Source organism: Myxocyprinus asiaticus, chromosome 19 (genome assembly GCF_019703515.2).
Source record: "Myxocyprinus asiaticus isolate MX2 ecotype Aquarium Trade chromosome 19, UBuf_Myxa_2, whole genome shotgun sequence".
NCBI classification, from domain to species: Eukaryota; Metazoa; Chordata; class Actinopteri; order Cypriniformes; family Catostomidae; genus Myxocyprinus; species Myxocyprinus asiaticus.
This window is the reverse complement of record NC_059362.1, coordinates 24,923,304-25,067,482: the sequence shown is the minus strand read 5'-3', so window position 1 is coordinate 25,067,482 and position 144,179 is coordinate 24,923,304. Positions and strand designations below refer to the sequence as shown.

General features: G+C 39.5%; 1 protein-coding gene across 1 annotated transcript; it reads left to right on the top strand.

Annotated features, from left to right (window-relative positions):
- Positions 1-27,549: 27,549 nt before the first annotated feature.
- Positions 27,550-134,031, top strand: epha7 (eph receptor A7). The gene is made up of 17 exons (XM_051645039.1): positions 27,550-27,712; positions 29,359-29,423; positions 30,276-30,945; positions 47,651-47,806; positions 64,754-65,089; positions 110,261-110,385; positions 114,551-114,725; positions 116,088-116,196; positions 117,704-117,759; positions 121,722-121,847; positions 122,303-122,488; positions 123,139-123,200; positions 123,426-123,635; positions 124,558-124,707; positions 127,964-128,157; positions 130,773-130,928; positions 131,213-134,031. The coding sequence occupies exons 1-17, from the start codon at positions 27,619-27,621 to the stop codon at positions 131,325-131,327; spliced, it is 2,985 nt and encodes a 994-aa protein (XP_051500999.1). The 5' UTR covers positions 27,550-27,618; the 3' UTR covers positions 131,328-134,031.
- Positions 134,032-144,179: the final 10,148 nt, after the last annotated feature.

The window sequence follows — 144,179 nt, the reverse complement described above, 5'->3', positions numbered from 1 at the left end:
TGTTTGACATCGTATGGAATTTTTTGGAAATTTTACTGAGCCAGTGTGCTGTGTCTGACGTCATTATTCAGTGCAAACGGAGCGTCAGCCCTGAGATTTCACGGCTACCGCTGCATTTTTTCTCTGCAGTCCCAAACTCATTTCTCCTTCCACGAAAAACCGTCATCTCTACCCTGCATTATGTGAGTAAAGAGCTGCTGAGTATCGATGATGCAGTGTCACGGTCAAAGACTAATATATTTAATGATATTACAAAGCAGATAGAGTTATGCTGAGAAAGAGCATGAAGCAACAGTGATACTATTATTGGGCATCTCCAGCATGAAAGTTCAGCTGATCAAGTAAACTATGTCTGTGATGTCAGGTAAACTCTATGTGGCCTGTTGTTTTTTTCAGGAAAAAGCTGATAATATTGTCATAAAGAAACTTAAAGTAAATGAACCTAATCCCCAAAACATGGCTATAATCAGCTGGATTACTGGTACAATTGTTTTTTTATTTTAAATGTAGCTTCTTTTTCCTCTTTTTTTTTTAAAGTAAAATGCAGCCTTTCAGAATAACTCATTTGTGGAATTCCATTTTAATAATTTAAGAAAGACATTTTAATATAAATAAGATATTTCTCATCATTTCTGAAAAGGTGCCTCCAGAGGATCAAATCTATTGAGACATTTAGTGACAAAATTGCGCAAACAAAAAGAATTACATTATAATGTCATATATTTTAAGTTAATTCTTGTAGGCTACGAGTGGGTGGGGGTGGCAAGTTTTTTTTTTTGTTGCACTGGGGCCCACAAGATCCAAGTTACGGCACTGGTTAGCACATTAGTATATTAGGGCACTTTTGGAATCTGGATTTTGGAATATGTCTGAATTTGGAAACAGACATAAGAATACATAGCACACACAAATATGGGGAAAAAACCTACTATGTCTCACAGAAACATGTTATATAATATACTATATAAGTTACTATATCTACATCATAAAGGCAGCATAAAAGTAATCCATAAGACTCCAGTGGTTTAATCCATAAATTCAGAAGAGATATGATAGGTGTGGGTGAGAAACAGATAAATATTTATTTCCTTTATTACTACAAATATCCACTTTCACATTGTTCTTCTGTTCTTTTTGGCAATTCATATTCTTTGTGCATATCGCCACTTACTGGGCAGGGAGGAGAATTTATAGTAAAAAAGGACTTAAATATTGTTATGTTTCTCACACACACACACACACACACATTATGTCACTTCTGAATTTATGGATTTAACCACTGGAGTTTTATGTGCTTTTTGGAGCTTAAAATTTTTAGTACCCATTCACTTGCATTGTATAGACCTACAGAGCAAAAATATCCTTCTAAAAATCTTTGTTTGTGTTCAACCTAAGAAAGAAAGTCACATATCTGGGATGGCATGAGGGTGAGTAATGGTGAGAGAATTTTCATTTTTGGGTGAACTATCCCTTTAAGAAGAAAAATGAGACATGATGTCTGAAGAAAACAAAGAAAGATCAAGGTAAATATCACTTGGAAGCATATCACTTGTGAGTATTTTTATTAGGCGGAATTTCCAGTCAAGCATTAATTTTGCCAAATTATGCAAAAGTGTGAGAATATTATTTAATTATGTGTAATTACAGTAGGATGCATAAAATGTATGAAATGAAATTAGCCTTAGCAAGTCGTTAAAAAGGGTCAGGGTTAAATGTGACAGAAGAACATATTTAGAATTTTACTATTGAAATTGTAGTGAGGTGGTACAGCTTTAGAATTTCAATATCAATCCCATGCCAGTCTTATTTCCAATATCCTTAAATTGTTTCTAGAACCAATGCTTGGTTAAAAATCATATTTATTCCTCCTTCTGCTGTTTATTTCTCAACATACCACACATTTCACGCTTTCACCTCTCTCTCTCATTTTTCACACATAATATATCCCATTGTATTTGCTCAAAGCACAATATCTGCAGTCTATCAACATCATCATAAATACAGTGATTTAGTGTCCAAAAATGACAGCAATGGTGGTGATGATACTTAGTTAAGGTGCAAAGGCAATGTTCGTTCTCTTTCAAACACTCATTCGGTATCTCACTAAGGGAACGCCTCAGGCGTGACCGACTGCGGAAGCTCCAATGACACGTCTGTCAAGATTGACAGACCAATCACTGCAGCCCTTAAGGAGTCCCACCTCCCTAATATAAACCACAGCTACCTGTTGCTGCCTCATTCTCGCTCTCTTCCCCATGGAAGATTTTCGGAAGCTGTCCTCAGCATACGCATTTGCAGATTATTGATTAACAGTTCATCGACGGAGCCACAAGGTAACGTCTGAATGCAATTTTTCCTCCGCGTTTTTGTTGAGCGGCACTTTAATTAGTTTGAAGACTAAAAAAGAGTAAACTAACATGTTAAGGTGAGTTTTAGAGCAAGAAGACTTAGGGTGGCGGCAGGGGGGAAGAAAGTGCGGTGTGCACATGCACATGGGGGGAGTTGATGGACAAGGCATCCTCAGCTATTCCCCCGCTGTTTGAAGACCGGTTAGGAGAAGATGATGGAGAGGATAAAGTGTCGTCAGATATCCTCGAGGAAGACAAGGAAGACAATGAGGATGCTATTCTCCACCCAAATTTGTCCCGGCCTCTGAGGGCACAGGGAGGATGCAGCACTTCCCCTGTGCAAGCTGATCTGTATCTCATTGAAGTCTGTCGCTGGGCTACAGCCAGACTGTTGTTAGAGTGGCCAACCCAGCCGGCAGGCCCAGGAGCTGTTTAAGATCTGTATTACAGAAAAAAGCTCCTGTTACTTTTCCCGCCAACGAGGCAATTTATTCTGGCTGTACTGGATTGTGTGGCCAAAATGAAGGGAGAAGAGATTTTGGGACAAACCCTTCTCACACTGGGTGCCTGTTACATGGGGGCATGTGGGAATTGGGCATGGCAGATACCACCTCCCCCCAACCCCCCCCCCCCCCCGAACCACTTGCACCCGAGCCACCGGTCAACTTTCTCTTCCCCTTCATTGCCAGGAAAAACAGAGCGCTTCGCAACCTCTATTTTCAAAAAGTATACAGATCCTTGGCATTAGCAGTTCGGGCTCTGAATGCAACGTCTCTCCTCATGGCCTACCAGGCTGAGTTATTAGAGAAAATGGGATGTCAGTTGAATTCGGGATCTCCTGACCCAGCACTTTGGGAGGACATTTGTGTAATCATGGATCTGAATTTGTGCTCGTCACGTGATACAGTTCAGAGCTGTGGCCGAAACATGGGCTTGGCGGTTGTGGGAGAAAGAGCTTTGTGGCTGAGTCTGTCGGGACTTTCAGACAAAGAAAAAGTTGGAGTTTTTGGATGCCCCCATGGATCCGAAAGCTCTGTTTGGCATCACTGTTTCAGCTATGTGTCAACAGTGCGACATTCGAAAGGAGGGAGAGGCGTTTGAAGTTTGTCTCCCAAGAAAACCCACTCTGCGATCTTACCAGCTGAACTGAGGAGGTTTCAGGCCCTCCGAGAGAGGAGGACAGTCTGTCTACCAGCCTTCTGGTCTGGCTCCACCTCAACAACTGGGTAATATGGCTCTGCAAAAGAAACCGGGCCACTCTAAACCCAAACAATCCTTTGCGGCTGCAGCTGCAAAGCACCGTCCCACTAACCCTCGGGGGGGCGGGGGGGGGGGGTGTGTAGAAGAGGTGGGTGACCTGAGGTCAGTCAAATTTGCCAGGTTGGGGTCTGGAGACAGCACCCAGGGCTTCTCTGTCCCAGTCCCTCACGAGACTGACACCTTTCTCTTTCCCGCGGGGAAACCATGTCTACAAATATGGTTCAAACAGCAGAAAGGGGAGGTCCCCGTCCCATTCTAGATTCACGGGTCCTCAACAAACACCTCAAGAGATACAAGTTCAAAATGCTCATGCTCAGAACTCTGTCTCATTCTATTCGTCATGTAGACTGATTTACATCAATAGATATCTTCAAGATGCATATTTTCACATAGACATTTTTCCTACTTACAGGAAATATCTCAGGTTCGCTTAACAGGGCAGAGCCTACGAGTACGTGAAAATCCCTTTTGGACTTTCTCTAGCTCCTTGGGTATTTACCAAATGAGTGGAGTCAGCTCTGATACTGCTAATAAATGCGGGTATCAGGGTGTCGGCTGATCTGGACAATTTGCTTGCATGCGCGCCGTCTCAGTAGCAAGCGGAGAGAAATACGAACACATTGGTGACACATTTGGAGAGCATGGGATTCAACATAAACCATGCAAAAAGCTGTCTTATTCCCCACATGAGGTCATTTATCTGGGGCTCAGACTGAACTCCTTTCAGGGGAATGCATCAAAGTGTTTCGCACCTGCATCTCCCTATTCCAATGGGGGAGATAGGTTTCTCTAAGGATGTGTCTCCAGCTGTTGGACTTGATGGCCTCAACAGTAGCCGTGATTCCCCTGGGGTTATTGCGAATGAGGGAATTTCTGATTGGACAGAGCCACTGCGCTTGGGCTGCCAGTGCTGCCTCAGTATCAGAGTGATCATCTCATCGGAATGCATGAACGCTCTCCGTTTTTGGAGAGTCCCATCTTTTCTCAGGACAGGATGCCCATTGGGCCCCGTTTTAATGAGAAAAGCTGTGACGACAGATGCTTCTCTCACAGGCTGGGGCGCTGTGTTCAAGGGCAGAACAGTGAGAGGTATGTGGACTCCCGCACTGAGAGAAAGCACATAAACTTTCTGGAGTTGCTAACAGTGTTTCTAGCTCTCAGACATTTTGTGAGTTTTCTCAGGAATCATCATGTGTTGATCAGAAAAGACAACACGATGGTGACAGCCTATATAAATCGACAAGGGGGAATCCGCTCGCGCCAGCTTCACAGTTTGGCAGAGAAACTGATTTTAGCACGAACCTGTTGTCATTACACGCAATGCATGTTCCGGGCATAATGAAAAGGGGAGCGGATTTGATGTCCAGAGGAAATCCTCTATTTTGAGAATGGAAGCTTCACCCTCAAGTGGTGAGCCTCATGTGGAAGAGATATGGACAGACAGCCGTAGATCTCTTCGCATCGTGCAGTGTCCTCTGTTCTTCTCCCTGGTGGGCGATGATGCACCGTTGGGTGTGGATGCGCTAGCCCACCTGTGGCCTCACGCATTACTATATGCGTTTCCCCCACTGAGACTGATCGGACCGATGCTGCGGAGAGTGAGGAAGTTTGGACATTCTCTTGTTCTAATACTGTAGCTCTGAACTGGCCAGGGAAGCTGTGGATGGGAGAGATAGCTCAACTGCTTTACGACCACCCCTGGCCTCTACCGTTGAACAGAGATCTTCTCTCTCAAGCACGCAGGGAGATTTTCCATCCCTCTCCTCAGATGTTGGCTCTCTGGGCCTGGACTGTGAAAGGCTAAACTTAAATAACATTGGTTTGCCCCAGAGAGTGATTGAAATGATCTAGAGCATGAGAGCAGCCTCAACGCGTTTGTCATTAGATCTCAAATGGGGGGTGTTTGAACAATGGTGTGCAGACAGACATATCATTCCATACTTGTGTTCGGTGATGGGAAAAAAGCCTTTTGGATAGGCGCAGAGCCTTTTCTGTGGTCAAAGTCTATTTGGCTGCTATATCAGCATGTCATGTGGGTATCAACTCTGGCACTTTGCGCCAGCACCCACTTATTTGTAATTTTATGAGAGGTGCTCTGAGGTTACACCCAGTTTCTAGACTGGTCGTTCTGCCGTGGGACCTGTCCACGGTCCTGAATGTGCTGTCTCAGCCCCATTTTGAACCGCTAGAGAGTATCACTTTAAAGCTGCTCTCTTTAAAGACAGCTTTGTTACTTGCTCTCACGACTGCTATGCGAGTGATTGAACTACATGCTCTATCAGTTCATTCATCATGCATATGGTTCGCCCAGGGAGGTCTGAAGGTAAATCTTAGACCAAACCCGGCATTTGTTCCTAAAGTGAGCAACTCCTCAGGCTCGTTCCAGTTGGTAGACTTGTTGGCCTTTCATCTGCCGCCTTTTTCCTCTGCGGAGGAAAAGCGGTTACATTGTTTGTGTTCAGTACGGCTCTGAGTGCATATGTGCAAAAGACAAGAGCCCTACCGGAGAATAGTCAGCTCTTTATTGGTCTGACTCTCATAAATGTAAACCTATTTCTCACCAGCGCCTCTCTCATTGGGTGGTAGATGCGACTGTGTTATGTTATAATAGCTCTAATCATCAACCCCCGGAGGGACTATGGGTGCACTCCACCAGGGGTATGGCCACATCTTGGGTGCTATTTAAGGGCATTTCTGTCTAAGAGATTTGTGCTGCGGCAAGTTGGTCATCTCCTCACACATTTCCAAGATTTTATAGACTGGATGTTACAGGGCCTTCTGTGGCTCACTCTGTCCTTGAGGCTGGAATGCAACATATTGTACAGTAAGCACAAATACATGTTTCAACAGCCCAATATGTTGGGGAGGGACGCATAAGCGGAGCCATATATTTCTGTTTACTGATATCATCTCCTGAATATCAGGAAGTGTGATTCAGTACAAATGTTGTGTTCTGCGTTTTCTCTGCTTGTGGTTTCTGCTTCAGCCAGCATATTTGCAATTCGGGAGTTGTCTATATCCCTTAGTGAGATACCAAAAGAATGTTAGAAAGAGAACTTTAGGTTACTCACGTAACCCCGGTTCTCTGATAACATGAAGTGAGGTATCTCATATCATTGCCCTCCTTGCAGTTTGCACGGAGAAGAGATATACAGAGAATGAGGCAGCAACATGTAGCTGTGGCTTATATTAGGGAGGTGGGACTCTTGACAGACGTTGTGTCATTGGAGCTTCCGCAGCCAGTCACGCCTGAGGCGTTGCCTTAGTGAGATACTTCACTTCATGTTATCAGAGAACCGGGGTTACGTGAGTAATCTAAAGTTACTTCTCTACAGAACTGTTTTGAGTGATCAAGCACGTCTGTTCTCAAAGTTAATGTCATGCAGCTTTACAGTTGTTATTGCTGAAAAACTGCGAGAAAAAATGGAAGACAATGAATATGTGATAGAAATGCATCATGGGAAAGAATGACAAAAGTTGGACGTGCCCTCCTGACAGCCTTTGCCTCGGTTTTTCACCAGCTCTGACAGAGTAAAGAATAGAATAAATGTTGAAAGCGTAGCTATCAGGATCTGAAAGATAAGAAAAGATAACAAATCTAAAATCTAAAAGACACATAAAGCCACAAGGTTGTTTTATGTTTTCTTTTTTTCTCTTTGCATGGTTTAACATGGAACCAGACTCATGTGAAACTATGTAAGCATTAGGAGAACTCTTAAATTGTTTGTTTTCTTATTACAACAAAGAACCCAAGGATGAAAAGTAACTTCAAAGAATATTCCAGGTTCAATACAAGTTAAGCTCAATCGACAGCATTTGTGACATGATGTTGATTACCACAAACAATTATTTCAACTGTTCCCTCCTTTTCTTTAAAAAAGCAAAAATGGTGGTTAAAATGAGGCATTTACAATGGAAGTGAAAAGGGCCAAATTTTGGAGGGTTTAAAGGCAGAAATGTGAAGCTCTTACATTAATTATTTTGTTAACACTCATGGATTATTTGAGCTGTAAAGTTCAAATTTCATTTTTACAGTCATTTTAGGGTTTGTTGACATTACATCATCAAGCAACGAAGTTGAAAAATTGGCTATAACTTTACACAGGAAAGGTTAATTAGTGATTTTATCACACTAAAATCAAGTTAATGCATATTGTTTACATCTTGTGGATATACTATTGAAATAGTGAGCATTTTAATGTTTGCGGATCGGCCTCATTCACTTGCATTGGAAGTGCCTCACTGGAACCCAGATTTTTGCTTTTTTTAAAAAAAAAGTCAAAATTAATTTTGTGGTCATCAATATTATGCCACAAATGCTGTCGATTGAGCTTAACTTGTATTGAACCCGGAATATTCCTTTAAGTAAATATGATGTAACTAGACAGATAACCATTTAGGTATCTAACAGTTTTCACAGATACATTTAATTTTTAAATTCTTTATTCACAGCATAGAAGTATGACTATCAACAAGATTAGGGTCAGATATTCCACCGCATGCCATCAAACGTATTATGTGCTTACCGATTCAGCTTTGATAAGATGTTGTTAAGGACTTTGTTTCTAAAGCATCCAGGGGAGTAAACACTCATACAAACAAATATATTTTTATCTTTTATTGTCCTCACCGCTACCAAGAGATATTAACTCCGGGATGTATCGGAGGAAAAGTAGGCCTTATAACTGTCTCTGCATGCCAAACAAGTGTCATGATTTGCCAGAAAGTAAATTATCCTTCTGGCCTCAGAGGCTTGCGATGTCCACAGAGCTAGGACAAAGCTTGTGGAAGGGGAGTGGCTGTTGAGCTGTGAAAATGAATTATTAAGTTTTCAGATGACATATCTTTTGTCAGGGGAACTGGGTTTTAATTTAATAGCAAATAATAATAATAATAATAATAATAATAATAATAATAATAATAATAATATTTTATACCTATTCAGAGGCAAAGTGCAAACTTAAAGTGCCTTTGTTATATGCAGCCTGAGATGGTGAAGAGCTCTCAAAATGAGGAATGATTGCTAATCTTGCCCTCCATAACGCTGCAGTCTCTGATCCTCTGATGCTAAGCTATCTCTGGGAATTAAAAAAATATAATAATTTGTGGCGGCTTTGTGTCCCCTAGAGTGGCAGTTTCAGATTTCACATGTTAAATTGGATATTTTAAGAAGACGTAAAGCACAATTGTTTCTTGATTTAATAAATTTGATAGCATTGTGCGGGCTATACTTCTCCAATTAAATTCATGTTTCGGGACAGGTTTTGCCACACATGGCCAGAACCACAATCTTTTTCCCATACCAGTAAATCACTTGAGTTTTCAAGGTCCAGCAGATTACTTTTCTGGGCTTGTCATCACTGACACATTTCTGGAATATTCTGCTTGTCATGTAGCACAAATCTACTTTTAGGTCAGAATCCCACCCAAGGCCAAGCTTTGAACATTTGTGCAATTCAAATGTCGATTTCACATGTTCTTGTGATAAACGTATTACAACGATGTGAGCCAGTATATACGCTGAAGCTCATTCAGCTATGTAAATAGTCTATGTTTGCCTACGTTGCTGCAAGGGCAAAAATATCCTATTAATAATGTAGCTGTGCAGCATACTGCATTTGCTGCATCTTTTATGACTCATAACGAACTCTCTTTAGATTATAACTTGTTTGAATGATCCGAGGGTTAACAAAAGGTATCTATTAATTTACCTTAACACCATATTTTACTGTCCTGTCATTTTAAAAGAACTAACACATACACAATATCTGAATATGTTATGCAGCGAAACTCAGAATCAACTAATTACCGTATACTAGTACTTCTGAAATGGAAATGAGCCATTATATTTGCTGGATGATTTTGTTGAACAATGTTTGAGTTGGTATTATCAGCATGAACACTGTATTGTATGTGGTACAGAGTGGGGTCAGCATTAACTATTTCAACACAGTAGTGTGTTTGGAATAAAACTTGGGAAAATGAGCTGCCAGCTAATGCGGATGTGACTCTGGACACTTCCTGGCAGTATCAGTATTTTATGCCCTACTTTGATGGAAAGAATGGAGTGTAGAGAAGAGAAAACAGTGAAAACAAATTGTGAGGAACAAAAACAGGGAAAATGATGAAGAAAAAGAGTTACTGGAAGGAGAGAAGGACAGAGATAAAGAGAGAAGGAGAGGGCACAAATGAAAGAGAGAGGGCATATGCAGGCAACAGTCAGTGCTTTCACCTCCTCCTTTACCCCACAAATAATTAAATGAATCAAAAGATGAAACAAGGCAGAAGAGCTGGGCTGTATGTGCTGCAATCCTCACAAAGTTTACATAATCCCTCTTTTCTTTCCCTCAAGGAAATTTTACCTGCGTTAAAAGTCAAAAGTCCATGTGGGTGCCTTAATGATGGAGATGACTCCAAACGTTCCTGCAAGCCGCTGGCAACTCATTATGGCTGCCCAGGCTATCAGTATTAGTTGAAGCTCTCCTCCCCTCTTTCCTTGCCTTCGTGGCCCTGTCCTGTTATGTGTTAATTTTCCATCCAAGTATCTACAAAAAAAGTGAGATTTTCATTGTTTACTTTGGAATCCTAAAGTGACAGCTTATGTTTAAATGATGGTTATCACAGTCCACATATTATTTCATGCTGGTGGGGCGCCCGCACAGACAAGTGGGTGCTCTGAACTCCACCAGCCATCTAATTTACCATAAAATTAGTAAACATAAAATAAAATAAAATACAACAGCCAGAGGGAAACAATTATAAGTTGTTATATACTGTATCAAAAGTATTAATTGACATTTTTTTGATTTTTTGTTATTAAAGCACAATAAAAATGTATCATAAAAATAAAAAAGGGGACTACTTGAAAACTTATCCAAAAAAATAATAAATAAATTGACAATATATTGAATTGAGTTTTTGTTGTTAATAAAAAAATGTCAGATACCATTTTTTTCTGAGAGACTATTTGCTCAAACACATTTACCAAAAAAAAAAAAAAAACAATTTTGTGACTATTTTTTATTTTATTTTGTCAAAATACTAAGAAAACATACTATTACAGGGATAGCATTTGTGTAATATTTTAAAAGACATCTCTGTAATTTTATTAGTCAATACATTTATGGGGAAGAGGTCAAACCAAATTCCACTTGACCTCATAAATACAGTATATATCCATTGAAACGTATATGCTGTAATAGTTTTTCTAATGAAACAACTATAAACAAAGTGGTTACTAAAATTGTCATTAGTATCAGGGGTTCCTTGAACTGAAAACTTCCTTAAACTCAAAGACATTGGATCACACAGAGTTTGCTTTCCTTTTAAAATAATCGTAATACCAATAGAAATGGCATTCACGATGATTTGGAACTCTTTTGGAGTGGCCTCAAAATTATACTTTTGGGAAAATTTTGAAAGGGAACATAACTGGTCATGGTCATTAAGAAACTGGCTTTCAATGAGAATATTACTACTAAACCAGTTCACAAAAAAAGTGAGTTATTCCTAATATGAAGCTATAATTAAATTAGTGAACAATCATCCACACAACGTAAATACATTAGAGTAGGTAATTTACCTCCATGCCATGTAAACAAATAAATATTTCTAATTTCTAATAAAAAAAAATAAAAAAAATAATTAATAAAAAAGTTTAGAACCACACCCTTTCTTTACTTGTGTGACTGTGTCATAATTGGGTTGTTTCAAAATGTTCAAAATGCTAAATATTGAATGTGTTGGTGAAGTATACATTATATCAGTCATTACACATTTTAACGCATTTCAAAATGTATTGTTGTCCTCTGGGGGCTAAGCCCCTTATCCCTAGCAATGCCCCTAGTATATACCACAGGAGACTCATGTCATTTTTGTCATTTTTCTTAAAGTCATGAAAATTCCCACCACAGTGTCTTTTCCACCACATCTCAAATTCTGTATTGTTGTTAATAGAATTAGGTGGTGGAAATAACAGTAATGGAAATTATATTTATAACCTTTTTTAAATAAAATGGCAGACTTGCTAGGGTTTATTTCATATTGTTTTATGTATCTTAAATACACACAATTAAATAATATTTTCAAACTTTTTTGCATAATTTGGCAACATTGCAGCTTGAATGTAAATTACAGCCAATAAAAATATATAAATGATATATTCTTTTTTTTTTTTTTTTTTCATACATCAGTTGTTTCATATTTCATCTCAATAATCATCTTCACAAGAACACCAAATTTGAAAAATATTTTTAGGGGAAAAATTGTTTGGTGTGGTGTAAATTGGCTGGGGACAGTCGATTGAAATAATTTTGACACAATACATATTGAAATGGTTTATGTTTATTTCACTCTTTGTTTAGATTATCATAATTTTAAACATGTAATAATTGTATTTGTATAATGGATTTTAATATTTTAATATTGAAAGTCTGGATCTGGGACAATGCTAAAACAATATAATCTATAGTATGCATTAAAGGCATTTGGTTTTTGGTACATTTCTGTACCAAAAATAAAGGATGAAGGCCTGGTAAAAAGTCTCCAAGTTTTAATTTGACCTTCAACAAAAAGAAAAAATTGGAAATCTGTTAATTCTAATAATAATAGTAAAACAATCAGCCCCCATAAAAAGGCCGGAAGTTGAAGAGACACCCATTAATGTGACAAGAAGCTACATTGCTTTGCAACTGCAAACATAGTACAGTTAGTATGATAAATATTACTCAGTGGAAGTGTTTATTCCAAAATCAACTAATAACAGATTTAAATGTTTATTGGACATTGTTGTCTTTTATCATATTGCAGTTGCTGCTGTAATTTTACCACAGTAAAGGGGGTTTTAGGCACTCCACTTCGCTTTGTGCCTAAGAACACCCCTTACATGTGGTAAAATCACTGTAATGCACAGCTTCACGTGGCTTATTGCTTTGGAAGAATAAGCTGTACACAGCTCTCCAGGACATGATAAAGTCCTTTTGAACACCACCTCAAATGTTATGGAAACATCTGGTTCTGTCATCTCCTGAATTTTCTCCTACCACAGCTACAAAATCTGGCAATTAAGTGCTAATTTCATGCAGTGGCATGTGCCAATATTCTGTCACCTGACCATCAGCTGTTTTACAGGCCTCTTTGGTAGTGTGGATTTGTTTGTTAAACCTTTGAAGTATATTTAGCATATTTTACCATAAATTAATATATAAATGAGACCCAAAATAACTGGACATGAATAACTGGGGTAAAGTTTTCCTATTTTCTGAAGAATGCATGGTTAATGATTCTCGTTTTGTGAAACTGCATGATGTCTCATCAAATATCCATTACTGGTGGGATTACGTGACACCATGCGAGGAGCAGATGTGTAGGCGATGAGCTCTGCACACTTTGCTAGTTTTTAGTTATTTTTGTTTTATAATCCGGTGAGATTTGATACACCTTGCTACATATTTGCTCTTTGAAGTCAGTAAGTCAAAAAATTCAAAATCCTCAGGCTCTGGAGATATTAAAATACACTTACGTGCTCAAGGTGATACCTCTGACGGGCCTGCAGACCGGACGGCTCGATTTGAATGGTGCAGCGGGAGAAGAAATCCAGCGTCAACTGTCCAACATGTTTGTGATGCTGACGAAAGTTGTTGCTGACTTAGAAGATCTCGCTGTAATATGTCGATCGATTATGGCGATGGAAACAAAATTCTCTGAGTTGGTTACAAGAATGGCAGATGTTGAGAAGTGGATCGATTATCTGGAGTCATCGGATAGGGAATTATCTGATAATCCGCTGGCGACCAAAGTTGATTTGGAACACGTTCTTGAAAAACTTGAAGATCTTGAGAATAGGAGCCGCAGGAATAACATCCAAATTATTGGAATACTTGAGCATGAGGAGGGCAGAGATATGGTGAAATTCCTAGACGAGTCTGCTCGACATAACAGGCCATAAACTGGAAATCGAGCGAGCTCACAGGGTTCCGGCTCGTAGATCGGCTGAGGGAGACAGGCCCCGATCAATCCTGGCCAAATTCCTGAGATCATCCAATAAAGATCTTGTGTTACGCAAGGCAAGGAGCAAAGGAAAGCTTTCTTGGAAGAATCACAACATTTTCTTGTTCCCAGACTTTGCGATTTCGACAAGAGTGAAACGTGATCGATTTAAGGAATGCAAGAAACTTTTACATCAATGGAAGTTCGCTTTTGCACTGATGTTCCTGGCCAAACTGAGTATAAATACGAAGGATGGCCGCCAAGTATTTTTATGCCCCAAGCAAGCACTGTCCTTCATAAAAACATTGGAGTGAGTAAGCCATTTAGTGTTTCTCATTTGAGTGGATTGACTCGCTGTACTTACTCTGGCTGTCTGAGGAAGCTGGGCGCCATTTTTGTTTCTTTTTGTGTTGGGTCCGCCTAGCGGCTGGAGTTTGCTTTGTGGAGTGACACTCCTTCAAGAAACTTTTGCATTGACAGAAGATCACTTTTACACTGAAGTTCCCAGCTAGTGATAAGGTTGACCGCAAAATATGCCTACAACAAGCGATGTCTTTTATAGAGTTGATGGACTGAGGAAATCATGGTGTGTTTCTTATGTGGCCTCTGAGTCAACCCGACTTGTTAAATATACACAGGACCGGCCGAGGAACCGGGACGCCTGTTTTGTTTCTTTTTGTGCTAGTTCCGCATAATGGCTGGAGTTTGTTTTGTGGAGGAACATACCTTCGGGACAGCTGTGGATGAATCTGCTTGTTCATTGTGCTTATGCCTTCTATTGGCTGGAGTTTGTTTTACAAAGTATTTTCTGTTATGTAATTTTGCCTCACAAAATTTGTATAGAAGCACCGGGCATGAGCAATCTGACGGCAGAGTTGTCGCGGGGGTTCTCGTAGGCGTACACGGACTCTTTGAGTTTAGAGGGATTGACGCCAGTTGGCGCTGTCGTGCGCAGGGTTAATGTGCACGTTTTTCTTTTTTCTGTTTGTTTTGTTCGGGGAGAAGTTCGGGGTTTGATTGTTGCACTAATATTGAAATGTGGTCTTTATAATTTAGTTTTTGAGACAGAATTTATATTTTCTATTATGTCAAAATGTTAAATGTTAATATGAGTGGATTATCTCTCTCCACATGAAAGGTGAATGGGTTGGGGCACCCCATAAAAAGAAGGAAGGTTATTTCTTTTCTTAAATGTAAGAAATATGATATAGTGTTTCTTAAAGAAACGCATATTTCCCCGCAGGTGGACATGTTTTCTTCACTGCTGGCTCAAGTAAGCACAGGGGAGTCATTATATTGATAAATAAACATCTACAATTCAAATTTCTCAAAGAGATTAATGATAAATTTGGAAGAGTCATTATTGTTTTAGCGGAAATTCAGGGGCAAAGGTTGATTTTGGCTAATATTTACGCAACTAATGCTGATGATCAGGGCTTTTTTATAGATCTTGAAAGTATGTTGCAAACTGTTGGCCCCATTCATGATATAATATTAGGAGGAGACTTTAATTTAGTCCTTGATCATAGTGAAGCAAAAATGTGTAAGCCCCCTAGAGCAACATTGACGTTTCACAGGATGTGTAAAAATCTTGGTCTTACAGACATTTGGAGACTTTTGAACCCATCTGGTAGGGACTATAAATTTTTTTCATCAGTCCATAAGATTTATTCTAGAACAGATTCATATATATATATATATATATATATATATATATATATATATATATATATATATATATATATATATATATATATCTAAGTCCCTCATTTCATCTGTTGGAAACATCTTAGTCTCAGATCATGCCCTGGTGAGTTTAGAGATGTTGCCACATACGGAGAAAACGAAATCATATAGTTGGTGCCTTAATATATCCCTTTTGCAAAATTCTGATTTCCAACAAATGTTAAAGACTGAAATCAATGTTTATATGGAGACCAACCTGGTCCTCAGTATCTTCTGTGGGCGTGGCTTGGGAGGCACTAAAGGCAGTTGTTAGGGGTCAGATCATACAGTATGCCTCATTCACCAAAAAATCCCAAGTACAAGAACTCGTGGAGTGCAGAGGCAGAGCTGAAGCGCCAAGTGTCGTCTGATGGCCTCAGAGAATTGACCCATTTGAAATACAGATATAATGCTATTTTGTCACGGAAAGTGGAGTTTGGGTTATTCAGGGCAAGACAGTCATACTTTGAGTCAGAGGACAAAGCAGGAAAACTTCTGGCTAGATATATAAAACAGAGAGAGTCTTTTTCTACCATTCCCTCAGTGAAATCTGCTGGTGGTGACATTTTTACCTCGGACATTGATATTAATAATGCCTTTAAAGAGTTCTATCTTGATCTTTATAGTTCCATGTCTTCGTCTACTGATGAAAATATTAGAAAATTTGTGGAACCATTAGAACTCCTTAAATTGACAACTGAGCAAAAAAATTCTCTTGACTCCGAGATAACCTTGGAGGAGCTTGACGAGGTAGTTAAGGCCCTGTCTACTGGCAAGGCTCTGGGGCCAGATGATCTTTTTAGATCTTATGCTACAGAACTGACTCCACTTTTGTTAGAATTTTATACAGAATCATTAAAGAATGGAAAGCTTCCTCCAAATGACACAAGATCAGACTCCAGACTCCATCTCACTTGACACCAAAAAGGCATTGATATGGTAGAATGGGATTATCTTTTTAAGATTTTGGAAATATATGGGTTTGGAAATACTTTTATTGGATGGATTAAGTTACTTTATAGACACCCTGTAGCGACGGTACAAACAAATGGATTAATTTCAGATTATTTTACTCTGGATAGGGGCACTCGGCAGGGTTGCCCTCTTTCCCCATTATTGTTCTGTCTTGCCCTGGAACTATTAGCAGCCACGAGTTAATTGGTCTAAATCCGAAGCGTTGGCTCTGACTGCGTGCTGCCCAGTAACAGGGGGAGGGGTTTAATTTATATAAATGATTACGTATTTTATGTTGTGTTTTTTGGTTTTTATGGATGGAATCAATACAAATTTTAATTAAAAAAATATATATATAAAAAAAAATCCATTACTTCTCTTAATCTGCAAGGAGTGTTGTGATGCTGCTGAAAATAAAATTAAAAACAGATATAAAAATATTTAAATATTTTTACACTACAGTGTGGTCATACCAGAAATTCACAAACTTCTCTTATATCTCAGAAAATAGTGAATTAATTGTTTTATTAAGTAAAATGATAAAATAATTACAACCCCAATTCCGAAAAAGTTGTGACAGTATGAAAAATGCTAATGGAGGCAAAAAGGAGTTACTTATTACTTATTATATTCACCCTTTGCTATATTGAAAGCACTACAACTAAACATTATATGATTTTAACCTTGTGAATTTCATTGTTTTCTTTTTAATGTACAGTAATTTTAAATCAGATGATTGCAACACACTCCAAAAAAGTCGGGACAGTCGAGTGTTTACCACTGTGAAACATCAACATTTCTTCTAATAACACTTATTAAGCATTTGGGCACTGAAGACACAAGTTTGTTAAGTTTAAAAAGTGGAATTTTCCCCCATTCATTCATTATGCAGGTCTTCAGCTGCACAATTGTACGGGGTCTTCATTGCCATATGGTGTGCTTCATAATGCACCATATTTTCTCAATTGGAGATGGTCAGGAATGCAGGCAGGCCAATCTAGTAGCCGCACTCTCTGCTCATTCGACCAGTATGTGGTTTGAAATTGTCCTGCTGAAAATGCCGGTACGTCCCTGGAAAGACAGTGCTGAATGGCAATATATGCTGCTCCAAAGTTTTTACATATCTGTCTGCATTAATGGTGCCCTCACAGATGTGCGAGTTACCCATGCCATGGGCACTGACACACCCCTGGCCCATACAGACACTGGCTTTTGGACCTGATGCTGATAACAGCTTGGATGGTCCTTTTCCTGTTTGGCCTGGATAACATGACAACTGTGCTTTTCAAAAACTATTTGAAATGTGGACTCTTCGAACCAAAAAACATGGTTCCACTGTTCTGCTTTCCATCTAAGATGAGACCGAGCCAGGAGAAGTCGGCAGCGCTTCTGGACAGTGTTGATATAGGGCTTCTGCTTTACACCGTAAAGTCTTAACTTGCATCTGTGGATGTAGCGGCAAATGGTGTTGACTAACAAAGGTATACTATGTTTTTTAAGACGGTGATGGCAGAGGGATAAGAGATCACATGCATTCAGAAGTGGTTTCGTCTTGCCCTTTACGCACCGAGATTTGACCAGATTCCTTGAATCTTTTAACTATATTGTGCACTGTAGAGGGTGAACTGCCCAAAATCCTTCCAATTTGTCTTTGGGGAACATTGTTCTCAAAGTGCTGGATTATTTGCAGAAGCATCTGTTGGAAAATTGACACGTCTCAAATGATCCTTGCTCTTGAAGGACTAAGCTGTTTTTGGAGGCTCCTTATATACTATGACACGATTGCCTCACCTGTTTAACATATCTTGTTTCACACTGCCTTGTAATTTTAACTCGTCAAATTGTTATTAGTCTTAAATTGCCCCTGTCTCAACTTTTTTGGAGCGTGTTGCAATCATCTGATTTGAAATTACTGTACATAAAAAAAAAAAAAAAAAAAATTTTTTTTTTTTTGATGAAATTCACAAGGTAAACATCATATAATGTGTCATTGTAGTGTTTTCAATTTAGCAAAGGGTGAATATAATTTACAAATCACTCCTTTTTGTTTTTATTAGCATTTTTCATACTGTCCCAACTTTTTCGGAATTGGGGTTGTACATTATAAAGCATTTTATAATACAATGGAATGGTCAGTTATTAAATCTAGATAGGGAGGGGGTTTTGAGGGTCTTTTCTAATCATTGTTTTTGTCAATGATACTAGGGCCTGTCATCCTTAGTGTTGCAAGCAAGATAAACTACAAGACATGTCACATATTGACATATAATTATACGCCTGTCATACTTGAAAACTTACAGAGAGTGCCCATTGTATTCTATTTACACGTTAACATTTGTCCTTTATCCATCAAACTGACCATACAACTGACAGCGCTCTTCAGAAGAACTGACAACTGAAGGCTTGTATGATGTCTTGTTTTATGATATCTCTTCACCACAATGTTACTTATGTTATATGCTGTACCAGCTTCAATCAACTATGCCAACGCACATTGGTCCAAAATGAATGAAGATACAACCAAAGCAATGTGCTGACGGATAATGAGCCCATCTGAACATAATGGCTGTATTTATGTAGTAGGCAGTCTCTGAGACCTGGCTTGCTGGGAATCAATTGCATGTTGTTTGCCTTCATTACCACAGATGCTTCAGTGGATGCCATTAAAGTGTATGTGTGTATTCAATGGCTTTCCCTGAAGTGAGCTCATTTGGGCCTGTGTTTTATGTCATTAGCCTCCTGATTGAACAATAATTGCTGAATGTTTCTGGATCACTATCGCTTGTGCTTTTGTGTAATTAAAAATCAATATGCTTTATATTTGCTATACACCTCAAAGACAACAAATTCTCTATATGTTCACACTCAATTACAGTCTCAATACAGCTGTTGTTATGAAATGCTTAGAAGTTATTATGTTCATAAATAATACATTTAGGTAATAATTATAGTCATAAAGTGAAACTTATTGTGCTGGTTCATAAAGTCAGGAGATTATATGAAGCATTTAACATTTTATAATGCATCATATTTTCACATTTTTATTTTTACATTAATTCCAAGGGAGTGATGGGTAACACACACACACATGGTAGCATGATGTGAATATGCAATGCTGGTTGGCGGGACACAGATCGGCAAATTGGGTATCGTCAGCATTTAAGGGCTGACTGAGGCAGCTGGGGTAACACTGAAATTATAAACCTTTCTGCTAGCCATCCTTCACATTCAAAAAGGGGCCACCTTCTACTATTTCACACCATGGAAACCCCACACAAACTTTCTTTCTCTCATGGCTGGTTGATTTATAAGAGTCGGCCACGTAATTTTAGACTGTGGCTTCATTTGGTGCATGCCTGTCTACTGTATACCTGGACAGGAGCCTTGACTGAAAAGCGTTTACTTTTGGCAGCCAAGCAAGATTTGCTCCATATGGCGAACAGCTGCATCGTGTTAAAGATCTAAATAACATCAATGGAAGCTTGCATTAATGCAAATTAACCTCTGTGGCAACATGTAATTGTTTAATTCATGGCACACTAACATCACGGCAGCAGTGATGAGATATTTAGTTGCTTTAAAAACAAAATACATCATCTTTCTGAAACCAGTTACGACGGTTGTGGATGTGGTTTGCTATCCTAATGGAATAAGGTATAAGAGGTAATTAATCTGATTCTTGCAGAAAATATATGAGCAGGAAAATTGTTAGTCAGTCCTCTCCATTATACTTTTAAACTGGCTCCCTTTAGCATAAGTCCTAGGTATTACCTTTAACCTTATAAGGAATTTTTGCGTAGATCTACATGGAATGATATATGTGAAAGAGGTCTCATTTCTGATCAATCATAAATCACTTAGCCAATTTTACTTTCCATTCCTCTCTTTCATCTCCATTGATCGTGGTGAAAGCAAGACAAGACACATTGGTGGGAGTAAAATCTGTTTGTGCACTCACCTTGATGAAAGCCCAGATTTCTGCTTGTGATTTTGAAAGCTCTACTGACTTGCTTTCACATGAGCATTAAAACTATTCATCTCCAGATGTGCGTGTCAGACGCCCCCACGCTTGATTTTTTTTTTTGAGCATGATTTTTCTGTCTGTACTGGTACTAAGTGGTAGTGGTAACGTAGCTCATTAGACTTGTAGAATGACAACGAAATGTTTCAGACTCTTTTTAATCAGGCCAAAACATATACAGACATCATGAAATGTCCCTGCTTAGTCCTACATACTGCACTAGTGTAGCAGGCTAGTGTGGCTAACTCCTTGTTGGCCATCTGGATGTCTTCATCTGTCAACTACAAAATCTGTGTACAACTATACAAGTGTCCCTGTAGCCCATACAAACCAGGAAAAGGACACATAGGGAAATAAAGATAGTCATGTTGTTGACATGACAATCATGTGTGTGGTCTCTGTTGAATTATATAATAGAGCGCAACAGTGCCGGCCCACTTATTCAGCCATTTTGGCTCTGGAATTATTTTTCCCATTCATTTTTTTTCCATAGGGATTTTGTTCAGTTTCAAGGTGAATCCCAACATTACAAACTTTGATTTTAAGCAAAAAGTAGTTAACGCCTTTAAGATGGAATGCATTGCAAATGCACGAAGCATTGAAAATTATGTTATCGATTCGAAAAATATAAAACTTTTGATTTAAAATGGTTGATTATAAGTATATAAACAATAGGTTTTGATTTTATTGTAAAATATTCAGATATACAAATATATACAGTAAGTAGTTTAAGAGTGTAGAAAGACCGACTTGATTGCATCATTCACAGGGAGTGGGCGGTCACTGCTGAGCTCTTTTCGTGCGCTTTGTTAGCTGCAATTATCTTATTGGTGGATTGTTTCCCATTCAGAATCATTGGTAGTGTAGTCGTTCACCAGAAATTCCCCTATAAAATGCTTTTCTTTTTAATAATGAAGATGAAATTACATGGACTGATGGCTTCAGCAGAAGCACATACCATCGATAAACAACCTCAGAGTTTACAGTAGGTCTCTCTTTAATAGGGCTGGGTTGAAAATATCAATTTCCCGATTTTAATCGATTCTCATTTTGAAGAACCGATATCGATTCTTAAATCCCAAGAATCAGTCTTTTAGTCTGTGCTGTTTTCAGTTGATGCGTGAACAAAACTTCACTAAACATTATTTGTAGCGTGCCTCCCATATAATAATCTCAATAAGCTTTGAGCTTTGTTACTTTTGATATGAAACAAAGTCTCAGCTTTCAAATTCTGTCAATTTTATCACGAAATTCAAACAATAAATACCGTTTTGACGCTCTTAAATGTGGCATGACAGATCACTGTCACGATTCAGTTCAAGCGGCAGCACGGCGCGCACGTGAACCGATCATCTCTTCCTCTTTACAACTAGTTATAGCACAAAATAAACATGAATGAACATCATAAGGTATGTTGAAAGATACAGTACAACTTACTGAACTTTATTAGCTCTCATGTAATCGCCCAATTGGTGTTTCAACCGCGGAAAGACGTCAATAAAACAGCTTGTAAACAATATGTCACATAACCCTACATTTACCTCAGGAAAGTCATTCAATATCCATAGCTCGATAGTTAGCTGGAAAAAAAATAACTCTAGAGAGGAGCATTTTGCTAAATATTTGCACTATATTACATATGCATTATATTCATACTTAACCTTTTAGTGATGTCTCATTTATTGTACGTCTGAATAAATCTGTCATGAAAACAAGTTATGACAGCCACCGTTTAAATGATTATATTTCAACAACGAATTGGAGTAGAAACATAATTATATAATTAAAAAGTTGATATAAATACTGCCTTATTTAAATGTAAAATGTTTGTATACAACTCAGTTTTTATTTGAGTGTTGATTATTATATCTAAAATAAATAGAAACTGAATTTGGACTCTGTTGTTAGTTTTAACCTTTAATATTATAGTAATGTTCCAAGTGACAGGGATCCCTGTATAGTTTACAGCATTAGTTGAGAGATTGTTTTCCTTAAGAAAAATTGGCATTTACTGTACCTGATATATATCCAAACAAATCGATATTGAATCTAATCGAAATCTAATCTAGAGCTTGTGAATCGAAATTGAATCGATTTGTGAAATCTGTGTCAATACCCAGCCCTACTCTTTAAAATGTAATAAGTTATCATTATAAATCTTGTCCCCATGGAAAAAATTAATGGGATTTTTATTTCTGGAACCAGACCGTTGCACTCTGTTGATACAGTTTTTTTTGCTTTTTTTAATGAACAGATATTTCAATTAAGGGTATATTGAACAGTTTCCCCATAAAATAAAATAAATAAATAAATAAAATAAAAGCTTTTTTAAAGCCTATGTGTCATGAGTCTACAGTTACACTGATGCTGTACAAAGTCTCAAACTGTGGAAGCTTAAATAAAATAATTTGGGTTAGGGTTAGTTAAATAGAGATTGACAAAGATTGATTTTTCCAAATGACAAATATCCTGACTTTCTCAAATGTTGTATACAAACTGCTAGTTTGAACATTTCATACACATTTTGAAAACAATGCAAACTGTGGTTAAGAGTTTAAATCAGTTTTATTTGACTAATAATAATGCTCACATAAAAGACATGAGCAGGCTTTAGTTCTTCCCTTTAATGAGGGCATTCAATCAATGCATGGAGTTTATTGCCGCCTCTGGTGACATACTCACATAGCTCAAGATTCAGACAGTCCCTCTTCTGTCTATGATTTGTACTGAATGGCGACTGTTGTTCTGTACATAATTAAATTATAGATAAAAAGAGATTTGTTTTTCATGTTACTCTGACAATTAGTTGGAGTTAAACAGCCCTGCTGCCTAAACTGACAGATTTGCTTTTCACAGCGCACAAACGAGGTGTCATTGTCTTTCCTTTAGACAAACAGTTTGGGAATGACCTGCCACAAGAGAAGCCTGAAATTGATGCACATGTTAAATGTCATTAATTGTTGTATTTGAAAAGGGCAAAGTGAGATATGATTAATGCAAAGTGAGATATGATCTATCCATCCATCCATCCATCCATCAATCCATCTCATTGAGTCGACCTTGAGAGCAGGATGACCTGCCATTTATGAAAAATACCCTTGTCCTAAAAGCACAGTTCAATCTATGGATAACTTCCCCATGCTCATATGTGTAATAATACAAAGCTAATCTTTGGGGTTAAACTGGCCTTGTTTATAAGATTACAGTTCAAACTTTTTAGACAGGTCTTTCCTTTGGTTGATACAGCTGGTTAGACAAATCCAAAGGGGGTTTTCCCCCCTGGCTGACTAAATGTTTTCAATAACTTTTATATGACATAAGCGTGAATATCAACATTTCCATCAATTTACAGAGCCAGGCCTGTTAAGAGGCCAAAAAATTGTTTACTTATAATTTACAATTTATTATTATTATTTTAGAACCTGTTCTTCTGACAATGCCTGAGTAATATTCAACACCCCTGATTTTCTCTTGATCTACTGGGACGCTGTTTTACCAAACTATAAAAAGGATTAAAAATTGCCTGTGAGTGCTCACCAAGCCCATGTTTCTCTAGCCGTCCACCAGGCTTTCAGTCCCGCTGGATATTAAATCTCTGGGTGGTTTTCTCTTCAGGCCCTAAAAAAGAATTCAGACAGCTCTGCTGTGCTCCACCCTGCCTGAGCAGTGGGATCAGGTCAACAGCCTGCTGTTCTGTAGGTGTACTGTTCTCATTATGAACGGATTAGGGTGGAAGAGGGGAAAAAAACATTATAGTATTTAAAAGTACTTTTGGCCTATCCCTCCATTCATTTCAGCTCTGTTGTTTAGCTGCTTCAGAGTAAGTGAGAAAGTATGAAGGAAAAACACAAAATCCTGCAGTCTGGAAGAAAAATAGCCTCAGAATAGAACGACATGTAATTGCCTGCTGATTAAGAGATCTAAACCAAAGACTGCAAATATGCTGCAAATAACCGCCAAAACAATTAAACATAATAAGAACACCTTGAACAAGTCATGTCCTACTTTTTTTTATGACTTTTGTGTTAATTACAGATACTTGACTGTACACCAGACATTTGTACGCCGGGTCAATTCACTCACTTTAAGTGTTAGCCCTTAGGGGTTCATTCAAAAATGAAAATTCTTTCATCATTTACTCGCCCTCATGCCATCCCAGATGTGTATGACTTCCTTTCTTCTTCTGAACACAAACGAAGATTTTTAGAAAAATATCTCAGCTAGTGAATAGTGGCCAAAACTTTGAAGGTCAGCATAAAAGTAATCCATATGACTCCAGTAGTTAAATCCATATCTTCAAAAGCGATATGATAGGTCTGAATGAGAAACAGATAAATATTTAAGTCCTTTTTTGCTATAAATCTCAACTTTCACGTTCACATTCTTCTTTTGTTTTTAGCGATTCACATTATTTGTGCATATCGCCACCTACTGGGCAGAGAGGATAATTTTTAATAAAACAGGACTTAAATATCGATGTGTTTCTCACCCACACTTATCATATCGCTTCTGAAGTTATGGATTTAACCACTGGAATCTTATGGATTACTTTTATGCTGCATTTAAGTGCTTTTTGGAGCTTCAAAGTTCTGCCCACCATTCACTGGCATTGTACGGACCCACAGAGCTGAATATTCTTTTACAATTTTTGTTTGTGTTCAGCAGAAGAAAGAAAGTCTTACAAATCTGGGATGGCATGAGGGGTAGTAAATGATGATCTTGTGCATGATCACCACTAGACATATAACCTGTAGCTATTTTATATATATATATATATATATATATATATATATATATATATATATATATATATATATATATATATATATATATACATATATATTGCTATAGTTCCCTAGTACACTTCACTCCAATTTAATTCCATTTAAAATTAATTTTGGTAAAGTGACAACAACTTTCTGTGAAGGATGGTAATTCTTTTCAGGGAAGACACACTAAAGACCTTCTCAGAATGAAGTATACTCTAAAATGATTAGCTCTTTGTAAGGGCTCAGCTTAGAGCCCTGTGTGGTGTCAGGTACAACTTTCCTTACACAAACTGTTATCTCCACATGACTACTACATTGTAATACCGATTTGAACAAAAGAATTCAATTAACTGATGCTATGGCAACATTAAGCTGATGCGGTCTCAGAAATGTGCTAGCACCTCTGGCAGTGACATGTGTATTCCGAATTTCAATATAAAGATGTGGAGATATTTTTTCTAGAGTAAAACAAAACTTTTTTGCTTATGCTGAAAAGCAAGTAGTATGTGAACAAATGCAAGATGGGACCTTAAAAGCCTGCTGCATTCACTTGAGACTCAGTTGAATGACAATGTTAATGAACATTTTGTTGGTTATAAATATTCAAACAAGAATTCATACACGCTTACATGGCTCTGTTTAACCCAGCTCTGACAATGATATTAATATGAGCAAAATAAATGCTAAATACCTTTCACCCATCATGGCACCCCATGTGAGCCCAGTCGGTGGCTTATTTAAGATATAGGTTACTAAATAATAACATTACTAATTAAAGGTAGCTCACAGTTAGTTTAATACGCTAATAATGAGCACCATGAAAAAATATGCAACACAGAAGCATGTATCAAGGGTGAAGAGGATTAGAAATAATTTGCATATTTAACAGGTCAAACAATAAATAAATAAATAAACAAATAAATAAGAAAACAGAGGTAAATAAACCTTGAAATGAGTCATTGTCTACCTCCATCCATTTGTGATGTACAGAGTTTATTAATCAATATTTGTGGGCCATAATTACAGTTGTTTTACTCGTTCTAGGAAATGGAGATTCATAAGTGACCTGCAACAAATGCATTATACATTCGGGGGCTAATGAGTTCCCTTTCATGCTTTCATTTATCAGTGTTTTGGCAAGTCATCTGAGCAGCAGGAAATTAACTTTACACTTTTTAATTGTGTTTTGTGTTTATCTTGATTCCTCGGCACTGCTTAAAACCCCAGCAGCTCAATCTTTATAGTGCAAGTTACTTGAGCAGCAACGCATATAATGAATCAACGCATCAACACCCATTGCCCAGAATCAGCAGGGAACTTTCCTTCATTAGGTGACCTTCTGAAAAACACAGCAGTCAATGTTTATCTGTGTCTGTATGTCTCTTTGTCTTTATAAACTATACAACAGACATTCTGTCCTTCACTATACAGCCAGTGGATATGAATTCCTCTCAGTTTTATAACAGTATTATTAATTACCTGTGTATAGTCTACCCATCTCTAGTGTCATGCAAAACACAAATGTATGTGAAACAAAATGCTGTACATTTCTAAAAATGTTCACTGTATTTATTTATTTATTTATTTCAAACGTATGTCCTATTAGAATACATGTGAACAGAAGGCATGGTTTGTTGTGATTTGCCAACTAATTATAAATTCTTTAATAGGGAGTGTCTAGAGACAAAAATAATAGGCCTACAGTATATTCATAGTTGTACAAATAGTTACGCTTTAAGTGAGACACTCAAAAATTCATCATGTTTTCTGCTTTTATGTAGTCTGTCAAGATTTTGCTTGACTATTCTATGTCTTTCCTAAATTCAAGATATGCATACTTTTTTATAAACAGCTGCCAGGCAAGACAGGTATGATACTAAAGTTTCCTAAGAGTTTGTGCACTTACTGTATGATGTAATATAGCCTGCTCATGACTTGGGAAAAATATAAACGTTTCCTTGGATGTCGTGACATGCTTGAGAGCCCTGCCCAAGGTTCAAGTCTTATCTTGATAGAGCAAGCTTTTGAACTTAAGCAAGATGGTTTGAAGGAAAAGTTCTTTCACCGTTTGTTTTGGAGTTCACTTTTCACTTCACACGCATTGTTGTACAGTAGGCCTACACTGAATTATGCTCCTTTTCTATTTTGAATGTAAAAAAACAACAAAAAAAAAATATTTTTTTATTTTTATTTTTTACAAAACTTATACGTTAGCCTTTTACAACACTGTCCGACAAGTTAACAGCATAGAAATCCAAAGTTTGTAAATCCAATCCTCTGTGTCTTCCAAAACTGGAAGATCCGCCTTCTCTGCAGAATGATTCGTCCGTTACTATACACTGAGTGCTTTTCGCGTGTCTAATGTGGGTGTGCTCTCTGTCAGTCAAGATGACTGACACCCTGAATGCTCCATGCCCCGCCCCTCAGCTGCCGATGCTATTTGAGTGAGAGACGGCTGTTTTATTCGACCGGAGCTAGTGCCGGAGCGTCGTCAATGGGAAGGGAACGCCGCGTTGAAAAAGCGCTCAGTGTTTAACCAACTTTCAACTGCACCATGGTTTGCACTTCAGTTTCGTTTTTGTGGACTATATTTTGCCTTCATTTATGTTTTTGTGTGAACACTGGAATAGCACAGAACACAAGAGAGGGTAAGTGGTAAAGTTTCCTTCATTACCATACGACCATTGCGCCCTGAGAGCGGAGCGCGAGCTGTTTAGAAGTAACGAGAAAATCAGCAGTAAAAAGTGAAGTAGCGAAACGTTGTCATGAGAGAAAACACGACTACAGCAGAGACAGTATCGCCGATAACAGTGCAGTCTGTTACTTCAGTGCGCAACGTCAGACACACAGTCACGGCGCTCGAGCAGTTTTTATCACACACATTAGACAACGATACGGATCCTGTATTCAATCCTGAACGAACTGGTGACTGGTTTAAAACTGCACACAGCAGCAGAAGGATGTGGTTAATGTGGTAAAAATATTTATCTGGTTAAGCTTAACCTCCTTAACTCTGTATCTTATAGTAGTTATCATGTTCATACATGAATCGTCTCATAAAAAAAAAACAAACAAAAAAAAAACATTCGTGCTTTATATTTACTGAAAGAGAACCGACGACGCGTTTGGACAAATGTAACACCAAACTTGAAAAGATCATCTCAATATGCTTTGATAACCAACCGGGAAACATAGAGGAAATTCGGCTACTGATTTTTATTTTTATTTTTTTATTTTTTGCCATATGATGTGTTACAACGTATTGCCAGGCTTGTATTAAAATAACACTCCAGATAACGATAGGCTTCAGTCAAGTTGTAAAGGAATTGTCCTGGATGATACCGCCTGCAATCACCAAGCAATCCAAGTGCTTCTGTATTCTTACCAAGTTATCGAGTCCAGATTGTGGTATATATAGGCTACAGACAATGTAAGAGCCTTGCCTTTAAGATACCGTACATGCATGTACTGCAAATCTCTATAAATCACACGTCAACTTAAAATAAACGTATCCCAACCGGAAAGATAGGTAAAAACGCGTAATAATGTTTCACGATTGAGATATGAAATGGAACTAATATAAAATTAGAAGACCAGTCAGTTCCGTCGTTTAAGATATATAGCAAAAGCGTTCAGTTGGTCTTATGGCTGTTGCTGTAGTTCAGTCTGATGTCTGTCGGTTACTGAAAATCAACGCGCAATCATGCACAATTTTTGTTGTATTTCTTTTTAATTAACACACTGTTTTCAGCAAATTACCTTTCAAGAGTTTTTAATGCAAGTGTTTCCACGAATTATTTGTTAAACGGCGACCAAAGGCCTGTCAGTCAGCTATATTTTAGTCGTGGGATCGTGCGTAATCAGTTGACCATTTAATAAAATGCATCTAAAAAGAAATGTAGCAATTCATTTCACACGTGAAGTCTGTCTTAACCCGCGCGCTCTCGTGCGCATCCGTGTAATACTCCCAACGGTGCAAACAAATGCACTTCAAGCGATTTCTTGATCACATTCCACCGAAAACGAAGGCATCAAACAGCACGTGTCCGTCAGTTATATTGACACACGAACTGGTGTTGCACAGGTTTCAGAGGTGCGAGGTGTTTATTGTCATAAATCTTCACCGCTGTCTCGTGAAAATGGGTCAAACTCTCGCTTATAGACTGTTTGCGCTCACTCTTGAGCTATTTAAAACTCTACTAGAATATGAGTGAGATGTGTGCCAGCGATTACAAACATTAATCATAATTAAAGATGCATTATTTCAAGTATGCGCTTTATGTCTCGTCGGCAGTGATCCTTTTGGATTCAAAGGCGCAGCAGACAGAATTGGAATGGATATCCTCTCCTCCAAGCGGGGTAAGCTGGAAACTTTTTCTTTACACACAAGCATTTAGCCTATAGTTTCACCTCTTCTGTAATTCTTGTTGTATTTTGAGTGTAACTTAAAATTATGTGGTAGTAATGTGCTGTTTTTGTTTATTTGTCAGTGTTTGTAGCCTACCACAGCACAGCGTCGTAACTTTCTCTTAAACACTGAGCAAGAATAATTTTTACTTTCTATAGGTTGGTTTTTAAAAGTGTTTTGTTTTGCTTTTGTTTTTGAAAAGGGCCAAATTATTATTATTTTTTTAATGTACGCGTTATATTCTTCTTCAATATGCTGTATGTTGTTTTGTTTTTTCAAAGGTCTTGGAGTTTTTTTTTTTTTTTTTTTTTACAACTGTTTTAAGAAACATACCGAAAAGTCAAAACCAGAAAAGTTACATCACATTAAACATATACAATGCAGACTTTATTTTGTTGATCAGGTCCTACAGTGCATTTTATTTACTCATTTAATCACTTATTCACTTCACTAATCACATCACATGCATTATTATTATTGGGCTTGCAGTAATTTCTGCTATCATTTGTGAGACTATATAACATTTTCTAAGTTATACTTTTTGTGTTTACATTGATGGTGACTGATACCTGCAGTATATAATCAGAACTGCACACACAATAGCAAATCACTTAAAATTTATATTTTTGGTTTATAATCTAGTTTTTGAATTCATGCAAAGGATTTAAAAAACATGCTCCATTTTAGAGTTGTGTATTTGTTCACAAAGAGGTTTTGACATGTTGTAACATTCTCAGTTCTGAGTATTTCAGCATAACACACAATCAAATGTTGACGATTAACTGCGTTTTCCTTGCTTTTAGTGGGAAGAGATCAGTGGCTTGGATGAAAACTACACACCCATTCGCACATACCAGGTATGCCAGGTCATGGAGCCAAATCAGAACAACTGGCTACGGACTAACTGGATTGAAAAGGGCGATGCTCAGAGGATTTTTGTGGAGCTGAAGTTTACCTTGAGGGATTGTAACAGCCTTCCAGGGGTGGTTGGCTCTTGCAAGGAGACGTTTAACTTGTACTACCAGGAAACCGATGTGGAGGTGGGCAGGAATATAAGGGAGAATCAATATGTGAAAATTGACACTATAGCTGCAGATGAGAGTTTCACTCAGGGCGACCTGGGGGAAAGAAAGATGAAGCTGAACACGGAGGTGCGTATAATAGGTCCTCTCTCCCGCCGAGGCTTCTACCTGGCTTTTCAGGATGTCGGGGCCTGCATCGCTTTGGTCTCCGTCAAAGTTTATTACAAGAAGTGTTGGTCAATTATTGAGAACCTGGCCACGTTCCCAGATACGGTGACAGGGTCAGAGTTTTCATCACTGGTGGAAGTGGAGGGCACATGCGTCAACGATGCAGAGGAGGAGGCGGACAACTCTCCCAAAATGCATTGCAGTGCAGAAGGAGAGTGGCTAGTACCCATTGGGAAATGTATATGCAAAGCTGGATTTCACCAGAAGGGAGATGCATGTGAACGTGAGTTGGCTACTATTTTCATTATATGTAGGGAAATGCATTCACAGGTTGTATTAAAGTGCCACTGAGAACAGAACAGAGGACCATGGCATTATTAGTATTAGATTATTATGTGTAAGACACACTTTTGTGTCCATTTATTGGAACAAGACAATCCATGTTCCAGTTGTTTGACTGGGTGCCCAAGCATGGAATTATTCCATTGTTATGTAATTAATATGAAGAAACCAAACCATTACAATACCAAAACAAACCAATCAACCAACAAATGAATGAAAAAGAAAAGCTAAGTAAAAAAATAAATAAGGCGTGCTCATTGGGCGGAGATAATAATGATGGATTAAATGTGGGTGCAAAAATCCTTGGCACAATAATTGGAATCCCTGTTAATCATTTAATTTGCGTGTTCTTAATTTATAGCTCTAGTCACGTTGACACTGGAATTAAATGATAACTAGCACTTCAGCCTAGCTCGCAGCTCTTCATAAAGAGCCCCGCTCCCTCTAGCTCCCTTTCTTCGTCTCTCTTCTTCTATTTCCATTTGGCATCAGGCCAAGCCAATCACTCGCAAACGACACTAAGTCTGGAGGAGGTTCAGCCCATCGCTCAGTCTCTCTCTGGACCTTTGATATGACCCTGACAAAAAATGAGAAAACAAACAGCAGACATTCAGTTTCATTTAGGCCCAGGGATATTTACGAAATGTCCGAAAAGGAAACGCAGTTACAGTTGCCTCTGATATACTTTTTGCTTCGTCTGCCTACAATTAGGGCTAAATTCTCGGTCCCATCAGCTTCACTCATAGTGCTAAGCCTTGTTTTTTTGGCAGTCACCTGACTCTGGCAGTTAGGATCTGGTGAGAGAACCACTTTTTTTTTTATTTTTTATTTTGTGGTTTAAGTGACCTGGCTTAGCTGTCCACCCTATTTTTTGTTCTGCCAATCTGGGTCACCTCTAGCTTTATAGATGATCAAATTGCGGACCAGCAGTGATTGATCAGAATACCTCCGGAAGGTTTGGATATCTTTTACACTGTGCACATACGCATCTACATCATTAATTTATTATGTGAAGGGTGCTTCAGAACACTATTATGTTATCAAAAGCTAAAATGGGCAAGCCGTCCGGCGTGGCTGCTCCATGCTGAGAGGTTGTTGCAAAGCTGAAAGCCATTTTGAAAGCCAGAATGGGAGCAAAGGAGAAATTTGATGGTGCTTCTATATAATGTGGGTTATTTGGTGCACATTGAGCATAACAAAAGGATATGTTTTTGTTTTTTAGTTTCACAATTTTTTAACCTATTGCACATGGAATTTTTACTGACTCTAAATGATGAAAAAGAATTCATCAGTATCTTTTTAAATAGTAAAACTTTCGTGCAACTTTCAGCAACACAAGTCCCATTTCGAACACAGAGAAAGTTTGAAATACTTTGCCAGAGAATGAATTGCTGTTCACGAAGCCATTTTGCATTTCTCAGAAACAATGTGGCTTGTTTCTCTTCGAGCTGGGAACAAACATATACTGTCACCCATTTAGCCTAGATTCCGTCCCCTTCCATTGTCACTTTATGAGTTGTGCATCGCTCCTGGCATGAGTGGCTGTGATATTACTGCTGTAGTTAATCTAAATAAAATGAGCATGAGAATGCAGCATCAGCAATTTCTCTTAGCAATCCTCGCAATATTAAATTGCCTGTTCTGAGTTTCCCCCTGAGCATAAACCAGACTGAAAAATACGGGTGTTTTTTCCCCTTCTGTCAGAGAAACAGGGTTGCAGTGCACAGTATCAGGGGTTGAGGGACTGTGAGTGACAGAGGTCTTTTTAATATGTAGGTTTCAGTTTCAAGTTTATTTGTCATGTGCACAAAATGTCAGTGACAATTGTACATTGAAATGCTTGCCTGATCTGGTCTGATCTTTCCTAGATTATTCAGCTCAGGTTGCATCTCTTTCTTTCTCTCACTTCCCTGAGGGGCCCGTCCAAGACACTGTGACCCTCATGCTTTCGGAAGCTCAGTTTAAAAAAAATGTTTTTACACCATTTCGGTGTGTTCTGTAATAAAATCTGTACTATTTATATGTAGATCTACACACAAACAGGTTTTCATGCATAAAGAATGAAGTCTAAAATGTCTCACATTAAAAATTGAGTGGGGAAACTTTAGAATGGCCATCAAAATGTTTGTTTTGACTGTCTCATTCATCAGATGTCTGATGGATGCGTATCTTTTATTTCTTCCTCCTCCTTCTCTCTGCTTCCTCTCTCTCTAAGGGGCCTTTCACACAGGAAGTGTCCTTGCGTCCATCTGCGCTGTTTTTAAATTGCTTTTCTATAAAAACATGAGCTAGACGGACATCTTTGACTGTTGTGATGAGTCTTTTTCAACTAAAAATGTGTGTTATTTTTCTCATCACTTTCGCTTCCATTTTTTGTTTTTTAACTTATTGCATGGCACTCGTGCTGGCCTCACTGCAAGACTCCACTTCTTTTTGCTTTTCCAGAAATCTGGTCCTCAGAGTTACAAGACTCATTGTTTTGGGTGTTGAAAAAAAGCTATCTGAAGTGTTCAGCAGCATGCCAGAGTTTATTTGCATGGAGCTCAAGTAAAAATAGTGGCTATTAATTTGCGAAGCTCTGTTCAGCAGTGTCTACTCAAAGAAATTTGAGACACTAAGTCATTTGGAAAGCAGAAAAAGAGTCCTTATAGACAGACATTGATCGCTTTGTTTTCAAAAAGCTTTTACAAACAATCTGTGTAATGTAAATTGCTCAATTTTAACACAACACATTAATAACTATATCACAACCAATATTAACCAATAGTTTATCCACTCCTCCAATTTGTTATTTACAAAGCAATCCTCTGTGTTTATCATTCAGAAAAAAAGAAAAAAAGAAATAAAATAAAAAATACTTAAATGAGCCAATATTCCTTGATTGCCTTGCCTAACATGTTTACAGGCAAAGCTCCTGGCAACGGCAGGGGCTGACACCATCCATCTCTCAGATGTTAAATACTTGGACAGAAGTTAGTCAAAGCCTGATGGATTGCCAGAACACAGAAGGAGGGCGCAAGCTGTAGAGACTAGCTACAAAAGTAGCTAGGGTAGATGGAAGCTAGCTGGCAGGCTGGCCGCAGAGCAAGGCCCAGGCTCAGGGTAGGCCGTGCTTTGCATTTCAAATGATGCCACCAGGAGTTGGGGGTGGGCAGAATGCGTAGAGCCCTGACACGCAAGTGATTGATAAGGTGTGAAAGTAAAGGCTACAAACGGTCATCCATTAGAGAACTGTAAGTGAGCTTAATTATTCAGACGGAGGTGAGTTCCTCTGGGAATCCCGTTGGGTCCGAAGCTGTCAGGGTTAGAATCATGCGCTGATGGATAATGGTCAGGGTCTTGGAGAGCACTGTTTGTTTCTCCCCCTTGGTTTTGTCAGATGGAAGGTGGCTTTGAACACAAGAGTGCAGTTGTCGTTGTGTTGTATTGTCAGTCAGCTAAAGCAGGACTGTCATTTGGCAGAAGTCCTGTTATTGATGTGTTGTAGTGGCTTCATGTACACAATTACAATTTCCTGTTGTTTCTTTAGATCCTTAGATAAATTAGTTTAAAATGCCCTTCGTAATTGGAGGAAAAGTTAACTTCAAATTAAAAGTTTGTCATCATTTAGGTTACTCACACATATTATGTTATTATTCAGTGGAACACACAAGCAGAAATTTCTTTTTAACACAGCTGTCAAGCTCCATAATGCACATCAACAACAAAAATGCACTCTAAAAATATCATCAAATTAGTCAATATGACTAATGCACGATATTCCAAGTCTTCCGAAGAAATATGATTGATTTGTCAAACCGAAATTTAAGTAATTATTCACTTAGCCTATAATCTTTACCTCCTTCGAACACGTTCTTGTCCACAATTCAAAAATATAAAAGAGCTTTGGCAGAAGTGAAATTTATCAGTGAATAATGACTTAAATTTAGGTCATATTTTCCATTTTACATTAACTAACCCTTTAATGTAAGCTTTAAAGATTCACTCGAGGTTCTTAGTACCATTTACGCCATTTTTGCATAAAAACGTTCTTCTCTCTCTCTCTCTGTCTCTCTCTCTCTTGGTAAAAGAGAAAAGTGTGCAGTTATGTAATAAGATATTGATTCTCTTAGGGAGAGATTGAGCTGCTAACTCTCTTTTGCTCTGCCGGTTTCCCAGAGGAGAGTCACTCTGACAACACGACCCTCCCTGATGCTCACTGAGTGCAGGGCTTCAACCTGGTCACATATCACTTTCACCTAGTCGCCTCAGGCCAAAGCTGGTCCAAACACGCACACACACAGACACACATACGCTTGCTTTGTTGCTTTTAACACAGTGACCGCTTGTCCAATTGCATCCATTATTACGGTTGAGCAGAGAGTAATTTGAAAAAAGAAAAGTGTGTGTGCTAGCATTTAGGCAGCTAAAGAGGGTAAGCCTTCCATAGTATGTACGCATGTGTGCGTATGTGTGGATAAAAGAGCGTTTTTCTGGGTGTGCCTGGCTTTTCCCCAGCTAAAAAAACTAAGCCTATCAAAATCTGTGTGTGTATATGTGTGATTGTGGGTCGATGGAGATGTCGGGACCTGTTAGTGCTGCTGCAGTTGCGAGCAGGGCGGTTGCTGGTAGGGGGTCTTTGTTTGGAGGGGAAAGAAGCCATAGAGGTGGCTCCTCAGGCATGCCAAGGGTCAACTACTTGGCTCATCCATCTTCCAGCCTGGCAGTGACCTGTCAGCCCGGCTGCTCACGTTACTAAGCAGAGCAGGCAGGCCTGCATTGTGCAAGCTGCTCTGTTTGCAACCATGTGTAAATGAAGTTAATATTCACTGACCTCGTGCTCAGCCTATAAGCAACCCTGGTGACACCACAGAAATCCCTCCATTAAAAGGGAAACAACAAAGATTCCTTTCTGTTCACATCGACTGTTATTTTCATATTGCTTTGATGTTTTTGTTTGCTGTCAAAATATGTGTGCTTGATCTAATGGTGCATTTCTCTGCTGAGTCACATTTGGCTTTGTTCTGTTTTTAGTTCACATTTGTATATTGGTTCACTTTATTTCTGCATTAAATGTGACAGGAAGCTTTTGTTTGTGCTTTTTACAATACGTGGGTTTGATCTAATGCCACATTCCTCTGCTGAGTCACATTCGGCTTCGTTATGTTTTTAGTAGTTCATGTTAGCAGATTGGTGGACTTTATTTCGCCATTAAACTTGAGAGAATGTTTTAATTTGTGTTGTCAAACTATGCGTGTTTGTCTGCTGAGTCACAATGGCTTTTTGTGTTCTTAGTCCACATAAGTAGATTGTTGCACTTTATTTCTTCAATAAACGTGGCAGAAATAGTGTTCTATCAGTGTCGACAACAGCTGGAGTGAGTGGGTTCGCACAGAGAGCATTTTATGCTTTCCCAAGCGAAAGGCAATGGGGTGTTTGTTTTAAACCAGAAAGTGGCTGTTTATTTGTAATCAAATGTTTTGTGATTATGTAAATAATACTTAGTTTCAGCATTCTAAAGATGTTAGATCAATCCGATTTCCTAGGCATATTTTACTTAAGAAATAGTTTATAATAAAGATTTTGCCTAAATTTGTTGTCATGGGGTTTCTTGTTTAGGCTTACTCATTACTTAAAATTAGACCAGAAGTATGGGCATTTAAAAATACATTCAGCAAATTATCTTGGCTTAAAAACAATTAATTCTTAAATGTATTTTTATTTGTATTTATAGTCGTTTCAATTCTTTTATAATTACTATTGGATCAACAGTACCCTTCCTGGAAAAGGAGTGTCTAAAATTTTCTCAATCATAAAATAAACATGAACAATGTTTGTACTGAAGGCTGTTTTTATGTCCAAGGAAACTTTTGGGTTGCATGTGCCTAGTAGTTTCATGTTTCGGAAGTCGCAGTGTATTTCTTTTTTTTTTTTTTTTTTTTTTTTTTTTTACAATAGAATCCTCCTGGATCCAACTTTTAAACAAATAGCTTGTTTACTGAAATTTTCCAAATTCACATTCTGAATTGTTCCACATTTGCCGTGCTCCGTTTGCTCTGTGGGGCCAGAGATGCTGTTTGTTAAAGAGAAGCAGACTAAATTCTCTCCTGCTCATAAAATGAAATTATGGAGAAGAGAAATGTCACACACACACATACTGTTGTCTCTCTGCCAAGTTATTACTGAATGTAACTTGAATTGAGCACATTGTGCCAAAGAAGGATCAATAAAATTAATAAGTAGGCTAATGCTTTTTCTCCATTTTTGTGTGGATATCTTCAAGAAGCACTGTAATCAAGACCATATGAAAATATATATATATTTTTTTTTTTCTGAGGACTTTGAAAGCTATTAATATGTGATGCATGTTAGTTTTTCATGGATTACCAGCGGTGATGCCGGGACTTGATTGAGTGCTGTATCAGTCTCCAGGCTCCATGCAGGGATATGGATGGGTATTAGAGTTAGTGTGGGTGGCTATTGGTGTGCGGAAGTGTGCATTTGTTCAAATGGGTGTGCGTTCGTGCATGATCAAACTGGTCATGGCTAAGCTTGGGTTTATATTGAGAGACCTCTGCTGGTTTGCCATTGTGCTTTCACTTAGTCACATCTGTCACAACTGCCATCCAATGTGTGTGTGTGTGTGTGTTTGTGAGCGATATCTTGCTGATGATGGAGGATATCTTTAGATCTGATTAGTTGTGGTTGTTGAGGGCTCTTTAGGAAATTTGATCTTTTATCTTCCAAAAAAATAAAAAATATAAAAGCATTCCCCTTCTCAATTGTTTGGTCTTTTACCATTTCTATTTCTTCTCATTCAAGGTAACAGCTGTGCTTCTTTCAGTACTTCTAGTAAACAAACTCACACGGAATATGTGTTAAAGCTAACCCAAGATGATAAATGGTCATTATAATGTCATTATAATAGCTGAACGCACATTTTTATACTTCTTTGCATCCAGGCAGAAGTGTTATCTGGCGATGGATGCTATAAATGATGGGCTGTGTCATTTATTTAATGTTAAAACCTTCTTTGTTTTCCATTTGCAAATCCATGTAATAAATCAGGTTGCACCATGTGGAAAAGGAAGTGCAGGTGCCTCAGGAAATGCTTATTTTTCTACTCGCAATCAGCCGCCAACAACAGGCTAGCATTTACACTTGGAAGGACGCATTTCACCTAAGGCATTTGCAATTCCGGTGAAAGCCAAAAACTTTTTGCTCTTAAAAGGGTGCTTTGTTCTAAAACTGTTCCTTTTTTCTGTAAAAGTGGCATTTTGTTTCTTTTTCCCCACTATCACAGAACATCTCTTGTGCCAAAAAAGCCATCTGGGCATATGTTGTGAGTTGCTGCTGTACTTAACAGATCTAGATTGTTTTCAGTCTATTTAACAGCAATAACATTATTACCGATCACTTTTCAGAATTTTGCCACAATTTCATGTCCATCTGATATTTGTGTGTAGTTGCCAGCTCTTTTTAATATTTTACCATAATCACATTTCTGTGCAGTCTGCCTCATGTGAGAAATGAGGAGCAAGTTGACAGATCTGTTCTTGGCACAGACGATGACCAATCCCGCCAACACAAATGCGACTGTCAAAGCATAATGCATTCAGCAGTAATTGCAGAGATATAATGCTGCTATTCTTCACTGTTGTTTAAAATGTTTGTGTAAAAGAGGGCCAGAGTATTGTTTTGCCATTGTTCAGTGGATAATAGATCCGATTAGAAATGTGCTTTATTTCGGTGAAATGTATTTAGCTGGCTGGCTGATACATTCAAGGGTTGTGGCTTGACTACACCGGCCGCAGCATTTTCTCAGTGTTTTCTTTTAACACTGGAATTTTTTTATTTTTTATGTATAGCTAATATCTTTAGCAATTTGCTTTTTTGTTAGCGCTCTATTCGTAGACATAATTTTCCTGGAAACTCCATTGGCGTATTTGCAAAAACATAAAAGCTATTTTTGCAGTGAGTGTAACAGGCACCAATTTTTCTCTGTTGCAAGTGAACAGCTGTTTTTTGGCACGATTCATGATGCTAACATTTTAACTATATTTAGGAGAGGGCTCTGACAGGCTTTGATCTGCTCTTTCTTCTCAAGTCTTTCTTGTTCTCTCCGAGGGCTTCAGAGGGCATCCCAGTGTGTCCTTCAGCACAGTGTAAGAGAATGCTAATCTTCTCTTTGTATCTGATGGAAAGCTACTTATCTCTCCTCCACACAGGTAGCTGCCATGAATGAGATTCTTGTCTGCATGTAAAGAACACACCCCTAATCTAACCTGTTCGCTTCGAGTAATGCATGGGGCACTATGTGAAGAGCTCAGAACAAGATCCATCTTTTAACATTTTAATCTGACATTTTCACAACACTCTAATCCAAGTTTATTTTTTTCTTGAACATTTATGGCACATCGTCTCAGTCTAGAAGTTGTTTGAGAAATGCAAAGGGCCCAAAACTGGACCTCATCCTGGTGTGTTGCTTTCTTGCTGCCTTTTGATTCTTTCCCTCTTCCTTTGTGCCCTCGGCCTGTTTCCCGGTGTTGGGTAGATTTCTGGCACTCTTAGGAGGAAAGATTAAAATGCTTACCGCTCAAGGGCTGACAGCATGGAAACAGACTTTCTATGCAGTGCAAGTTTGAGCAGTTTGGGGGTTCTCTCACACTAATTTCATCAAGGGTGTAAATAATAATATCTGTAGATACATTTGTTTTTTTTGTTTTTTTTGTAGCCTGAAAGTATAGAGGAAATATAGAAGGCTGAAGAGGCCATTACATACACGCAATTGAGGAGTATGTGATTTTATATATATATATATATATATATATATATATATATATATATATATATATATATATATATATATATATACACACATATATACACATTTTTCTTTGGAAATATACAGTGGTAAAAAGTATTTGGACACTTTAGCCATAGTTGAAAATGTATGGATCTCACTGCATAGCAAATAACACAAATCATAACAATCATATTCATATTATGTATCTTATGCAATGACATTCACACATTTTTAACTTTGGGCAAATACTTCATGGGATAATGCTGGATAAACAGCACATTTGAGTAAAAAGTTATTTCCAAGCAGCTTAATTTACCTCTTCCTCAAAATCTAAAAAGGGTAGCATAGAGGTTTATTGAAAATTCATCAAATGAACGGGTGCAAGAAAGAGAAAAAAACAGCACTTGTTTTTTAAGAAACGCTTTGATTAGGATATTTCCTCATCCACCCTATAAGAAGGACTGTTATGATAGAGAATACTTTAGTTAATACTAAGTGTAGACAAGTCAGCAGTATGTATTTCTGGACATTACTGGGTTGTTGGGTACTGTTTAATTATTCTTTTGAAAAAGTGAAAAGGGATTCATAGTTGCAAAGGCAGAAGTAATTCCAAAACTGACATTTAAATGATCTGCGAGGAAAGAGTACATCACATTAACATAGAGAAATTATTATTCAAATTTTTAGTAACAGATGCAAGAAACATCATGACATGACAATCACTCCAGGCATATCAGACTCATCAGTCCTTTGTTTTGGATTTTTTTCTTCACTCTACAAATAAATGTTTATTAGAGCCAAAGTGGTTTTACAGACTTTCTCAAAATTCCACAAATATGTTTTTGTGCTTTTAAAGAACCCAAAACCCAATTTTTTTAAAGGGATAGTTCACCCAAAAATGGAAATTCTGTCATCATTTACTCATGCTCATGTTGTTTCAAACATGTATAACTTTCTTTCTCAATATTTGGGGGGACTATCCCTTTAAATTTAGAAACGAACCATATAGCAGGACTCCAGACTGCGACTAAAATGGTCACAAATGCGGCCAAAAATAACTGATTGCGACAATAATTTAAAACCTAGTCGCCATTGGCGACAGTCGGGTTGTGTGCATTCATATGCGGTTTTGTCAGATATTATCTTGTGAGTTATTGAATACATCTTTAGAGCGTGCACCAGTGTGTCTCACGCCGCTTTTCACCTGTTCTGTTGTGATGACGATCTCTCTGCACTGCACTCAACAACAGACCCAGCGCGAGAGAGTCGTGAACAAATGACTCTTTTGAACCAGGTCTTTTTCATGAATCACTCGAAAAGAACTGAGGATTTCAACTTTGGAGCTCAGGTTAGGACACTTAGGACACATAGGACAATTGAGGGCCTTGTACACAACTATTACACAAGGTGCAAACATTAATTGATGCTCAAGAAGACAACACACTACTATATGCATACTATGTTTATGTAAATATATGTAATGTAGATTCTGAAGGGCAGTACTAAATAAAAAATAAAAAAAATCTTTTATGACTTATATTTGTATAAATTATGAAAGAGGTGTGAACATTTATGAGACAAAAGGAGAATCCAAACTTATCTTCTCAACTATACAGTACATGCTGTATATTAAACCACAGATTATTGGGTTATTATCAGTCATTTTCCTTTGGCTTTCTATCTTGTTTCTGAACAACAATCTAAATCGAGCAATTCTGTGATTTGGTGACTAAAAACAGCCATTTGGCTCCTTAATGTTTCAGTTTAGGAGCCAGTGACTCCTTAGTCATTTTTTTAGTCTGGAGCCCTGTATAGCCACCTCAACCTTATACAGTGAAAAATCGTTCCTAATAAGAAGAGGGATCCATTAAAGAGGCCTGTAATGAGTCATTAAACATGGCCAGTTCTTGCATGGACACAACTCAAAAACGTTGGCTAGCTGGACATAATCGAGAATTGAAAGAAAGCTCTGTATCTAAACAGTATCTAAACCCTTCATAGTTGTCTGTTGTTTTGTTGTGAGTGTCTAGACACAGTAATGCTTTCTGTGCGACTGGGTTGAATACAGATTATGTTTTAGATGTTTTAGGAGCCAAGTCTTGCTATTCCTGAGCAGAGTCCTGTATTATCAATGCCGCATAAGAAATGCTGACTGAGAGGCCTGTTTTTTTCTCTCTCACTGAAACAGAGGGCTTGACCACTGAAAGGTAAATTACTGATGCTGGCGGCCGCTGCCTGCTAAAGAGTCTGAGCAGAATGTCAGTCTGTTTTAGTCTCTGTCTCTGTTGTTCTGTTTAACCTCAACCTGTGTTTCTAAAAGGCTGACTAATTCTTTGTGCAGTAATTGAGGTTGCTTTCGCTTGCTCTCTGTGCCCATGTCAACAAGCACATCCCATTAGCTCGCCTTCATGCTAGTGGCAGCTCATATAAAGCTCGATCTCACTGAGCGTTTCAGCTAACTTCTTAAACAGCCTAAGCTAGTGCTTTTTCTTTCCGTTTCGCAATTTAGCAGCAAAGCAGTTATGTTGGCAGGACAAGTTTTCAATTGAGAGCAGAAATGGGCAGTTAAGTGGAGGATATTGTCTCAATGTCAGTTTCATAGATTGGTTAGCATGCTCTCAAGAGCTGCTGGCACACGGGGTCAGGTAATTCAGTCATGATTACATGCTAGCAGACATTATGTAGCATGGCAGAAGAAGGCATAATTGGGCAAGCCTCATCTTTTTCCTCCCACAGAAATAAAACTGTCAGGAAGGGGAAAACAAAGCAATCATTTATCTCCTCTATGGCGGGTTAGCATGTTAGCTCAACTGTATTGTGTTTTTTTGGCTAGTTCAGCACTAGTATCTGCACATTTGTGTTGGGAGGGCAGGAATTGGGGCTCCAGAAATGGCTGTGTTTGTGCATGTCACTCATGGTTAAACCAGAGAGGTGGAGAGGATACAGGTTCTCAAATGGACCCCCGTGTCAGCGCTACAGTTGATTTGAGGCCTAATTTGCTGGTTGGTTGCTTGTGTAAACAACTGAGGGATACTTGGGCTTCTCAGACACCACGATAAACAAATCCAGATCAAACAGATGTAAAAATAAACCATCCCTGCTTAAGAGACGTAAAAAGCCAGCGTGTCGGCATTCGGGAGCCCTCATGTTTTGGTGATTTGTGATAGTGCTAATCTTAGTGTGTTCATGAGAGAGCCGCTGAGAGCTTGTGGCCAGGTCTTGAGCTCTCAGGATCAGGTGGGATCTTTTCCCCACACAGATAGGCTCAGTGCCCCAAACCAAAACCAACTGACACACCAACTTACAGTACCTGGGAAATGTTTCTGTCTGTCTTATAATTTCTTTTATCTTTCTTTCTTTTTTCTTTTCGTTCTTTGTGTTTTACAACTTTGACTGTTCATTATATTTATTTTTTTGTGTATGTGTAATGGCCTTGTTTACACAATCAAAAATCAAATAAACAAATCTTAAATTAAATATATATATAACTAGACTTGCTGCTTTCAATTACAAGTCCTCATTAGTAGAGAAAGATCCCAGATAAAATCACATCCCTTTCCTCCTCTTCCCAGCCTCAGAAGGGCCTTGTTCTTTTCGTCGCATGGCCCTGTCATGCCAGTATTCTGAGCTAAATACACAGTGACAGGGCTTTCATGTAGCTGAAATGGGGATACCGTATCCCTTAACCACCCCCATCTCAACAAGGTGGTGTTTAAAATGAGGAAACTGTGCGACCTCCTGTGCGATCTCCATTTTAGTCTTGTCACGGATAGCTGCAGAACTTTTTTTTCCTTTTAAAGGCCCTGAAACAATGATGGAACTACTGAGATCGAAAAACTGAAATTGGAATTGAAAATCAGTGGTGTTGTGTCCCTGGTAATAATCATTAAAATGCATAGCAATGAACAAAGGAATATTTATCTTGGGGATGTGGGTGTGGCTGGGGTTTAAGAAAAATCATGTGGGCCTGATTCCCTCTTTAGGCTGAAGGGGGTTTTAAGCAAACAGCTGCTAAGTGTGGATTAGTGTCTCTCAGCAGTGTCGGCCAAAAGGCCAAACCTAAAATAGCTTATTTCTCTTTGCTTACAGACTTAGCGTGAACCAGAAAAATACCTCTGCTTATGGAATCACCCCAAATTTGTTTTAAATGAATATTTCAACGAAAAGTGACAAATCTTTTATAATTTTCTCACCCAAATATTTTTCTAAACCTGAATTACTATCTTTCTCATGCAGAACAAAAAAGGAGATGTTTTAATGACTATTGTTGTCTGTCTTTTCTATACGATGGCAGTGGATACTATTGCCTTATTTTAAAGGGGTCATAACATACTAATTTTTTATAATGTTATTATTTTCCCTGAGGTCCACTTAGAATGTTAGTAAAGTTTTTTTTTTTTTTTTTTTTGCAGTCATAATTTATTCATATATAATAATTTTCCACCCTGTCACTGGCCCTCTGTCTGAAATGCTCAGTTTTAAGCTGCCTGGCCCTTTTAGACTTCAATGTAAAGGCCCACTGTTGTGATTGGCTGACATCATGCAGCCTTTCCAGTACAGCCATATCCGAAGAAAATGAACCAACTCCACACAACATTAAAACTGCATTTCAGGGTTAACACATAATGTACACCCAACACATTTCATCTGAATGTATCAAACTGTTCACTCAAGCACAGCATAAACTATCAAACAGTCATGACATATGAAATATTCATGAATGAAATTGGCTACTTACGTTTTTTTTGTCCAATAGTCCAATTTGAACTGCCCCATCTTTCAATAACAGTTCTTTTGCAAAGCTTGAATCATATTGTTTCATAAGCAAGTCACACTGAAATCTTCTGAATACACAAATGTAATTCAATCCACAGTGATGTTAGGTGCTTCAAGCGGCTTTAACAGGCCAACGCGGCGCACATCGCCGGAAACGCATCAAAACGATCAAAGATGTCCATCGAGTGCATGTTTACAAATACCAACAATTAAAAATAGCAAAGATGGGTGCAAAAACAGGACGCCTTCAAAACAGCACAACAGCAAGACAGCGCAGCTTATTGAAACACAATGGGAGATCCTTTTTAGAGTTATGACTTGACATCTCGTCTTTTAAAAGCAGTGCGAGATGTATGATAATGGTCAAAGCTGTGCAAGTTTATGTAGAAAAACATTTAAATCCAGATAGGCACATGAAGGTGTCCTGTGTAAGTCGACTTTGGATGAATCTTCCATGACAGGCCTCCTCTCTCCTCTTCACCTGTGTGACTGACTGAGCACCAATGGGCGGGGCCAAGGGTACAATGACGGAAAAATAGGCATTGCATATGCAGATGTATTTCCATGAAGTTCCACGAATTCCAAACGAGCCGTTTTTGCAGCTTGGTTTAAATAAATGCTCTTTTTCTATTAAGGAGGAAGTTTTCAGTTCTGAAACTTACAGTGTGTTTTTATATTACAATGACCTCTTATATGTCAATAGATCAAGGATAATTTGATTCCTCATGTCATGACCCCTTTAAAGCTTAAAAAAAAGGATGCAAAAGTATCATAAAAGTAGTCCATGTGACTCCTGCATCGTATTCCAAGTCTTCTGAATGCATATGTTTAGGGATGGGAATTGTTAGGATTTTAACGATTCTGGTTCCGATTCTGATTCCTCTTAATGATTCCGGTTCTTTAACGGTTCCAGTAACGATTACAGTAGTTATTTGAGTACTTTTGAGGTTGTATTTGAAAATGAGAAATGCAATTCTTATTGGATTTACTGTCCTCTGCAGTCTGTTGCCAAATGATGAGATCCTTTAAGATTTCTACGGAGCAGATATAAAATAAATTTAATATAATTCTTGTAAAAGGGGTTTGCTGACTTTAAGACATATATCAAATCCAATAATTTATCCTAACAAGGCTATATCTGGACTGAATCTTAACAAACAAGAAATGTGATGGCATATTTCATTCATTAATTTTTTAAATATAAAATTCCTTGTATTACAAAACTTGTGTATCTTTAATTAAGCATTGTCATATGAATAACCAGTCAGTAACTGCACTGCTTGATTAAAGTCTCACAGGTCTAAAGTCACATGGCATAAAGACTGTGTTCTGTTGTTTAATGTTGTACTTCAAGCTTGTAAGACTTCAACAGTTCTTATTTAATTTTGAGTTGGACATTCATAATTGCACATCAGTGTAAGATTAATAATATATGTTACTAGACTGGAAGCGCTGTATGTTTCACGCTTTAGATTCAAAAGAATCAGCTCATATGAGTCATACTTTCGGGAATCAGACTGTTCCGGAAGCACTTTATGTTTCGTGCTGTAGATTCAAAAGAACCGGCTCATCTAAATCGTTCTTTCAGGAATCGGACTATACTGGAAGTGCTGTCTGTTTCGCACTGTAGATTCAACACAGCCGGCTCATAAGAGGCTCATAAGAGTCATTTGTTTGTGTTTTTACACTTTTGACCCAGTAGAGGGCAATGCTGCTGCATAAATACGCTGCTGGAAACACTGGCGAGAGTATTTCAGTACAGTGTTCCAGTGGAAAATTCACGCAGGAGAACCATTAACAGAACTGAAAGTCACGAAAGATCATCCGATTCCGGTATTTTGTAAAGAATGGAACTGGTTCCCAACCCTACATATGATTTGCCATTTTGTAGGAAAAATGTCCATTGCGCATTTATGAGCGCTATAAGAAAATCTCATTCAAGAGTTCAGACGAGAACTTCTTATTTTGAGAACTCATCCTCAAAACAATGTTGCCTAAAAACAATGCAATTTCTCTCGTGAACGCTTGAGTGCTACTGCGAACAAGCTTCTCTAATAGGACTCATGAACAAGTAACAGACGTCAAAATTTTCACTGCAAATGTACTTCTTTTATGATTCTTTTTGGTCCTTTGTTAATCTTTAAAGTGGGGCACTATCAACTGCTATTGGACTTTCATTTTCGAGTGCACTATTTGTTTAATATCAACCTCTCTGCAATTTCTTTGTTTTCTACAAGGTTAATTAAAACAGAAGTTACTACTAATGAATTAGGAAGATTGTTATTGTTTAATTATGATGGAAATAGTAATATACTATCATGGTGCTTTATTGGAAATTCAGCCCATATGGGCATATGAAATAAAGTGTGGGAGTGAATGACTCATTGTCATTGGAACGTGTGAGGGTGATTCTTGTGCATAGCCTGCAGTGATCTGGCCCTAATTTTTGCTTTGTCTCTGATCCCTGGCTGCCTGTGGGATGTCCTTTTTTCTCCTCATAAAAGGTGAAATACTGAAATAATCCATTTAATTTTCCTATTTTCCACGTAACCTTGCCTCTAGGACATCTCTGACTGCTAGAAGTTGTGTGAAGGCAGGCGTGCTAGTGCTTATGGGGAGATAAAAAAAAAATTAGACCTGAGCAAACATATGCGAATCAGCCTTTGCTTGATGCAGCACACTGTATGACTGAGTGGATTTGTGTATATGTTTGTGTGTATGTCTACTCGTAATGATGCTTAAGGGCTGGTTTGATTCAAACACCAGATGTATAAAATGTGAGTACAAGTTCAGTGATATGTTCACCACTGTCCTCTATTTTATCAGGGTTCCCATTGCCATGGAAAACCAGAGAAGTTTATAAATTCTGAATATATAAAAGAATATATAGAATGTATAATTTTCTTTTTTTTTCTGGTTTTCTAGTTATTTAATCAGCTAGAAATTGCTCTTTGTGCTAAGTAATCACGAATGAATGGACAGTCATGGAAATTCATTGATCAAAGATGTTGAAATCCTGTTTTATGTGTATAGCCATGTGTGGGAAGCCCTTTAATTCTCCCTCTTTGTTTCTCTCTCAATGCAGCCTGTGGTCGTGGATTCTACAAGTCTTCATCTCAGGATCTTCAGTGTTCCCGTTGTCCTGCACACAGTTATAATGACAGAGAGGGCTCGTGGAGATGTGACTGTGAGGACGGCTACTATAGAGCCTTCTCGGACCCCCCTTCTGTCGCCTGCACCAGTGAGAAAGCTGTTTGTGTTACAAAGCCCCTCTCTGGTGTTCCCATTCCAACTGTTTCCTTTCCACTCCCCCCTCCCTCTCTCCTTTATATGTCTTTATGATTGCACACTGGCACGTCTCATTCCCTCTCACTAGTAGCTCATGATCAGCCAAGTAATTGTCTGTTTCCTGTCAAATGAGATTGTTGTAATTACAGTCAGAAGTAACGGAAGCAGTCCCAGCAGTTATATCCTCTCCTGCTCTCTGTCTTTTCTCTCTGTCCTCTTATTGTATGTTCTCTTTCCCTCCCCTCCCTTATAGATAATTACCTCCTTTCCATTCCTATCCTGTTTTCGGTCGTCTCCATTTGAAAATCACAGTTATGCTTGTGCCATTGATGACTTATTTAGACAGGCCAATCAAGGGTGAAAAGAGGCAGGGAGGGTTGGGTTGATCTACCTGGAAATATGCTGAAGGACAGGTTCAATCAAGTGAAATTCAGGAGTGTTTTCTACTTATTGAAGAGAAAAAAAAAAGAAAGAGCATTGCTTATGCATTCAGTAAAAGTAAGGATTTTGAAAACAAATCACATTGTGATTATTTTGACGAATATTGCGATTTGAGTTTTGTGTTCACAAAGTGAAACACATTATGCAGTTGAGGTGAACTGAATTCAGAACACCTCCCGAGAAGGAGTTCGGTTTCATTTTGCGGTAAAATAATTGGCATAATTCCATATTAGGATTTCATTTTTAATTTGATTAATTGCGCAGCCATGTTGCTATGATTAACAACACTAAATGAAAATGATTAGAGAAATGGATAGATATGGAAAGGTTTGGAGAAGGTTGTGGCAGTTATATTAAACCATAGCTGTACTGTTGTATGTGGAGCATTCCTACCAATAAACATGCTAACCTTTGATGACACACATGCCATGCATTAATCTTTACACTCCTTTACTTTCCATTTTGCCTCTAAAAGATGATCACACTAGAAGTGATTTAATTTAATTGTTGCCCAATGTCCCTCAATCAGAGAACGGAAAAACACAGGCCTTGAATTCACCTGCTTTCTTTCATTCTCACTGCAAGTACAAAACAGATCTGTTACTACCCTGACCACGGTATGGCTGTGGTTACTCTTTCTGGGCTGGAAAACGTTGACTTTACTGTTCCACAAATGCATCATTTGTTGAACAAGGGCAAAATGCACATAGAAGAGAGGGATTAAGAATCATCTTGTTTCAGTCTATGGCTTCCAGAGGGCAAGTAATTGTGAAGTCATGTGAGTTATAGGATATAGAAACAACAGACCTTATTACAAAGGTGATTCAGAAACACAAGTTGTGGAGGTGATACAGGCCCATAATGTATAACGCAGGTATTGCCTGTGAAATACTGCAGAGACAATATAGCATATTTTATGTGTGTTAGGATTGACCCAAAAATGAAAATTCTCTCATCATTTACTCACCCTCATGCCATCCCAGATGTATATAACTTTCTTTCTTCTGCTGAACGCAAACAAATTTTTTTAGAAGAATATCTCAGCTCTGAAGGTCCATACAATGCAAGTGAATGGGTAACAAAAACCACATAAAGGCATCATTAAATTAATCCATAAGACACCAGTGTCTAAATCCATATCTTAAGAAGTGATATGAAAGGTGGGGGTGAGAAACAGATTAACATTTTTTTTTTTTTCTCCCAATTTGGAATGCACAATTCCCGATGTGCTTTTTAAGTCCTTGTAGTGATTCGCCTCAGTCCGGGTGGCGAAGGACAAATCCCAGTTGAGACCGTCAACCCGCACATCTTATCACGTGGCTTGTTGAGCGCGTTGCCACGGAGATATATGTGGAGGCTTCACGCTATCCACCGCGGCAACCACGCTCAACTCACCACGCGCCCCACCGAGAACGAACCACATTATAGCGACCACGAGGAATTTACCCCATGTGACTCCACCCTCCCTAGCAACCAGGCCAATTTGGTTGCTTAGGAGACCTGGCTGGAGTCACTCAGCACACCCTGGCGAACTAGTGAACTCCAGGGGTGGTAGCCAACTTATTTTACCATTGAGCTACCCAGGCCCAAACAGATTAATATTTAAGTTATTTTTACTATTCACCTCCCTACCCAGTAGGTGGCGATATGCACAAAGAATGTGAATCGCTAAAAACAAAAGAAGAAAAATGTGAAAGTGAAAGTGGAGATTGATAGGAAAAAAGGACTAAAATATTGATCTGTTTTCACTCGAGCCCGACCGATATGGGATTTTTAAGACCGATACGGATTTTAGAGGGGGAAATTTCACAGATTACCGATATGGTAGCCGATATAGTTAATTTTTGAGCTGGAATGAAAACAGACCATATCTATGTGGATTGTTAACTGATTTTGCACTGATATGATTATGCAAAGGTACTCAGAAGGCTGCTTTCATAAACAAATATTTTTATCAAATAATATTTGACATTATTATTATACATTGTCAACAAATTCTAGAAATGAACATTGAGAAAATAAAGAATAAATAAAAATACAATAAATAGCTTAAAAAAACATCAGTACCATATGTTTAGTATCAGTCAGTTGCTGACCATTAAAATAAAGAATGAATTCAATTAAAATAAATAGCTAAATAAACGTCAGTAGTACAGTTTAGTATCAGTCAAATGCTGACTATTAAAATGAAGAGTAAATAAAAATAAAATAAATACCTAAATAAACATAAGTACTGTTTAGTATCAGTCAATGGCTGACCATTAAAATAAAGAATAAATAAAAATAAAATAAATAGCTAAATAAACATCAGTAGAACTGTTTAGTATCAGTCAAATGTTGACCATTAAAATAAATAAATAAAAATAAAATAAATACCTAAATAAACATCAGTAGTTCAGTTTAGTATCAGTCAAATGCTGACCATTAAAATGAAGAATAAATAAAAATAAAATAAATAGCTTAAAAAAACATCAGTACTGTATGTTTAGTATCAGTCAGTTGCTGACCATTAAAATAAAGAATAAATTCAAATAAAATAAATAGCTAAATAAACATCAGTAGTACAGTTTATTATCAGTCAAATGCTGACCATTAAAATGAAGAATAAATAAAAATAAAATAAATACCTAAATAAACATAAGTACTGTTTAGTATCAGTCAAAGGCTGACCATTAAAATAAAGAATAAATAAAAATAAAATAAACAGCTAAATAAACATCAGTAGAACTGTTTAGTATCAGTCAAATGTTGACCATTAAAATAAATAAATAAAAATAAAATAAATACCTAAATAAACATCAGTACTGTATGTTTAGTATCAGTCAGTTGCTGACCTTTAAAATAAAGAATAAATAAAAATAAAATAAATAGCTAAATAAACATCAGTATTACTGTTTAGTATCAGTCAAATGCTGACTATATTAATACTGCCAGTCAATTATTGGCAGGCTGTAAAACAAGAAGCATTTACACCTGCCGAGACAAGAGAAAAACTTTCAGAAAGGGGAAACTTTCAATGGTGGAAAACCAGACTTTTAAATATTACATTTTATAAATGTAAAGACTAGAATTGTTCGGTTGAAGGGGGTACCAAACTGTGAATCCTGAACAAAACAGTTTGGTGAATAAATGTTTACACATCAGCTTCCACTCAGCTGACAAGCAATGAAAGTAGCTACGTGGTTAGCTAGTTAGCTATAAGCTTGTTGTCACAGAGAGTAAAAGATGGACCAGCGTTGCATCTCACCAACTAGGTAACAACGTAGCGTGAAATCAACACTCATCAGACACAATCCACCACCACACCGTTGTCTGCTGAGCTGCAAAAAGATGCTTTGATGCTTACCTTTCAGTCTGCTACATTACTTACTGCACTGACAAACTATAGCTGGCTAACAGCAAACAGATATGAGTGACATGGTGTCAGGGACAGGGTTAACGTTATATTAGTTATATTGAAAAGGGAAAATGATGGGGTCATTGTTTATTAACTTTCCAGTATGTATTTCACAAACTAGTTAGCAACTTACTGAGACACCGCTCAACTCCACCCTGTCTGCAGAGCCACCGTCAGCTCAGAGTCAGCTCTGTAAACAATGGAGTCGGAGCACGCTCTGCTGGACAAACTACGTAATGACACCAATTCTAAAGCATTGTTTTCTGCATTATATGTTCTGAAAAAAAGTTTTCATATACGCCGATACCGATATATCGGTGAAAGGCTAATATCTTCCGATAATATCAGCCGACCGATACATCAGTCGGGCACTAGTTTTTCACCCACACTTATCATATCATTTTTGAATGGCATTAGGGTGAGTACATGATGAAAGAATTTTCATTTTTGGGTTTCCCTTTAAAGAGGAAACGTCATGGTTACTGGTGTAACCTCCGTTCCCTGATGGAGGGAACGAGATGTTGGTGTCGATGTAGTGACACTAGGGGTCACTCTTGGGAGCCCGAGACACCTCTGGTCTTTGATAAAAGGCCAATGAAAATTGGCGAGTGGTATTTGCATGCCACTCCCCCGAACATACGGGTATAAAAGGAGCTGGTATGCAACCACTCATTCAGGTTTTACGCTGAGGAGCCGATATAAGGTCCGGCCATTTCAGCGGGTAGTTCAGCGTTGTGGCAGGAGGGACCAACGTCTCGTTCCCTCCATCAGGGAACGGAGGTTACACCAGTAACCATGACGTTCCCTATCTGTCACTCACTCGACGTTGGTGTCGATGTAGTGACACTAGGGGTCCCAATACAAAACGCCACAAGGCTGAACTGTGTTACGTGAACTGGCGGTGTGTGGTGGGCAGACTTGCTGTGTGCCTCATAGCCAGCACACCAGGTCGACACGTAACCTCCCCCAACACAGAGTGTCGAACGGCCCTTTTTGGGGACAAGTCGACTACCCAGAGATAGAGACAGGCTTAACCCAGTCATGGCCTCTTTCCCCTTCTCTTTTTCCACTCCCTAAAAAAGAAGGGGGATTATCCGACTGGGCCGCCAGGTCTAGTCGGGGGGTGTCCCTCCCAAGGGGAGGACACCGCGGAGACCACACCTCGCCCCAAGAGAGGGGGGGATATTTAAGTGGAAGAATACATCACATGGTCTTTCCAACCATGTGGAGAGCCTTCAAGGTAGATCCTACCCAATGGGGGAGGAGTTACTACAACATGGAGACTGAGGGGCTCTGCCCAAGGAAGACGCAGTTTGCCAGTAGGGAAACGAACTAGCGGAAGATATAGATCGCATGGGGTTAGCCTTACAGGGAACCGCCACATGCGGAGCACCTACCCCAGAACCGGGCTCTTAGTTAGCGCGTGTACTGGGCCGGCAGCGAGTCTCTCCGAAAACTCGACTGCCACAGGGCTCGGAGGAAGTCAACCAGGGAACAACCTTTGTGAACACTACTGGGAATTAACAGCGCACGTCTTCAGCTCAAAAGGAGGTGGAAGGCGCTATGTGCAAGCGATACACCCGGCTGGCTATCCCGGGCTTATCCGCTTGTGTTGCGTGCCACTACCTGGGACGAAACCGGTTCCACCCGGAGGTTGTAAAACCTTGCAAAGGTGTTGGGTGTTGCCCAGCCCGCTGCTCTGCAATGTCTGTTAGAGAGGCACCTCTGGCCAGGGCCCAAGAAGCCGCTACACCACGAGTAGAATGGGCTCGTAGCCCTACCGGGGGCGGCATGTTTTGGGCGAGACATGCCATAGTTATGGTGTCAATGAGCCAGTGGGCGATCCTCTGCTTGGAGACAGCACTTCCTTTCCGCTGTGCACCGAAGCAGACAAAGAGCTGCTCAGAGAGTCTAAAGCTCTGCGTGCGATCCAAATAGATGCGCAAAGCGCGCACCGGACACAGCAACGCCAGGGCTGGGTCTGCCTCCTCCTGGGGCAGCGCTTGCAGGTTCACCACCTGGTCTCTAAAAGGAGTGGTGGGAACCTTGGGCACATAGCCCGGTCGGGGGTCTCAGGATCACGTGAGAATAGCCCGGACCGAACTCCAGGCACATTTCGCTGACAGAGAACGCTTGCAGGTCACCTACCCTCTTGATGGAAGTGAGCGCAGTCAGGAGGGCAGTCTTCAAGGAGAGTGCCTTAAGCCCGGCTGACTGCAAAACTCAAAGGGGGCTCTCTGTAGACCCTGAAAAACTACAGAGGTCCGATGAGGGAACAAGGCGTGGCCTGGAGGGATTCAGCCTCCTGGCGCCTCTTAGGAACCTGATGATCAGATCATGCTTCCCTAAGGACTCACCGTCGACTGCGTCATGGCGTGCTGCTATGGCAGCAACGTACACCTTCAAGGTGGAAGGGGACAGCCTCCCTTCCAACCTCTCTTGCAGGAAGGAAAGCACTGATCTGACTGCGCACCTCTGGGGGTCTTCCTGATGGGAAGAACACCACTTAGCGAACAGACACCACTTAAAGGCATACAGGCGCCTCGTAGAGGGAGCCCTAGCCTGAGTGAATGTGTCTACCACCGCAGGTGGGAGACGGCTTAGGTCTTCCGCGTCCCGTCCAGGGGCCAGACATGGAGATTCCAGAGGTCTGGGCGCGGGTGCCGAATGGTGCCCCTTCCCTGAGAAAGAAGGGCCTTTCTCAGGGGAATTTGCCCGGGGGAGCTGTCACGAGGAGCGTGAGGTCCGAGCACCACGTCTGGGCGGGCCAGTAGGGTGCTTACCAGGACGACCTTCTCCTCGTCCTCCCTGACCTTGCACAGGGTCTGTGCGAGCAGGCTCACTGGGGAAAACGCATATTTGCGAATGCCAGGGGACCAGCTGTGCCAGCGCGTCTATGCCGAGGAAGGCCTCGGTGAGGGCGTACCAGAGCGGGCAGTGGGAGGATTCTTGGGAGGCGAACAGGTGCACCTGTGCCTGACTGAATCGACTCCAAATCAGCTGGACCACCTGAAGGTGGAGTCTCCACTCTCCCCTGCGGGGAACCTGCCGTGACAGCGCGTCCGCTGTAACGTTGAGGTTGCCCGGGATATGAGTGGCTCGCAGCGACTTGAGGTGCTGCTGACTCCGGAGGAGGAGACGGCGGGCGAGTTGTGACATACAGCGGGAGCGCAGACCGCCTTGGCGGTTGACATATGCTACCGCTGCCGTGCTGTCTGTCCGAACTAGCACGTGCTTGCCCTGGATCAACGGCCGGAACCTCCGCAGGGCGAGCAGAATTGCCAGTAACTCGAGGCAGTTGATGTGCCAACGCAGCCGCGGACCCGTCCAGAGGCCGGTGGCTGCGTGCCCGTTGCAAACAGCGCCCCAGCCCGTCTTGGAGGCGTCTGTCGTGACCACGATGCGCCTGGAGACCAGTTCTAGAGGAACACCTGCTCGTAGAAACGAGAGGTCGGTCCAAGGGCTGAAAAGACGGTGACAGACCGGTGTAATGGCCACGCGGTGTGTCCCGTGGCGCCATGCCCGTCTCGGGACTCGAGTCTGGAGCCAGTGCTGAAGCGGCCTCATATGCATCAACCCGAGCGGGGTGGCCACCGCCGAGGACGCCATATGCCCCAGGAGCCTCTGAAAATGTTTCAGTGGAACCGCTGTTTTCTGTTTGAACGCCTTCAAACAGGCCAGCACCGACTGGGCGCGCTCGTTCATAAGGTGCGCCGTCAAGGAGACTGAGTCCAACTCCAAACCGAGAAAAGAGATGCTCTGAACCGGGAGGAGCTTGCTCTTTTCCCAGCTGACCCGAAGCCCTAGTCGGCTGAGGTGTGAGAGCACCAGGTCCCTGTGTGCGCATAACCCGTCTCGAGAGTGAGCTAGGATTAGCCAGTCGTCGAGATAGTTGAGAATGCGAATGCCCACCTCCCTTAACGGGGCAAGGGCAGCCTCTGCGATCTTCGTAAAGACGCGAGGAGACAGGGACAGGCCGAAAGGGAGGACTTGTACCGATACGCCTGACCCTCAAACGCAAACCGCAGGAAGGAAGGAAGGAAGGAAGGATCGAGACGTGAAAGTACGCATCCTTCGGGTCTACCGCCGCGAACCAATCTTGATGCCGGACGCTCGCTAGAATGCGTCTTTGCGTCAGCATCTTGAACGGGAGTCTGTGTAAGGCCCGGTTCAGTACTCGCAGGTCCAAGATTGGCCGCAACCCACCGCCTTTTTTCGGTACAATGAAGTAGGGGCTGTAAAACCCCCTCTTCATCTCGGCTGGAGGGACAGGTTCTATCGCGTCCTTCCGTAGGAGGGTAGCGATCTCCGTGCAAGGTAGCAGCGTTTCCATCTTTCACCAAGGTGAAGTGGACACCGCTGGACCTGGGCGGATGCCCAGCGAAGTGAATCGTGCAGCCGAGTCGGACGGTCCGGACCAGCCCTCGCGACGGACTGGAAAGCGCAAGCCATGCACCCGAGTTCCGCGCAAGGGGGACCAAAGGGACAACGTCATCGGATGTACCGGCGGGTGGGGCCTCGCGGCGGGGCGGAGCCTGAGGTGCCACACCCCATCGTGGCCGTGCTGAGTCAGAGGACATCGAAGCACTTACCTGGCTCCTTGTGACCACCCCCGGAACAGCCTGGGACGGGGGAGGAAGAGGCCTGTCCTCATGACCCGTGGAGACTGTCACATCGGGGGCAGATTTGTGCCACAGCTGGGCGCTCAGGGCGGGAGACCGCCGCTGGAGCGCCAACCTGCCAAATGGAGTGGTGGACGGTGGTCGTGATGCCAGCCGTACACACCAAATATGTGACCCAGGGAACAAGGAAACCACTCTTACGGAGCTCTTGAGTACTGCAGCCACTTGGGCATGCAGCGCAATTAAATGCAAAAGGTAACAAAAAGAAGATCTGCTTACCAGCTCCAGAGCAGCGGGTTTCGTTGTCCCTGGGTCGCCCGTCTCAGGGGCGCTTCGAAGACCTCCGTGGGTTCTTCGGTGCCGGCTGTGAGACGGGTGGCGTCGGTTTCCTGCGGTGGGCTCCACGCCGGGGCCGGGCCGGAGGGGCGGGCTGCGGCGGAGCCGGTGCAGTCACCGCAGGGGGACGCCCTCGGCGATGAGTAGATGGGGGGATCTTGAGCCACGCCGGGGCAGGACAAGCCGGCTAGCACCCATCTACTGCTCTACCATCGAGAACTGCTGGGCAAAGTCCTCGACAGTGTCGCCGAATAGGCCCGCCTGGAAAATGGGGGCAGCAAGGGATCGTGTCCTGTTGGCCTCACCCATCTTGACCAGGTTGAGCCAAAGGTGGCGCTCCTGGACCACTAGTGTGGCCATCGTCCGCCCGGGAGACCGTGCCGTGACCTCCGTCGCTCGGAGAGCGAGGTCGGTCGTCGAGCGCAGTTCCTGCATCAATCCCAGGGCGGAACTACCCTCGTGCAGTTCCTTTAGCGCCTTGGCAGACTTGCAGGAGAGCCATGGCGTGCAGGGCGGAGGCGGCTTGTCCAGCAGCGCCGTAGGCTTCGACCGTCAGAGACGACGTAAACCTACAGGCCTTGGACGGGGCTTTGGGCACCCACGCCAGGTGGCGGCGCTCTGCGGGCATAGGTGCACCGCGAGCGCCTTTATCCACCGGGGGATTGCCGAATAACCCTTGGCCGCCCCACCATCGAGGGTAGTGAGAGCGGGGAAGCTGAAAAGATCGGGACCGGGCAGTAAAAGGTGCCTCCCGCGATCTTGTCAGCTCTTCATGCACTTCCGGGAAGAAAGGAACGGGGCGGGGCGTGGCTTTGAGCGGCGCCGCGAGCCCAGGAACCAATCACAGAGCCGCGAGGGTTCAGGGAAGAGCGGTGAAATCCACTCTAACCGACGCTCGCGGCTGTCCGGGAAAGCATGTCGTCATCTCCGCGTCAGCCTGTGACTGGGCGATCGACCCCGAAGGGAGGAGCCCAGCCGAGGCTTCCGACTGGACGAGCCCGCTCTCCGATGCTGCGCTCGAGAGCTCATCACTTTCGCGGGCTCCGAATAAGAGGTCGAACTCGCCGTGAGACGAGCCGGCGGACTCACCCGGAAGCCCGATCGGGGCAGACGAGCGTGCTGGGGGATGGGAGTTCCACGGGGGGATACCCGGCGGAGGCGGTCCCATTGGGGTCCCCAAATCGCCCCCAGTGCTAGCCGCGCTGGCCTCAAACCCGTGGGTAAAAGGACCGAGGCGGGAGCCTCTGGGGTGGCTCGCTTCCTTACGAAGGCGAGCCGCGACCGCAACGTTGCCATGGACACATTCTCGCAATGAGAATGTGACCATCCACGAACGCTGTCTCCGCGTGAGCAGTGCCCAGACACGAAAGACAGTGATCGTGACCGTTAGAAGGCGAGAGATAACGAGCACAACCAGGAATAACACACAATCGGAAAAGCATCTTTAAAAAGACGCGTCTTTAAAAAGACGTTCCGTGTGTGCGCTCTTTTAGAGAAATATATACTCTTTTAGAGGGGAAAAATGCTCTTTCAGAAAATATACTCTCTAGTTTTTCTGCCGAAGCGCCCAGGGGCGTTCTCTGCAGTGCACCAGTGCAGAGGAGGGAGAAGCCGCTGAAATGCGCCGTCAGATCCAGCAGGTGAATGAACAGTAGTATTCAGCTCAATAAGCTTGACCGTTCGGCTCCGAAGAGAAAATCTGAATGAGTGGTTGCATAACAGCTCCTTTTATACCCGTATGTTCGGGGGAGTGGCATGCAAATACCACTCGCCAATTTTCATTGGCCTTTTATCAAAGACCAGAGGTGTCTCGGGCTCCCAAGAGTGACCCCTAGTGTCACTACATCGACACCAACGTCGAGTGAGTGACAGATAGGGAACCCAGATATTCCATATGTTTCAAACCAGTCTGACTTCCGTGGAACACAAAATGAGATGTTAGGCAGAATAACAGCCCCAGTCACCCATTCACTTTCATTACATTGTTTTTTTCTCCATACAATGAAAGTGACCTCTGAATTTGTCCACTAAATGATGACATTATTTTTATTTTTGGGTGAACTGTCCCCTTAAGGAGGAGATTTAGAATTACATTCAGTCACAGAGGTAAAACAGTGACAGAAGTTCAGGATAATTAGGATGTGACAGGAGTAAAAAAAAAAAAGTAAAATTAAACAAAGAGATTTAAGCACTTTGAGGGGATAAAATAACAATAAAAAACTCCTAATAAACATAAATTGTGTCACTTTTGAAGTTGTAACACAGAGAAAGTGCATTGGAAATGCTGTCCTCTCCAGACTTGTCTTAATTATCTGAGGATTAAGATATTGTGGCCATCTGAATTGTCTGGGATGAAGATTTCTTTTTGGGATTTACAGCCGCTTGGAACTGAATGGTAATTGGGGGTGAATTTACATTCGCTGAATAAACACCCTGATGGACAGCTTTTTAAATGAGCGAGGTGTAAACCTACAGAATCTTAAGCTCTATCAATACGCACTCAGCTCCTCAGAACATGGATTAAGAACAGCCTTAATGAAATTCACATTTCAAGAGTGAAAGGAATTAATATTCACTTGTAGTGCTCTGAAGAGAGCTCTGTCAATGTTCAAAAAAAAAAAAAAAAAGAAAAAAGAAAAAAAAAACAGTTATGTGAGTATTTTAGTACAACACAAAATTATCACAGTGACATGGCATTAATTCACCCGGTTTACCACAACCTGTGAGCCACTAAGATAAATAGGCAATACTTAGGCGACCCTGCTGTGCATGAGAGAAGCTTTCGAGAAGTTTTTTTTTCTCCTGAATTAGAACGAACGAAGGGAGTACTTGACAGGTTTCAGAGATGACATCAATCATTCACCAGTTGTGTGTGGTGCCGGTGCTACTGAGGGTCTGGAAGGGGGCGGGAGGAGGGTGGGGCTTTGTGACAGAGAGAAAAAAAGAGGACGACAGTGAGTGGGAAACATAGAAAAAGTGAGTGAGTGAGAGAGAGAGAGAGAGAGAGAGAGAGAGAAAGCAGAATAAGTTAAGAGAAATCGAAAGAGAGAAAGTGAGAGTGAATAACCCACATATTCCCTTTCAACTCCTCCAACCGCCTAGAATTTTCACCTCCATTTGTTGATGTGTCCCTGAGTAGCCTATAACACTTTCTGTCTTCCCACAACCCAGCCTCTCTCATCCACTGCTCTCTGGCACCATCCCTCATTCTGTCCTTGGCACTTGCTGCAAGTGAGGTCAAAGTTCAGGCACAATGTTTGCAGATTAGGGATTAGTGGCTGGACGGTTTGAACATGGTTTGCAAGTAGCCACCCTTCTGAGTCTACCTCATTAGTGGGATGTGTCCTAAAAAGTGGAGGAGCACTAAGACAGCCAAGAGCTGCTCAAAGTGCAGATAAGAACTGGATTCCTGAGTTAAGCTCTAGTGCAGCTTGGCCTTAGATTTCAGGCTTTACACACATACCCACTCATGAACATACAACAAGATCAGCAGATTGACCTAATTAACATTCTCTCACTGGAGAACACCAAAGGTAGTGGTGCTGTAAGAATCGTGATCACATTTTCCTGATTTCAAAGATGGTTTTATTATCTTGTATTGCATAAATTTTTTTTTTCCAGTTTGGAATAAGATATTTAGCTCTGTTGAAAATCAGTGTTAGAAAATAGGTTATGTTTCACTATACAGCCTATAGAGTGATTGACTTAAAGGACTGTTCCAGGATTAATACAAGTTAAGTTAATTCAAAAACATTTGTGCCATAATTATTTCGACTCTTCCCTCATTTATATATATATATATATATATATATATATATATATATATATATATATATATATATATATATATATATATATATATATATATAAAGCAAAAAAAAAAAAAAAAAAACACGGTTACTTACAATGAATATGAATGGTGCTAGTCCATAAACATTACAATACACACTGTTTCTAATTATATCCACACGATGTAAATATAGTACCTGTTATCATGATTTTAATGTGATAAAATCACTTACTAACCTTGTCTGTGTAACTTCATTGTGACAATGAGGTAAATCCGGTTAACCCTGTAATCCTAGTAAGCGAATTTATCACATTTGATCACAGTAAAATCATGTAAACATGTATAATGTTTACGTATTGTGGCTATACTTTTGAAAAAAATTTAAAAATGTATGTACTGGCCCAATTCCCTTCCATTGCAAGTGCCTTTTTATTTACTTATTACAATTTATTTATTTATTTTTAAATAAATGAGGGTGAAGTCAAAATTATTTATCTGTGGTAATCAACATAATGCCACAAGTATTGTATTGAACACTGACAATTATATTAAAGGAACAGTTCTATATTCCAAGTCTTCTGAAGCCATATGATAGCTTTGTGTGAGGAACAGAAAGAAATGTAACTCATTATCAGTTTCAAAATTGGCATGTCAACATCATTGTCGCCAAAATGACATTGTTTTTTGCATGTGTTGTTACCCGAATGCAACTCACTATTTCTGAATTCTGGATGTGGACGCAGGCTTCGGGGGAGGGTAAAATGATAAGTAAATAATTATTTAAATATTAGTTTGTTCCTCACTAACAATTGCTTTCAAAATTAATTAACTATTCCTTTAAAAAACTAGGAAAGAGGGTATATTTTAAATGAAAGTTGAAAGGGAAAGAGAGAGAGAGAGAGAGAGAGAGAGAGAGAGAGAGAGAGATAGAGCGAGCGAGCGAGCGAGCATGAAAGAAGGGTGAATTGTGGGTTTGTGCTTTAAGTAAACTCAGTATCCATTAAAAGAATAGTTTGGTTTGTGGTATAGAGAATAAAGCTCTCTCTGGCAGTTATTTGTCCCAGTTTCCCCCAGACTTCCTCCAGCGTCCCTGCAGAACCAGTCTCACAGCAGACTGCAGAGGAGGTGACAGAATACATATATAGAAACACATATAGGCACTAGTGTGTGAAAGAGCAAATGATGAGAGCAGTAAACTCACAGGGCATTTGTTGTTAACCAGTAGACGATGACGCCCACAACAGCATACGACAAAAAACATTCTCCACACGCCAGACATATACTGTACAGGAAAGTCTTGCTTTAGGCATATGTGCTGTTTTAACACCGCAATCCTGATTTATCAATAAATCAGCAGTTGAATAGATACCCTCAATGACAGCTTGACTTAAGTCCCTCTCTGTCTCAGCTGTGCATTTTAAGATAAACAATCCCTTGATCTCTGCCACTCAAGGGTAGAATGAGATGGGTCTTCCAAATGGAGCCATTAGTGATATTATTATTATTAAAGGTAGTCATGGAAATAGACTGCTGAAGTCCCAGGAGAATAAGTGTGTGTTTGAGTGTGTACAGTTGTGTATGTGTGTGTGTGAGAGGCTTTCCCAGAGGGGAATGGAGTTGGAGGGACATCATTAGCATCAGTAGGTGAAGTTGTGCTATAGCTTCAGAGGTAGCTACGGAGAGGAGAGAGATAAGGAGATGGACCATATCTCTTCACCTGCCACAGGTGGCCCTTTCATCTCCCATGTTCATTCGTTCCCCCTCTACTCTGATGAATATGGATGGCTGTGTGTGTGCCATTACCCTTAATGAGGAGCAAAGTTTAAGTGTCACATTAACCATTCGCACAATTATAATGCCTGCTCTTTCCCCTCATTGCATATGCATTGAGTGTTTTGTTTGAAAATGTCTCAAGTTTAGCAGACCAGCGGCACTGGTGACACACGAATCAGCAGAGAAAACGCTTTACCTTACGTGTCCACTCGCCTTGAAGAAATATGACCAAATAGAATCTCCAGCACTATCGTCAGATTTGAAACGCTTGTGACAGACAGACATCACTGCTTTTACCTCACAGCAATTGGCTGCCATCCGGCAATGCCCACTCAGCTCCACTCACCCCACACTAATGGACACATGCCGTTAGTTGTTTCATTTTGAGGGACAAAAATAGAACCTCTCAAACAGCAAACCTGTGATGCAAGACCACCACAAAGACGAGCTGTAATAAAAGGGATATTGAACAGGCAGTGGTGCTGTTATAAAAAACATTAGGGGTGATTAAATGTATGGGCTTGGTGGCTGGATGAAAGTAGCAAAGTATAATTATTTTTTTTTTTATGAGACGTGCTAGATTCTTTGGCACTGGCAGGGATTAGGGGTTGTTTTCCACTGTGGTCATCCGTCTGTGAGCTGGTTATTGTAGGCTGAGTGGAATTCTGTACTGTTGCTATTGTCAGGGGCGATAACTTGTTCATAATCTGACTCTTACATTTTGGAAGTGACTCAGACTCCCTGTCTTCTACAGCTTAGACTGCTGCCAGGGTTATTCTAGTTTAGATTAATATATATATATATATATATATATATATATATTATTTTTTTACTTTTTTTTAATTTATCATTCCAATTAGTTTAGTTTTCATTAGTTTTCTTTTTTCTTTTTTATTGTTAGCTTATACAGGGTTTTCTAGCTTCATTGTAGTATGTTTAACGGCATTCCCAGGGCTGTCTTGTGTTACTGCTATCTAGTGGCATTTTATATGTTTAATAAAGGTTGATTGTAAAGGTTTCATATTATAGTGTATAGTTTGTATAAAAAAACAAAAAATTACTTTGAGGTTTATTTTAGTTAGTTTTTAGGGTACGTCTACATTAATCTGGACACATTTGAAAACATTTTGAGAACGCTCTCCATCCACACTTCCGTTTTCAAGTGTTATCCATAAGTTGTTCGTCCACACTTAAACATATGAACTCTTAAATCCCCTTACTGCGCATGCGAAAAATCGCCGATCCATGTAGTATCTGAAACGTTTTCTGACGCCGAACAGCAATTTCAGGTAAACTTCCCGTCGCTTTTGAAGGAATGCAATGCGAAGGATATACAAAGTAACATTTATCTTTAACAATGCTATCAAAGTGGATAGCAGACACAACAATGCCGCTACAACATGGGCCGCCATCTTGATTGTTTTGGGTTGAATGGATATCATGGCTGCGTCACATGACAACAAGTACTCCGTTGACAACCAGTACTCTGGAAAAACTCGCTGAAAAATGTTTCGCTGTCAAAAATATAGTCTCAGTGCGGACATTTTCAAATGGAAGCTTATTAGTGTTGATGCGTCCTAAGTTAGTTTTAGTTTAGTTTAATTTATTTCTTTTTTTATTTATTTTTTACAGCTGTTACTTTTTTTATTATTTGTATTTCAGTTACCAAAAATGTTTTCATGTGGTCAACGAAAAATGTTTCTTTACAATAATCGTTAAAAATAATAACACTGACTGTGTTTACATGCACAGCATTTCACTGATAAATTTAACGCAAGAAAACCGTCTACATGAGATTTGAAATAAGCAGATTATTCTCTGCTTTTGATATCAAAACAAAAAGAGGTATGCAGACAACATTTGGACACACTGAATAAGCTGGTAAGGCTTATAAAGCTGTGTACACTCAATGCAGAATCAAGGGAAAAAATCTATATGTGTAGAATAGTTTCTGCTTAAACTGTTTAAGCCATTACCCTGATAAAGCAAAACTGTTTAAGGGGTTTATGTGACCTTACACATTGTTGGCTAATTAAGCATAATCGGTGTAAGATCATGCATGTAAACTCTCTCACTGACTCCTGGTCACTCTGGCAGTCAAAAAAATTTGTTTTGCCAATCGTATTACATCTTTTCTTTCCACTAGAGACTCATTAACCATTGGCCCACTAATGAAATACTCCTGTGAAGATGAGTGCCAACAGTAGGTGGAAGATAGTCCTATCTTAGGTTATCTACCTTGTAGTGGTTTGAAACAGTATCCCACTGTTCATTATTGCATCGTTTCGCCACCACATCACTTCCAGGTCTACACTGACCTAAGTTCGACTCCCCAACATTCTTGAACATAAAATCTCTTATGTATCTAGGTTACAGTATAATTGCGTGTCAGGATTTGCCAAGGGCCTGGATTCCTCGAATCCCTTGGAGTTTTTGTCTGAGGAAAGGAACAATAGGAAAATCCACAAATGTCTGGAGTGCCATTAACATTAGTGTACTAGTCACATGTTTATCTAACCATACTCCCATTTCTCACTACAGGGCCACCATCAGCTCCTCAGAACCTGCTTTACAACATCAACCACACCACCGTCAGCCTGGAATGGACCCCGCCAGCCGACACAGGCGGTCGCAACGATGTGACGTACCGGATTATCTGCCGGCGATGCACCTGGGAGCCAGAAGAGTGCTTCACTTGTGGGAGCAATGTTGGCTTCTCGCCACAGCAGAGTGGATTAACGGACACCTACGTCACCATTACTGACCTCTTATCTCACGCAAACTACACCTTTGAGGTGGAGGCTGTGAACGGCGTGTCCGATCTCAGCCGTACCCAGCGACTGTTTGCTGCTGTCAGCATCGCCACCAGCCAAGCAGGTAAAACGTTTTTGGCATAAAAGACAGTAAATGTTGAGGTAACTTTTGGACTGCACTGGCCTACAAAATCAAAATGCAATATAGTTTAAATAATATTTAAAAATAATTTTGTCAAAATTGGGTTTGGAATAGTCTCTTTGCCAGTGATCTGTCCTGTGACAGACAGGTTTGGCTCAACCATGTTCAGATTTAGAGAGAAAAGAGTTTAAAAAATTGGTTAATCCACGTTTGGCTGGACAATCAAAAAGTCTTGAAACCATTCTTATTTTTATTGTTGGCATAATTACTGCATTTTGCCTTTGTAGGGCAGTGCAGATGTGGTTTATCCATGTAGAGCAAAAACTGCATTTCCTCTATATCTTAATCAGCATTTGTATTTTTTGCACCACACTTATGTGCTTTGAAGGCAAATTATAGGCTACAAGGAAGTTCAGTATGTAGTGAATACTTTGGTTTTCTTTATTTTTTGTGTGGACAGCACTCTCATCTCAAGCCTGCATAATTTCCAGCAGCCACATTTACTTACCACCGTTGGGATAATTTAATAAATTATCTGGCAACAGTTTTCCTGCAGTTCATAATTTGTGGTTTTGTGCTGGCGAAACAGTGCTGGACAGCAATGGATGATAAATAATAGAAGTCAAGTACATGAGTACTCTCACATTTCTTGTTTTGTTTTTATTGTCTGCCAAAATATCACTTACAGTCGCTAAGGTTGATATTCAAGAGTTGTTGTTGAATTTGTGATAAATGATTTGAGCTATCATTTTATCCACATAAATGAAATGGGTGCCAAATGCTTGCATTGGTGCTGAAGTTGTACTGTAGCTGCAAACATACTGAGACCATACATGACAGAGAAACGGCACACAAGAGTTCTATTTTGCTTTTTAATGAACTAATGAACTATTTTTATGGATCTACAAAACAAGATTTTTCTTTCATGCCCAAGCATCCATGAAATACAATTTGCTTTAGAATCCATACTGGCTATGGTCATTAACAAGAGGTTAGCAGACACTGATTGCTTAAAACTGCTTTAGCAAACAAGTGCTTGGTATGCATTGTTGTGTATATGCACGAGGGTTGGAAATCAGCAGGGGCCTGTCAGTAGAATACTATCGTAATTTGAGCCACGGTACAATAATATTGAAGTTTTGATCAGCCTGATTTCATTAAATTTACATGATAATAGCAACATTTTTGTATAACAAAATTATGTGCTTCATGACACGTTTGGCTGCAGTTTCCCAGTGAACTGCCCAGCAAGGGTGCCAAAATCGAGTGAAATGACTTTGTAATTAGACAAGGCTTTTAAGGTGAATATTTAATGAGTAAAACATACCTCCCTAACCTAAACCTTTTACATAAACCTAACCAACAGTGTCTTAAAACATAAATAAGAGGTGAAAAAACAGACATCCTTACCCTAAACCAACACCTAAACCTAACCGATAGTGTTTTTAAAGAAAACTTGATATGAAAAGCACATTTAGTGAAGCAACCACATGATATTGTGTCGCTTTTATGGCACTTTCGCTTTGAGCGTCCTTGGCTGGGCTCGAGGCTGGATCTCAGAGTCCAAAGTCCAACATTATCAGGTGAGCTACCGCGGAAGTTAATCATATTGGAATAAGTTTGTAAATGTAGGTGTGTCTGTCATACATGCTTTAAAATGTATCATTTTTCAAATTAGAGTAAAGTTTTTTGATATAATAACATAGCAGGGTGTGAGTAATAGTGTGAAAAATAAGTGTTTATAAAGTCCTTAACAGCCATAGTACCCGTGATTTGTTTGAAAGTTAATAAAATGCACAGTTGTTGTAGCGCTTCTAGTGTTAATGTCACCAGGAAACTGCAGCCAAACAAAGAAAGTGGCGCATAAATCTCAGTTTGCAAAAATTTTGTTATAGAGACTAGGCTAGTTTGAGACTAGGTTTTATGAGACTAGGTTGGCTTTGATTCAAAACTGTGATATGCTGTATTGCGATCTTTAACTCAGACTTTGGTACTTTGCTCAAAATGAGTGCTTAACATCCTGCTTTACTTCAGAATAGAGTCATGGAAGTAGCGTGAAGCATAGACATGTTATTTTCAGGGGGGAAAAAATAAAAAAAATCAGGGAATTGCGTACCTTGGTTCCAGTATTTTTCTCTTATCATGAAAACACATGCAGTCTGTCAATGTCAATTTCAGTGTCTATTTATTTATATAGCACAGTTAAAACAATGACAGTTGAACAAAGTGCTGTACAATCATTGCAATTTAAAAGTAAATTGAAATATAAAAACATTAAAATTCATCAGTACACAATGAAGTACACAATGTATAAAAAATACTGTTCAGAAATAAAGTGCATTACACATCAAAATACATCTAAGATTGATTAAAAGCTAGTGAACTTAACTTTGATTTAAAATCATGTACTGTTGAGGCAGTTCTAATGAAAACAGGTAGGCGGTTCCAAAGCTTAGGAGCCACTACCGCAAAGGCAAGGTCACCTCTCAATCTCAATTTAGACCTGGGGACATTCAAAAGCCTCTGATCGGAGGACCTGAGCGATCTCCCAGGCTGGTGAGCAGACAATAGATCAGAGAGATATGATGGCGCTAGCCCATTTAAGGACTTAAAAACAATCGGCAACCAGTGCAGGGAAACTAAAACGCGTTTGTGTACACCTGTCAAAAGCCTGGCAGAAGCATTTTGAACCATTTGCAACCATGCAAGAGATGATTGGCTTATTCCTATGTATCGAGAATTGCAATAGTCGAGTCTAGATAAAAGAAAAGCATGAATCACCCTTTCAAAGTCCTTGAAAGAGAGAAAAGTTTAACTTTAGCCAAAACTCGTAAATGGAAGAAGCTAGATTTGACTACAGAATGTATTTGTTTATCAAACTTAAGGGCACTATTGAATAAAACACCCAAGTTTTTCACCAACGGTTTAACATAAGGAGACATTTCGCCAAAATTAGGAATACCAGAGACCTCAGAAGGGCCAAACACGATAATCTCAGTCTTAGTATCGTTCAGGTTTAAGACATTTAAAGAAATCCAATATTTTAGATCAGATATACAGGCCAGTAAGGGTTCCAGGCCACACTTATCATCTTTTTTCAAGGGCAAATAGATTTGGGTGTCATGTGCATAACAATTAAAGGATATACTATGTTTCTTAAAAAATACCTACAAACAACCTAAAGGAATCATATACATGGAAAACAAAATAGGAGCTAGAATGGATCCTTGAGGAACCCCACAAGTAAGATGAGCTTTAGAAGATGAAAATTCAACAATATTAACGGAAAAACGTATATTTTTCAAGTAAGATTTGAACCAGTTGAGGGCATTTCCTTGGATGCCCACGCATTGCTCAAGGCGATAAATGAGAACACCATGGTCTACTGTGTCAAATGCAGCACTCAAATCTAAAAGCACAAAGATTGTATAATCCCCTGAATCAACAGTTAATACAATATCATTAAAACTTTTAAAAGTGCAGACTCAGAACTATGATGAGTTCTAAAACCCCACTGAAAGACTTCAGATATCTTATTTTCATAAAAAAAAAAAAAAACTCAAAATTTTCCAAATAAAAGGGAGACTAGAAATAGGTCTAAAATGAGACATAATTGTAGGGTCTAGATTAGGCCTTTTGAGAAAAGGTTGTATAGTTGCATGTTTAAAGTAATCTGGTACATTTCCTGTTTTAAGGCACTTGTTGATAAGTGACAGGATACTGGGCCCAACAGTGTTAAAAAAGTTTCTAAGAAGACGTGCGAGAATAACAACAAGGGGAGAAACAGTAGGCTTAACTGGCCAATGATTTCTTGTAATGAAGAAAGTGAAATGGGGTCAAACTGGCTTAACACACCAGTGCACATAGTAGGGACAGACGGATCATGAGCAGAAAATATGACATGTGATCTAAGGGTACGTTTACATGACAATGATGTACTAAAAACAGAAAAAATTTTCCTTTGCATTTTTGAAATGTTTCGCGTACAGACGACAACGTTGTGAAAGCGATCCCCGTTCACACGGATCCGCGAAAACGACTAAAAACGCTATATTATGCATGCCAGGCCAGTAGTTGGCGATGCCACTTTGTAAAGAAACACTACGTGCCTGCGCACATAAGCATTCTTCCACAGAGTGGTGAATACAAACAATGAAGATGGTGAAAGCATCTAGCAATTTTGTCTGGATGGACTGAGGTTGCTTTATTACTACAATTACTTTGCTGGAGAAGTGTCAATAAACTCTAAATCTTGAGCAGCACAAACACAGTCCTGTAGTCTGCCATTGTAGTTTTGAATGTCTCGCGCGTTGTTTTGAAGTCCTTGCGTGCGTGCCTATAGACTGAACTCTCAAGATTATTCAATAAACTCTGCTCATTTTTACCAACACTTCGTCTCCTGCCTTCTTCTGTATTCCCTCTGCTGACTCTTGGGCTGGTAGGAGAGTAAGTTAACATAAGCTGTTGATGTTGACTGGTTTTGGATATCAGACAGAACTCTGATATATGGATATCTTCTGACGGAGAGAGAGGTCTTGTGTACACTGGATCTAACATGCTTTTTCACTGCCTCATGTTTTCATATTCTAAGCATATCATTGAATACCGTACATGGGATCACATCTCTGTCTATAGGCTATATACACAAGCGGTGGGTGAATGAATTGCAGGGTAAAGGTACATCAAATAAAATTAAGTAAATAAATAAATAACATTTAAAATACAAATATATTTTTCCCATCTGAATCCATACATTCATTTCAAGATTTTCAAATTGCAGGTTCTGCCTACTGTACAATGTTCACACTCCATACTCCAAATGAATACATTGTTGATTATTGTTATTTGCATAGACACCAGTATTCATATTGATAATTATACATCTCAAATTGATGCCTATCAATCCATCATACTTTATATAACACGTAATACGCGTACGCATGACGTCATTTTCACTAATTCATGTTTTTGTATGTTTACACAGAGACAATAATGGCATCGTTTTCAAAAATGTGCACTTTGAAACCCGTTTTCAAAAGTTTGTGTTTTCAGGCCCCACAACGCCATTGTCGTGTAAACGAACAGCCAAAACACATACAAAGTTTTCCATTGTTAGTTGAAAACATTGACGTGTAAACGGCCCCTAATATCTGCTATCATGTCAGCAAAGAATCTAACAAAACTTTCACAGAGAGATGTAGTCACAACAAGAAAAACACTAACAAGGGGATTTATAACAGATTTTAAAGTATTGAAAAGAGTTTTAGGTCAGGACAATTATTATCAATGATATCAGAGAGGTATTTAGACTTGGCTGCTCTGACAGCTCTCTGAAAATGAGACAAGGCATCCCTTAATATTTCATATGACACCTGAAGCTTATCTTTTTTGCATTTTCTTTCAGCTCATCTGCAGACCTGCCTAAGAGCATGAGTGGTATCATTTAGCCAGGGCTCAGATTTAGTTTTAGGATGTTTAGCCTTCAGAGACGCAATGGAATCTAAAATATCAGTGCAAATAGATTAAACATGGTAAGGTGCTTCTCTGCACTATGATCAAGATAAGAGTATTCAAGAGATTGAGAAACCTCTTCAAACGCAGCTGAAAAATCACTACTAGTAGTTGATCTTATCATGCGAGACCGACGAACAGGTGTCTGAGTATTGGCAATCTGATGTGAAAGTGAAACCGTAATGTCCTGGTTACTTTTGTAACCTCCGATCCCTGATGGAGGGAACGAGACATTGTGTCGATGTAGTGACACTAGGGGTCACTCTTGGTAGTCCGAAACACCTCTGGTCTTTGAAAAAAGGCCAATGAGAATTGCCCCGAAAATACGGGTATAAAAGGAGCTGGTATGCAACCACTCATTCAGGATTTGTGCTGAGGAGCCGAGACAAGGTCCCAGCCATTTCAGTGGGTAGTCCAGCGTTGTGGCAGGAGGGACACAACGTCTCGTTCCCTCCATCAGGGAATGGAGGTTACGAAAGTAACAAGGACGTTCCCTATCTGTCACTCACTCGACGTTGTGTCGATGTAGTGACACTAGGGGTCCCTATACGAAACGCCACAACTAGCTGAACTGTGTTACGTGAACTGGCGGTGCGAGACGGGCAGATCACTGTGTGCCTCATAGCCAGCGCACCAGGCCGACACGTAACCTCCCTCAACGCTGTTATGAGTGTCGAACGGCCCTTCGGGGACAAGTCGACTGCCCAAAAGATAGGGACAGGCTAGCCCAGTTGTGACCTCTTATCCTCTTTTTTTTCTCTCCCCAAAAAAAGAGTGAAATTTGTTAACCGACTGGGGCCACCAGTGTCTATGTTGGGGGTGTGTCACTCCCAAGGGGAAGACACCATGGAGACCACACCCCGCCCAGAGAGGGGGGTGGAATTTTGAGTGGAAATACATCACATGGTCTTGCCGAGCCTTGTCGGAAGTATGTCATGTGGAGAAGTCCCATGGTATGTCCTACCCAATGGGGGAGGAGTTTCTACAAACATGGTGACTGGGGCAGAGGGGCCTCTGCTCAAGGAAGACGCAGTTTACCAACAGGGAAACGAATTAGCGGAAGATATACGTCGCATGGGGTAACCTATGGGGAACCAACACATGCGGAGCACCTACCCCAGTACAGGGCTTAGTTAGCACATGTTTCTTCGCAAACTCGTCTGCCACAGGGCTCGAAGGTATTCATCCAGGGAACACACTTTGTGAACACTACTGGGAGTCAACAGCACACGTCTTCAGCTCAGGGGAGGTGAAAGGCGCTATACGCAAGCGATACACCCGGCCAGCTGTCCCGGACATACTTGCTTGTGCCTGCCACTATACGGAATGAAACCGGCTCAACCCAGAGATTGTAGAACCTCACAAAGGTGTTGGGTGTTGCCCAGCCCACTGCTCTGCAAATGTCTGTTAGAGAGGCGCCACTGGTCAAGGCCCAGGAGGCCGCCACACTCCTGGTAGAGTGGGCTCGTAGCCCTGCAGGAGGTGGCACGTCCTGAGCATGATATGCCATTGCTGTGGTGTCAATGACCCAGTGGGCGATCCTCTGCTTGGAGACAGCTCTTCCTTTCCGCTGTCCACCAAAGCAGACAATGAGCTGCTCAGAGACTCTAAAGCTCTGCGTGCGATCCAAATAGATGCGTAAAGCACGCACCAGACACAGCAACGTCAGGGCTGGGTCTGCCTCCTCCTGGGGCAGCGCTTGCTGGTTCACCACCTGATCCCTAAATGGGGTCGTGGGAACCTTGGGCACATAGCCCGGTCGGGGTGTCGGGATCACGTGAGAGTAGCCCGGACCGAACTCTAGGCATGTTTCGCTGACAGAGAATGCTTGCAGGTCTCCTACCCTCTTGATGAAAGTGAGCGCAGTCAGGATGGCAGTCTTTAAAGAGAGTGCCTTTAGCTCAGCTGACTGCAGGGGCTCAAAGGGGGCTCTCCGTAGACCCTGAAGAACTACAGAGAGGTCCCATGAGGGAATGAGGTGCGGTCTGGAGGGATTCAACCTCCTGGTACCTCTCAGGAACCTGATGATCAAGTCGTGCTTCCCTAAGGACTTACCGTCCACTGTGTCATGGTGTGCCGCTATAGTGGCTACATACACCTTCAAGGTGGAGGGGGACAGCCGCCCCTCCAACCTCTCTTGCAAGAAGGAAAGCACCGACCCGACTGCGCATCTCTGGGGGTCTTTGCGTTGGGAAGAACACCACTTAGCAAACAGACGCCACTTCAAGGCATACAGGCGCCTCGTAGAGGGAGCCCTAGCCTGAGTGATTGTGTCTACCACCGCGGGTGGTAGGCCACTTAAGTCTTCCGTGTCCCGTCCAGGGGCCAGACATGGAGATTCCATAGGTCTGGTCGTGGGTGCCATATGGTGCCCCGTCCCTGAGAAAGAAGGTCCTTCCCCAGGGGAATTTGCCGGGGGGGGGGGGGGGCTGTCATGAGGAGCATGAGGTCCGAGAACCACGTCTGGGTGGGCCGGTAGTGTGCTACCAGGATGACCCGCTCCTCGTCCTCCCTGACCTTGCACAGGGTCTCTGCAAGTAGGCTCACTGGGGGAAATGCATATTTGCGTAGTCCAGGGGGCCAGTTGTGTGCCAGCGCATCTGTACCGAGGGGTGCATCGGTCAGGGCGTACCAGAGCGGGCAGTGGGAGGATTATCGGGAAGCGAACAGGTCTACCTGTGCCTGCCCGAATCGACTCCAAATCAGCTGGACCACCTGAGGGTGGAGTCTCCACTCTCCCCTGAGGGTATCGACGTCATCGTGACTGGGTCCAACTCCAAGCCGAGAAAAGAGATGCTCTGAACTGGGAGCAGCTTGCTCTTTTCCCAGTTGACCAGAAGTCGGCTGAGGTGCGAGAGCACCAGGTCCCTGTGCGCACACAACACATCCCTAGAGTGAGCTAGGATTAGCCAGTCGTTGAGATAGTTGAGGATGTGAATGCCCACTTCCCTTAACGGGGCAAGGGCTGCCTCTGCGAACTTCGTGAAGACGTGAGGGGAGAAGGACAGGCCGAAAGGGAGGACCTGAATGTAAACCACAGGAAGGATCTGTGTCGAGGTAGAATCGAGACGTGGAAGTACGCGTCCTTCAGGTGTACCGCTGTGAACCAATCTTGATGCCGGACGCTCTCTAGAATGCGTTTTTGCGTCAGTATCTTGAACGGGAGTCTGTGTAAAGCCCGGTTCAGTACTCGCAGGTCCAAGATTGGCCGCAACCCACCGCCTTTCTTCGGTACAGTGAAGTAGGGGCTGTAAAACCCCTTCATCTCGGCCTTGGCTTGGTGGACTAGCAGGAGAGCCATGGCGTGCAGGGCAGAGGCGGCTTGTCCAGCGGCACCGTAGGCCTTGGCTGTCAGGGACATTGTAAACCTACAGGCCCTGGACGGGAGCTCTGCGGGCATAGGTGCACCGCGAGCGCCTTATCCACTATGGGGATCACCGAATACCCCTTGGCCGCCCCACCATCGAGGGTAGTGAGGGTGGGGGAGCTGAAAGATCGGGACCGGGCAGTTAAAGGGGCATGGCTGTGAGCAGCGCCGCGGGCCCGGGAACCAATCATCGAGCCGCGAGGGTTCAGGGGAGAGCGGAGGGTTCCACTCTAGCCCGACGCTCATGGCTACCTGGGAAAGCATGTCCGTCATCTCCGCGTCAGCCTGTTACTGGGCGACTGTACCCGAGGGGGGAAGCCCAGCTGAGGCTTCCGCGTCCGACTGGACAAGCCCGCTCTCCGATGCTGCACTCGAGAGCTCATCACCTTCACAGGCACCGAACAAGAGGTCGAACTCGGCGTGAGACGAGCCGACGGACTCATCCAGAAGCCCGATCGGGGCAGATGAGCATGCTGGGGAATGAGAGGTCCGTGGGGGGTTACCCGGCGGAGGTGGTCCCATTGAGGTCCCCAAATCGCCCCCAGTGCTAGCCGCGCTGGCCTCATACCCGTAGGTAGAAGGACCGAGGCGGGGAGCCGCTGGGGTGGCTTGCTTTCTTACGAAGGCAAGCCGCGACCGCAACGTTGCCATGGTCATTATCTCGCAATGAGTTCATGACCCATCCTTGAACGCTGTCTCCGCGTGGGAAGTGCCCAGACACGAAAGACAGCAATCGTGACCGTCAGAAGGCGAGAGATAACGACTGAAATCAGTAATAACACACAAACGGAAAGACATCTTTAAAAAGACGTTCTGTGTGTGCTGCTCTTTTAGAGATATATACTCTTTTTTTTAGAATATTCTCTTTTATTTCTGCCGAAGCGCCCAGGGGTGTTCTCTGCAGTGCACCAGTTTCGGGCTCCCAAGAGTGACCCCTAGTGTCACTACATCGACACAACGTCGAGTGAGTGACAGATAGGGAAACATTATTGGCATGTGATCAGAGAAAGTGATATCACAGATTTCGACATCATCGACAGACAAGCCATGAGACAAAACACGTATGAGTGGGGCCATTCACCAGTTGAGCAAAGTCAAATGAATCAATAAGTCTAATACATTCTTTAGCCAGTGAATTTGATGGACAGCTGACATGTATATTAAAATCACCAATAATTAAAAATCTATCAAACGTATATGATAGGTATAATATCCCCTAAAAAGTCAGAAAACTCATTAATAAAGTCTTTGTTTAGTTTTGGTGGTCGAAACACCACTTCGATCACCAACGGGTTTTTCACTTCCAGTTGAAATAGCCGAAGTTCAAAACTTGAATAGGCATCTTTCATTAAAGTTTGGCAGCAGAAACCATTTTTAAAAATGGATACCATCAATTGAATATTGAGAAGTGTTTGATGATTGTACACCAATATCATTGATACATTCTGAATTAAAAGATATATTAAGCGCATAAAAACAAACAAACTGGATAACAACTGACAGCAAGCCACACACACCGATGCCATCTTGTAATACAAAAGGTATTACAAGTTATACGGCTAAACTTATATACCTTCCTCATTTTGAGTGTGCATTTTGGTTAAATAGAAATAATTTGAGTGTGTGTTGATCTAATAACATAGTATGTTTTGCCTTCTCACACACTGGTCTTTTGGTGGTCAGTCTCTTTTGTTTTTCCCAAAAATATTGTCAAAAATTAAAATATATATATATATATATATATATATATATATATATATATATATATATATATATATATATATATATATATATATTTATGCTTGGCAGTAGAATGTCAGTGCAGTACTTTGAGGTAAAATGTTGCAAAAACCTCCCCATCGTGCATACACACAAACACACATACACTATTTGACTAATTTTGAGAGATCCCACTTCACTGACATATTACCCAACCTGCATGCAAACTTCAAACCCTCATTTGCATTTTTTTTTTTTTTTTTTTTTTTTTTTTGGTTTGCAAACAAAACAATGTCAATGACAGGATAATATGAGCAGCTCACACATCCACATGTTCACAGAGAGATGAGGAAAAATACATAGGGAGAGAGAGGATAATGACCAGCAGGCAGTAAAATGAAGGAGGAATGGAGCCGAGGAGGAAGGGGAGGTGAGAGGATGATGTATGTTTTATAACAGAGATCGTGACAGGGATACACACTGGAGTAAGGTGCCATAAGGACACACGGACACCTTGGAAGGTTAGGAATGAGCAAGAGAGAGAGAGAGAGGGAAAAGACCCTTGTCTCAGAGTGAGAGCTGAGCGTAATTATGTCTGGCATACTGACAACAGACAATTACACCAGCCACCCTGGGTAATATTTAGTCATTAGTTATTGTCAGATTGAGAAAATATATTAGTAAAGCCCTGTTTTCTGTAGTGGCAGTAGTTACCGGTTTCATTTTTCATGTCTATCAAACTGCAGAATGGGCCACTGAGAGTAAAAATGGAGATTAGGATAAAAAGTTCCCTCGTAAGAGTGAACAGATTCTAGCTTTGCAAATATCAACATTTGTATAAAAATGAAATAGCTTCCCAGTCAATTACGGTTAGATTTAATGAATTGCCTTTAATAATTAAACCCAGGATTCATTTGAATACAGCAGGCTGACTACGATGACAAATTGAAAGGACCCCTAGACAATCAGCTGCTTGTTTTGAGTCGAGATGGAAGAATTTAACCCTATCTGAGCACGCTCAATTCTCTGCTCACCAGAGCCTCACAGGCGCAATTTTACCCCTGGGTTACCACGGCAATGGCTGACTACCTCATAATGGGTGAGAATGGAGCTTCCTGAAACAATAAGCTTGCGGCTGGTCAGACAGAGCAGGACCCTCATTAACACTGATGACTTTATCAAGGCCTTCTGAGTAAAAAAAGTGCCTTATTTTAAGCTCTGTCCACGTCTTATTAACCTGGGAGGATAGCTGTAAGAATGTAAGGAGGGAAAAAGACAGGAAAACAAATTTGGAGTGAGAAAAAACATTTTAAAATGGTTCTAAATGGGACTGAAAGAACAGCAAGACCAAGGAAGGGTCAAAATTTTGCCTTTGTATGGGTCTGTAGTGCTATAAAACAAAGCACTGTTTGTTTGAGCATTCTGACCAGCCCGGCATTGCAACATTGGTTCAGCCAATGGCTTGAGATTAAGGAGGGACTGCGAACAATGGCAGATGGGGGAATGGTTGGGAAACCTGTTTGGAAAGGTTATTTATTTTTGCAGTTTTGTTTGGTGACACCAGTGGGGCAGATATTTCACAAAATGTAACAGCCTGCCCCATCTTTACAATGAGTTGGTCACTTTTCTGCTAACATAATCAATGCCGCAGAGTTGAGTAAAATAAGATCTACCAATAATATCCTGATGGATAAAATCAAGCCCCACCCTACATCATTTCCTCTTGAATATACATTTTAACTACAAAGGCTAAGTGCTAAGTTGTTTAAGTGTTTGATAGGAAAGCACATTAACCCAGTTCTCTGCCACGCTGCTCATATCTGAGAGAGAGAAAAACGGAATAGTTCACCCAAAAATGAAAAATCTGTCATTATTTATCCACCCTTATTTAGTTTCAAAAATGGATATGACTTATGACTTTCGTTAGTGGAACACAAATGCCGAAGATGTTCGGCAGAGTGTTCCATTCACTTCCATTGTATGAAAAACAGAGAAGCATGAACGTTCTAAAAAAAATTCTCCCTATGTGTTCCATGGGAAAAAAGTGTGTCATACAGCTTTGAAACAGCACCAGGTGAGCAAATGACAACAGAGTTTTCATTTTTGGGTGAACTAACCCTTTAAAAAAGAAATTTTATTATTTTATATGTCACAAATACTCACTGAGAACTTTATTAGGAACCCCTGTACACCTACTTATCCATGGAGATTCGCTCTGTAGCATGCTTCAGATGAGCGTTGCACTTTGATCTCAAAAACCTTTGTGCATCGAGCTGTAAGAATGAGGTAAATAACACCAAGAAGTTTCTCTCATATGAAAAATGTTTCAACCGATGTCTAAATGTGTTACACAAAGCATCTTAAAGTTTGAGAAACCATTCTCATGCCCTGGACTGATAGATGATCCCCCTGTCAACTCTCCTGTAATTAATATGGCCACTTTTTCCACACGTTATCACTGCAAAATGGATACCCGTTCAATACCCCTGAGAAGAATCACACTTTGGGGAACAATAAGGCCATTGATTGATCTCTGCAAAGTCCTAATCTGTGGCAGGGACGTTAAACAGAATGGATTTATTGATTCCCGGGATTCCCAGACGACCAGTGCAAGGTGGTGTAATTTCTAGTTAAGCGGATCCCTTAAGCCTCTTTTGTAGCATTTGTATGCCGTTTTATGTTACCTGAGAGCCCTTTCTCCCTTCTTCTCTCTTACTTTGCCACTCTTTCTTTCTCTCTCTCTCTCTCTCTTTCTCTCTCTCTCACTCTTCCATCTTTTGGCAATTCCATCTGTGGTAATTTGATAAGAGCTGGACCACTCACCACAATTCAACAGCTGTGGTTAAATCGCTGGTGGTCTGGCTCGCACTGGCTTCGGCGGCCTTACTCTGGGCACTTAACCTGTGGCATTGTGCAGAATGCTTCCCGATTCGTCCGTCACCCAATCCGTCAGCAATGAATAATTTTCATGGAAGGTGCACTTTAATTACTTTCCAATTTAAATGGCATTGCGGTGGCTTATCTAGGTCATTAATCTCAGTGAGGATCCTGTTGCAAGCCCTTTATTGTTGGCAAACGAAGCCCCCCAAATCCCCCAGAATCTGCTCTGCTTGACTGAATGCAGACTTCGAACAGCCAGTGCTCCAGTGTGTCCTTCTGAACTGGCCGCATGTAATTGAGAGGGGCAGAGACACAGAAAAAGAAACAGAGGACTACTCTTGTCTCTCAACATGAGCAAGGGTAAGGAGAAAGACTTGACCTGTTTGATTGAGTGTGAGCGTGACTTTTCAATGTCCAGCAAGTGGATTAAGCACAGTTATGGTATGTTTATAGATTACCCAATTCAATCTAGCCATTAGGACTGCTAATACTAAATTTTTAGAACAGCTATGTCTTATTTTGGTCATTTTGGCACAACTTCCATTTTCAGTCTCCTAATGTCAAAATTTCCAATGTATTAAATAATACAAATCATTGTTGAAAATGCCATTCTAGCGTGGATGTGAGGCATAAGTATATCAAAATCAAACAAAAACGTTTTAGTGTGAATGTGGCATATGTGCTGGGAATATGTATCTTTTACTGTAAGATACATTCAGGGGTCCAACTAAAGTCATTAAAAAAAATCTGGAAATATCTAAATTGGTGTTTTCCAGGCCTGGAAAAGACACAGAAATTAATAAAATCTCAAAAAGTCATGGAAATTTCTATAGTGAATATTGTATATTTTTTATAGGTGTGCTAAGCTCTAAAATATTTCATGTGCTAGAAATTGCTCTTTGTGAGTGTAATCGCTATAAAATAATTGTTGAAAATCCAGTTACCCCAAACGACTGAAAATGTTATGGAAAAGTCATGAAAATTCATTGGTTGAAAGGACTGGGAACCCATATTTAGAGAAGAGTTCTTACCAGCTACCTTGAGATGGAAAAGTTGAGTAAAGTTATGCTGTTTAGTATACAGTATCTACTGTATGTCAGATCTACTGTGCGGTGACTGCTGTAATAATGATGTCATGGTCAACAGGGAGTGTGTCAAGTATGAAATGCACCGCTTATATGCATTCAGTTTCATTTCATTCTTCTGTCTCTCTCATTCAAATGCCCCTTCCTCCACTCTTCCTCTACGACTCATCTTTTCTCTCTGTCAGAAGAGCGGACACCAACTCAACGCATGAAATCCATTGTCTCTCTCTTAGCAAAGCAAGTATCAGATACTCTTTTCAAATTACTTTCAATATTTTTGGAGTTCTAAGTGCAGTTCAGGCACAAAAGTCTCCTTGTAATTGTCAACACCTTTTGATCTCTCTGAGTCTTTTCACCTGAACGGTCACATATTTGTTGTCAGCAGGGAAATATAAATTGGAGCAAAAATGGAAGCGTCACATAATGCTGGTGGCCATCACAGTGGGTGATTATTAACGGGCAGTTCTAACTGACAGGCGTTAATTGAATAGTCTGAATGGATAATTCATAGAGGCTTTGCGAAATCTGTTTCAGCAGGGAATGAGCCTGATAAGGAGGTTATGAGGATATATTTAAACCCAGACACAGTCAATTGCACCAGACACTGCACAATGCATTCCATAGCAGCACAAATATTTTTCTAGCCTGTGCTAAGACTGAATATCTATCTATTTATTTATCTATCTATCTATCTGTCTATCTATCTATCTATCTATCTGACTGTCTGTCTGTCTGTCCGTCTATCTGTCCATCCATCATATTTTTTTATTATAGTATAGTAGAGAGAGGAAAGGAAGCAGTGGTAAGAAGAGGGGGAAACAGAACCGACACAAGCCGGATTTGAACTTGCATCACGAGCATGTGATACCTGAGGCAGTATTTAACATTTTTGCAAAGGCTCTCACACTTACAAATAGGGTTGCCAACTTTCTACCATCCAAATACGGGACATTCCAGCTTTTAATATGGGACATTTTATTTCCCTTGCAGGGCTCTGGGTGGAGATGCTGTGCAATGGTAAAAGAGGTCCACCTAAAGCTTGTTTACAAAGGAAAACAATTGAAAAAAACAGAGCGGACGGACTCAAAAATGTGTTCGGTGTGAAAGGCCCCTAATATTCTAAATGAAAACCGCTTTAATACAACAACAAGGAAGAACCAAATTTCTATCAATCTTCACTTTTAATAAACAATACATTTTGTGGCGCAATCTGCAATCAGTGGATAAAGACAATATTTTTCTGACAAGCGTTTTCTTCACCATAATTACTGTAAGCTAAAGCTTTTCAGTTTTTAAAGCTCAACACACTGGCTTTCTGTTTAAAATTGGACTCATCAGTTTGTAAATAGTATATGACTAATATGTTAAATATAGTATATACTGTAAACCACTCAAAAATTATTTGGCCTTCCATGGCCACTGTCTCAGTACAAGTCTTAGTACTGTTTTAAGCTACCATGCATTATAAAGGCAGTATATTTATTAATTATGTTTTGCCAGTAATTAGAGTTTATCACAAGGGAAATGTAAGAAAATCACTAAGTATTTTAACTAAACCTGTTCTGTATTGTATTTTGTACTTAAATTGCTGCTGTTTTTTTTTTTTTTTTTTGCTGTCATCTAGCAGAGTCTCTCTTTCAGAACAAGCACTGACATATGCAATGCAATATAATGTCATGTCAAGCGCTAAGTTTCATTGATCTTTCTCCCTGCCACTCCTGTCAAGTGTGGCAATGTAGCAACAGTCGATTTCCAGCACAATTGACTTGAAAGGTGTGTGTTTCAGGTCCATTTCTCTCAGTTTGGGGAAAAACTCTCAGCAGTTTGGTTGTGAGATGATAAAATATGGGACAAATGGCACCTTGTATGGATTTCATACAGAACGCAATTTTGTTCTCTCAACTACAGCCAATTCCGTATCATGTTTATCTATCATGAAGGGGACTTTCCATTGACTTATTTTGTTAACTTATTTGAATTACTGATATTTTTCTAGCCCCTAAACATAACCCTTACATTTTCATTAAGACATTATTTGGTTGTTTATTATGTTTAGTAAGCCGTTATCCTTGTGGGGACCGTTGGGTAGTGTTAGGTTTTACTATTCTTGAGGGGACATTTGGTACCCACAATGTTGGCAAACTCACACATACACCAACGGTCGCACATAAAGACAAATGTGCCTGTGCAGCTCAGTCTTACAGTTTACATGCAACATGTTTCTCCTGTATGCTGTTCTGGGGTTAGAGTTTCATTTCCTGCTACAGAAGAGTTAAAATAGAGGGAAGCACTGTGTCAAAGTGAGACTAAATTGAGATATGTGTCGCCGGTGCCCGAGACCAGCTGCCACACCTACCCCACTCAAGAGCCAACTCAACACCTTGACAGCTCACACTTACAGTGTATGATAGAGAAATGTTTTGTGCTTGTGCGTGTTAAGGGGATATGGGAGTGTGTATGTATGTAAAGTGTGTGTATGAGGGTGAGTGTGTGCAACATGCATGTGAAATACAGCTGTAGAGTACAATAAATCCACATTCCAGTCTGCCAAACTGAATCGCTAGTCTGCTAATGTTTGACCAATCTGATATAGTACTTTTCTTTGGCAGCTAGGGCTGTCACGATTATGAAATTTGGCTGACGATTAATTGTCAAATAAATAATTGCGATTTTGACGTTTAATTGCCTGTTTTTGGGCTGTGACGAATAATTGTCTCGTTAAGGGCTTTCACGATTAATTGTCATATAAAATGTCATATTTTTTAAGATGTGCTTTTTTCTGCATGTGTGCTTCATACACATTTTATTTTTACATATTTAACTTCAAATATATAAATAAAATAATAAAATAGGAGTAAACTATGTTTTCCTTTTAAGGCTTTAAAAACTTATGAATGACATGAAAAATAATGTTTTAAATATCAAAATATTCCTAAATACTTAAAATATGTCTCTCTTTTTGGTCAACTTTAGTTTTGGTCAGTTTTAAATTTATATATATATATATATAAAATATTTTTATTATATAACGCAATAGTAAAAAATTTATTTAGTATTTTTTTTCACTTTAACTTGTTATTTTAATGCTCTGATTAAACCCACAAGCCCTTATTTGTCATGAAGCAAAACCTCTGAGATTTAGTTTCATCATTTAATCACTCCACAGAAATAGAGTAAGCGTGCGCCGCCTCCTCTTTGTCAATGCGTGTCATTAACACAGCGTGTATGAACCAGGAACATTTGCCATTACACGATCGTTTAAAGTGAAACCGGAGCGCTTTGCGTTCACTATCAAAATTTATAATTGTTTGTTTATATTTTCGCGGGAGTTTGGCACGTGCCTCTGCTGATGGCGGGCGCATCAGAGGGCTTCACATGCTCTTCAGGACAGGAGCTTGATGACCTCCGTGTGTGGTTCAGTGATGCTCGGACTCGGAGTTCAACTGAATGACACACAAAGGCACCGTTCTTGTCATTAATATTGTATATTTGCTTAAAATGTGATTGGAATTTGAATGCCCAATAATCGCGGTTGTCTCAAATAACCACGGTTAGTTCAAATAACCGCGATCAGACGGTTATTTAATAATCGCAACAGGCTTATTGGCTGCCATTTTAAATGTCAGAAAAATGTAAAATGAAGTCATCAGACTTGAACACAAATGTTCATACGCAGGGAGTAAAGTTAAGCGTTAAAGGGCTAGTTCAGCAAAAAATTTTTCTAGTTCATCTTTTACTCACCTTCATGTCAGGCACAAGAACAGTTTTTTCCTTCAGGCTATCCATCTCATGAACAGTTAAAACTGCCCCATTTTGCAATAATTACGTGCAATACACAGCTTAGTAAATTATATTATTTAAATTATACATATTCGACCTCTTCTGCATTACATTCCCTAGCACTGTATATAACAGATTTGTATTTGTACATACGTATATATATATATATATATATATATATATATATATATATATATATATATATATATATATTTCTTTGTCTTATTGTGTATTTCTATATATACTTAACAACAGTCAGAAAGTTAGCCTAATTCACCATTCACTTTCATTGCATTTTTATTTCCATACACTGACAGTGAATTAGGCTAACATGCCTAGCGTCTCTTTTGTTTTCGCCAGAAGAAGGTCATATGGGTTAGGAACGACATTAGGATGAGTAAATGATGACTGAATTTTCATTTTTGTGCTTACTATCCCTTTAATTTTCTGTAAAGCTGCTTTAAAACAATACATATTGTGAAAATCACTATATACAAATAAAATGTAATAATGAAATTGAAGACAGTAAGAAGGTCTATTTATACTTACAGTCGTACTGTTTGTGTGTATGGCACTTTTGGTTATAGATGTAAAGCTCAAACATATTGGTAGGAAACATCATAACCTATTTTATATCCCTATTTTAGGACATTGGCCAAAAGATGATGGGAAAGTTCTTCTTTTCCTCATTATACTGTTGTTCATTGTCTCATCAACGCACCGTCTCCTGCGGAGAAGGAAACTAATTATGTCTTCATCCCTTCCTGTTCTCACCTCCTCCTATTCTCTCCATTAGCCATAGAAATTCTAATGAGTTTTAGTCCAACTACTTTTGACTTTGTCTTGGAATAAGTGTATGAGAAAAAAATGGAACAATTTAAAAAAAGAAAAAGAAAAAGCTTTGCTCCCTGATTGGCACCTGCACAGATTATAAACTTTTCTGCACATCAACAGGTTAAATTATGGGGACACTAGAAATGTCCTCATAAACCACATTTATAGCATAATACCCTTGTAATTACCAGTTTGTAACCTCAAAAAAGTCCTCGTTAACCACTTAAACCTGCCCCCCGCCCTCATAACAAAATTCATAATGTACAGATTTTGCTCTTATGGAAAGAAATTGGTACTTTTATTCACCAAAGTGGCATTCAACTGATCACAATGTATAGTCAAGACATTAATAACATGTAAATGTACTATTACAATTTTTACTTCAAAAGAGTTCTCATCAAAAACACTTGCAGCAATGACAGCTTTGCAGATCCTTGGCATTCTAGCTGTCAGTTTGTCCAGATACTCAGTTGACATTTCACCTCATGCTTCCTGTAATACTTGGGCTGTCTTGTTGGGCACTTCTCACACACCTTACAGTCAAGCCGATCCCACAAAAGCTCAATGGGGTTTAGATCCATAACACTCTTTTCCAATTATCTGTTGTCCAATGTCTGTGTTTCTTTGCCCACTCTATCCTTTTCTTTTTGTTTTTCTGTTTCAAAAGTGGCTTTTTCTTTGCAATTCTTCCCATAAGGTCTGCACCCCTGAGTCTTCTCTTTACTGTTGTACATGAAACTGGTGTTGAGCGGGTAGAATTCAATGAAGCTGTCAGCTGAGGACATGTGAGGCATCTATTTCTCAAACTAGAGACTCTGATGTACTTATCCTCTTGTTTAGTTGTACATCTGGCCTTCCACATCTCTTTCTGTCCTTGATAGAGCCAATTGTTCTTTGTCTTTGAAGACTGTAGTGTACATCTTTTTATGAAATGTTTTTTTTTTTTTTTTTTTTTTTTTTTTTGGCAATTTCAAGCACTGTATAGCCTTCATTCCTTAAAACAATGATTGGCTGACGAGTTTCTAGAGAAAGCCATTTCTTTTTGCCATTTTTGACCTAATATTGACCTTAAGACATACCAGTCTGTTGCATAATGTAGCAACACAAAAACAAACACAAAGACAATGTTAAGCTTCATTTAACAAACCAAATAGCTTTCAGATATGTTTGATATAATGGCAAGTGATTTTCTAGTACCAAATTAGCAATTGAAAATGATTACTCAAGGATAAGGTGTTGGAGTGATGGCTGCTGGAAATGGGGCCTGTCTAGATTTGATCAAAAATGACTTTTTTCATTTTTTTACATCAGTAATGTTCTGACTATATTTTGTGATCAGTTGAATGCGACTTTGGTGAATTAAAGTACCAATTTCCTTCTGAAACAGCAAAATCTGTACATTATTCCAAACTTTTATCCGCCAGTGTATATACAAAGCCTCCTAACAAAATAAATTATACATGTATAAATTTATGAGTTTTCTTGTTGGCAAAGTCATCATAATATTTCTGAAATGAGAAGAGTGCCTACAATGAGACTACATTTCTGCTCTCATGTAGTTTTAGAAAGTCTTAACTTGCTAACTGATATTTTGGTTACAATGTCCATTTAATTTAAATATTAAATAATTATTTCTTATCTCATGCTGATAATTATGAAGGGGCATTCTAACCTTCTATGTAACCCTTCTAGAAACAATTAATTTGACAAATTATACTTTCTGTTTTTCAACATATTGGTTGCATTTTAGCTCTTGAAAATGGTCAAATTAATTATATTCCATCAATAAATTTAAAACTTTAAAACTTCATTTATTATTTCATATAATTTTGTTACATGTTTATGGTTTACATGCATAAATTGTTCTATTTACAGTGATTTACACTGATACTCAGAACACATGCTAAATCGGTTCTGTCTCTTTCAATAGACAATGGCATCTGAGCGCAACGACAGGTGATATTGTTCCTCACAAACTTTTGGTGGCTTAATGTGAGGAAAATTTCACATGAATCTCATGGAGTTCTGGAAAACAGTTAGGCATCATAGATGAACATCTGATGGTAAATTTTGCACTGAAGTAAAATATGTTTAAACAGTAGATGCATGAGGCAGTTGACAGTTTGATTTGAATTGTGCACATCACTTTATTAAGCAAGCATCATGTAATGATGCAGTAATAATGTTACCAACCACCTGGTGAATATATCCATTTTATTTTCTCGGCAAAAGCAAAAAAATAAAAAAAACATTATCTCGCATTTGCTGTGTGCGAAGTGTTAATTTTGGACCATGTTTACATGAATATCAAACAAACATTCACCAATAGCTACGTTGACAGGTATGGCTCACATTTCTTCTGTAAACTCTTTTGAATGTCTGATTTTGGATTCATTTTTGTAGATACATTAACGGAGTTAGCAAATGACAAAATTACTTGTACTCAGTTTGGACTGCGCGCTGGCTGATGGACCAGACCACTTTCACTTTTGTTGAGGGGGGATGGGGGTTGCTAACATTGGAGGAGACAAGGCAGATTATAGGGAAACTCCCCATATTTACAGGTGGAAAACAGAGTCTTGCGATGTTTTATTCCAAACAATAGCGTGTTATTACTATATACAGTATATGTATAGTATATATACCAAATGATAATATGATGGAATATCAATGAAGCCTTTCTGTGGGCCCCTCTCCAGTGAGGGCCCCTGTTACTCAGGTCCATCATTACCCGCGGTCCGACGCCCCTGCATGCACAAACAGAGAGAGAGAGGGAGGGAGAGAGAGAGAGAGAGAGAGAGACATCTATTCTGCAGACAGATGGAAAACACAGCTGGAAAGGGTAACAGGAGCAAGAGAGGATGCTGGGACAGTGGAGAGTGACCATCAGCTTTGAAAAACGTATTTCTGTCTGATCCAACACCAGGTGTTCTGTCATTGCAGTAGACAGGAAAGGCGTGTTGCCTTTTGTTTTGGACAAGCTTTGATTTGCTTCAGTTAAAGTAATCTCTCATTCATGATGTGCAGTGCCCCCAAAAAGTATTTGGACACTTACTTAAAAATGTATGAATGTCTTTATATTTTTTTTTTAAACAAATTTTAAAACAAGTTTTTATTTTAACGTATTTTACAAACACACTTTTCAAGCAAAACATTTAAAAAAAGAAGTTTGTAAGGATGCAAGTTATTATATAATAGGTATATTTTTCAAAATTAAGACAAAAAGTATTTGGACACTTTCTGGTTGTCAAACGTTAGTGGAACATGTCCATAGTTAACGTGGTGAACTGATCCACCAAAAATCACACTAGTAAGTTAAAAGTAATTGCACAGATGGCTCAGAAAAGTGAAGTTAGCTTTGACAAAAGATCTAGCATTTGTTTTATTATTATTATTGTTTTTTTGCAGATGACACTTGGTTTGGAATTTTGTTATCAATACAATGAAATTCATAGATTTAAAGTGTGACTTAATTGTCCAAAATGTCCAAATACATTTTAGGGGCCATTGTATATGTAGAAAGGCTTTTCTTGTTGTTTTATCATTCGTGTCTTTTTGGATTAGCTACTAAAACCAGGGATCTTTTCCTCAATATGTAGCCTTATGCTTGAATTTCTAAATCTCCGAAAACGGAGACACCACAATGTGCTAACAACCATGTGGAAAGTATCTGTGCAGATCTGAGCAAAGGAACCATTCAGACCCGAGGGAATGCTCAGTTGTTTGCTCTTTTGTTATGTTTCTACATTTTATACTGGTTTATTTATAGGACTCTTTCCCTTTATACTTTCCTTTGCAGAGAAGAATGCGATTTTTCTTCTTTGACAGTTCAGAGGAAAAACCTGAAATTGTGAAAATGTAGAGCATTTTTTTTTTTCTGCTTTAGAGCGGGTGCCCACTTCACGTGCTGTTAAAACAAAACAAAACAAAACATGAACTGCTGCCTTTGTGTTGCTTTGTCTATTTTTGCTGACCTTTCCCCCTCTCGCTGTAGAAAAAGAGAAAGAGAGAACGAGTGTGGTGTAGACAGGTGTGTTTCTGTTTTAGAAAGATCACAGTCTGTATACAGGTTAAGCCAACTCTCAGTGAAAGACATGAACGAAATGAATTAAGTAATTATAAAATCATATGTTTCTGTGAAAATTAATGTATTTTTTATTCTTGTTTTCAAGTAGAAAGTACATGATAATCTCAGGCTCCCTATGACATATAATGCAATGAGCATGTCTCTCTGCAGCATCCTCCACTCAGGGGAAATAAACTCTTAAAGTAATGGCAAAAAAATGAGAGAAGAAATGGCTTTCAAACAACTTATCAACTTGGATACTAGGGGTGGGTAAAAATATTGATTTCCCGATGTGTTGCGATCTTCATTTGAACAATCTCGATTCTTAAATCCCAAGATAGATATTTTTCTCTATGTGCACCCTCCCCTACAATGAGAGGAAATCACTTGCATTTACAACCGAATTTCACACTATGTGACTAAACATTTAAATATTTGGCAACTGGCTGGTAAATGTTTAGATTTCACTCACCACAGAATGAATTGTGTAGTATAGTGGTGGAATATTCAGCAGGAAGATCCTTTTACTGTGTGTTGAGAGTAAAATTTGTTCTGTGTGTTTCCAAAGATGAGATCCACGCAACCTATTTGTCATTTAATAATGTCTCTTTTAATAATCTTTCTGTTCTTTACAGTCAGTTGTTGATCAAAATCATCACACAATAAACATTTAATTCTAATTACGCTTAACAGGGATGAGACAAAGCCATTCGAGTCTCTCTCGTTAACATGAGCTCATTTACAAACGCTCTTTACAGAAATGCTGGTTTTCTAAAAGAGACAGTACCCGTTTTTTTTTTTTTTTTTTGGCACGTGTTCAACAAATCAATTTAAATACTTGTAAATATTACAAATGATGCAATTAAACGTAACAAAATATTATATATGCATTATAATATCATACTTATTGATTGAATACATTGATTTGTTCATTTTAAAAAAGCTAAAATGTGACCAAAATTATGAAAAACTAATAAAATATAATTAGTCAAATTAACATTTTCATAATATACCTAGTTAAAAGGTCACCTGTATAATTAACAGCATTAGCTGGGAGAGAATTTATTTAATATGTAAGCAAAGGGACTTTATAACTGAAATATACCCATATGAATCGAAATCTGAAACAAATCGAGAGCTTGAGAATTGGAATCGAATTGGGAAATCTGTATCAGTACCCAGTCCTGTTGGATACCATGTTTCCTTGACCCTGACAGTGCATTGTGACCACCCAGTCTGGTCATTATTGATAGCAATGTAAGCCACAGTGCCACTTTGGGCAGGTGTGGGAACAGTGGAAGCCACTGAAGGGCTTTTGTTACTCTTTTACCCCTAACTAATGGAAGAGATGGCTCAGTTTAAATGAAATGAAAACTTCGGCTTTTGCATAATACAAAAGCAGCATCTCCCAATTAACTGCTGACAAAGTGGAATTGGTTCCCTTAAGGAAACAAGTCCAGAACACAAAGACAGGCCAAAGTTCTAACCATCTTTGTAAAATGGCTAAAAAAAGCTAACCAGCTTGGTGAAGTCGGGGTGGGCTCAGTGACAATTTGTTTAGCACCTTTAAAACAAACAGTGGCCCCGGTCCCCCACTTATGACCAGACTCTGTCCTCGAACATTAAAAATTGGCAATTACAGTAAAGCTCAAAAGCTATTCAGCTGACTGAGGAAATAGTAACACCTGTTTATTTCTCAGAAGTTGCCTGATCTTTGGCTTGTCACTGGGTTTTTACCCTGACCCATTATCTAGGCTGTGTCTATTGTTATGAGGCCTCTGTCTATGTTTAAAAGCCACAGGAGCTACAGTGATGGTGGTCTTCAGTTCAGTCCTGTGGCTGTGCCCTGAATGGATTGGCTCGGTCTGAAACAAAGCGAGGGATTATAGAGTTGAATGGCTATTGGTCTGGTTTAATAGTGCGGGATTAGATTAATGCAGACCAATAAACAAAGACCAGACAAGAGCAGCTTTTTAAAGCTGTGTACTTTGATTAATGGTGCTTGTGTTAGGCCGACCACTTTAAGAGACAGCGCCATTAAGAGTGATTCAAGGCATTGGGTACTGATTAGTTCCATATGGATGGAGTTCACTTGACCGGAAATTCAGATACATCTTTGTTATATGTGTTGTGTTCTCCGTGTCTGCATTTTTATGTATTGTCCATCTTTTCCTCAGGGACAAATAGATGAAAAGCTGAATTTTAAGTGAAGCTGATTTTTTTTCTTTTTTTATATGGCTATGCTCCAGACTTTAATCAGCCAGGGGACTTCAAAGGATCTGCAAGACCTCTCTTATTTCTACCCACACATATCTCAGTACTTTCACTTGCTGTCCTCTCCAACTTAAGACTAGGATATACTTTGTTTTTCCATATGTCATTCTGTCTGGTTCTACCTTTAAAAGTATACTCTTTTAACATATGGGCCCTGCCGTAACAGAGTTAAACGAAATGAAAGTTTCAACGAAAGGTATTCATTGTAGTTTTCATTACCAATAACAGCACTGGTAGAGAGAAAGACAAAGAGAGATGGGGGACTAAGAAAAGAGAGAAAAGGTAAGGAGGACTAGATAAAATAAAAAATAAAAAAATGGTGATTCATCTTACACACCAATCAGATTTGCATTTGGCTACTCCATAGTTTTGCTGTTTTAAGCAACCTGCAATAACGTCCTCCACTGGCCAGTAAGAGAGGAAGGCTTTGATCCTAAATTAGAAAACATTTTCCATTTAATGGAGCAATTTCATTGAGTTCCCTCAATAATTGCTTAATGACACAAGGTATGTTATCAAGAGGCCACCATATTTATAGGACTGTTTGTGGAATTGTTCAAGTGGAGAAGCTGAAAGCATTGTTGACCTGAGCTGTATTTGTGCTTTAGGACGCGCTTCCACCTGGTATTTAGATGCTCTTTTTGATATCTGATCACAACAGGTCAGTGGTAAATACAGGTGGAAACAGGGTCCAAAACGTTCTGTAATTGGATAACTGAAACCACATACGGAGGTAGTCAAAAACCCAAGTGACCACATTGCATTTGAGGTGAAACGCAGTCCATCCTGAATGTGTACGAGACAGCAGCGAAGTGCCACCCCTCACCTGTCAATCAGCCACTGCGCTAAAGTTGAAACTTTGCCAGTTATGTGCAGCTTTAAAAGGAAATAATGGTCCGATCTGAAAATGTGAAAATCTGAATGCATATACAAAAACAAGAACGTAATGGATCTTTTTCAGTGCGTTCACTATCAATGTGCAGATACGCAGATGAAAAGCACACAGATCTGAAGCTCAGGTTAATCAAAAATAACTGAGAATTCTGATCGAAATGTTGCGTTTGTGCTTGGATCAAATTTCAGCTGCATCTGGGAGATGCTTTTGTTGTCTTTTATGACTGTTTTTGCTGTTTATTATCATTCAGTAGCACAATGACATAGTGGTTAATGTATGTCGTCATGAAATTAGAGACCCTCCCCTCGAAATCCGTACACAAGTGGTTACAGAAGGCGCATTTGAGACACATGGTAATACCAGGTGGAAACAGCGTCTCGGCTGACCACATGTGATCGGATCACCCAAAACGCATCTTAATACCAGGTGGAAACAGGGCCTTAGGTGTATTATGGCCAGTCATTAACTGGTGTGTCAGTTCAATCACCTCACACCTCTACCAACATTTTCACACATATTGCGGTTGATCGTACGTCATTGTAGGTGTCTTGTAATCTCTGCTGGACTCTGTTCAATAGGAGTCTGATCACTGTGTTCCCCTAAAAACTCATAAAAAACTGATAATAATAATGAATAACATAAATGTACTTGAAACGTGGAGTCAGTGTCTAGTCCATTAGTGCTGACAGGCTTTAAAAGCTCACTTTTATTGTCTTCACTGACTTTGAATACGATGTTAACTCAGCCCTCAGAGTTATTATACAATAATGATGCTAGTGAAATCTAACACTAAAGGCTTTCATGTCCTAGACCCATTAAAGGCATCTGAAAAACCTGCCCAGTGCTCTACTGCATTATGGAAAACTGGTATAGCGACTGTTTGCAGAAGCTGCGTGCTAAAAACAGAGGCAGTAAATAGAGTTTTGTGATGAGGTCTCTTTGTGTCAAGAGAAGCTTTCACATGCAAAGTTCTGGTAGTGTCACACCAAAATGTTGTGTAACCAGAAATGATATTGATAACACATATTTACACTCTCAAATACAGCAAAAAGTGATGTTTTTACCACAGGAATAACTTTAAACTATTGCCTTCTATCACGTATAGGTAAGAGTTCAGGCCACCTGGATCAGACAAGCTTAAGAGTGGCCCCTTACAGCTATGAAATGCATTCTGTTTTATCCATCAGAATATTGTTATTCTCATTTCATAAATGTACAGAAAATAGGATTAGGGGCCAGCTATCCTGAGGGATGAGAGTCAACTGGCCTCTCTTTTATCTCTGCACAGTGTTGGGAGCTTAGGCTGCTCACAGGCACTTTGAATTGGAGCGATTAAGTCGACAGAATCTGCAGTGTACAAAGCGAGATATGGAGATAGGAAGGGACAGAGAAAATCGAGAGAGAGAGAGAGAGAAAGAGAGACATGGGAATTCACTTTGCTGTTTGTCAACTGAAAGCAAGGTTTGAGTTTCTTAGCATAACGTTTTGGCCTAGAAAGCTGAGAATAAAAAGAGACATGGAAGAGAGACAAAAAAGGTCTTATGTTTATACAGTTGGGTCCAAAAGTCCTCATTGAAAATCTGGGATTTAAAGTGATTTTAATGCGGTAATCAATGGAACACTTTAAGATTAAAATTAAATGAATAAGAAAATATTTAAATAAATATTCCGGGTTCAGTACTCATTCGACAGCATTTGTGGCATAATGTTGACTACCACAAAAATTAATTTAGACTAGTCCCTCCTTTTCTTTGTAAAAAGGAAAAATCTGGGTCCCAGTGAAGCACTTACAATGGAAGTGAATGGTGCAAATCCAAAAAATTTAAAATACTCATTGTTTCAAAAGTATAGCCACGAGATGTAAACAATATGTGTGCTAACATGATTTTAGTGTAATAAAATCACTTACTTACCTTTTCTGTGTAAAGTTATATCCAATATTACAACTTTGTTTCCATGACAGCATAATGCCATAAGCCCTAAAACATTTAAACGACCACAAAAATGACCACAACAACTTAACAGCTCAAATACTGCACAAGTTTTAACAGAAGAATGTAAGTGCTTTTATAAAATTATAAACTTCACATTTCTGCCTTATAACCGTCCAAAAATTGGTCCCATTTACTTCCATTGAAAGTGACTCACTGTAACCCAGATAATTTTGCTTTTTTTAAACAAAAGGAGGGACAAGTAAGTTTTGTGGTAATCAACATTATGCCACAAATTCTGTCGACTGAGCTTAACTTGTGTTGAACCTGGACTATTTCTTTAAGATTCTACAATATTTCTAGATTACTAATCAAATGATCTAATTTGTGACAGTGACTGTGTTAACTCCATTGAATGAAAGGTAAAGTTTCCTTGCTTCCACTGACACACATAATATGCTTTTTGGAACATTCTCAAATCATGCAGGGAAAGCATAACAGGTTTTGCACAAACTTATGAAGTCCATGCCAGCTTGAGTGCATTCTGTCATTTTTATTAAATTAGGTGTATGCACAACAGAAGCATTTTCACTAGTGATCTCAGACTTCTGGACCCGACTAGTACAGGTTCCAGGTTCCCAGGTTAGTTGAGAGAGCATACAAAAAAAGTCGGCTCTCATTTTTAATTTTTTTATTTTTTTGGGGTTTGACTCATTCAGTGGGAAAGAGTGAAAGAAAAACATTGTGGTAAACCAAGTTTGAGTAAGAGAGAGAGAGAGCTTTGTTTTAGCTTGTAGAGGATTCGTCAGCAGCTCTCAGGTTCTCACACTAAAGCGAGCCAGATTGATACTGAGAATCCTCCTCACTTCAGAGAGAATAATCATCTCTTTCTCAGTCTGATCACCCTATTCTCAGGCTAGCGAGAACAAAACCAAAGGGAAGAAAAAAGGCACTGAAATCAGCTTGAACTTTGAGTGCCCGTTGCATTGTACAGTTCTCTCAAAACGTCTGTTTCCCAGAGCCAGAATTAATTGGGCCATGAATCATATAATTCAGAGTATTATAAACATCCTGTTAATTGATAACAAATCATCATTACAGGTGTGATCAAAACAGATTGTTTTAGGAATCAGGATCTACGGACCAACCATTGAAAATCCACAGAGTTGCACTCACTCTATTTTTTTCCCAATTGGTAAGTCTCATTAACGAATCTGTTTGTTTCTGGTTCCATTTTATCTCGACATTAATCACAATCAAGGCAAGTTTCTAGTGTGCTAACAGAACAGAGCAGCGGCTCTTTCTGGACCTCATTATTTGTAATCCGATGGACCTTCAGTACACAGTAATATCACAGGCCAACAGAAGCAAGAATGTTTGGAATAAATTCAGAGTTACTGCACATCTGTAAGTACCAACAACGGCTTTGTCTAAACAAGGTTAAAAGAATTATGTGGTGCCTCTTCATATGCAGCTGTGTGTCATTGAAGGGATTCCTTTATGCTGTATTTTTTTATTTTTTTTTCACAATGTGTCTGTGAAGAAGATGTCAAGTCCAGATGAGACATAAAAATGATAGGGCTGCTCACCTGCGATGACAGATACAAGCAAACAAATACATTTCACATCCGCATGATTTCGACAGAAGTCTTGCGCAACATTAGCCGCAGTGGCAGACGAACAGCTGGTGGGAGTGTGTGAGCGTGTCTGGAATTAGTTTAGCATTAGTCAAGATGACCTTCCATCAAAATCTGCTCACTGCAGCCAGGATGAACAAAGCCAGACTCATCACAAAGGAAGCCCATTGTGAAGTTTACAGTAATGCATGTCTATGACACTTGCAGAATTTAATGGGCGTGTTAGATGCAGTAACCAGAATAAATATGAACAAGGTTTACTCAGCTGAGTACAGCACATCATTTTCCAAAAGCAATAGCTTAATTCTGTTACGTGGTTGGGGTGGGGATGTTGGGTCACAAGAATTATGGAAACTAAAAAAAATTAGAAGCTAAGGAATGAGTCGCGGATCAAAAGGTTGAGAATTCCTGAGCCATAATGTCAGATTAGATAAATGTATTAACTGCTAAAAAAAAAAGGACAGCATTAAACATATTTAAATAGTCTTAATTAACATGTTAGCTTGGCAGCCGTAAAAAAAAAAAAAAACTAAAATAAATACCAAATATACTGTAAAAACTAAAACTGAAGGGGCTTCCACATGACTCACGTCAGAGCATCAACAAATCGCTCAGCACCAGCATCAAGTGCCACTTTCACCTCCACATTAAAATAATTGCAGATAGCAGAACAGAATGGTTTGATTGGCAAGAAAAGCGAGAGGTGTGCAAAGTAAACATTGAAAACATGTATTCTAACATGTACAGTGAATTCATAAAGTATTCAGACCCCTTCATTGTTTTCACATTTTGATATGTTGCAACATGCTGCAGCCATGGAAGCCAGCAATACATCTAGCTAACATTGACAGAGTTATAAATAAATCCACATGAGCTGGTTTATAATTTGCAAACAATAAAAACATTGCAAACATATACATTAGCTGATCAACTTACAGTGTAAGGCTCGTGGCTTGGCATTATCAGTTTGCTCATTCCTGTTGCGTGTCCTCAACCTGGGAATGCGTGTGAGCTTCGAGTCTGGGGAGGAGGGGGCGGGGGAGACAACTCTCTCCAATATTTTGAATTTGGACTGCAGTACCCATTTTAAATGCTTGATGTCAATGTTACATATTGCTCCTTTAAAAAAAAAAATTCAGACCAATCTACACTCCATACCCCATAATGACAAAGCAAAAACCAGATTTTTGATAACTTTGCAAATTTATTAAAAAGAAAAAAAATGAAATATCACCATGATGTAAGTATTAACACCTCTAACTAAGTACTAGTTGAAGCACCTTTGGCAGCGATTACAGCCTCAAGTCTTTTTGGGTATGATGCAACAAGCTTTGCACACCTGGATTTGGGGATTTTCTGCCATTCTTCTCTGCAAATCCTCTCAAGCTCTGTCAGGTTGGATGGGGACTGTTGGTGGACAGCCAATTCCAGGTCTCTCCAGAGATGTTCAATTGGGTTTAAGTCCGGGCTCTGGCTGGGCCACTCAAGAACATTCACAGAGTTGTCCCTAAGCCACTCTTGTTTTGTCTTGGCTGTGTGCTTTGGGTCATTATCCTGTTGGAAGGTGAACCTTCTGCCTAGTCTGAGGTCCTGAGCGCTTTGGACCAGGTTTTCATTAAGGATATCTCTTTATTTTGCTGCATTCAGCTTTCCTTCAACCCTGACCAGTCCCCCAGTCCCTGCCACTAAAAAACACCCTCACAGCATGATGCTACCACCACCATGCTTCACTGTTGGAACTGTATTGCGTAGGTGATGAGCGGTGCCTAGTTTCCTCCTGACATGACACTTGGAATTGAGGCCAAACAGTTCAGTCTTCATTTCATCAGACCAGAGAATCTTGTTTCTCACAGTCTGAGAGTCCTTTAGGTACTTTATTTTTGCAAATTCCAAGTGGGCTTTCATGTGTGTTGCACTGAGCAGAGGCGGTGGAGTGTTGCAGTGATGGTTGTCCTTCTGCAAGTTTCTCCCATCTCCACACATGATCTCTGGAGCTCAACCAGAGTGACCATCGGGTTCTTGGTCACCTCTCTCACCAATGTCCTTCTCCCCCGATTGCTCAGTTTGGCCGGATGGCCAGCTCTAGGAAGAGTCCTTGTTGTTCCAAACTTCTTCCATTTAAGAATTATGGAGTCCACTGTGCTCTTGGGAACCTTCAATGCAGCCCAGAAAAATGTTGTAGCCTTCCCCAGATCCATGCCTCGACACAATCCTGTCTCTGAATTCTGCGGGCAGTTTCTTTGACTTCATGGCTTGGTTTTTGCTCTGATATGCATTTTGAGCTGTGAGGCCTTTCCAAAGCATGTCCAATCAATTGAATTTGCCACAGGTGGACTCCAATCAAAATGTAGAAACATCTCAAAGATGATCCAGAGAAATGGGATGCATCTAAGATAAATTTCAAGTGTCATAGCAAAGAGTCTGAATACTTACGTCAATGTGAAATTTCAGTTTTTTCTTTTTAATAAATTTGCAAAGTTAAAAAAATCTGGTTTTTGCTTTGTCATTATGGGGCATGGAGTGTAGATTGATTTTTTACCCAAAAATGAAAATTCTTTCATCATTTACTCTAATAATTTTATCATGGAGTGTAGATTGATTTTTTCACCCAAAAATGAAAAGTCTTTCATCATTTACTACTCACCTTCATGCCATCCCAGATGTGTATGACTTTCTTTCTTTAGCAGAACACAAACAAAGATATTTCGAAGAATGTCTCAGCTCTGTAGGTCCATACAATGCAAGTGAATGGTGATCAGACTTTTGTAGCTCCAAATATCACATAAAGGAAACATAGAAGTAATCCATAAGACTCCAGTGGTTAAATACATATCTTCAGAAGTGATATGATAGATGTGGGTAAGAAACAGATCAAATCTTCACTTTCACTTTCACTTTTACATCTGAAAGTCACATGTGGTGCCTGTTTATTTTCACTTTCGCATCTGAAAGTGAAAGTTAATGTGGATATTTAGAGTAAAAAAGGACTTAAATATTTATCTTTTTCTCACCAACACCTATCATATCACTTCTGAAGATATGGATTTAAACACTGGAGTCAATTGGATTACTTTTATGTTTCATTTATGTGATATTTGGAGCTACAAAGATCTGATCACCATTCTTGCATTGTAAGGACCAACCGAGCTGAGACATTTTTCTAAAAAATCTTTTTTTGTGTTCTGCTGAAGAAATAAAGTCATACACATCTGGGATAGCATAAGGGTGAGTAAATGATAAGAGAATTTAAATTTTTGGTTGGACTATCCCTTTAAAGCATTTTAGCATAAGACTGCAACATAACAAATTATGAAAAAAAATGAAGGGGTCTGAATACTTTATGAATGCACTGTAAAACATGAATAAAAATTCATGACAATATGATAGATTCATTGCAATACTGTAGATTGAACTTCTCGGGATGCTTGCAGTGAATTTAAAATAATTAAAGATGTCTTGGAATGCTCGGAAACAATAAGGTAAATTACCTTTTAATGAGACATTCAGTATCAGTATCTGACAGAAATTTTTCTTGTTGTTTTGTACTCATCAGAAGACATCATTACTGAGGCAAAAGCATGGATGAAAGATCGCAAACTTTGGAGCAAAGTTGAACCTGTCATTACAAATAAATACTTTGTATACATTGAAATTGTCCGTTAAACATTGGCTGATGCTTCGAAAGGTCAGTGGCAACAGTGTAAAAGTTTAAATTGTTTGAACTTTGAGTAGCCGTTACAACGCTTAATGGGGGCACAACTTGGCCCTGGGAGTTACTCTGACTCTTCACTCCATAGATCTCAATGTCCTCTAAAATAATATTTTGAAATTGAAAATACATATCTAAATAAAAACTAAATAAATTCAAAACTATAATAACCTTGTGCACCTTGTTACTTACCAGAAACACAAACACTCGCACAACACACACATGCACAAACTTCATAAATATCATATGGTTCGTGTCTGTATCTGTTTGTTGCCAGGTGTGTTCGCCTGAACGAGTGCCTATATTGCATATCCGTGTGCAGATATGTTAACCACGAGAGCTAAGCGAGTGTGTCACCGCATATCTGTGAGAAGTAACCGTGACAACAACCTGAGCAAATGTTCTCTCCATCACTTGCAGGATAACAAGAGGTCATTAAACAGAGAGAGAGAGAGAGAGAGAGAGAGAGAGAAAAAGGACAAGAGTGGGGGTCCACACCATAGGGTGGAAAATAAATTTGGCCGCTTTTTGAAAGGAAAAAAATATTTTCTTTATTTGGTTTTAAGGCCCAGACAGCCTCCTCTGTTTTTCATTTCCAGCTACAAGCATACTTTGAGTGTTTGTTGAACAAGAGCAGTCCTCTTACCCTTCAATCTCTCATCTGTCTCTCTCTCCCATTTTCTCTACCTCTCTCACTCCCTTTGATGCCAATTTGGCTGGAGCTGAGCATGTCCAGGCCTTTGCAGATGTGTCCCTCTCTCTGCCTCTGATTGCTGTGTTCAGGCCAAATAAAACAACACATACAGGCCTATCTCTCTTTCCCCTTTCTTCCCTTTCTCTTCATCACTCACTGTCTTAGAAAGCAGGCATGCAAAAGGAAAGGCCATCCAATAATTGCACACGCTTGTTTCATGTGATCCTAATTCCATCTCCCATTAGTGAGTGCAAGAATCTGTGAATGCGACAGGGTCTGAGCATCCAACGTGATCATATTTGAGTGTGCGTGAGATAACGTTTCTCATGTGTTAGGTCTTTCTACATGTTCTTAAAAGAAAGATCAATAACCATAATTTTCGGTTTAGAAAACTCTCGGTGAGTGACTAAACCTTGGCGCTCACACAAGCCTTAATCAGAGGAATGCTTGTAACCAGTGAAACTACAGAACACACGGTTGCCCTGGTCAGATTTTTGTTGCTGGATTGAGTTCCACCCATGTGAACAGCATCCAAACCAGTGATTAAAGAGCATATTAGGTCTGATTAATATGATCGCAGTCTTGATGACAGAGGTTTTGGTATAATAAATGGCTGTTTATGATACCATCATTCTTGGAAACGTTCATGCAGTTTTAATTTGAGATTTTAATATTCATCACTCACTCAGGTGCCAAATGTAAGATTTATTCAGCGCAGGAAAAAGTAAAGAGACATCGAGACAGATAGACAGCTAAGATAAGTGGCCTTGAACGCATGAAAAATCTAAAATAATAGCTTTTGCCATGTGCCTCTGACCCTAAAAACCCCATCAGTTTAAAGCACTGCTTGTTTTACGAATAATCTTAGCATTTCAGTTCAGATATGCAATCAGCACCATGTGTGTGTGTGAATTGTACGGGCCTGAGGCATTACTTTGACATTTCGCTGAGATGAGAAGGTTGGGGTCCTTCTGCCTGTTTAGTGAGCCCTTCAAATGTGAATTGTCACACAACCTCTGTTTTATTAAGACAAACGATAAAAAGCACAGTGTGTTAACACGTGTGAGCTTGCTGCGCGGCCAAGAGAATGTCTTGTATTCTTGTAGCCTCTTGTATAGTCAAAGGTCAGGCTGGCAGCCGATAAGATGGAAGAATAGGGCAAAATTGGCCCCTGTCCCGGGACGTTCATCTCTCATTTCAGTTGCATCTCTCTCATGGTCGGGTATTCGTTCCGATTGTCCGTCCAGTTGGGAGTAATTGAATAAAACAGGTAGTGAGAGAGGTCGTGAAGGACTCTGGCATATTTTTATGATTACTTCACAACCCCATCACCCCACCATTGCTGTCTGTGTTTCACTGAAAAGTCTGTAATTAGAGTGAGGCATGCACATTTGTGTAAATGTGTGTGTGGACACGCTGAAAACAGATGAAGTACAAAAAAAAAAAAAAAAAAAAAACATGAATAATTCTCAAGATATCATAATTTCCCCAAGCCTCAGACTCATATTTCCGACCTTGTCATTTATTTCCTAAATTAGCCTGCAGAAATCACTATCAAATCTAGAGCAAATTTACATTCGCGCTACCTCATCATTGGCCCGTTGTTTATCAGCAGATTGATTTTGATTGGTGACTTGCCGGTAAGTCACGTGGGCGGCTCTTGGCAGCAGGTGGGGTATCCAATGTCAGAAGTGGTCTGAGGTTTTTTTTAAATGGAAGCTGTGGTGGAGTTGAGAATTAAACGTGGAGTGCCGATGTGTGTATTGTGGAGATGATGAGGTGCTTATGGCTGAGGCCATCACGCATGAGTGGAGGGGATGGCAGGTAGCCTGTTAAAATCCAGAACGCTGTCTTATCCAGCACACGGGAGTTGAGTCATAATCACACAATTTCTATTTCTTCTCTCTTTACCCACAGCAGAGATTAAGGGATGCGCGAGGACTTCTCTTATTTTCTCCTTTAAAAATTCCTTATCTAGAAAATTAGAACATGTATTTTATGTATGTTACCCTTCAGGGGCAGTGGTGGCTCAGCGGTTAAGGCTCTGGGTTACTGATCAGAAGGTCGGGGGTTCAAGCCCCAGCACCGCCAAGATGCCACTGTTGGGCCCTTGAGCAAGGCCCTTGACCCTATCTGCTCCAGGGGCGCCGTATCATGGCTGACCCTGCACTCTGACCCCAGCCTAGCTGGGATATGTGAAAAAGAAGAATTTCACTGTATATGTGCAAATGTATAATGTGTGATAAATAAAGAAAATTATTAAAAAATTATTATTAATAATTATTATTAATTATCAAATCTTTTTTGCTTTCCTATTAGATCTTATTGACCAGATGTCTGGGTGTCTTTATTACAAAAAAAGTATGTTCTTTGTAATAGAAAAGTATCAGAAAGACCACATACTGTAATTGAAACATTGGCATTTTATACAGTGTCTGCTGCATGCATCCTATTTAACAGTTGTTCTCAACAGTGTTGGATCGAGACCAAAAAAATTGGGTAGAATCGCAGAAAGCAGGGGAAAACAATGCTAAATGGAAATGATAAAATGGAACTAAAATTTAAATTTTTAAGGTTGCAATATAAGTAGGCTTATCAAACCCATATCTCATGTTGTTGACGTCAAATGCTGTGCATTAATTAATTAATTAATTAATTATTATTTTTTGTGCAAATTCATCTGCCACTTGGTGGAAACTAGCCAAATTAGATAGTTGCCAACATGGACAGGTTGTGTAATGTGCCCTCATCCTTGAAAACCATGAGTAAAACTTTGTGAAGTAAAATAAAATACTAAACATTTTTATTCAGCCTATGTAGAATTAATAATTTTGCATATTGTTGGGCCTATACACTGTTAAAAGTGGTACTCTGCATTGTTACCTTAAGGAGCTATTTCTACATCATTCTACTCTTTTTTTTGTTGGTATAACCTAATGTATTCAGGTTGATTCAGTGATGTAAAAAAAAATATTCGAATAAAACAAGTTCATTTAGATGTTACCACATTAAACATATTTTTAGGTTAACATTTTTTCAGTGTGTGCAGCTCATGGTGATATTGATAAACATTAATAAAGTGTTTGATTTTAAGTACATTTGTGTTTACTTTTGTATGATAAACAATTTTGGTACTGTTTGGATCACCGCTTGATGTCCAATAACGAGTCCTGAAGCAAAAGCAGTTTAGAACCATGGCAATATAATATATATATATATATATATATATATATATATATATATATATATATATGCGCACAGTGCCAATTTTGCATTAGCACACTGTATGATTATACACAAGTAAATGAATGGGTCTAATAGGGTCAGGTGTTGCTGCGACTACAGGTTAGAGGGTGTAGTGGGAGCGGTAATGGCTGATAATAGACTCCCGGCGCTGGACTGTAATTTGTGTGAGGAAGTCTGGAGCGGGTCTTCAGTAGCTCCCCTTTAGGTATCAGACATTTCAGTGTCTGCTACACAAGTGAATGCCATTCCAAACTCATGACGGGGCTCACGGCATGGGACAGCTGGGCTGTTTATTTGAACCCGGGGCTAAAGATATGTGATCAGTGGGCAGTAACAATATTAAATGAAGCTGGCATGATATTCAGATTAGACATTCTTTTGAGACATAGAGGCTTTGACAAAGCATTGTTCCATCCTTTGGTTGGGTTAGTAGATGCTTTACATATACATTTTAGTAAATATTACAGCATTTTCTTCTTTAGAGTTCATGTGCGAACTGGAATAAGAAGTTGTAACATTGAAGAAACATTTCTGTATTAATGCTATGTGTGAACAAAGCCATAAGAGTAACAGTTTGATATTGTAAAAGGTTAGGATGCTCTGAGGTAAAAAATCAGCTGTCAAAGAGTTTGAGCCATTCACAAGTTTGAGGAATAGTAAAATCGTAATTGTCTATGTTGTGGAAATAAAAGGCTGTCAAGTTGGATAAGCTATTTGTCTGTGTTTGGAAAATAACAAATTGAAACTATCATTTCCATGTTTGAGCGGTCCTCACCTGTATGTTTGATTGATATTAATTATCTTTATCAATCAGATCCATAATGAACGACCTTCTGTCTCCCTCAGATTCTGCCTGGCTGGCTGCTTGTGAAGTGTGGATTCCACTTCTCTTAAGCTCCTTAAAGAGATAGTTCTCCCAAAAATTCTCTCATCCTTTACTCACCCTCATGCCATCTCAGATGTGTGTGACTTTCTTTCTTCTGCAGATAACAAATGAAGATTTTTAGAAGAATAGCTCAGCTCTGTAGGTCCATTCAGTGCAAGTGAATGGTGACCAGACCTTTGAAGCTTCACAAATCACGTAAAGGCCACATAAAAGTAATCCATAAGACTCCAGTGGTTAAATCTATATATTCAAAAGCAATATGATAAGTGTGGGTGAGAAACTGATCAATATTTAAGTCCTTTTTTTTTTCTATAAATAGTTGTCTATAATTTGTTGTTGGGGATTGGGGTGTTCTAACCATGGCCAGTCCGCCACTGCATGCCTGCCTGAGAGAAATGAAAGCATTACTTAGCAGCTTGAGTGGTTCCTGTGTGGAGCGACGAATCGGAGCGTCCCCTGGGCCCCGCGCTAACTGGAAGTGGCAAAGCTCTCGGTAACAGTGGTTGGGAAAGCAGGAGGATGCCGGGGGTCGAGGGACAGCCAGGGAAAGAGAGAGCGAAAGCAAAAAAGGGAAAAGAGAAAACATTGTCATGGCAATTCTGCTGGTTCCCTCATCATTCATCAAAACGGCGGGCTATCATCTTCTGCCTACTTTATTTTCTGAATCACTGAGCCTCTACTGACAGAGTGGATTCACTTCTTGCTTTCTTTCCCTCTCTGGCTTATTTCTCTTTCTTTCCCTGAGCTTTGTCCTCTTTTTCTCTTTCCCACTCTGTCTTTCGTCACCCCATTGGCCCCAGCTTACATAGCCATGAGCAAATGATGATATACACTCACTGAGCACTTTATTAGGAACACCTGTACACCTACATTCATGCGATTATCTAATCAGCCAATCGTGTGACAACAGTGTAATGCATAGAATCATGCAGATGTGGGTCAGGAGCTTCAGTTAATGTTCACATCAACCATCAAAATGGGAAAAAATATAATGATATAGATATAAAGAAACCATATTGGTCCTCATAAAGTGCTCAGTGAGTGTAGATTACACACACATACACAATCTTATGTCTGAGACTCATTATACAGGTTAGTCTACAGTAAATAGGCACGCACATACATACATTTCTGGGCTTGTGAAGCTAGCAGCCTTAGTCAGGAGGAGTAAGAGGACATTAACACACACACCCACACACACAAACACACATGTTGGTGCGGCTATCCTTATGAGGACTCTCCATAGACATAATGATTTTTATACTGTACAAACTATAGATTCTGTCCCTTAACCCTAACCCTACCCCTAAACCTAACCATCACAAAAAACTTTCTGCATTTTTAAATAAAAAAAATAAATAAAAAAACATAGTTTAGTATTTTTTTTTAATCAATTTGAATTATGGGGACACTAGAAATGTCCTCATAAACCACATTTATAGCATAATACCCTCGTAATTACCAGTTTGTAACCTAAAAAAATGTCCTTGTAAACCACCCAAACCCGCCCACACACGCACAAACACTCTTCATGGTAGCCAGAGGCAATAATGAGGCAGATCTAACACCCACGCTTTCGGTCTCTCCGTTCACATATTCCGTGGGACATGCTAAACATTGAATCTGGGTCTTTTTTTTTCTTTTCCTCTTCAGAGTCAAAATGTCACTCTAAGTAACATTGATTACATCAGCCCTTGTTAGTGTCGGTCTGGTGAGAGCTCTGTCGCTGATCTTGATGTTTTCATAGGCCTCTGGAAAAGCTGTCTGCAGGAGGTCCAGCTCTATTAAAGCCCCGTGCTCCAGCCGAGAGATGACCATAAATATAAAAAAATCCATCTAACGACAGGAATCCGCAGAGAGGACAACCCACCCACCGACCTAAACCCCCACCCTGTGTGTGCAGCGTTTTTTTAGTCATGCATCAGCCAATAAACGAAACTTCTCTTCTTCCATCACCTGGATTCCATCAAGGAAAGAGAACTGCAATGCAGCAGTCCAGAACGTTTTTGTGAAGTCATTTCATTTTGTGTCTTTCTTATAGCAAACTCAGCTCAACAATTTACTCAGCTTAGTAGCTAAGTAATTTGATAGTTTTGAGGTGGATGAAAAGAAATCGTGGATGTGTGAGTGTCAGCCTTGACTTATGTGGGTTGATAATTAAAATACTTCAAAATTAATACTGTGCAAGCAAGGCAGAGGGAAATTATTTCTCTTACATAATGAAATTACATTCTAGTGCTTTTCACTTTTAGATACTCTCAAAGCTCAAAACCAGCCAACAGAGGAAGGGAGAGAAAGAAAAGTAGACAAAAGAGTATATAAAACACCCATGCATAATGTATCGCTAATGTATTCTAATGCAGAAAATGATGGAAGCTTGCTTCTGCTTGAATTAACTTATGCATTAGAAGGCTCAAGAAGGTCACTAATATCTGCTTTTATGTCACCCAGCCACTGCACACAATATGTTTCCCCTCTCACATAGTCGCTTTAGAACAGACAGAACAATTATACGATTTTCTGCTGCGCTAGGTCCCGTACGTGTGATAAAAGTGGGAGTGGGTTGACTCGCTCTGAGGTAAGCATGTCGTTAATGGTTGTTATAGGGTAGTGGTTAAACATACCATGGGGAGGTTGCCACAGCGAGGTAGTGAGGGACACATTTCCTCCAAATTAACACTGAACTCAGGGTCTCTCTTCCAGCTAGCAGATTTGAGTCGATATGAGGGCTGTCACCATGCTCGATTCTCAATTACCTGGCGAGTTCTCAGTGGAGATGGGATGCCGGCCATTCCTGTTTGCTGTTTATTATTAAAGTTTGATCTCTGTCATAACTTATGTCGAATGTGAAAAGGAGTTTAAATGAGTTTAATTCAGTCAATAGTTAGATATTTTTATTGTCGCTTTCATAACATTTTTAAATAGATAGACAGACAGACAGACAGACAAGCAAGTAGATAGATCTAATCATAATTTAAATAACTTCTTTCTGCTTTTGTGTATAAACAAACACATCTGATATATTCCACTAAAGAAGGACCTGAGGAACATGTGGACAGTGGAATCTGGTGTCTCATTCTAGAGTTAAGGCCATGATATATTTCAAACTAAATTGAAGAACGAATGGGCGTGATGTAATTTCGAACAAAATCTGGCAAAAATTTAGTTTTTTGTTTTTTTTGTTTTTTCAGTTTCATTTCAGTGATTTGTAATAGCTTGTCTGTTAGAGAGCTGTCTAACTGTCTTTTTTACACCAATCTTTTCAGTTTTATCAGTCTCATCATAAATTACAATAACGGTGTAATCGGTGCATATTAGGGCGCTTATAGCATGTTAGTTCATTAGCTTCATGAATCCTGAATGTAAAAGACATTTTACACATTTCCTACTGCATAGGCCTATATATTACTTTCAGTCATCATCGAGTGGTTAAAGAAGCATCTTTTACGGATCTCATGTGAATTCTACTCATAGAATGAGGAATAAAGTCATTGATAATAAATTTCAATGTCACAGTTAAGGTTTACTGAGCATCCTCATATTTAAATGTACTTTTAAACGCCTTCCACAGCGGTGTGGCAGGTGTCTGAATGTTCGCAAACAGTATATAGTTGCTCGGCTGTTTCAAACTCTTTTTACCCCTGAACAAACAATGAAGAAGAACATCCCCGGAAGTATATCAGGGCCTTTAACCTCTTTACAGCAAAGAACAGAGTCTGGAAAATGTTTAATCAGATTTTGTGGTTTGTGAAGTTACAGTTCTTTACTGCCCTTGTTTCAAAAAGACTACAACTAATTGAATTTTAACAAGTGGAATTCAGGCTTGTCAAAACTAGCAAATGTTTGTTTGTTTGCTTATGGCCAGAGTTGAGTGCTTTCACAGGAACAAGTAAATACAAGTGACTAAAATATTGACTTGTCAATAGAAATGTACCTCAGAGATCCTGGGAGCATTGTATGTGTTTATATAGTTTACCTATGTTGTTAAGGAGTGTGTACTGTATATGGAATTAGAATAACAAGGAAACACTTCACGTCCAAGGCTCTATGGGAGAAGTAACACCATTGAAATTGTAGCAACTTTCATTTCCCATATCAGGTTAAGAGGACTGCGGCTATTACTCCGAGAGACAGTTCAGCATCTCCTACGAACCACTACGGAAAAAGCAGTCACTTGAAAGGGGCAAAAGATCCAATTACTCCAGTAGAACTGGTTCTGTAGTGTACAAGTGTGCTCTTTAAATTTCCTGTGTCCTGCCAGCATCGCCCCACTCCTCATGGGTAATTGACACTTTCTGCATTCAATGAATGTGGACAGAGGCGAAACACAAACATAGATTCAGAGACATTCAGACTCCTTTTGTCTACAGCTGAGAAAGTAGGAAATCACTCCTATTCAAGCAGCCAGTCTCTTCATCAGCCCAGTAAAGTAGTTTCCAACTGAGCAACAGAATCGAGTTAAAAAAAATACTTTGAGCATGTAACATACTCCTGAATACATCTGCATGATTGTTTGTTAAATGGCAGCAATAGTTTTCAGTGAAAAGTCTCTTAAGGAGGACTAAGGAATTTTGCTGCTGTAGTTCTGAGTTTGTGTGTGTGTGTGAGAGAGGGAGAGAGAGAGAGACTTTTATTTAGTCATTTTATAATTTGTTCTCATCTGTTCAAGATTCATTGTAAACATTGCAAATGCGTGGCAATACATTGCAACATTTGTCATGCCAATAAAGCACATTTGCACTGAACTGAATTGAATTGAATTGAATTGAACTGAGAGAGAGAGAGAGAGAGAGAGAGAGAGAGAGAGAGAGAGAGAGAGAGAGTTGGTCTGGCCGACCTTCAGTTCTGGAAATTAGATTGTTTTAGTTGGATTACACTAGATATGTCAAAACACAATATGACTGTTGCAGTTTTGAGCCTGCACTGCCATCCATGGTACCGTCAGCCTCTGCGAGAGCCCGTAATGAGGTTTTAATCCTTAATCTCTCATTACCGCGAGGTCAGCACCCAACAAAATCCCGGGTCAAACTGGGTCGTGACCCTGGATACTTTGCCCTCAATGGATCACCGAGCATGATATGGAGACATCACCACGTCTCCCTCACTCTGTGCCTCTGTCTTTCTTTCTCTCTCTTTCTCTCTCTCTCACACACACACACACACACACACACACACACACATGTTGGTGCAGCTATCATTATGAGGACTCTCCATAGACATAATGATTTTTATATTGTACGAACTATAGATTCTATCCCCTAAACCTAACCCTCACAAAAAACTTTCTGCATTTTTACATTTTCAATAAAACATCATTTAGTATGTTTTTTAAGTGATTTAAATTATGGGGACACTAGAAATGTCCTCTTAAACCTAAACCACATTTATAGCATAGTACCCTTGTAATTACCAGTCTGTAACCTAAAAAAAAGTCCTCGTAAACCACTTAAACCTGCCCACACACACACACACACACACAGAGATCAGTTAAATTCCTCTCAAAGACTAATTATCTTTTTCCATTCCATTTACTTGAGGGAATTCTCTCTTTTCCTACATTAACAGATGCCCAGTGAGAGTGGACACTCATTATGGTGTACATGCATCAGTGCTACATTTCCATACACATCTTCCAGAATGTCCTCAGCCAAAGGTTACCTTGTGAGATTTGAATGGATCTTATTTCTGAGGTTATTGAAAACAAGAAATTTAATTTGGGCTACCCACAAGCTTCTCATTTTAAATTCATACAGCAGTTAGAAATATTATACCAAGCCAATGTACAAAGTGTGCAATAACTTAACTTGTAATTTAAAGACAATTACAGCACACTGGCAAAAAATGTAATAGAAAAATAAAAAAATAAAAGAATAGTTTGGGAAGTGACGCTAAAGGGAGGGAATAAATGAGACACATGGGAAGTCACCGGCAGAGTTACAAGAACATTTGTCTCTAAAAAGCAGTCGGAAGGGCTCACCAATCTGCGGGATTTAAGAGACGCTTCCGTCTGTGTCTGTAGAATTAGTCTGATTTAATTGACATTCATAAGCCAGATGATGCAGTTTTACTCTGACTGGGAAAAGGCTGTCTTCTGCTGTTTGCTCAGTAATTGAAATTTCCATTATGAGGTGTAAACATTTAGGAGCTTCCAAGTGAATATTCATCAGCTGCAGTAGTGACTGAGACACACAAAAGTGTGTTTGTTTGCATTTGTGTATTTGTCAAGCTGGTACTGAATTTGCAATAATGCAATGGAATGGTGTATTTTTTATTTATTTATTTATTTATTTTTTATTTGTATTTAACTATATTAAAGATCTTGGCTCAGTATGGGGTTGACTACCATGTTTAATGTTTTATTATTGTTTATAATATTTCTTACAAACTTCTGGATGACAATATTACCAAAAATATGCTTACAGTATAGTACCAAAATATACAAAGTAGAAAATAAATATGATTATGTATAGGAAATGAAAGGGAAAATAAAGGTAAAAAAAAAAAAAAAAATAGAACAAAAACTAAATATAGTGGGGATGAATTATGTAAAAAATATGATATATACAAAATGTAGTCATTTGACAGAGTAATAAATCACCCATTAAAGTAATAATTATTCTTTCTTTCTCTCTCTCTCAGCCCCATCTCAGGTGAGCGAGGTGATAAAGGAGCGAGTCCAGCAGCATAGTGTTCAGCTCTCCTGGCAGGAGCCAGAGCAGCCCAACGGCGTCATCACCGAATACGAGATCAAGTACTATGAGAAAGTGAGTACACACCACCTGCTCCAGAGCACAAGCTATTAATGAATTTATGTGTGTGTGTGTGTGGGTGTGTGTGTGTGGGCAGGTTTGGGTGTTTTACGAGGAAAATTATTTTGGTTACATTCTGGTTATTACGAGGCTATTATGCTATAAATGTGGTTTATGAGGACATTTCTAGTGTCCCCATAATTCAGATCGCTAAAAACGTTCTAAACAGAAAGTTTTTCGTGAGGGTTAGGTTTAGGGGTAAGGTTAGGGTTAAAGGGTAGAATCTATAGTTCGTACAGTATAAAAATCATTATGTCTATGGAGAGTCCTCATAAGGATAGCCGCACCAACATGTGTGTGTGTGTGTGTGTGTGTGTGTGTGTGTGTGAGTGACTCAGTGAGAGAAAGGGTGGAAGAGAGAGAGAGTGACTGTCTGTCTACAAGAGGTAGACCGATGTATCCTTTTAACCGATTAATTGGTGCCAATAGTTGCTTTTTAAAACTATCGGTTATCTACAAAAATCTATGCCAAAAGTTGCTGATAGCTTTATTCATTGCTCCGCGTTCCTCTGATAATTCATTTTTTATTTTTTTGTTTATTGAAGCGAGGGCATGCAATGAAAAACATGACTATATGGAAACATCCCTTGTGTCTCCAACTTTCTCAATATTGTGAATAATAATAATATATAGGCTATAAAAAGCTTAATTTGGTAAATATAAAAAATAGAACATTGTAACGGAGCCAAGTCTTGGTCATTTTAAAATAAGAGTGCCCGGTGTGTTTCAGGCTTGTTTACTATTAAAAGTCCCACGTTATGCACACAAGCTTCTTTTTTCTGATTATTATTGGGATTTAGGTTGAAAAATGTTGTAACATTCTATGAATCGATTTTAAAAACTAGCGGCCAATTAATCAGTTATCTGCCTTTTCTACCACCTTAGTTATCAGTAGTGCCTGACCGATATATTGGTTGGCCGATATTAGGCTTTCACCGATATATCGGTATTGGCGTATATGTTTATCGATATGCACAGATATGAAAACTTTTTTTCAGAAAATATAATGCAGAAAACAATGCTTTAGAATTGGTGTCATTACGTAGTTTGTCCAGCAGAGCGTGCTCCGACTCCATTGTTTACAGAGCTGACTGTGAGCTGATGGTGGCTCTACAGACAGGGCGGAGTTAAGCGGTGCGGTGTTGAGTGGTGTCTTTTCGGTAAGCTGCTAACTAGTTTGTGAAATACATACTGGAAAGTTAATAAACAATGACCCCATCATTTTCCCTTTTCAATATAACTAATATAACGTTAACCCTGTCCCTGACACCATGTCACTCATATCTGTTTGCTGTTAGCCAGCTATAGTTTGTCAGTGCAGTATGTAATGTAGCAGATTGAAAGGTAAACATCAGAACCTCTTTTTGCAGTTCAGCAGACAACGGTGCGGTGGTGGATTGTGTCTGTTGAGTGTTGATTTCATGCTACACTGTTACCTAGTTGGTGAGACGCTATGCTGGTCCATCTTTTACTCTCCATGACAACAAGCTTATAGCTAACTAGCTAACCACGTAGCTACTTTCATTGCTTGTCAGCTGAGTGGGAGCTAATGTGTAAACATGTATTCACCAAACTGTTTTGTTCAGGATTCACAGTTTGGTACCCCCTTCAACCGAACAATTCCAGTCGTTGCATTTATAAAATGTCATATTTAAAAGTCTGGTTTTCCTCCGTTGAAAGTTTCCCCTGAACTTGTATAGCAGAATACAGTGTAACACCGCTGCCGCTGTTTTTCTCTTGTCTCGGCAGGTGTAAATGCTACTTGTTTTACAACCTGCCAATAATTGACTGGCAGTATTAAAATAGTCAGCATTTGACTGATACTAAACAGTAATACTGATGTTTATTTAGCTATTTATTTTATTTTTATTTATTCTTTATTTAAATTGTCAGCAACTGACTGATACGGAACATACAGTACTGATGTTTTTTAAAGCTATTTATTGTATTTTTATTTATTCTTTATTTTCTCAGTGTTCATTTCTAGAATTTGTTGACAATGTATAATAATAATGTCAAATATTATTTGATAAAAATATTTGTTTATGAAAGCAGCCTTCTGAGTACCTTTGCATAGTCATATCAGTACAAAATCGGTGCACAATCCACATAGAAAAGGTCTGTTTTCATTCTAGCTCAAAAATTAACTATATCAGCCACCATATCGGTAATCGGTGAATTTTCCCTCTCTAAAATCGGTATCTGTATCAGTCTCAAAAATCCCATATCGGTCAACCTCTAGTGTCTACCTGCCTGTCAGCATCCCAATAGTAATGCAACTTGTCCTCTCCTGCATGATAATTTGCATTCTCTGTGCACATAGCTTGCAGTCAAACGCACGGGTCTGAGTGGATACTTTCTTTCTAATTGGTATAATGAATAAGACACTCATAACATTTTAATGAGACTGAGGTCCTTCACAAAGCCCACGCAAACATACACAGTAACATACATAGGATCTGCTCAGATTACTACAACCACCCTCATGCACGTCTAAGACCACTTTAGACACACACACAAACAGACACCACACTTCTTAATGCCTGATATTGTACCTGAGCATCTGTTCAATTGAAAAACAACCCACAATCCCTTACAGGCATGCACGCTCAGTCACTAAAACATTAATCAGGAGTGTACACACACACACACACATACACATTTAATTTCCTTCACCTCACCTCAGCCAGCTCTCTTGTATTGGCCGCCTCCTGCTGAATCCCCCCCAATCCATTATAAAGCACAGCTTCATAGTGTCTACACTCAAACTCATATGTCAGCTAGCCAAGCATGAGCAGAAAGGTCCAGTGCATTCGCTCAGTGGGCCTCAGTGCTTGGCCAGTTTGGTTCCGGCAATGTAAAAGCAGAGCCAGTCTCCTGAGCAGCTCTCCCTGCCTGTAGCTTGACTTCACTCCTAACAGCATGTGGCATTTCATTTAAGATTTTTATTTTTATTTATTTTTTTTAATTTTTTTTAGATATAATTTACTGAATAGTGGAAAAATACATGTTGCTGTTGGAGCTGTGGTGCACTAGTAGTGTCATGATGTCACAGACATGTTATCATATAGCCAAATCCATATATTTAAAGAGTGCATGAAATCACTGGATATGCACATGTTTCTTTCCTGTGCTGACATATGTCCTATTGAAACAAGAAGTTTGGGTGAGACATATCGAAGGGCTTCACCCTTTTCTTTTTAAATTGCCAATAGTTTATAATTACATCACAGTTGTAAACCACAATTTGCTCCTTGCTAGTTGGTTGCAAATTATATTAGGATAAGGGACATTCTTATTATTGAGAGCAGATTGGACAAAAATCAGTGTAGTGCAGCATGAGTCATCAAAGTTTTTAGTAATGTACCCTTAAGAAAACTAAGCATGTACATTTTAAATGCATATACTGTATCTGCTAAATGTTATTTTTGACAACTTTTAGGAGCACGCCAGCATATAGATGGATTCAAAGCTAACAGACATGGACTAAAAGCAGCAAAACTCAATTTTGATTCCATGAGGTCTGCTCTGGCAATCCTCTCCATTTTTCTAGAACTGAAAAAGTTAAACAACCAAAATCCACCTAAAATTGAACAACTTTGACATTCTATTTTCAATATACTATGATTTTTGATGAAAATAATAGAACAGAATGCAGTTGTCTCGAGACACGTTTAAGCTATTTTTAACTTGATACACCGTCTATAAAAATGTGGCACTCCTGCACAAGACGCTGAAAAAAAAAAAACTGTGAAAAGTGGCACAGCGGTCAAAACAACGGATGCGAAAACGTTTTCAATGTGAACAGCCCCTTACACTGTGTGTGGGTGTGCATGTGTTTTTGTTTCCTAGAGCTCTCTTTGAAATTCCAGTTGTAAATGAAGCACCCGTTCCTCAAAAACAGCATGCTTCTGGTTACCTAGGTTACGGGTGAAATTCTGTGATATTGCCTCTGCTTGAACTATTTGTGTGTGAAAAGGGCCAAATGCTCCAGTACTGGCTGCCAAACACTTGAGTGCAACCACCCCTCTCTGTAAAGAATTTGTCAAATGTGAGCTTTTGATAGCGTTTGACAAGATTGTTATTTAGTTTTGTTCTTGTTTTTTTTTTTCACATGAAGGACCAGAAGGATCGCATTTATTCCACCGTCAAGTCAAAGTCGACTTCAGCCACAGTCAACAATCTGAAGCCAAGCACAGCGTATGTCTTTCAGATCAGGGCGTTCACTGCCGCAGGATACGGCACATTCGGTCCCAGACTTGAAGTCACCACCAAGGAAGAATCCGCTGGATCTGGTGAGCAAATCAGTATGTGAAATAGCTATTTTTTTTTAGCTTTTATTATCTTTTTTTTTCTTTCTAAAATTTAGCAAGTTTAGCGCTAATTCTGACAATTTTGATCTAGTTTAGGAATAGGGTTAGGGTTAGGGTAAACATGATGTTAGCAATGCCAAGGATGTCGGTTTGATTCCCACACTACAATTTTTTTTTTTTATTTCCAGTAAAATATCTAAACATCCCTAAAACAAGATTTTTTTTTTTTTTTAGAAAAAAAAATGCAAGATATTGTGTCTTGTTTCAGAAAATCTAACAAAATGTAGTGAGGTTAATGCTTAAAAAACAACAATGTAATTCAAAGGGAAAACATTTTTTTTTTCTCACCCCACTGGCAAATCGTTTTTTAATCATAAACCTCACTATATTTTGTTAGATTTACCAGAAAACAATACATAATATCTTTCATTTTCCTTCTCAAGTAAATGTATTTTGTTTTAAGAATGTTTAGATATTACTAGAGAACAAGCCCAAAATACTCAATTTATAATTAAAAAAAAAAAAAAAAAAAAATCAAACCCACATCCTTGGTATTGCTAGCACCATGCTTTTCCAGTTTAGATACAGAAATACCACCAAACATCAGTAAACATCACAAATTTTTTTTGATTTCTTAGAAAGCAAGACTTAATATCTTGTAGACCATAAATAAAATCACTTTGGATAAAATCGTCTTCCAAATGTGCAAGTGTCCGCTTTTTTCCAGATAAGATCTTATACCCAAACTCTTCTTAAGACACCGTGTATTTTCTTTGATAAGATGTTCGGTTTTGTTCTTTCTGCAGTTTGTCAAAGAGAGCAGTATTTTACAATCCGAGAAACAAACCTACCAAGAAACAATCCAACCTGAATGTATCATTGTTTCAAATGAAGGGCACTGTATTACCATCTGGGACTATTAAGCCCACTTTCAGAAACAGTAGAACCGTGCACTCAGCGAGACCCTAAAATAGAGCCAACCCCTACATGTAGCAGAGAGAGAGGGTGAAAAGAGAGTTGCAGACTGTCCCATGCTTTTTGAATGGCTACATTATTCTTTTCAATGGGGCACAAGACACATTTAAGAAAAATTGTATCTTATAGTTTTGCTTTAAATGTACATAAAATTGACAATTCTGTTGTCATTTAATTGTCATCAATTAATCCAGTATTCAGTATTCAATCAGTGTATTCAGGATTTTAATTTTGGAGCGAACTATCCCTTTAAGCTATCCTGCTGTCTCCTTTTGTTAAATGTTTTGTAAACTAAGCTTATAGGATTACAGTTGACAGCTTGTTCTTGTTCAGTAATATCTTCTGTGTTTATTTGTGTTTGATTCTCAGCTACAGTCATATCAAGTGAGCAAAACCCGGTCATCATCATTGCAGTGGTGGCGGTGGCCGGTACCATCATCCTGGTCTTCATGGTTTTTGGTTTCATCATAGGGAGAAGGTACGCTCTCGGGGCCCCCATTGACTCTCCGCTACTGTGAGTCTCGTACTCTCTCTCAGTTTGCCTGTTGTGTCCCTCAAAGGCCACCATAACTGTGGACTTCACTTCTCACACCCTCGTCCACTTTCGTGTGATCACTCCCTCACCCACCATCATGTTATACACTGTGGGAATGAACTCCAAAGCATTTTCCCCGTCATAAGCCCATACTGTTTCACCGGAGTGAGTGTGGTTACCCTGTACTGTGACAACATACATCCAGAATGGGATTCAGAACTTTGAATCCCCCCTTCTCAAAAATCAAAACTTTTTACCTGTTACTCATTCTTAAACCAGAAACGTCAGTGTTTTCCCATTTTAAAAAATAACTCATTATGTTTGTGTTATCACTGGAGAAAGCTAATTGACCTGAATCCTCAAATCCGATTTTTACAAGCCAAATTAAATCAGATTTTTGTTAATATCTCTCAGTCCGAACAGTTAGATTTCATGTATTTTTTTTTCTTAATTTGTTGTGCAATGGGTTATGTCAGGCATGCAACAAGAAGACGTATGTCATATGTCATACAACCCTATCTCGGTTCTTATGTTGTTGTTTGTGACAATTGTGGTCAGATTTGGATACTGCCCTCTTGAAAACATAATCACTGGCAAAACATCCATTGCTAAAGTCTCACACATGGTGAACCTACTCAAAGAGTTTACACTGTAAAAAGTGGTAACCTGCAATTGTTGCCTTAAGGAGCTATTTTTACTAGATCTAACTCTTAAAATTAGTTTTGTTGGTTTACCTTAAAGGAATAGTTCACCCAAAAATAAAAATTATCTCATTATTTACTCACCCTCATGTCATCCCAGAAGTGTATGACTTTCTTTTTAAATCTTTTTCTGCTAAACACAAACAAAGATTTTTAGAAGAATATCTCAGCTCTGTAGATCCATAAAATGCAACTGAATTGTGGAACTTTGAAGGACCAAAAAGCATATAAAGGCAGCATAAAAGTAATCTATATGACTCCAAAAACAAAAAAATCTATTCCCCTGCAGTGTGAACAAAGCCACATTGCTCCCCTGCATGACCATCAACACTGAATGCTTTGGTATTCAATGTCAGTTAAATTCATTATTGAGTTATTCCCAACAATCAGCTGGCAAGACAATTTCCAGCTCCAGCAAATGTTACTGATTCCTGAAGTTTATTTTTCCTAAGCCTTTGCATTCAAGCCTTTCTGACAGACAATGTGCCAACATAAGCAGCAGAAATATTTTGCATCTAATTGATTGATTTATCTCAAAGCTCATATCACAGTTCCGAATGGAACACTGAACAGTAATTCATGGCATTTCTATTCTGTGTCAAGAAAAGTATTCCGATAAAATCTGATTTTTTGCATGATTTCTTCACAGGTTGAGATTGAGCAAAGACGAGTTGCCCTCTGTAGCCCTTTGAAATCATATGTCTGGTCACTGCATGCCATTAATCAGTTTCTCTTTGTTTCCTTTGTAGGCACTGTGGTTACAGCAAGGCAGATCAGGAAGGGGACGAGGAGCTCTACTTTCAATGTGAGTGCCAGCATTCATCAGCTCATTATACACATACACATCAGTGGTGCTCCTGGAGATCGACCATCCTGCAGAGTTTAGTTCCAGCTCTAATTAAACACCTGAACCAGCTAATCAAGGTTTTTGGGCTCACTCTTGAAAATTGCAGGCAGGTGTGTTAGAGCAGGGCTGAAACTAAACTCTACAGGAAGGTTGGAGCAGGAATAAACATACATCATTGACCACGTTCAGGTCAACCATTACAGCTTTACACTCTTAGAAAGGCTACAGTTTGATGCAATAGCTAGAAATTTTACTTCGAATCCTTATACACATTGGGCGATTTATGGATTTCAGACTTATAGTCTTCGCTGAAAAACATTTTAACCTAAAAAGATATGCTTCATGTAGTAACATCTAAATTAACTCAATTCAATAATTTAATTCAAGTCAAAAATAGTATTTAAACTCACTGAATCAACCTGAATAAATTAGGTTACATCAAAAAAAACAAATTTTGGGGGCCTGGGTAGCTCAGCGAGTAAAGACGCTAACCACCACCCCTGGAGTCATGAGTTCAAATCCAGGGTGTGCTGAGTGACTCCAGCCAGGTCTCCTAAGCAACCAAATTGGCCAGGTCACATAGGGTAACCTCCTCGTGGTCACTATAATGCGGTTTGCTCTTGGTGGGGTGCGTGGTGAGTTGTGCGTGGATGCCGTGGAGAATAGCATGAAGCCTCCACAAGCGCTGTCTCCGCTGGCTCAACAAACCACGTGATAAGATGTCACCTGGATTGAGGCGAGTTACCACACCACCACAAGGATTTAGAGCGCATTGGTAATTGGGCATTCCAAATTGGGGAGAAAAAGGGGAGAAAAAAACAGGGTTAAATCAGGTAGAAATAGCTCCTTAAGGTAACAATTGCAGGTGACCACTTTTTACAGTGTAATGTATAATACTATAGTAAAGTGTAGGATCGAAGGTATGGGTTATGTTAGTATGGAGTTATGTCTTTTGCTTTGATCATTAGAGATTATGGGTTCAAATCTTGCCTCTTAAAAAAAATAAAATAATAATAATCTAGTTTCCAATAAACCAGTCAAAATTGCAATATTTTGGTCAGGAACGGGGGCATTTGATTGCTTATTATTTCTTTAATCACCACTGTATTGCTGTGCTCTAGAGAACATTGTTGCTCTCGCCTATGCCTTAGTATTACAGGGGTGGATAGTATTTAATCGAACAAAGTTTCAAGTATTTTGTATGAGCAAAACTGAAAATGTTATATATTACTCAGTTAGCTTGCTGACGATAATGGAATTTTGGTCAGACAGTTGAGAGAACCACAGATTTTTAGGGGGGCTTAGATAAGACTAGATAAATGGGGTATGATGTCCTTCTAAATAGGGTCTAGAATCACCTATGGTGAAAAGCTAGGCCACAACCCTAATAGAAACAGGCCATTAACAGATATTGAACCGCTACACCCCCACACTCCAGATCTTCAGCTAAAGAGAGCTCTCAGACCTTTCAGCATTAAGATGTTCTTCTAGGTGTTTGACTCTTCTGGATTCTCTGCTCCCAGGCCTCTCGGCCAGTAAGATGTTTTCTTTAAGCAGTCTCTAATGAAGCCCCTGGAGATAGTGCTGGCGACGGCCTCCCTAGACTTGCTCTGCTAATGATCAGTGCTGTAGGCAAACTGCTGATTTGGAAACAAAGGTTCAAGGTGGCACAGCTTCCTTGTACAGGGGCATCTCAAACTCACTAGCACGCTGGGCCACACGCTAAGACAAGCACTGCCATTTCCTTGCAAAACTCAGCACCAAAAGCTCCAAATAACATCTGTTGAAGCTTACGAAGAGAGCCTCCTCTGCAACACACAACCACAAGATGCAAGCTGGGTTGACAAAAGGCAGATAAGACTTGCATCTACCTTGTAAGCCCAATTCGTCGGCCATGTTGTGCCGGTAGCAGTGATAAACATATTCTATCAGATTTACTGACAGCCTAGATGGACAAAGCAATTATAGCAGGCAAGACGAAGGTAAATATCAGCTGCCATTGCGTATGGCTTGAGAAACATGCTTCCCATCTGCTTTTGTCAATGTGTAGGCCAATACGGCTGTGAAGGAGATGGGAAATATTAGGCAAATGCTCATTCTCTCTCTCTGTTCCTCGGCATTGCTTTTGTTGAAAATTAGTAATTTAATTGCTCGTTAACAACAGTCCATTTTAGTCCTTTTCATCGCAGCATGATGTAGCCTATTAGTTTTTGCATCTCATTAAATGGAGCTTAATGTTGAAGTTGACAGGTAGCAATGTAATTATAGGATTTGATTAGATAGTTTGAATGGGTGAACACATTAATTGGGGACTAAAGCGATGTAAATTGTTGATGTTGAATATGGACAACAAATAAAAAGCAAATATTGCTACCTGGTCTATATGGTTTATATAACCCTTAAATGCATTGCCGTTTTGCAAAATATTATTACATACCTCTGGTCTTTAGCAACCCAGCACTTATATCTATCACAAATAGATCTACAAAATTAGAAGATAATAGAATACAATATATTCTGTATTTTGGTGTTTTTATTTTTTATATATCAAAGAGATGATCAGCAATTACAGAAATACTCAAACCAGCCCGTCTGGCTCCAACAATCATCCATGCGATTATCTAAACAGCCAATCGTGTGGCAGCAGTGCAGTGCATAAAATCAAGCAGATACAGGTCAGGAGCTTCAGTTAATGTTCACATCAACCATCAGATTGGGGAAAAAATGTGATCTCAGTGATTTAAACCATGGCGTGATTGTTGGTGCCAGATCGGCTGGTTTGAATATTTCTGTAACTGCTGATCTCCTGGGATTTTCATGCACAACAGTCTCTAGAATTTACTCCGAATGGTGCCAAAAACAAAAAACATCCAGTTCTGTGGACAGAAATGCCTTGTTGATGAGAGAGGTCAACAGAGAATGGCCAGACTGGTTTGAACTGACAAAGTCTACGGTAACTCAGATAACCGCTCTGTAAAATTGTGGTGAGAAGCATAACATCTCAGAATGCTATTCTGAAATGCTGGTTGACGCTGTTTATGCGGCACGAGGGGGACCTACACAATATTAGGCAGGTGGTTTTAATGTTGTCGCTGATTGGTGTATATATATATTTTGCCATTTATTTTAAATTGTTAGATGATTCATAAGAGAAAGGTTGAGGAATACTAAAGAAGTGGGGGCATAACTCCAAAAAATGGATGAGGTAAAGGAGGTGGAATGAGGTTCTGGGTCACTAAAGACCTGAGATATGCATTTAAGGGTTAAACCATTTAGCTGTTATTTACTCACCCTAATTTTTTTCAAACCCATATGACTGACTTTGTTCTGTGAAACAAAAGGTTAGGCAAAATTGTAGCCTCAGTCACCATTAAATTTCATTGTATGGAAAAAAAGGTGAATTTAAAATGAATGGTGAATGAAACTACCATTTTGTTTAACATCACCTTTAGTGTTTCACGGAAGAAAGTCAATCGGATGAACAACATGAGGGTAAGTAAATGATGATAACATTTTATTTTCTGGTGAACTATGCCTTCAGTAATATTATTAGTATCAAATATCAAAGTTTTTCTGCATTCAAACAATAGCTTAGACATATGAAAGACATTACTCAAGGAGTGACAGCTATGAATGCTGCCTGCCATGCTATACGCCTAATACCCTTTCAGATCTATTGTTAGAAGGTCAACAAGAAAATGTAATGCCAGTTTCATAAAATATGTGCAAAAAATAAAAGCAAAGGTTTTATTATTTGATGAAAGAGACCTTTTGACATGCTATCTTCCATCGCAGTAGGATGTTTAGCCCACAGCCCCATGTCTCTACCCTCCAGTAATCACATCCGTCCATCAAGAGCTCTCTCTGTGTGTATGGCATGCATATTTAATCGTAACAGTAATCCACTTACCCTTCTACAGTTAAATTTCCAGGCACCAAAACCTACATTGACCCTGAAACCTACGAGGACCCAAACAGGGCTGTCCATCAGTTTGCCAAGGAGCTGGATGCATCTTGCATTAAGATTGAGAGGGTTATCGGCGCAGGTGAGCTCTTCTCCTGTATTCTTCTCACTGCCTCACTTTAGTCACACACCCCTCTCATTTATCACAATGACAGCCAAATATTTACACTCTCGATAGCGGCCAGAACATCTCTCTGGCCCCTGGTTATTGATAGCACTGCTGTAGGATTGGTTTATAATTAATATGTCTTCTCTTAAGGCCAGGATGCACATAAATGTATTGCCATTGATGAATTGCCGCCGCATCCCTTTTAGTTACAAACCATATAAGTGTGTTAGTGTGTCCTCTATATAGCATATCCAATTATCTGCTTTCTTGGTTGCACTCCCCTGTGTACTGATTCATAGCATCATAAAATGCTGAATCCTGCTGCTAGCGTGACTGATATGTATTAAGTGCCGTAGGTACAGGTAACGGTGTTAAACTTGGTGCGGATCTCTTTAACTCAGCTTGGGGGTGGTTTGTGTGCATCACAGGAGAGTTTGGAGAGGTGTGCAGCGGACGGCTGAAGCTGCCAGGAAAGAGGGATGTGTCCGTGGCCATTAAAACGCTGAAAGTAGGCTATACTGAGAAACAAAGGCGGGAATTCCTGTGTGAGGCCAGCATCATGGGCCAGTTTGATCATCCAAATGTGGTCCATCTGGAGGGTGTGGTCACCAGAGGTGAGCAGTTCATAAACTTTTTCCTAGATTTTCTCTAAAATAACATGGAGGAGAGTTATTCTAAGTTCAGTTGTGAACAGGGGCATATAACTGATACAACAATTGGAGGAAACATTATTAACCTGGCTTATGAATATTAATTAGGTAATGTAAGATTTGCCAGTAGTTGTAACGGATTTGTTAAAAACATGGTAAGTGCTTGCATGTTAGTTTGTTCGATCGACTGCCATTTTAACAGGTTTGGCAGAGGCTTCTGCTTGGTCTTAAAGCTGTCGCTTTACGCTGACGGCTATATTTGTTTTTCTTTGCACTGCGGCCAAGCAGTACAAAGCTCTTAAAATATAATGATTATTGCACAAAAAGTGGGGGGAAGAACTTAGTAATTTCTAAATGTTGGCACTGTTTGTGAACTCATAATGTTATGATTTCATCTTGTAATTAGGATAATATTACTTGTGGCTCAGGGATTATTATTATTATTTTTTTTTTTTTTTTTTGATGTTTTAAAATATAGAAGTGTTTATGAATAGCTCAGAATAAAGAGAATCCACTGTTGTACTATTGTCTGCGAATTGTTTCTCATTACTGCTTTTGTACAGTGTGTGTTGGCTGCACTTCACTTTAATAGAGTCTGTTCTTTGCTCTTTCAGGAAAACCAGTCATGATAGTAATTGAATACATGGAAAATGGCTCATTAGATGCCTTCCTCAGGGTACGTATAAACCACCCTCGACAATCTGGTCAGTGAATACAATATCTGTTCTGTTCTGTTCATTACACCCACTGCGATTTACCATTTCATTGCTCATTCTTGAGTCGTATTATGGTCAACCCCCCCCCCCACACACACACACATACATGGTGGATTGAGCGTGTGTCTGTCGTACGTTGTGCTAGATGAAGTGTTGATTGCATTACCCTCTTTGTGCTTGCATAGAAACATGATGGGCAGTTCACTGTTATTCAGCTGGTGGGAATGTTGCGCGGCATTGCAGCAGGGATGAGATACCTTTCAGACATGGGCTACGTTCATCGCGATCTGGCGGCGCGAAACATCCTTGTCAACAGCAATCTCGTATGTAAAGTGTCCGACTTCGGCCTGTCCAGAGTGATTGACGACGATCCTGAGGCTGTCTACACAACGACGGTGAGTCAATTAAGCTGCTGTTGACTCAACGAACCTGTCTTAGAAACCCACAGTGCTGTCAGAATAAACAAATCAAGCCGTGCACCAGAAAGTATACAAATATAGATACAGCTTTGTGCTTGTCTTTGGCTGCTCTTTGTGAATTGTGATGTTAGATCTGCTTAGAAAGTTATTAAATATCTCTTCTTTTGGGTTATGAATTTAGCACAACTTTTTTTAACACAGAGAGCTTGTGTTCCTGTGGTCTGTACAATTAAACTGAAAGAATCACAATTACAGATTCATTCAAATAATTAAACACTTAATAATGTTAATAACTGCAGTTCATACAATATGCTCTACTACTTACTTTAAAGGGATAGTTCATGCAAAAATTACAATTCTGTCATCATTTACTCACCCTCATGACTTTCTTTCTTCTGTGGAACGCTAGATGTTCGACAGAATTTTTGCTTCATTTGCCATTCACTTTTATTGTATCTTTTTTTTTCATATACTGAAAGTGAATGGTGACTGAGGCTGTCAGTCCCTTAACATTTTGTCTAACATCTCCTTTTATGTTCCCTGGAAGAAAGCAAGTCATGCAGGTTTGAAACGAAATGAGGGTGAGTAAATATCACATTTTCATTTTAGGGTAAACGGTTCATATAAACTCTAATCATTGCCATATCAACATCTAAATCATTACTGTAACCACTTCAGATCATGTATATGCTGAAATCATGTACATTTAACAACAACTGACATTTTTAAAGTGCTATATACTATCAGAGTCATCTTAACTTCATAAACTTCATGATAAAATTTGTAGATATATCAAAGATATAGTTGGAGCTTTTGAGAAACATTTGTTTAGAGGAAGCTACTGGGTGTAATCAATGGGATTTTTACTGAAGATTCTCATCTGCACTTTTCTGAACAGGGTGGTAAGATCCCAGTCCGGTGGACAGCAATGGAAGCCATCCAATACCGTAAATTCACATCAGCCAGTGATGTATGGAGCTATGGGATTGTCATGTGGGAGGTCATGTCCTATGGGGAGCGACCTTACTGGGACATGTCCAATCAAGATGTAAGTTACTCTCTTAATATAGCCACATACAGATCAAATTTGTTTCTGGAAATGGAAAGTTGCCCATATCAATTCACCAAATCACCAAAGTCATCAATGAAGACAAGGGGTGTAAAAAATATTGTATAGAATTGTATGAAGGCTAGGGGTGTAAAAAAATATTGTATCGTATTGTATCGGATGATACAATGCTCACTATACAATACCAAATGTATCGTACAATGCCTAAACTAACACATTATAGTGTAATTAAAACCATGAGCGCAATATTGTGAGCTGCGGAATAGTCTCCTTCCCGGAGAGGTGGAAAACACAGCAACACATTTACATAGGCAAGAAGATCGATAGCAAACGCCAAGTAGATTGTACTGTAGCAGTACAGCTTGTCGAATTTGCCAAACAACGGTGTCAAAGTTTTAATTTACCAATCAAATCAGTGGATTTGTGAGGTAGAAACAGCAGCAGTAAATTTAACAGCTGCCTTTCCCAGCCGACACTGAGTGTGAAATGTTCTGAGTCATAACAGCAAGTTCTGAGTCATAACAATCAAAAAATTTATTAAAAAAATCGAAAAAGTAAGAAACACATGATTACATGAGACTTATCTGCTTTTGACTTCGAAATGTAAACTGCTTTGAGATCAACACTTGTGCACATGTTATAAGCCGGTAATAATGCCGGTAAAGATTACATGCAAAGTGAAATGGGGAAGAGGGAAAAAATTACGTGTGCCGATCGGTTTTTGCTCAAGCCGCTAAATAATATTGAATTATGTACATATATCGTAAAACCAGATATATTTTTTTTTTCTTTTATTCACCACTAAATAACATTGAAATTTGTTTTTTCCTTGCTAAAGTCACTTCAGCTTGATCACAGGGGGCTTTCAGACAACAAGGCATGATTTTCTATAAAGGTGCTTTGTATTGTGAAAAGTGCTATAAAAATATAAATGACTAGAGTGTAGACAAACTTATTTTCTCAAGAAAAACATGAAAATTGTGAGTTCATATTAGTTTTTCTCAACAATCAAACTAAATAAATGCAGTGCTCTTGTTTAAGTTACTTAGAGCTTTGCTTTTTGTTGCAGTGTCAGACACTTTTGTTGCATTTATGATTTAAAAGACATTTATGTCGAATCCTTGAATAAGTTTGAGCAAAACATTTGTGGGTGCTCGTATCGTATTGTATTGAATCGTGAGGCTATGCATTGTATTGTATCGTGAAATTTATGTATTGTTACATGCCTAATGAAGGCCTATGGTATGTGGGTTTCCATCTACATTAATTAATAGATGTTTATTTATGCATTTCAATTAAGCATTTTAGCAAATAAGAGAAATCTCTTGTTAGTTCAGCTTACTTTATGTCTTGTAAAACCCCAGTGCTTGCACTAAAAGTTGCATTAAACTTATAATCACAGACAACAGTGTTTTTACACAGACCACAAACCTTAACAAGGAAGTTATCCATGGGTATTTGAGTATTGAGACAGTTATCCAAGCAGGTCTGACATTTTTAAATTTATAGACATCAACACAGTTGTCAGGAATGACCTTGTTTCAATGATACATTTTGAGGATAAAAAGGTTAAATGGATCTCGGCAACAGAATAGAGTGTTTTGCATGTAGAATGCCTTTTTCTAGTCTGGTACACTTTCAACCTTTATAATGAGAAATTATAATGTGAGCCAAATTTATCATTAGCAGAGCTCAATCAATTCAAAGATATCTGCTTAGCCATGCAAAACCTTCGGAATGATCCGCAGGCCAAGCTTTTGTCTCAGAGAAATTGGGACAGTAAAGTGCTGTTCATCATTCTGCTCACAGCCGTTCAGGGTTTTCGAGAAATGTAGATATGGTCACGGCTAATAATATGTATGAAGAGAAGTGTTGTTAATCCGTCGCTGTATGTAGCCACTTGTCTTGTGTACGCTGTTCTGTTAGGCAGATTGTTTTTCAAAATGACACAAGCTTGAACATCCTCAGAGAAGGTAAACGACCCTTATCAGTGAGACTAATGATTAGGGACGTTAGCCATCCACAGTAGCGACTAGCTTGCATCAGTTGTAGCGTTCAAAGCTTTACCATGGTGGAGTGCTGACACTTGTCAGGCTTCAACATCAGATGTTTTCATACCCAGTCGGGGGGAGTCAAACAACCCCTTGAGGGTTGCAAAAAAGAAAGATATATTTACATTTATTCAACTCTTTTCTATTTTGACACTTTTCTTTCCAGAGCCCAAGCCTTGTTTGGAGAAATGCTACAAGAATAGCAGATGAGGATTGGAGGAAAATAAACAGACAGCTTCCACTATTCCTTGAGAATAGATCAGAAAAAAATGCTAGCTCTGGACAAGCCAATTCCCTGTTTAGTTGACTGAGATTCAAGTAGTTCAGTCAGTTTAGGCCCAGCATGCTGAGTGAGAGAACAGGTGGATTTATTATTTTATGGTCCCCTTACACTCATAAACCCAGACATGTGGAGCTAGTCAACTGTATAGATGTCCAAGCAAAAATGCAATCATCCTTGATTTAAACTGTACCCCTGTTAGCTTAGTTAATTACACGGACTCATGATGGCATGACAGTCACGGGCATCTGTTGAACAGACCCTTCTTAGTGTGTTTCCTTCTTTCATATCCAGTTTCCTCAGTTGGTGCCCTTTCCAGGCGCTCAGTCAACTCTAATAACCAGTGCAAGAATAATCACATCTGGTTAGCCTACTTTTCCTCTGTCAAAGCTTGTAATGCTGAAGGTAAACCGTAAAAGATTTAGCCAGCAAAGCTGCTGTTTACAGAGTCCTGATTAAAGGATGAGCAAATGGAGAGAGGATATAAAGAGAGAGCTGAAGGTGCGGGCAGGGCTGTGCCTTTGTGTACGCTTTGTTCTGGATACTAATGGCTAAGCTGCTCGTTCAAATTTTTTCTTGTCTTTTTGCATTCTCTCTGTCTTTTGTTCTGTCTTGCATCTTCTCTCTACCTATCTTTTAACTTCTGGAGTAAGCGTGCACTTTTGCACATTTGTATTTTAGTGCAAAAACCTACGTCTTAATCACTAACCACTCACATTTCAGGTGCTAAATGCACTGAAATTATTATAGATTGAGCTTTATTCACAAAACGGTGCTATTTTCGGTGCTATTTCTCTGTGTTGTTACCTTTCTCTAGCTATCTCTCAATCTCAGTCTCTTCCCACTTATTTTTTTTTTCTTTTACACCTTTTCCAATTCCTCATCTCTCACTCTGATCTTGCAGGTCATAAAGGCTATTGAGGAGGGATATCGTCTTCCCGCCCCCATGGACTGCCCTCCTGGCCTCCATCAGCTCATGCTGGACTGCTGGCAGAAAGACAGAGCAGACCGACCCAAATTTGATCAGATTGTCGGTATCCTGGACAAAATGATCCGCAACCCCAACACACTAAAAACACCAATGGGAACGTGTACACGGTGAGGATGCCCATTCAAGTTTTACTGCCCACTATTATCCATCTCGATGTTGTTTACAGACCAGCTTTGCTTTTATGATGTTTGGAAGTTTACTTGTTATGTTTTATACTCTATGCACCTGACAGCAATTTCTTTCAGTCTTTTTTATAGGTTTGCAAGTAAATTTGCAAACAATTCCATCTGTTTAGTATTTGATTTATCCGCTAGGGTTTATGGATGAAATCAATAAAGCGAAACAGCATTCATGCCTTCATATTCGATAACAAGGACTTTAAATCAGTTGTCATAATGAGTGTTTGAGACTATAAAACCTTGTGTGGTACTAGTCAGAGGAAGTGTACTTACAGGATCTGTGTTGCACACTGAGGATATAACCTTTTAAACTGGGGGAACAAACCCTTGGTCCAATCATAGTAATGTTCCAGGTTCAATACAAGTTAAGCCTTTGTGGCATTATGCTGATTACCACAAAAACATAATTTTGACTCGTCCCTCGTTTATTTAAAAAGAACCACACAAATTTCGGTTTCTGTAAGGCACTTAGAATAAAAGGGGGCCAGTCCATAAACATTAAAATACTAAATATTTCAAAAGTAAAGCCACAAGACATAAACATTATATATGTTTACATGATTTACTGTGATAAAATAAGGAATTTACTGGCGTTTAGACTACAGGTTTTCCCTGTGTTACATCGTCATGTCAATTAAATTGTAAGATTGGAAATAACTTTACACAGATAAGATTAGTATGCTTTTTAATCAGACTAAAATCATGTTAACATGTATAATGTTTACATCTTCTGGTTCTAATTTTAAAAGTTTATGGACTAGCCCCATTTACATCCATTCCAAGTGACTTACTGTGAAAATTATTTTTTGTTGTGTTAATTAACATTATGACACAAATGCTATCAATTCAGCTTAACTTGTATTGAACCCAGAACATTCCTTTGTTCAAAGTAATAATAACTTCCCTAAATCACTAAACTATGATTACACAAAACCTTAAAGCTATGGGTCACTTGTATATAATTTAATTTGTATACTTAAGCTACACTTAAAATTGTATGAATGCCATTGCCAATTGCACATTTTTAAACTCTATGGACCCGCCGGCGGGTTTTCTATCAGGTTTTCTATTTTATCCCATCGCAAAGGGGAGAATCTCTGTTTTTTAATGACACCTAGATTGAGCTACTAGTCCACTCAGAGGCCAAGATATTCAATGAAACAATGGGGGTTGTGCATGAACTGAAAAATAGACTGAATGTCCAAGGATGAGCACATCTGTGAGGGCTAAAATGCGTTAGCGCGCCACCTACATTTCAGATCTGCATTTTGTGATTGAAATTCCTAGTACTTCTAGGCATCTATTGGAATAAAATAAGGTAGATGAGTGAACAGAACCAGAATAACATGCTTACAAAGTTAGGGCAATAACAATATTTACAGTATAACAATATATGTTCATCATCTTATGATGAACAGAAATTTCACAAAAATAAATAAATAATAATAATAATAAAAAAGTTAAAAAATAAATATATATATATATATATATATATATATATATATATATATATATATATATACACACTACCGGTCAAAAGTTTTGAAACACTTACTCATTCTTTATTATAATTTTTTTTTTTTTTTTTTTTTTTTCCACATTTAGAATAATAGTAAAGTCATCAAAACTATGGAATAACATAAATGGAACTATGGGAATTATGTTGTGACTAAACAAAATCCAAAATAAATCAAAGCTGTGTTATATTTTAGCATCTTCAAAGTAGTCACCCTTTGCCTAGAATTTGCAGACATGTACTCTTGACATTTTCTCAACCAACTTCTTGAGGTATCACCCTGGGATGCTTTTTAAACAGTACTGAAGGAGTTTCCATCTATGTTGGGAACTTATTGGCTGCTTTTCTTTATTATTTGGTCCAAGTCATCAATTTCAAAAACTTTTTTTTATTTTATTTTTTATTAAATTTTAGTTTTATAGTGAAATAAATTAATATGGTGGCACAATTATATTTTTGTCTACAAAAATAATTTCAAACATTTAAGCATACGCCTTCAGATCAAAAGATTTTTAAGATCATGAGAAACATTTCAGTCAAGTGTTTCAAAACTTTTGAAAGTATATATATATATAATATATTTGTGTGAAATTTCTGTTCATAAGATTGTAAACATGCAATATTTTTATGAATAATTGGAGTCTTTTCTATTATTTTGGGGGTATTCTGAATAAATTAGCCATTTTTGTATTTTTTTTTTTATTTACTCCACAGTAGAGTTTAAGGGGTTAAATCAAATGGCATTTATTAAAGAAAAAAATATTTTAAAAAAGAGAGTGAGAGAGCACAAGTACACTTATAAATTAACACTAAGTATAGTACTTAATGTGTTAATGTGATGAACTATCCCTGTGGTTTCTCTGCTAGGCCTTTGGAATCTGTGTGAACTTGAAGGGAACTGACTTTTTACTTCCAATTAAGATGACCGTAGTACCAGTTGGTTAAAAGTCATAGTCAAAATGGCTTAGAAAAGTGGAAGTCTTTTCTGAAAATATAACACTCATATTTGTCTATTCCTGTTCTTCAGACCCATAAGCCCTCTGCTAGACCAGAACACTCCAGATTTCACCACTTTCCGATTGGTCAGCGAGTGGCTGGAAGCCATTAAGATGGAGAGATACATAGACAACTTCACAGCTGCCGGATACAGCTCACTTGAATCAGTGGCTAGAATGACTATTGAGTAAGTGAACATTGTTATGATCTTTCCTGCACAGAGTTGAGCTCTATAAATATGCTTTCTCTCACCTCAAAATAACTTTCTATGATTAATTTCAGCCCTCAGCTCTCATTCACAATGTGATTCTGACATGGCACCGAATTTTAATCAGAGCACTTTGACTCAGACTTGTCATGTTTGTAGTTAATATGGCCTATTCTGTGTTTTCTTTTGCTCCATTAATGAAATACCTCTCAGGCGCTTTATGCTCCATTGCTGTGATTTATGAACGTTGTGTTCTGCTTTAGGGATGTAATGAGTTTGGGAATTTCATTGGTGGGCCATCAGAAGAAGATCATGAGCAGTATACAGACAATGAGAGCTCAGATGCTGCATCTTCATGGAACGGGTGTTCAAGTGTGATGGGCGCCAACAGACCTACGGATCCGTTGAATCCAAACTCTCCAGGACAGCACCGCGGAGTGTGTGACCAGTGATTATCACAGCAAAAAATATAAAAAAATGAATCAACAACAAAGTAAAAACCCGCCACACCCTTTCAAGGTGCTTAACCTTCCAGAACTGGCAGAATTGAATAATTCCTTTGTTTTTGGCAAAGGATTTTGGTCAAGGTGCTGGAAACCAAGAGACGGAGAGATCAGGCGATAGAATCCTACATGGACAATGAACTCTAAATGCTCTGACGAACTCACCACAACATGTTGAGATGGAGCATTTTAGAGGATTTTTATGCTTTGTATGGACTGTCTTGGATGAATGTTTGATTTGCTCATAGTTGGTATAGACTTCACATGTTTTTTGTTTTTTTTTTTAATAAAAGGGTGAATATAAAAAAAAGCAAATCCAGAGAGATTTAATTTGTTTTGATTTGTAATAACCACATTAAGACGATGTGGTACATTACTCTTCTACTCAATTTTTGCTAGCTGGTTTTCTTGGATTGTTACGGAATTGACAACAGGGTAAAATGTCTCATGTGGAGGGAAAAAGACAGAACCAGAGGCTGAACGTCGACAGAGGAGGTTTGTCTTCTCCAGCCAGCACTATTTACGTAAAGATTTTTCCAGATGGAAGCATTGGTAGTGAGACCTAGTCTTTTATATCAAGTAGATATATCCAACCGCTTTATACACACATGGTTATATGAAGCTCCTTAGAGTGTTTTTTGGTTTTTCTATTTTGCTGATCCTACATGACAATAAAGATGTGAATTAGTACAAAGACAACTGAGAACAATTTCAGGTGGATTCTTTATGTACGAACAACAATTATGGTGGCAATATTCTTTTTAAGTTTATATTTACCACATGAATGGATTTGATCTTATCAGTGCTGTTGTTGAATGTGTCCTTTTTTAATAATTACATTATTTAACATAAACGCATGTTTCCATAAAGACAGACAAAAACAAACAAAGATGTTTAGGCTGTTTTTTTTTTTTTTTTGTTGTTTTTTATTTTTTTATTTTTTGGTTAAGTTTATTCCTAGCGGGAGACTGACTTTTAAAATCATAATGTTGTGTTGTGTAGTAATACTGCCTTAAAAAAGTCAACTATTGCTCTTGTTTTTAGGTATTTAGATTCTTTGTGAGATCATGGCTGAGCTGGGGAGAGACTGACCCATATGAGCAATAATTACTCAAGGCTGAGACTTATTTGAGATCCTGTATAGACTTTTACTCATGTACTGCTTTGAAGTTACTTATCAGCAGCAGTGTTTTGGAATTTGGCAAGTTAGAAATGATAAATATATATATATAGGGTTTCTTCACCCAGCCTGTACTATTTGTGTATTTCTTTCACCCATTCTGTTGTGTTGAGCTCAAAGATGAGGAACAGGCTTTTTCCCCCTCGAATATGTTTTTAAGCTAAACTTATAGTGCCATAACAGCCTGTCACTCTTACAATTGAATGTTGTGTTAAATTTGTCAGTTGAATCCTTCTGTTGTCATTTTACTTATAAAAAATATTGTTGATACTTTTTGGTTTGATTTGCTGGGCTGCTGTTAAATTCTCCAAATTCTTTATGTGTGTATATATGTGTGTGTGTCTCTCCTGGATCATATCATGCCCTGGTTAGAGGCCTATCTCTGATCCACTCTCCATTCATCTTGCTAACCTCAGCATTGAGTCCATGCCAGGCCTTTGAATTGAATGCGAGCGGAAAGGCTCTTGGTCAGCACAAATCTCCCAAGCTTCAGCGGTAGCTGCAGCCACTCAGATCACTCTCCCCATGCTCTGATCTCACACTCCGGACCTCCCAGGGGCCCATGCATGCCCTTACCCTCTCCGTACGGATCCAGGGCCCCTGTAGAGATATCAATTTGAGCCAATTTGAGATTAATGCCTGGATTCAATCAATCCCACACTTAGGCCATCATACGGGTCAATGACAAATCTGTCAATTTGTCTTCTTTTTCTGCTTTGTGCTATTTCTAACTTTTCTGGTTTGATAGTAGCAGAGTCTTTGTCAAGACAGTTTGTGCTGTGGATTGATTGATTTCATGGTGCACCAGGGTATCATATTGAAGAGTTAGAGAAAGACATTAAGAAAATATAGAGACCCCACCTAGAAGAAACTGAAATGGAATATTCCAAAGAGTTCAGCACTGTTGATTGTGTCAGAGTAATCACAAAACCAGAGGACAATTTGTATATGTTCTAAGTGCAAAACTTGTATATTTTATTTATAATTGTTGTTTATTTTCTTTATTTCACACTCATTTACTCTGTAGTGAGCTCATTGAAAATGCACTATATTTTTCTATCTCACATGCAAATAATTATTATCACCCTCACTATTTCAGTTGTACATAATTTCTCATTTAGGACCAAAAAGAGCTATTTTAGGAATTTTTTTTTTGTTTTTTTTTTATTTTATTTTTTACATTTTCTCTTTTAGGTTGAAAATATACTGTTCTTTTTTTATTATTATTTTTATTTTTTATTTTATGCATTATTTATTTTTCTGTGACAAGAGTGGAGAGTATTCATTGGTCAAAAAAGTATTTTCCCCAACTGAGTAACTGAATGGTCATTTAGCTAGACAATTTCTTGTTGCATAGACTATTTGTTTTTTCTTTTTGCTTTGTAACCTTTGTAATAGACTGTACATATATTTTTGGAAATATAATGTGATATCTATAGCTGTGTCTGTGTCTTTAATTGCTTTGAATTATGATGTTAGGACTATGTATTTACACTTTGGGCCCTTTATGATTTCAAGAAGTACCCAAGACAATTTCAAAGAGCTAATTTACCACAAGAGATGTTTTTCTTCCCAGCTAAAAACCTCTGACTTCAATATTAGCTTATTACTTATTGACATTGGGATTCACATGTTTGCATTTTTAATGCATAATGATATATTTGTGACTGTATATGATCCACATTTATGAACATGAATGAAAAGAAAAAGACAGAAAGAGATTAAGGAAGAGAGGAAGAGACATTTGTTTGATGACCCTGCTCATGACAGGATCCTGGATAGTGTCATTAAAAAGACATTACCCAAGGTCTCCAACATGGGGAAATTAAGCCATGGCCCCTTTGGGAGTTAAACAAAGAGGCCCTAATGGATTCATGAAGATTATATCTCTGCAGGTATTCTAGCATTTATTTTATTAACTCAAAGGGAATCTTAGCCTCATCTTGTCTAAAAAGCCAAGGGAACACAGTGCTTAAACATACAAGGTTGCTAAAAGACTCGTGCACAAATTCTTACACTCTCAACAGAGGCAACACAAGTAGAGCTGTTTCTCCGACGACAGCCCATCTCTAATCCCTGCTAATCTTTCAACCATCAATAATTACCAGGCTGTATTTTACAGTTTTGAAAAAGTGCAACTGATTCCGTGACATTTTCAGTTTAGTGAGTATTTAAGATTCTACTTCCAAATCTTAACTTGCCTTCACAGAACAAAATAAAAGGCTGCACCAGATCAAGACTTAGGGACCAAAAATGTCCTTGCTTTTATATAAAGGTTTTTCCTATATGTAAACGCATATCCCACCGTTTCATGAGCACGAGAGCTGTGTTCACTGCCTGGGCTGCACCCACGCACAAGCAGCTCTCATGGAGACAGACTGCCCTCACTACGAGGGCATGAATCTCCAAGCGTTGCGCTCTAGGATCGACATCGTTCTGAGGGAAGATACTCTCGTGCCCTCCCAACTGCCTCTTCAGTGTTAAGTCCTGAGGGACCACATGAGGAGGCACGGCAGGGCAGTAAGATTGAGCTGGAAGAATTAGAGGAGCCTTCCGAACTTTAGATCTAACGTCCTCGCCTGTGCAATATGTGTGTGATGAGCTCCTGCCCTCTACTGGAGCCCGTGGCCTCATTACGTTTGGCAGCTCTGATGATGGGGATGATGCTGTGTCACTCGCAGCTTCAGGTGAGTGGTTCACAGAGGATGTTGCCGCCTCTTCCCCCAGCGAGGGTGAAGAACGTGCACACTCTATGGACAAGGAGCTTCTTCGCATTCTCGAGAGAGCGGTTGAAGTGCTCGGCCTTGAGTGGTCCCCTCCAGAAGAGCCAGAAAAGTCTCACCTGGATGAATAGTATTTGCAAACCGGCCGTCGCCAACAGACCGCGGTCTGGAGGAGTGCACCATTCTTCTCTGAGGTCCACGTGGAGCTCACAAAGACGTGATGTGTCTTTTCTAATTTTCACGCACTCAGGTCGGAGATGCTGCCGTCCTCACTAAAGTGGACCATGCCAAGGTAAAAGGCTACTCAAATCTTCCCCCGGTGGAACAAGCAGTCGCAACTCACCTCTGCCATAATACTGCCATTGGATGGAAATCCCATCCCGCCCACCCCTCCAAGTCATGTCGACTGACATCCACACTGGCTGGAAGAGCTTATACAGCAGCGGGCCAAGCTGGTTCAGCACTCCACAGCATGTCGGTGCTCCAGGTTTTTCAAGCTTAGCTCCTCAAACAAATGTATGAGCAAGGCCCAATCCAGAGCTGTTCAAAGAGCTCTGCACCGCTACAGATTTGGCACTGTGAGCCATGAAAGCTACCACTCAGGCCATCGGCAAAGCAATAAGCAGCCGTCTGTGAAGCCACGCAAACCAAGGCTCAAGCGTAAGCACCCGCCATCTCAGCGAGAAAAACGCGCCAACGGAAAAACCCCGGCCGGGCAGCAGAAATGTTCCTGACATGCCCAGCCCTGTGAAGAGGAGCCCAGAGCTTGCAGTTATTCACAGCCCAGAGCTCAATTCGTGGTGCACAGTGTTTCTCTCCTCTTCACATTGTTCAAAATGTTGCTTCTGTGTGTATTACTCAAACAGATGTTGTTCTCAAAAAAGAGAAAAAAGCACCTGTTGAACAAACACAGGACGCTCACACAATCTCAGAAAAAGGGCCATTTCCTCTTCACGTATCATACATCCCACACACTATGCTCAACCACTTCCCCATGGTGAGCGGCGCTCTATATCCTATAGCGAGCGAATCAATAAGCCCGCTGACCTGCTGTGCAAACACATGGTGAGCACTCACGGGCGTGTCAGACTGGGTGTTAAAAACGATCGAGCACAGTTATACAATTCATTTTGTACGCCAGCCACCTTGCTTCACCGCCGTTTTGCAATCTGTGGTCCGACCACAGGATGCGCCGGTCTGCAGAGAGTCACAGTCTCCTCGCAAAAAATGCGATAGAGACTATCCCAGATTGCGACACACACAGTGGAGTTTAAAGCAATTATTTTCTCGTTCCAAAGAAAGACAGCGGGATTCAGCCCATTCTAGATTTGAAACGCTTGATTCACGTGCTTTCGAAGCACCTATTCAAAATTATAACTCAGAAACGGATCTTATTGCATATCCGTCCTCAGGACTGGTTTGCGTAAATAGATCTGAAGGACTCGTACTTTCATGTTCACCATGCACTACGTCACAGGCGGTTTTTGAGATTTGCGCTCGGGGGGACTGCATATCAATTCAAAGTCCTTCCTTTCGGTCTGTCTCTGGCTCCCCACATGTTCACGAAGTGTATCGATGCGGTGCTTGCCCCATTGAAAATTAACAGTGTGCATGTTTTGAATTACTTAGACGATTGGCTATTACTAGCCCAATCAGAGGCACTATTGAATGAACACAGAGATTTGCTGCTTTGCCATCCTAAAAATCTGGGTCTAAATGTCAACTGGGCGAAAAGCACACTTTTCCCCAGCCAGCAAATCTCCTTTTTAGGGGTTCGTCTTGACTCCGTGAGCATGCGCACACACCTCACAAACAAGCCTATTCTTCGCTGTCTCAGTTCAAACTGGGGAAAACATTGCCTCTGAAGTCATTTCAGAGAATGCTGGGATTTATGGTGGCAACATCTGCCGTCATACCATTAGGTCTGTTCCACATGACATTTCTCCAGTACTGGCTCAAGTGGCACGTTCCACATCGTGCCTGGAGCCTTGGGCACATGCGCATCATGATGACTCGCTGCTGTCTGGCTGCTCTAGCACCATGGACAGTACCGGCCTTCTACCAAGAGGGTGTTATTCTGGGTCAAATGTTCAGAAGAAAAGTGGTGACCACAGATGCATCCAACACAGGTTGGGGCGTAGTGTGCGATGGACGCCCGATTTTTGGCACCTGAACAGGTGCGAAATGGGTGTGGCATAGAACTACTGGCTGTCTTTCTAGCTTTTCATTCCGACATTGTGAATCACCATATTCTGATTCGTTCGGACAACACAACAGTAGTGGTGTTCATAAATCATCAGGGTGGAATCCAATCGCCACAATTAATGAGCATGACACAATGCCTCCTCCAATGGAGTGGGCATCATCTCCTCTTGTTGCGTGCAACATGTCCCGGGCCGTCTGAATTTCCCGTCCCGGGCCATTGTGTCCTGAACTGTTATCACACCAGGGAGTATTACCACGGGAATGGATAATTCATCCTCAAACAGTGATGAGGATTTGGGAAATATTCAGCAAAGCAGAAGTCGACCTATTCGCCTACACGGAGAACACTGTCCCCTCTGGCACCCCATGTCCCAAGCCCTGCTGGGTGTGGACACGCTGGCTAACAAATGACCGGTGAAACGCAAGTATGTATTTCCCCATACTTCATTCTGTTATCAACAAAGTCCGAGAAGACATGGAAACAGATCTGTTAACTGCCCCGGAATGGCCCAATCAGTCCTGGTTTGCGGAGATGATATAAATACTAAATCAAATCAAATCACTTTTATTGTCACACAACCATATACACTTTTATTGTCACACAACCATATACACAACCATACACACAACCATATACACAAGACGGCCCTCCATGGGAAATATAGCTCAGAAGAGACCATCTCTCTCAAGCACAAGGCACGATTTGGCATACCCAGCCACAGCTATGGAACCTACATGTGTGGCCTTTGAACGGAGCACATCGGACGAGCCAGAACTGGCTCAGTCGGTGAATACCATTTCACATGCTAGAGCACCATCCACGAGATGCGAGACTTAAATGGCACATGTTTGCAAATTGGTGCTCTTCACGTGGTGAAAACCTGGTGAATTGCCCCATAGCTGAGATTTTGACGTTCCTTCAAGTGTGGCTGGACGCTGGTCATACCCCATACACGGTTAAAGTTTATGTAGCGACTATCTCACCATACCACGCCCTGGAGGCTGGCTCTTCAATAGGCAAAAATAATCTAGTCATAAAGTTCCTTAGGGGAGCGAGGCGTTTGAATCCCCCTCACCTTGCTATGGTGCTGACTTGGGACTGGAATTTGGTGCTGAAGGCACTCACAAACTCCCAGTTTGAGCTACTGGAATCTGTTGAGCTGCGGGTGCTTTTCTTAAAGACCGCACTCCTATTGTATTTGGCCTCATTTAAACGGGTGGGTGACATGCAGGTGCTGTCGACTGACAGCTCATGCCTGGAGTTTTGTCCAGATCTGTCAAAAGCCACCATTAAACCTAGAAAAGGCTACGTGCCTGAGCTTTTATCAGCGCCCTTCAGGGCTCAGGTGGTTTGTTTACAAGCCTTCTTACCGCCACCATTTAATTCAGATGAAGAGCAATCTGTGCATGTGTTATGCCCGTTGAGGGCATTGCATACATATGTTGAGCGCACCCGTCAGTTTAAGCTGTCGGATCAGCTCTTTATTTGTTATGGAGGATGCACAAAAGGAATGTCCATCTCCAAACAAAGGCTCTCTCACTGGATCGTTGATGTGATCACCCTCGCTTATGAATCACTGAGTGCAAATTGCCCTATTGGTGTCAAAGCGCATTCAATCAGAGGCATGGCCTTTTCATGGGCATGGAAAAACAGTGTGTCCTTACAAGACATATATTTGGCAGCAGGATGGTCCTCACAAAACATGTTTGCGAGGTTTTATAACCTGGATGTGGCGTCCATCTCTTCACAAGTCCTTTCTGTATAGAGCGCTTCTTACTTTCAAGCGGGTGAGTCCAAGCCCTTATTTTGGGTGGGGTACTGACTATAATAAACACAACCACCTGATTATATGCTTTTGAACTGCTTCTTTTAAAGTCATAAGCACTCCCATAAGAAATAAAACCTACTTTCCCAACCTTGTTGAGAGAGGGTTTATAATCCATACTGTGTATATCTATATGGTTCATATAGATCCCAGACTACATTAGTTTCCATCTGGGACTATTCATATACACTTTAATATGACTTACAAGTCATCTGCCTGTGGCCTGTGACATATGAATATCTCATTTAATGTTATAAATCTGGAAGTGTAATGTCACGTAGTACGGTGTGATGGGATATCGTTCCCCATAGTGCTTACAGCAATGATGAGTGAACTGAATCGATAGGGAACATCTCCAGTTACACATGTAACCTCGGTTCCCTGAGATGAAGGGAATGAGACGGGAACTGCCCGCACTACTACTTCAGAGTTTCATAATATGAGTGACTCACTCTTGTCCCTCAGTCAGAAAATTCTGAAGAAATGGTGACTGGGAGCCTGCTTATATAGGCCAACTGCGCGCCTAAAGGGGCATGGTTCAGACACCATTGCCGATGGGTTTATTCATGACTGAATAAGGGTTTCAACAAGGTCGTCTAGAAGGACTTCCCCATAGTGCTTATGGCAATGTCTCGTTCCCTTCCTCTCATAGAACCGAGGATACATGTGTAACTGGAGATGACATCCTTACCCTAATCCTAACCAATAGTGTTGTGAAATGAAATGTGACATGAAAAGGAAGTTTTTTGTCATCTCATGTGGCTTCTATGACACTTTCTTCTCATGTGTCAGTTTGTGTGCTTGACTGGTCTTGAGCCTCTGTCTTCCAAGTCCAAAGTCCAACACTGTATCAGGTGAGCTACCGCAGAAGTTAATCACATTGGTATAAGTGTGCAAATGTAGGTGCGTCTGTCATAGTGCTAAAATGTATAGTTTTTCAAAAGATGGGTTAAAGTGTTTTGATATCATAACATAGTAGTGTGTGAGTAATCGAGCAAAAAATACGTGTTTATAAAGTTGTAGTCATGATTTGTGTGAAAGTAAATAAAACACACAGCTGTTGTAGTGCCTCTAGTGTTAAGTTCTCCAGGAAACTGCAGCGAAATGTAGAATTCAGCACATAAAAGTCACTTTGGAAACATTTTGTTATAGTAACGTTCATTCTATAAGATTAGGCTGGTTACAAATGCAGTGCTCCTGCACGAAACACACCAAAAAAAAAAAAAAAAGAAAAAACAAACAAAACGGATATGTGTCGCAAAAGTCAAAGTAATCTGTCTGGATAGAACATGTTTACATAGAAAATTATTATTATTATTATTTTTAAACAGCGCAGTAGAAAGCAAAAATGCGTTCTGTGAACAGCCCCATGTCCTGAAAAAGTCACGCTTTTGCAAGTAGAAATTCCAAAACAGGAAGTAGAAAAAATGTGCAATCAAATCATCCTGCAATTTATCTAATAAAACCCTCAATAATGAGACATAATTCTAAAAGATAAAATTGCCTGGAAAATACTTGGAAATTGGAAATCCTGTCAGGCCTCCATTCATTTCTCTTTCACTCTGTTGAATAAAGGTTCACAACTCCCTGGTTTAGATAACAATAGGGCTGTTTATTAGACTTGGGGAAATCTGGAAGGGTAAATAGCAGGCAACCTGTGTACTTTTTCTACAAATCACTCCACATGTGAGGAAAAATTTGATGTAATGTTGCACAGGAACTTGATAGGCAATTTTTGATAGCAAGTCAAGTGAGTGTCAAGGCGAGATGTTGCCCAGCTGTTTCTTTAAACTTCACGTCTGGATTCTTGTTTGTGTGTTCTGTCCAATTTCACATTCTTCAAAGTGTACAACAGTCTGTCTCAAATTTCTTTATTTTGTACACTGGAAGTCTGTGTTTGCACAGTTTAACTTTAAACGAATGCTGCTTTTCCTTTGTAAAGTCTACGGATTTTGAAATAACAGCATTAGCAAGACCTTTAAGGAAATGCTGTGTCACAGTCCTTTGTACTCTTTTTCTCCTGCCACATTTTTCTTACATGCCCATTGCCAGGTCCAATCTTCACTAATTTATCCACTTTACCTGAGATTGAACACTCATCTGTGCCATATTCTCTCCCAAATATCAAGTATCACAGTCTGTGTATTCTACAAACTTCTAATTAAGCCCTTGGTCTGTCGGTCTTGTGTCAATCTATGCAATATTTTAGTGTTATAGCATCTATATAAAAGTAAGAATGAGAGGGGACATATTAGACATTGATTACGGTGCTGGAGCTTAGACGTGAGGGTATGTGTGTGTGTTTGACATTAATGAACGACGTAGCTGTCATAAACTGTTCATTTTGTCAGGTGTACAAGTGCTACATGCCTTGAATGCTTTCAGATATCAGCTATCCCTAATGAAACAGCTCAGCGTGAAACCTGCTTAAAGTTACCTTGGAGATTCAATCTATCCCAGCTCTTCTACACAGAACAAGTTAAATACATATTAGTTAAATACATGTTATAGTATACTAGGAGCAATTGACTGCACATTTCACTGAGAACAGTGAAATAAATCAATGGTCATTCTGTTGCATTAATGTAATGCTATTGTCAGTAGAATCCAACAGATCCAGCAACAGTACAGTTTGATATTTGTGTATTTTATGTGTACTGTTCTTTCTTCTTTTATTAATTTTATATTTGCTGGTTATACAATACCCATGGGAATGTGATGTACTGTATAATTGGAAAGGTGCAGAAAAGTTTCTGGGTAGTAATTACCATCTGCATGCACTGTGATGCAATAATGATAGCAGAGTGCTTTCTTTGCCAGGGGATCCAGCATGCCTCTTATAATAACATTAATAATCAACCATTCATTTTAATATGGTGAAAAGGATATATCGTTTTCATTTGCGATGCAAATGTAATATTTCCCCGAGTGGAATTCCAAGTTAATATTATGGCTTTTACTCTTTTATATATCCAAGAGTTTAGCAGTAAATGGAGAGTGATAGCGTGACTGGACTGAGGACGATTGTATTGTTTATTAAAAGCCTTTTAGATGCTCTTATCGCATCACTGCTACACCAAGGCAATTTCAGTCCGAGCAGTTTCACTGCTATGGATCCGCACGTTTCCTTTTTTATGGCCAGCCTTATGGCACCTTATGGCATTAAGTATTTAGAGGAGCCAGTAAAATATGTGTCCCCTCTCTGCCATCCTCTCCCATCTCCTAAGCAGATGATCAATTTCACAGGCTGGCTGATGCCTTCTCTGATGGATCTGGCAGATATAATGGGTCCCCCAAAGGCACGGAGGATCGGGATGAGTAATAAGGTTGCCACCATTAGCCGGCCTCTGGCATGGACAGCTCATATCTGGAAGGACAGAGATTTCATTTACGATGTTAAAGTGACTGCAGGTGTGGATGGAACTCAAAATGACTGACTGACCATTGCACTTGCATCATCTAAGACCCAAAGAGAGTTCAAAGATAAATGGATTAGCATTACATTTCAAAAACCAAAAAAAAAAAAAAAATAAATAAAAAAATATAAAAATAAGTCCACATGAATTTTAGGCTATGAAAACAGATTTTCATGTGAAAATATTCAAATATTCTTGTCTTTTCCTTTCTACTGAACCACACTCTTGTACAAGTACAAAAGCTAGAGCAGTGGTTCTAAAGTGGTAGGTCATGACCCACAAAACAGTTTGCTCTGATAGGGTTGTGGAAAGCAGGAAATAATAATGCTTAAACTCAAATAATAAAATGCATATAAAAATAAATGGGCAATATCAACTTTTATGATGGAGAAGAAAATGCCTCCCAATTTTTTTATTTTTTTATTTATTTATTTATTTTTATTATTATTATTATTGCAGACATCAAAGGCTGTGAAATCCAATCAAACATCTATCACTTGGTAATATGGCTAATACTTCACTGTAAAAGGTGGTAACCTCCAATTGTTACTTGAATATTTCTACATGAAGCACATTTTTAAGTTCTTTTTTTTTTTCTTCTTCAGTGTAGTAAAATATTTGGCCCAATGTTAGTTGTGTATGCACTGACAAAATTTTAAATTTTCCTTTTCAGCCTATTTCATCTTTGTGGCTGGTCGTAACATCTATATTAGCTGGTTTCATTGAATTCAAAAATATTATTTAACATCACTGAATCAACGTGAATATGTTAGGTTACACCAACAAAACTAATTTTAAGGGTTAGATAACATGGAATAGCTCCTTAACCCCATGCGATCCCGAGTCCACATACGTGGACGTTGTATTTTGGCTTCGCTATACGCAATGTATAATTTAAATTAATTTAAACTGACTGTTCTCAGTTCAGGAGACACTGCTGTCAGTAAAGGGTTAAACTTTCGACGCACCATGTGACAAAACAACATGGCACTGACCACAGCAGAGTTTGTCTTCGGGAGAAACGCCAGAAAACTACATCTGGTAAGAAACCTAATTAATTTTTTTACATTGCAACCTGTTTGAGTCAAAAGATTAGAGTCTCTAGTTTCATCCAATATGCCTTTTTTAATTTGAGCAGTGTATTGTGAAACGCCATGCTGTTAAACACAATGTACACTAATGTGTACTTTAGCGCATTTTTCCTTAGAAATATACATTATCAAATTTACATTATCACACTGAGAATCAATGGGTTCATCCAAAAGCTGAAAAACTTTGCTTTCAGAGGCTTTATATGGAGTTAGGATGAAAATAAGGTGCATTTCTAACTGTTCTGAGACCAGTGCAGACAGACAGCACACTGGAGGTTAAGTCATT

Bases quoted from the DNA above. Each gene is read 5' to 3' on its own strand.
- epha7 (XM_051645039.1), top strand. From the start codon at position 27,619: ATGGTTTGCACTTCAGTTTCGTTTTTGTGGACTATATTTTGCCTTCAT. The intron at 27,713-29,358 runs GTAAGTGGTAAA...TCTCGTCGGCAG, and splicing joins AGCACAGAACACAAGAGAGG to TGATCCTTTTGGATTCAAAG. The intron at 30,946-47,650 runs GTGAGTTGGCTA...CTCTCAATGCAG, and splicing joins GAAGGGAGATGCATGTGAAC to CCTGTGGTCGTGGATTCTAC.